We start from the raw sequence: 144179 nt of genomic DNA on the forward strand, positions 1-144179 counted from the left end.
TAGGAGTCATAGAGAGATTAGGGCGGCGGGAGTGATTTCCTGGCCGGCTCCGCCACACCTAGTCTCCGCCCGGGGCGCTTAGCTCGCCGCGGAGGGGCGCCGCTCTCCCCGCATCTCTGCCTCTTCCTTGGTTGGAGGCCAAGGGAGGACCTTCTAATTCTGGGGAGTGGTGCATGGAGGTCTCGTTCTCCCCATTTCCAACCCCATTGACCAAGAAGAGATTAGGGACGGCTGCAGTCGGTCACGGGAAACTGCCCAAGACGGCCAAGACGACCTGACGGGAGAAAGGGCGGGGGTAGGCAGAAGAGACCGGCTAGGCGAAGTGGTGAAGGTGTGGGAGTCCTCCGCGGGCAGTAGCCTCAAGTTCCCTCTCAGGCAGGTCCCAGCCCCAAAAGCCAGAGGGTGTGTGTGTGGTGGTGGTGGTGGGGAGGAGCAGGTTAGTGTTCCCTGTGAACCTCACGCCCAACCAAGCCTTGGGAAACCCAGAAGTGTTTTTCAGCAACAGGGAGGGGGCACCGAGAGGGGGAGGGGAATGCGACAGCTCTTCCCCCCTTGCCCAACTAGGTGGCCTGGATCCCTCTGGGAACAGGACTTCGGGAGGCAGGCCAATGCCTAGTGGCCTGGCCAGCGCCTCTCGCGGAGACCTAAGGCCCTCCAGACTCCACCTCGACGAGGCTGTACCCCAGGCCAGAGACAGATGGTGCCCCGGGCCAGGGCCACGCGTCCGCTCCAGGTGGCTGGCCCGAGGGGAGGGACCAGCATGAGCAGCCTAGTTCCTGGAAGCCTGAGGCCCCCTCCCCAGCTATTCCCCACTTCTCTCCGTGCCATCTCTCTGTTCCCTAAAGCGGCCTGGCTGCCTTCTCTCGGAGAATCCCGTGTTCCTCCTCCAGCCCCGAGTCCTGCAAACTCTCCGCCCCGCGTGGCTGCATGTGCTCTCCCCAGCAGCTCTAGAAGGACCCTCGCTCGCAACCTCATTCGTCTTCTTCTCCCCCGCCGCAACCTGCTGGTGGCTCCACCCCCACCCCCCGCCCCCCGCCCCCTGCCGGCTCCACCCGAGCCCCGGCCCGCGCTCCCCTGCTGCACCCACCGCCCCTCCTAGGCGCTCTCCGCTAGCGCCCTGCGCCTCATTCGGTCTGCAGCGGAGACGCCGCGGCCGCCCAGCCAGCTGGCTGGGGACCAGGCGGGAGGTGGCGCGCCTGGGAGGCTGCGGAGGGGAGGGAGGCCCGGCCCCCGCATAGCCCGGCCCCCGCCCCCCGCGGCCCTCCCGCCCGAGCTGGGCTGCCACGCGCACGCACGCACACACACACACACATACACGGACACACACACACGCGGACACACGGACACCCACACGGGCGTCCTCCGGCGCGCACCCTCCCAGCGCCCGGGGCAGATCTGCGCGGCGGCCGCCTCCCTGGACGCCGGAGGGCCCCCGACCCCGCGCGGCTCATGAGCCCGCGCCCACCCCGCAGCACCGCGAGGCCCGCGGGACCCCTCCCGCCGCCGCCGCCGCCGCGCCCGCCACCCCCGGAGGAGCAGACTGGCTCAGCCTCCCCCGAGGCCCCTCCGCCACCGACCCTGCCTCCCGGGGGCCGCGCCCTGCTCCCGCGCCCCGGGGGCTGAGCGCCGCAAACTTCGCCTAGCGGCTCAAGCCCGGAGGGGCCCCCGCCGCACCCTTGCTCGCCTGCGGGAACTCTGGGCCCTCGGAGCTTCGGGCCGCGCCGCCAGCTGCACCTGCTCGGCCCCCTCCCCGCGGGCCGGGGACTCGGGAGACGCCTCCACTTCGCAAACTTTTCCCGCCCCCGCGCGGGGGGCTGAGCTGGAAGGCCGGGAGGTCCCGCGGGGCGCTCTCAGACCCGCACACCCGTAGCCGCGCGCCGCGGCTGGGGAGCGGGACCCCCAGGGGCCCTCGGGCCGCTCTCGGGCGCCGCCCCCGCCCCTGCCTTTCCCGGGAGCGGGGTGCGGGGGGCGGAGGGCAGCGCGGTGGGCGCGGGGCCCGGCGGGGCCGCGGTGCATGGCCCTGCGCAGTGGGGCGGGCTGCTTCGGCCGCGTCTGGCGCAGGGTGGCGGGGCTCCGGGACGCGTGGCCCCGGCGCTCCAGCAGCCTCCTGTGTCTGTCCGCCTTCTCGGCCGAGCCCGGGCCCGCGCCGCCCCTGCCCGGCGGGCCGCCTCGCGGTGGCGGTGGCGGCGGCTGTGGCGGCCCCGGCGGAGGGCTCCCCCCTCAGGTTCCCCGCCCCCCGCCTCCCCGCCGCCGCCGCTGCTGCTGCTGCTGCTGCCGCCGCCGCTTACAACTTGGAGGCGGCGGCGGCGGCGGCGGCGGCGGAGGAGGCGGCGGCGGCCGCCCGGCGCTGCAGTGGGACGCGCGCGGCTGCGAGCCTGCGGGACATGCCCCCCGCGCCGGCTCCTTGCTGGCGGCCATGAAGAGGCAGAACGTGCGGACTCTGTCCCTCATCGTCTGCACCTTCACCTACCTGCTGGTGGGCGCCGCCGTCTTCGACGCCCTCGAGTCGGACCACGAGATGCGTGAGGAGGAGAAACTCAAAGCCGAGGAGATCCGGATCAAGGGGAAGTACAACATCAGCAGCGAGGACTACCGGCAGCTGGAGCTGGTGATCCTGCAGTCCGAGCCGCACCGCGCCGGCGTCCAGTGGAAATTCGCCGGCTCCTTCTACTTTGCCATCACGGTCATTACCACCATAGGTAAGGGCTGGGCGCCGCCGGGCTCCCCCGCGCTCCGGGAGGAGTCCGGGGAGGCGGCTGAGCGAGCGAGCGAGCGCGCAGCGCGGGGCCGGGTGCAGGGCGCCCGAGGGTTAAAAAGCAACCGGTCGCCAGGGCTCCTTCTGCCGCGCCCCCTCCTCTTGCTGCAGCCCACCCCCCACCCCCCACCCCGCACCCCGCACCCCGCTTCTCCTGCGGCGCCACCGTCCCTCGCCCCTGGGGACCCCACCTGGTACTCTCCTCCCGCTACACTGTTGTCTGGGCCGGGCACGCGAGACCGAGACAGGAGCGAGCCAGCGAGCGAGCATGCTGGATGGAGCCTGGAGGGCGGAGGCGCCACTTTTGCGAAGAGAGTGGAGCGCTAAGAATAATCCCCGAGCAGACACCCACCCACCCACAGCCCCGGCGCGGGCTGGGCTGCGCGGGCTTCCAAGCCTTTTACACTTACTACCTCTCCAGGACTAGGAGAAGGCTGGCCTCGCCCCCCACAGGCGCCCAGGGAGACTCAGGCGGCAGGGGACAGCTCCTGGAACTGGCGAGACTGCCCCTTGTCCATGCCATCTACCTTCCAAGAGCCCAGGGTTCCTCTCTCCACCACCTTATTTTCCCTCTCCCTGCTTCTTTCCTCCGAATTCTGGAGCCTGGTCAGGCCAGACCACTGGGAGGAGAGTTTGCTTGTTGGTGACTGGAAGGGGTGGGTGGGTTAGGAAGTGGGGTGGGCTGCAGCAGAGTGAACTGTCCCCGGGCTGGGCTTGGGTTTGGGTTTGGTCTTGGGGGTGGAGGGAAGGCAGTACTTGTCCAGCCCCTAGACTCTGGCACTGGGTAAGCCAGGTCTGCATATTGTCCAGAGAGATCAGAAATGCCCTGAGCAGAGGAGGTCAGCCCCCAATCCGGGGAACAGCTCCAACTGATGTACACACACACACACACACACACACACACACACTTTGGGGACCCTGGGTGGGCCTCTCATCCCAGGGTGAACCCCCCCCCCAGCCAAGTCTTTGATGGGTTCCTAGGGAAGCCCCACCCCCAGCCCACCCCAGGCCAGGGGGTAGGAAGTATGAACACCACTTCCCGTGGAAACCTGTGGGAACTGGGGCAACTCACTCATCTTGTGGACGTGGCAGATGTCCTCTGAGCACCCGGCAAGGTGGCAGTTCTGTGGTTTGTACCTCGTCCCAGCATAGCACCTGCCTCTCCGTGGCCAGGCCAGCCATCTCCTTGGACCTGTCATGCAGCAATGTTGGTTGGGGTGGTCTCTTTTTTGTATGCTTTTGACTCTGCAAGCAGTCTTTCTCTTTCTTACCCTCTCTGTTTCCACTCTCTTACTCCTCCTGTGGACCTCCTCCTCTAATTTCCCTCCTTGGTATTTTCTTGTCTTTGTCTGGAAAGCTCTGCATGCTGAAAGGACACACACACACACACACACACACACACACACACACACTAAGATTTCTCAGTGCCATATGCAACAGGAAGCTCTGGCACAGGACGGCCTGTCTCTCTTGATTGCAAAGACTTCCAGAGTCATCTTCTTTGAAATGTTCGATTAATGTGGTGCAAGTTTTTGTGTTTAGGGAAGGAAATTCTCCTTCTGTTGTCTACATAACCATTCACTCCAGCCAGGCAGTCAGAACACAGAAAGACATTTCATTTCTGCCTTTGCGTCTAGAGCCTGGGAGGATCATTGCCTTCAATTCTGTGTCCTCAACTTTAGCGTGAGCAGTGGCAGAAGCAATATCAGAGATGCACACACAGGGTGGCTGTCTGAGAGCGGGGGTGGGGGGAAAGTGAGGAGTTTTAGTCTATTGGTTGGAGAGCAGTATGCCTCCAAAACTAACCACTCCCCAAGACTGGAGAACCCCCCCCCCAAAAAAAAAAGGTGCCTTTAGGATGTCTAGTCCTACGGCAGGGGGCATGTGCTAACTTGCTAAAAGGAGCACTGAAAATAGCTTACTGGCTCAAAGGCTTGACCTACACCATTGAAGAGAGAATTGCAGTTAAGACCCACCCCAGAGATGTTTCCATTCACTTGAGAACTAAATGGTGGAGGCCTATAAGGTTCATGTCTGGTGTGTTTATTTCCCTCTGCTGGTGTGGCTCTTGGATGGGTAAGACTCCAAAGAGAAAAGGTCAAGGAAAGTAAGGCCAATCTGAGGCCATTTTCCTTTGGTTGGGTGTGTGTGGGGGGAGGGGGGTGGGGGTGCTCAGGGAGGGTCTAGAGAAGAGCAGATTGGTGAAGAAGATGCTGGCTTTTTTCATGTCCTGTACTTAACTGTCAACTATTTTTTTCTGGAATGGGTGGAATGTATATCTGAGAGTAGGAAGAAAGGTGTTCAGTCAGTTGTCCTGAAGTGGGAAAGACCTTGCTTTTAGATCCTGAGCCCTGTCACCCTAGAAGATGATGGGAGGTCATTTGTCCCCTCCCAGCCTCAGTTTCTCCATCTGTTAGAAGGTGTTTTCCCACCCACCTGATTGACTCAGAAGGACCAGGCTTCCCTGTGTACTTAGCAGGGATGAAGCCAGGCCCTTTGATGGAGATTACATCTCATACCCCAAGAAGCTGTTTTAGCAGAACTGAAATTTATGGGAAACAAAGCACCTTCCTGGTTAATTCTGTTTGTTTTCTTCTTTTTTAATATAAATGCAAATTAAGGTGCTTCTAGGCCTAGAACAAAAATCAGCCCCTAGTCAAGTCCTCCAAGGAATCGTCTCCTATCGGACAGTGATATTAATGATTCAGGTTAATCTTCACAGGCATTCTTTATTTTTAATCTAACCTTGAGCAGTTTCTCCAACGTGTTTCAACTTTGAGCTCCAGTCACCCAGGTGGGGCAGCCACTGTGGGACTCTCCTCCGCTAATGAACAGCCTGGCTTCTCAGATGTACTTATCAGCTTATTCTGCGAAATGGATTGAAATATACACATGTATTTACCACTTCACATAGTATCTGTGACTGAGCCTTGGGGACAGACTTTGGAGGGATAGCACATGGAACCCTACCCAACTCTCTAGGGAGTTCAGGGCAGAGCCATATTGTTATCAGTACAGGTCCAGCAGGTTCTGAAGGGGCTGATGCAATTCATTCTTGATCTGGGTCTGGTTTCCATACCCCTTCCTCCTTCTTTTCATGTCTGTGCTACTTGTAGCTGCTTCCTAGGAGTTGGCATTGCTGAGTTCTATATATGAAAGCCCGAGTCCCTTGGAACCTATTACTGGGATCTAGGTAGGGTTGCCATGATTCATACCTTGCCTTGACCTTCTATTTGATTAGCAGAACCCTCCCTGGAACCTCTTATTTTGCTCCCTAACCCCCGCCAAGTTGTTGGATGTGGGAACTGTTGGTGTTTGATTTGAATCTCTGCTTGGAGTAGAGGCCTTGACTAAGGGGTCCCTGCTGGAAGTTGGAACCTCCCTACAGGAAATGCTTTGGGCTCAACTTTTACTTGCTACTGGGGACCTAGCAGAGTGTGTGTGTGGGGGGGTAATCTCCATGACACTGACACCTGCAACCCAGTATGCTACCACCTTCATGATCTGTTCAAAAGAAGCCCATGCTTAGAATGTAGATTTCACTGGCAGAGACCAGGAGGATAACTTAAAAAAACAGGTCTGCCAAGAGGGAGGGGGCTGAGGGTGCAGGAGGAGATGGGGGTTTTCTTTTTTGTTCAATCTAGAGGATTGGAGGATATTTCCCCAGGACCTGAATTCAGGGGTGAGGGCTGCAGGACCAGGTGAAGAATTTTGGAGTCAGGGCCCTGACAGCTGGGGTGTCCGGGGGTCCCTGAGGTTTCCTAGCTTAAGGGTCTTGCCTGCTTGAAATCCAGAAAGCAGCGGGGCACTCCCTCATCCCTCATGAACAGAACTTACAAGTAAGTTGGCACAGAGTGGAAAGCATTTTCCATCTCTGTTCCTGGCCCTTCTGGGTGTCATTGTCAATGCACAGTGTATGCTGTTGTTGCTCACCTGCCAGGGCTTCTGGGGCTCTGGAGACAGTCTAGATGACAAGATAAGACCTGGCCTTGAGGCAGGAGGGGAGCCACAAACCCAAACAGTTGGTTGCAGCCCAACCTGAAGAGCAAGGACAGCTAAGCCCAGTTAACCCATCTACTGCCAGGCCTTAAACTGCAGAGTGTTCAGGGTGAGCATTCCTCCCTTGACCCCTTTTACTTTTGTACAGCTCCACCTTCTCCAGGAAGTCCTCCTGGTTTTCCCTCTCTGTACTACTTACAACCTCCATGAGCTGTGACCCTGCCCTTCATGCTTCTCTCAATTCCAGCATGATGAGGCCATTTCTTCTGCCCCCGGGACTGATTATGTGTCTCCTCCCTGTACCTCCTATAAGGTTGCTCGCACAGCAGGTGACTGACTCCAGAGGACCTCAGCATAGTTGCAGGCCTGCTTGGGCCCAGCAGGCTGATGCTGGAGGAACAGAGAGCTTCACCCACATGTGCTTGCTTCCTCCACCTGGCGGAGGGGGCATTAGTGTTCAGATCCCAGGAAGAAACTGAGGTCCAGCTAGGGCCAAACACTGTGAGGTTATCAGTGTTATAATTCCTCAGCTCTTACTGCAGGCTCCAATGAGGGATTCATCCCAGGAGCTGGGAGGAGCCTGTGGAATGTTCCATCTGTGTCTTTCTGCTCCTCCCTTTAAGTCTACTGTCAGGAAACCCACTCAGCCAGACCCGAGTGACAGCCTGCCATCCAGGCAGTGAGATGGGGAGGTGGGGCTTCTCCTTACTTTCCAGTGTGGCTGCTGGCAGCCTGGAGGGAGCAGGAGAGCCTGCGCCTGCCTCCTTCCTGGCCCTGCTTGGACCTGCCAGGCTGGACACACAGCAGCCTGCCAGGAAGCCTGGCTCTGTTGGATGATGCCCTGGGGGCAGAGGGATGGGGAGAGCAGGTTTCCCTCTGACTCCAGTGGCAGCAAGACAGAGCTCTGCAGAGGTGTAGGGAGACACCTAGCTGAGCTCCAAGGAGGAGCGGGCATTGTCACAGGAGTTTGGTGTTAGATGCCCATTACTATCCCTGCTTGTTCTTGTTTCATGGCCACCAGCTGACTTTGGAGAGGTCTGTCAGGATGGGAAGGGGAAGCCGACCTCAACCTGTTGCACCGGCTCTCACACCATCACCCACCCATTTCCCATCCCCTGACTCACCTGTGTGCACACCTGCATCCACCTGCTCTCCCTGCAGTTATTCAGTTCTCCATGCACCTGTGTTCACACTCCATCCACCCACCCACCCCATCCATCCATCCATCCATCCATCCATCCATCCATCCATGCACTCATTTCTTAACTCCGAGTTCTCCCATAGTCCTTCATTTACTTGTGCATTCATTCTTCCATGCCTGGCATAGGGGTCCTGCACTGACTGCAGAAAGACAATGTAAAGTGACAGGAAGGGCCAGGAGATGGCTCACTCAGTAAAGTGTACACTTTGTCACTTATGAAGACCTGGGTTGGAGACAATATCACCATGCAGGAACAACTGCATAGGGAAAGCTTCATCAGTGCTGGAGCAGTGCTGTGGTATCTCTTCTCCTCTTGCTATTTCTTTCTCCTCTCTCCCTCTCCGTTTCTCAGTGTCTGTTATGAAGGAAAAAAGGAGTCCCCTGGGAACAGTGGAGTCATTCAGACATGAGGCCTTGATGAAAACAATCTAGTGGCCAAACCAAACAAGCAGAAACTGGAAAAGAAACTAACATGACAGGTGTTTGGTGCCTGTCTTTGTGGAGGCAGTGTCTCATAGGATTAACACCTTGCTGGGGGTCTCCAGGGCTTTTGAGCTTCATTTCATTGATGCTAAGTAAGTGGTCAACCAATTCTAATTACTTTTGATTTTAAAGAAAGTATGTTACATGCATTCTGTTCAATAATCCTCTCTCTCTCTCTCTCTCTCTCTCTTTCTCTCTTTTTCTCTCTCTCATTATCAGGGTGGCTTCACTTCTCCAAGTCATTAAAGAAGTAGAGGGAGTGAGAGAAATACACCACAGCACTGAGGCTTCTCCCAGTGTGGTGGAGGTTGGTCTCAGACCTGGGCTGTGTGCATGGTAAAGCAGGTGTCTTATCCAGGTGGACTATCTTGATGGTTCTCAGTGGTTCTTGTAAGCACACTGTGGCCATGTGGCCAGAAATCCTATCAAGAAACAGGATACTCTTAGCACTCATGAACCTGCTCATAAGCCTGCCTCTTTCTGAATGTCTCTGGTGACAGGGAGCTCATTCATTACCTCCCATACGACATAGTGTGCTTAGATAAGTGTTAACGTCACTGTATGAGCTTCTCATCTGGAGGTCTTCTCTGGGGTTGGAGAAATGTGTGTGTGTGTGTGTGTGTGTGTGTGTGTGTGTGTGTAGGGGGTAGATGCTAAGTAAGGGAGTCTTCTCTTAAATGATGGCCAGTCTCTCAGTCTCTAGAGTGTTCAATGAAGAAGAGTCAGAACCTCTTCATTTAGAAACTGGAACTTGGGATGGAGGCGCTGAGCATGTGGCTATCTGGGTGTGTCTAGAGTGGGGAGGATAAGTTGAGGTGGACCCCAGGAGCCAGGGCAAACTGACTCCCAGCCCAGGGGACCAGAGCCTCTCATTCCATGCAGAGAAGCCCTGCACTCTGAGTTTGTACCAGGCTGTTTCAAACTGTTTCAACTGAAACTTGAGAAGTTTCAGTTCTGACCCCTGTCCAGAGTATATCACCCCTGAGCCCCTAAGCCCCCTCATGCCAGCCTGATGTCTTCTGAGCAGCCCTTGCCCATGTGTGTGTGTGTGCGTGTGCGTGTGCGTGTGCGTGTGTGTTCTTTTCTATCTTGGTCTGACTATGCTGGAGAGTAGCCCATTGTCTCCCCTCATCCAGGGGCTGCACAGCTCTGGAAGAAGTTGGGAAGTTGTCATTCACAACTTGCAAGCACTGCTCTTCTTTCCACCCTCTGTGGAACATTCCCTGAACTCCTTTCTTCAAGTGCTGCTCATCTGACACCCTTTCTGACCCTTGCGACAGGCTTTCTGGATGCAGACAGTCAATCTGCACCCAGAGGGCACTGTCAGAGACAGGCCGGCTTCCGCCATCTTGCCATGGCCATCCTTTGTCACCAGGGGTCATGGACACAGGGCTCTGTGCCCTCTAGGGTGTTGTACCAGCATCTAGTTATTCTTAATAGAAGGTCAGGTGGAGGGACCTTTGGGGCCATAGTGTCCCATCCTGGGCATCCCCTAACCTGTTCCTGCTGGAAAAACAAGACTCATCAGAATGTCACCTTCCACTCTGCCTCCTTGTTGACCTTCCTGTGGCATACATGCACTACAACCTTTCCCTGCTAACAAGTCTGTAAATGCCCCCCCCCAGTCCCTCTTTTATCAGAGTGAGTTCTCTGGATAAATAAATTCCTGTCCTGTCGAGCTCTGGCCATGAGTCAGAGTTCACGTCTGCTTCCCCCCATTCAGCTGGACCTGCCTTATCTGCCTACAGTTCCCAACTCCCTTGTGCAAAACACTCTCTCCTTTCCCTCAGCCGTCTGTGCCTTTCAGCCTGCACTGGGGTGCCACTTTACTGCACCCCAGCTGTGTGTTTGTGCCCCAATCCCCCCAGTGAAGGGCTGAGAACTGGTGAATCTAGGGCTCTGCTGGATGTTCTCAGGGTGTTCAGGACATGCTTGCTGGAGGAGGGTCACTCTTGCTGGAAAGCAGAGCCCAGAGCTGAGGAGCAGGTACCATTACCCTGGCTCAGTGTCACTAGGTAAGTGCAGGATAGGAACTCTGGTCTTTTGAACTTGAGTGCTTTTTTTTCTTTTTATTAATTGGGAGGATTAGTGGCTTACAGTAAATACAGTTGATAGTACATGTGTAAAATCTCTCAGTTTTTTTTTTTTGCAAAACATTCACCCCCCCCCACCCTAGATCTTCCCCCATCCACTGTTCACCAGGACCTAAAGCCCCCCAGTCCTTTACTTTGGTGCAATACACCAAACGCAGTCCAAGCTCTACACGGTGTTCCCCTTTCTGCTCTTTATTTCTCAGCTTCTGTCCTTGAGTGGAATCATCCCATACTCATCCTTCTCTGTTTGGCTTATCTCACTTTACATGACTCCTTCAAGCTCTACCAAGATGAGCTGGAAAAGGTGATTTCATCATTCTGTATTGCTGATTACTATTCCATATACCACAACTTTCTCAGCCATTCATTTGCAGTTGGGCACCTAGGGTGCTTCCAGGTTTTGGCTATTACAAATTGAGCTGTGATTTGTATATACAAATCTTTTTGGATGAGTGTGTTTTGTTGCTTAGGATATATCCCCAGGAGAGAAATTGCAGGCTCATAGGGTAAGTCCATTTCTAGCCTTGTGAGAGTTCTCCAGACTGCTCTCCATAGGAGTTAGACCAGTTTACATTCCCACCAGCAATGCAGGAGGGTTCATTTGCCCCCACAATCTCTCTAGCATTTGTTGCTGCTACTTTTTCTGATGTATGGCATTCTCACAGGAGTGAAGTGATATGGTTGTCTTTATTTGCATTTCTCTGACACTCAGTGACTTGGAGCATTTTTCCATATGTCTGTTGGCCTTTTGGGCCTCTTCTTGGTGAATATTCTGTTCATATTCTTTCCCTACTTTTCAATGGGGTCATTTTTTTTGTTGTTGTTGCTGCTTAGTTTGGTGAGCTCTTTATATATTTTGGTTGTTAGCCTTTTGTAAAGATCTTCTCCCAGTCTGCAAGTTTGTTTGGGTGGTGGTTTCTTTAGGTCTTTTTTTTTAAATAAGAGAAGGCAGGTTAGAGATTCTTTTTGTACGGTAGGCAGTTTTTCAATCCCAGGGCTTCCAAATATGATCTCAGTCCCCAAGGTCATCACTAATGGCAGGCAAGTCACTAGAGCCACCTGGTGAGAAGAGGCACCTACCTGTGAAACAGCCTCCGGCTGTCACTGGCTCTGCCACAGGTGGGGTGCAAGCTGACCTAGTGAGGAAGGTGAGAGGCCTCTGTGAAGACAGTGTCACCAGAACTGAGGGGCACAGGGCTTTGTGTTCTGAACTGTGTATTGTCACCGTGCCCAGCTCACTGCCCAGTGCACTCCAGGTCTGGTCCTCCCAGCTTCTGCCCTCCTTCCTCACTCCCACATCCTGAAACACATTTGACTGGCAGCTGCATTGGTCAGGGGAAAAAGAAAGACAAGAGGGGGGACTCCACTGCACTCTGCCCAGCCCACATGGTATAGCCACATACACAGAGACTGTCCTTGGGCAGTCCCTGTCCTCACCAGCCTTCTCTGTTCAGGAGGTGACAGCAGGTGCCTGGACTGTGAAGTCTGCTCATGTGAAAATGCCTGCTGACTGGTACTGTGCTATTATCTCAGGTTCCCTGGCACTGGGCAGGTACAGGGCCTAGACAGGCTTTTTAATTTTTATTTTATTTTTTTTTCCTCCAGGGTTATTGCTGGGCTCAGTGCCTGCACCATGAATCCACCGCTCCTGGAGGCCATTTTTCCCCCTTTTGTTGTAGCCTCCTTTTGGTTACTATTACTGCCATTGTTGATGTTGTTCGATGTTGGATAGGACAGAGAGAAATGGAGAGAGGAGGGGAAGACAGAGAGGGGGAGAGAAAGATAGACACCTGCAGACCTACTTCACCGTCTGTGAAGCGACTCCCCTGCAGGTGGGGAGCTGGGGACTCGAACCGGGATCCTTACGCCGGTCCTTGCGCTTTGTGCCACATGCGCTTAACCCACTGCCACCGCCCGACCCCCCCAGACAGGCTTTTAAAAGTTATCCATTTATTCGTAGTAAAAAAGAGGGGGAAGAAGGGAGAGAGGGAGAGGGGGAAGAGAGAGAGAAAGAGAGAGGGGGGAGGTGTGGCTCATGTAATAAAATGTTGAATTTGAGATCTCATGGTTTCAAGTCCAGCATCGTAGGCACTAGGCCACCTCTGGCTGCTCTCAGACAGGAGTTGTTGCCTGGCCACACGATGGGATGTCAGGAATAAGACTCAGTAGACAGGGTTTCCACTGTTAGTAAGTGTGTGCAGCTGGTGTTTTTGGATGCTGTGGGCCATCCTCTGATGGAGTGTGGTGGGCCGGCACTCCCTCAGGGAGCTGTGAGTTTGGGAGACAGGGCAGAGCCTGGGTAAAGCCATGATTTCTTGTAAGGCACAGAGAAGATCAGGCCAAATAGACAGGGCTCACCAGAGGCTCAGCTCTAGTCTTCGGAGTTCAGGGTTCTAATCGTTACCTGTGATCTGAAGCTGCCTTCTTCCCCCACAACATCAATATGTGAGGCTCTCCTGTGCCAGGCAAGGTGCTGGACTGTGTGCCTGCTTCTGCCTGCTAGATGCCACTGGCACCCCTCCTCCAGTCGTGACAAACAAAAATGGCTGCAGACATTGCCAAACGTCCCCTGCAGTGCATGATTGCCCCTGGCCTTGTGGCTTCTCTTTACTGAACTTTTCCACAGCGGGAGAGAGTAAGCTGCCTTCCACATCCTGGAGCACAGGGCCAAGGACATGTGGGTGTGCTTTAGACAGCAGGTCCCTTCCCTTTATCCATTCACCTCCCCTCCTCCTTCCCACCCTAAGGTGGTGGCTACATTTGGGGGACCCTTCAGGAAGGTGAGTATTGAGTGAAATTTTCAGAATGTGGAGGATGAGAGCTCGGGCGGGTTAGGAGTGGGGGAGTCTACTGAGGTGGGACAGGATGCAGCTGCTCACATGAGATTGTGGGGCTTTGGAGGTGCTGGGGAGACCCCTGAGTGGGCTTGGCTCCATTTTTCCAGCAGGAGCTCTGGAAAGAGTTGTGTTGTGGGAAGCCTGCTGGACCTCAGGCTGTTGTAGTCCAGCTCTCAGGCTCCAGGGCCTCCAGAAGTGGCTCTGTACCCCACGATGACTATGTGAAATGTCGGGGCCAGTAGAGCCAGTGGCAGTGATGCAGCAGAGCACACACATTTCTGCGCACAAAATTCTGGGTTCAAGCCCTGGCCCTCACCTGTAGGGGAGGAGCTTCATGAGTGTTGAGTGATGAAACAGAGTTGCAAGTCTCTTTCTCCCTCCCTCCTTTCCCCTATGTCTCTATTTCTTTTTTGTCTCTTCTGAAAAAAATAGCCACTGGGAGTGGTGGAGTCATTGTATAGGCACCGAGCCCCAGCAATAACTCTGCCAGCAAAAATAAATAGATAAAATGAAATTGAGGTCTTTGCGTTTTTCTCTCTGCCTCCATGTGGGAAAGGATTGGCGGTGAGCAGAGTTGGTCCTAGCTGAGCTCCTAAACTCTGTTTTTGTCTGCACCCAGGAAAGTACAAACCCCAGGGGTAATGTGTATATGTGCTTCTGTGTGCATGTATGTGTGCGTATGTGTGTGCATGTGCATGTGCATGTGTGTGTGTGTGTTGAGAGAGAAATGTCTCCCAGAGTCTGGTCATAAGGAAGGTTCTCCTCCTATTCTTCAGGAGGTAAAGGCCTCTCTGACTGTATTCTGAGTGCTGAGGAGCCGTGGTCATTGGCAAAATGAGTCTAGAATCAGTTTGCGACCAGTTTGGTGAACTGGATGTTAGTGTGCGTGGATGCACAGAGTCTCACTCACGTGGCTGGGGAAGTGGCTTGGCTGGTCTCAAGCACAGGACTTGCATGCCTGAGGTTTCTGGTCAGATTCCCCACAGCAGCAGGTAACAGAGTGGGCTCTGGCTTCTCACTTCCTCTTTCTCATATTCAACTCTTATCTCATGTGGTGTAAAAAATAGCTTTTCTTAAATAAAGAGCTTGATGTCGCTGAGAATAGACAGAGATGACAGAGAACATTTTGTGAAAAGAAGAGAAAGACTCTTAAGACTCCTGGGGTCCCCTGGTCACATAGAATTCCAGTTAAGTTTTGGTGGTTTTTTTTTTTTTTTTTTTTTACTTCTTTCTCTCATCTATGTTCAAATGTCCTCACCATTTTTTTTTTTTAAATCACTGCCTCAAAATGAATCTCTTAGCGATTGTGTTCAGCTGCCTGTTACATTGACTTGGTCGAAGGGCAGTTTTTCTTTCTCTGTTAAGGAGTCTGAGACAGACAGATGGGCTGACAGTTGACTCCACAATTGTTGGTATGCTTCTAAATTCTGCTTATAAGACCTTCTGTTTTGATCATCACATTAGGTTCGCTTGTATGATGTAGTCTATTTACATAATCACTGTTTTACCTGGGTCCTGCCCTGCCTGCAGGGTATTGGTTTAATGCCCACTGGTTAGATGGAAGCTTTCTATGTTCTGTTCGCTCTTTTTTTTGCTCTGCCCCCTCTCCTAGTCATTTCCTTTCCCTTACCACTTCTGGTGAAGAGATTAGATTGTTGAACTGCATCCCCGCTTGTCAATAAAGATTGAACTGCGTTCCCATGAGTCCCTGGTCATCTGTCTCCCGCCCGTGAAGCTAGACCGGCAAATGGCGCCCTAAACAGGGACTGGCACACAATGCCCTCAGAGACTTCAGCCCTTTTGTCTTCTTGATCATCTCAGCTTGGCTGTTGTCCTCAGGCTGGTGTATCTTGGTCCCAAGATGGCTGCAATGCCTCTAGCATCATCTCCAACATCCGTTTCTGGCAGGAAAGAAGAGGAAGAACAGTTGACAAAGGCATGTGCCAGCTAAACCTGTTTCTCTCAAGAGTACTTTCTAAATGGCTTAGTCAAGCTTCTTACGTCTTCTTATATTCTCATTTCTTGCATCTCATTGGCCAGAGCTGTGTCTCCTAACCAACCATAGTTTCAAGGAAATCTGGATAGTGGGGCCCGTTGCTTCTCTGATCAAGCCTGGTTCTGGTGGTGAGGAAGATCAGGGATAGGTGTAGGTAGGTCTCTCCAAGCTCTGTGCTAGTACACATAGACTTTCAAGGCCCCCTTTCACTTTAAGTTTATATCAGACATTACCTGGTTTTTCTGGAAGGGAAAATAATTTTAATGGCTGTATAACTACTAGAAGAACATGTTATCTGTTAAACCATGCCTCTATTTATAGCAATTTCATGTATTTTATTTCCTTTCCTTTTTTTCTCTTGCCAGTAACAGATAGTGCTCTATTAAACTTTTCTCTGTGTGCACCAATTCTTGTCGAGTCTTTCTTTAAGGGTTTATGCAGTAGTGAATTCCCAGGTCAGAGGTCATGAGATCCTGATGTTGTTCCCATCAACAAACAGCACAAACATGGTCCGGGTCTGTGGCCTCACTGAGGCAGCGTCAGCCGTCCTCAGCAATGATGATAATATTCTTGATATTGTCACTGTTTTGGAATGTTTTCTCAGCAACCTGGGCCAGGTTGTATGGGTCTGGAAGGTGATGAGAACCCTCCCTTATTCCAGACACAGCAAATCCAGTGGGGGTTTTCAGGTGCAGTTATAGACAGGTGGAACCCACAAGCTCTTAGATCATGGACTGTTTGGTCCAGCTAGTTGACTGTAGTCAGTGGAGCACTGAGCTGAGAACCCCAAGAGAGAGGAGCACTTTAGGCAGTTGATTAGTCATGTCTACCATGGGTATAGACAGGACAATTGTATTCAACAGCAGCTTGTCACATATGTCTATTCTGCAAAAGTAAATGGAAGAACATCAGAGGTGGAGAGCTTTTCATCAGTGGGCCCAAGTGATGTCACTATGAATAGCTCAGTGGCTCTGTCTAGTCAACCAGGTAGATTCTTACCCATGACCCTCTTTTAGTCATGTATTAGTTACATGAAACAGGCAGGATCGGGGATGGGTCAGGCTATGCGGATGAGACTCAGAGAGGTCCATTGACCTCAGGGTCACACAGAGGATTTGGGACTTGACTCCAAGTCTCCTCCCCTCCAACCCAACATTCTGTCTCCCATAACCACATCTTTTCCCCTTCTTGCCTGCCTGAGATCATGGCTTGGATTCAGGGAAGAACTGATTGTCAGACAGTGAAGAGGAATCACAGTTCATCTTGTCCTGCCCTCTTAGGATGTCATCATTGCTGGACTCTGCATTGACAGGGAGCTCACTACCGCACTAAATCAGCAGAGAAAGGCAGATGTAGCCTCCGTGTGAAAAGAGAAAGACAAAAAAGCTTTCATCTCCTGAGGACAGTTTTCTCCTCTGTTTTCTTGCGACAACAGAGTTATCACTCATGGTGTGTCTATGTGGTTCTGTCTTTTCTTAAACACCCTGTCTCAATCTGCTTGGCAACTTGAAGAGATAAATATTTTCATGTTCACCTCCATTTGCAGATGAGGATATGCAGGATCAGAGAGGTGATGCAGTTTGTTCGGTGTCACACAACTAAATGGTGACAGAAGCAGGAGTTAGAACGGAGCGGTCTGACTTCAGAGTCTGTGCTTGTGACTGTAGTGTTTATATACTGCTTCTCTTGACCTTTTGTATCGGTTAGCTAGTGACATGTAACAAATCACCCACTGATGCAGAGGCTTAGAACAACAATCATCTATTATTGTTCCCAGTTGGTGGTTCAACTGAGCAGTTTTTTGTTTTTTGTTGTTGTTGTTGTTGTTTTTCCTCCTGCTGGTTTGCACGCTGATGAGCAGCTCTGTTCCTGGTTGTGGTGTATTTTCCTCTTGGTGGTGGCAAAGGCACAAGGGCAACAGAAACAAGTGAGGTCACTCATGCTAAGCCACTACTGTTGGTCTGCCCTTTCTTCCATGTGCTGCTACCTGAAACAAGTCACATGACAAAGAGCAGCCCTGAAGGATGGGAAAGACACAGCTGCTTTGGATAAAGCTGTACCAAAGGCGCAGTCTGCCTCAGAGCCTCAGAGCCTGTCCACTCAGAACACCCTCTTGGCTCCTTCCTGCTCATTTACAGGAGCTGTCCAATGCAGCGAGGAGAGCAGAACTTTGAACTCTCATCTGGGCTTGAATCTTGTCTGTCTCATAGCTTCATGTCAGCATGCTGTTTTCTCATCTGGAAAATAGTGTCTAGTTCTAGCTTAGGCTGCTAGAGTCCCCACAGCTAGCAGCACAGTTGTGGGACTTAAACAACCAATTTTCTCTCTCCTGGTCTTGGAGGTTGAGAAGCAGGTGTGGGTTGGACTGCTTCCTCTGAGGTCTCTCTCCTTGCTGTGTAGGAAGGCATTTTCTCTATGTCCTCATATGATCATCCCTCTGTGTGTATCTGTGTACAGATTTCCTTTTCTTACAAAGACAGATTGGATTAGGGCCCAAACTGGTAACCTCATTTTAATTTAGTATTTTATATTTTTTAATTAATTAATTAATTTATAAAATGGAAACACTGACAAGACCATAGGATAAGAGGGGTACAATTCCCACCACCAGAGCTCCATGTCCTATCCCCTCCCCTGATAGCTTTCCTATTATTTATCCTTCTGGGAGTATGGATCCAGGGTCACTATGGGGTACGGAAGGTGGAAGGTCTGGTTTCTGTAATTGCTTCCTTGCTGAACATGGGCACTGACAGGTTGATCCATACTCCCAGCCTGTCTCTCTCTTTCCCTAGTGGGGTGGGGCTCTGGGGAAGTGGGGCTCCAGGACACATTGGTGGGGTTGTCTATCCAGGGAAGTCTGCTTGGCATCATGGTAGCATCTGGACCCTGGTGGCTGAAAAAGAGTTAACATATAAAGCCAAATAAACTGTTGACTAATCATGAACCTATCATTAAAGACCCCACCTCCAAATATAGTCATGTGCTGAGGCCCTTGTGGTGAACACTCCAGTCTCTGAATGTGAGAGAACACAGTTCAGCCCATCTCACCTCTTTGGGCTGCTGTGAACATTAGAGGGGAGACATGAAAATAAAAGCCCTTAATCCAGGGTTTGTCACATAGACATTGGTCAACAAATGGTAGTTCTATGCTGTAGAGTACACGTGAATGAGAGCTTACCTCATTAGGGCTGAGAGAATTTTGTTTACCCCAAATGTATTGATTATTTTGCCATTATTCTCAAAATCTGGTCATCTGTTGGGTCAGAGGGCTGTGCTATAGAGTGGACCCAGCCCAGATTATGTCATGAGACACCTGATGTCAAGTTCTTCCTCTTCCTCTAGCTGGCTGGGAGTTTGGCAGGAAATCATGTCACTGGTCTTAGCTTCCGTGTCCCCAATTGTACCCCTTCCCCTTTAGTGTGTTTTGGGGGTGAGTGTTGTCTACTGTGTTTCTGTTCAACGTATTTCTCCCTAGATCTTTAAACAGGTAACATTCTGTAATTTCAGCTCACACATTCATGTCACATGCTTGGTGGAGCTAACTTATTATACTTATACATAGTAAAGGAATCCTTATCTTTCAGAGACACTATGATATTTAGAGATGAGATGAGATGAAATGTCTGGGATTGGCCTCAAAAATAATCCAAATTGCAGGAGAAAAGGGCAAGGGGACTTAGATTAAACAAGATTCACCATGGGTTGTTAATTACTTACATTGTTTTCAAAAGTTATTTATTTATTTTATGAGAGAGGGAAAGAGAACAAGAGACAGTACCAGGGGTTACACCTAGGGACTCATGTGTACATGTTCTGTCTTCTGCTGCACAGAGGACAGACCCCTCCACAGCTGTGCATTATCTGGGCAGGTGAGGCTCTATTAGAACATTTCCCTCTGCCTGAGTATATATTTGAATTTTTACATAGTAAAGGTTCTCTTTTTCTAGTGTCATTAGACCCTCTTGCACATGCAACTTCACTGCTTCAAGTCAACATTTTCAGATAGCTAGCTAGAGAGAGAGAGAGAGAGAGAGAGAGAGAGAGAGAAGAGAGACCACACAATACTGAAGCTTGCCCCAATGCCAGAGTACTCACTCCTCATGTGGTGAGCTGGGGGCTTGGATCCTGGCTGGGTGCATGGCAAGGCAGGTACCCTGTCAAGTGAGCTCTTTTTCACTGCTTCCCCATAGTAAAAAACATTTGAAAGTGCAGTAAAACCTGAAGTAGAGTTGTCATCATGGTCCAGTCCCTCAGCTGGCTTCCAGGAGGCAGTGGCTGCCAGCAGGTTGCTGTCTAAAAGAGGATGGAACACTTGGCTCTCTGCAGGCCTGGCCTGTGCACAGGTTTTTGTTTTTGGCTCTTACATTGCTTGAAAATATTTGGAATTAGTTGCCAACATATATCAATCTTTTAAAAGAACTGGCTCTTGGTTTTATTATATTAAATAAGCTATCTCTCTTATTGAATTTTGCTTCTGTACTTATTACATACATCACATCCTTTAGGCTTATTTTTCTTTTCTTTATGTACTGACAATTACCAGGCTCTCTGCTTTTTATTTTTAATTTTTTATTAGTGATTTAATATTGATTTACAAAATTACAAGATCAGGGAGCTGGGTGGATCCTAGTTCAATCCCCTGGCTCCCCACCTTCAGGGGGGTAGCTTCACAAGTGGTGAAGTAGGTCTGCAGGTGTCTCTGTCTCTTTCCCTCTCTGCCTTCCCTTCTCTTCTCAATTTCTCTTTGTCCTATCCCAAAATAAAAGAAAGAAAGAGAAATAAAGAAAGCCTTAGGAACAGTGGATTTGTAGTGCAGGCATCAAGCCCCAGCAATAACCCTGGATGCAAAGAAAAAAAAATTACAAGATCACAGGGGGTACAACTCATCATTCCCACCATCAGAGTTTTGAAACCCCAGTTCCTCCATTGGAAGCTACAGCAGTTCTCTTAAGGTTGTAGATATGGGTTAAATATTATTTCTACAACTATCTGTCTATATTTGTATATGTTTGCCTATTTTTCTCCCTGTGGTTCCATCTTCTCTTCCTTTCCAAGTCACACAGACGCCCATTACTCCATCCAAATGTCCCTCCCTTTTTCCTCTTCTCTCTCTGGGTCCTGATGGAGTTGGAGTTCAGAGCCCTTTGGCCAGTTTCCCCTGTCATTTTAACCCCCTCCACCACCACTGGGAGTAAGGATCAGAGGTGGGAGTCCTGGCTTCTGTAACTGCCTCTCTGCTGCACATGGGTGTTGGCAGGTCGATCCATACCCCCAGCCTGTTTCTATCTTTCCCTAGTGGGATAGGGCTCTGGAGAGGTGAAGTCTAGGACACATTGGTGAGGTTGTCTGCCTAAGGAAGTTAGGATGGGGTCATGATAGCGTCTGCAACTTGGTGGCTGAAAGGCAGCAAGATATAAAGCAGGACAAAATGATTAATGAATAGGAACTGAAAAGTAGGAACAGAGCAGATGAGAATAGGGATCTTAGGATGGAAAGAAGTTGGGAAGTTCATTTTAGGCATGTTCCTAGGGGCTCACGACTATCGATCGTCGTTTTTGATAACTAACATTGGAGTTGGACAAAACTGTTGTCTGAGAAGATAGTGTCAGAGTAAAGGACTAGAAAGTTGGATTAGGGCAGAGAGTAGCTCCCAATCTTGAAAAACAACAACACCTATGTATAAAATTAACTCATCTGTCTGACCTAGGGCCCATGCATATTTGTATTTAGCATGGGAGCCTAAATAGATGTAGAGAAGGCTATACATGTTCCTCTGTGTGCATCTTAGTATCATGTTGGTTTCTCCTTATCACTTTCTTGCACAAGAGTATATGTTTCCTGTAATCCATGATTACTTTGAAGTGTGTGTTTTATAACTTTACAGTATTGAGGATCATAGGTTTTTAGACTCAGATAACCTTGGTATTGTCTTGGCTGTTTATTGTGTGACTTTGAGAATATAATAAAGTTTCTCTTTGCTTGACTCCTGCCACTTGTAAAATGGTACCAGGGCTATTGGGGGTTTACACTCCTTTGATTTTCCTGCTGTGTCTTCTCTAGCAGTTTTTATTTGCACTTGTGTGGTCATGTCTCAATCTCAGGCAGAAAAAAGAAAGATGGGGTAAAGGTCACAAAGGCGCAGCCTGCTGAGACCACCTTAGAGCAAACTTTGGAAGTAGCACTGGCAACTTTTGCTTCTACCTCATTGGCCAGGGCTGGGTCAAAGGGCTACACTTAGGATGAATCACTGGACGAGGACTGGAAGAATGGGGTGTGGCTGTATGCTTAATGCCTCACACCTAGGCTTGCAGATCCCCCTAGACAGTCTCTTCAGTGACCCTGCTAGGTTGCACACATGGCGTTCTGTGACAGGGGACCGCCTTCCCAGTGCCAAATCACGGTTACCTACTGTGTGTCCTGCTATGAGACTTGGTATCGCATGGTCAGCAACCACCCCATATCTGGGCCTCTCTTCCCTATCTGGGCTTCATTTTCTGAGACTTCTGGCAAGGAAACCCTTGAACCTGCTAATTTTTCTGGCATGTGAAGATGCCCCAGAACTCTCTTGCAAGAGAGTCAGATAAGAAGATGGAATTGAAATAGGGGTGTCTGGGGAATGAGAGAAAATAGGGGTCCAGGAATGAGCAGGAAGGCCCTCTGGCTCTCTCTCTCTCTCTTTCTTTCTTTCTTTCTTTCTTTCTTTCTTTCTTTCTTTCTTTCTTTCTTTCTTTTTTCCTTCCTTCCTTCTTTCCTTCCTTTTTTTTAATGTATTCAGTAATGAGAGAGATAGGAGGGGATAAACACACACACACACACACACACACACACACACACACACACACACACACACACACACACACACACTCACACACAGTGCACCTGGTATTTTGGTACATGTACTGCTAGAGATTGAATTCAGGACTGCTTATTTGAGAATCCAGCATTTTACCCACTGTGTCATCTCTCAAAACACTAGAGGGGAAGGGCCAGTGCTTCAGAACATTGTCCGTGTGCCCAAGGCAGGATGCTAGGTGCTATTGGTCCCTTCTCCCTTCTTTCTCCTTTCCACTTGGGTAGTCTAGGACTGTCAGCGAAGACCCTGCCTCTCTGGGTTTTAGACACCCATGAAGCCCCTTCTCCAGTCCCTGCATGCTCAACTGAAGTCCTCTCTCCCCAGGGGCCTGGGCCTCCCTGTCAACGACAGTGTTCTGGGGTTTTTCCTTTCGGGTTGTGTTTTCCAGCTCAGCCCCAGTCCTTTCTGGGCAAACACAGGAATCTTCTCTCATTCTTGGCTGCCTCTAGGGATGACCTCAGTGTCTGTAAAGGACTTGGGGCTGAGGGAGATTGCCATTGGGTATTATATAGTGGAACCCATGAACCCCCAAATCAGCCCACTCTCAGGGCATGTCTCTTAGATGCTCAAAGCTGGTGCTGATGTGAATCAAGCTGGCCAAAGGACATCCAAGCAGATCAAGTCAGTCTCCCTACTCAGAAGCCCTTGACCCACTGTGCATGATCTTTGTTGATCATGGCCCCTTGAAGCCACTCAGCCTGCCCTGCACTGCATTGCATGGCATCATGTAGTCTGAGTCACTTCCCTATCTCTGAGGACTCACTCTGGCTAGTTGGTTAGTGCACCCCACCAGCCTCCACCTGTCTCTGTGGTTGACTCCTCCCCCTGCCCTGGGAACTGCCCTCTTCACCTCTTATGGCTCAGAGTGTCTGCTAGCATCTGGCACCAAATAGGTCCTCTGAGAATGTTTGTTGAATGAACAGAGGCGTGCAAATGGAAGAGCTTCCAGGAGAGCTATATTTACTTGTTCTGGAATATTCTCCAGGTCTTGCAGAAAAGCCAAACCTTGAAAAAACAACAGCTCATGAATCTGCATGGCAGGTGTTTGTAAGAAGTGGTGGGCGAGCCTGTTGGGAGGGTAGTCCTGCTTCCTCTCCCCACACTCCCTTTCTCTACTCACCCTGAGGTGCCCACTGACTTTGCTGTTTTTTCCTCTAAAGTCCAGGGCACCTGCAGGGCTGGCCCTGGATCCCGTGAGCCTGCCAGGAGCTCCTATGTGAGCAGGCCAGGGAAAGTGAGCCTTTCCCCTGATCTGGGCCCTAACTGCTTTGGCAGATGGCTCACTTTGCTGAGCTCAGGGTATGGCTTTGTGTGTCTGGCCATGCTGCTATGTTAGCCCGCAGTTCCCTGCAGTGTTTCTCTATGTACAGGTCCAGAAATTGACCCTTTTAAGCAGGTGCTGGATCCCTGTGTCTACTCTGTATGGCCCAGTTCCCCACCCAATGACGTAGAACTGACCCCACAGAAGCCCTGGGGATCTTTTCTCCTTCCTGCAATGGGAGACACCAGCCTGCTGCTTACTGCTGTGCCCTCTGCAGCTCCTACACATGGGAGAGCTTCCCAACACCCTCTGTCCCCAGGCCAGTGTCCCAGCTGGGCCTGCCCTGGAGGCTGCACTGAGGAATCTGGGTTTTGTACTATGGACTCTGACAAGCATGGAGGGAGGTGATATAGCTCTCGAATTAAAGAACTACATCAAATGGGTTCAGATTCTGTCTCTACAGTTTCCTAGTGGGTGGCCCCCGCATGAGTCACTTAAAGTACTCAGGTTTTCTCAACTCTGGGGTGGAGAGTGCCCCCTTCAAAGGGCCTGGATTCAGAAAGAGTATGCAGGTCCCAGGCCATCTCCAAGCAGGTGCTCGCTTAGCTGGATACCATGTTTATGACGCAGCAGAGTCCATGTGTAGCACGAGAGGACTCCTGGGCTGCAGGTGTGTGCTTACATGGTGCAGGGTGGGAGGGAGAGAGAGGGTGGTGGGTGCTGCACCCCTTCATCAGTGAGTGTATACGGAGGCATCCTCTGGGGTGGTGGCTGTGGGGAGCCAGAGATACTGAGGCCCTGGGGCACAGCATTCTTTCTTTTCCCCTCATCTCCTTCTTTTCTGCCACTCCTTCAGTCCCCAGACTTCAGTCCCCTCTAGTGGCTCTGGAGGTGTAGAACTTGATCTCAGGAACTTCCACCTCCACTCCTTGAAGGGTGTTTCTGCTTTCTCCTTGGGGCCTCTTCCTGAATACGGAGACCCCTCTACTCCCTGGGCCACAGAGCAGAGGACTATTAGAGCTTAAGGTACCTCCACCACTTCCCCAGGCCCCAACTGCCAGCCAGGGCCATATTGGGAGCCTGTCCTTGGCTCCCTCTGGGCAGGTCCTCTGCTAGCCAGAAGGGAAGTGGCAGCTCCTGCTGTCCTCACCGTTGCTTCTGGACTCTCACAGGCCCATTGCAGGTGGGAGGTTGGGGGACAGCTGGTGCAGTGGAAGGGGCCAGCAGCCGGGGCCTCCAAGCTCCTCAGGGAGACACAAAGCATGGCTCCTACAGGTGCTGCTCATCTCACCAGTGACACACCATCATTCTCTATATGATCCCAGTTATGGGGTAGCTGGGTGCACCAGAGATGGGGCTTCCACTACAGGGCCACAACAAGGGGCTGTTGGGGGGGGGGGATGACTGTGGCTTGTGTCCCTATTCCTTCCTTGTCTCCATGTCCTAATTGGACACTTGAGACAGACACAGCAAGATCATTTGAGTCAGTGGATCTGCTTGGAGCCCTTCCCCAGGCCCAAGTGAAAGGCTTCCTCTACTTATACACCTCACTTCTGTCTCTTCTGTGGAAGAAGAATTTGACTCCCCTGCAAGGATCTGGGTTTGAATTCTGCCCTTGCTATGTGACTTCAGGTAAGCCTATGGGCAAATGCTAGAAGAAGAAGAAGGTAAGCCTATTAATCTCTCTGGTCAGTTTTCGTATCTGTACCATGGAACTCCCAGTGTGAAGTTTGATCGGCAAACGTTGGCATCCAATAATCTCTTTGCTCTTTCTCTGGTTCCTGCTAGCCTGGGGTTGTACCATCACTGCCTGTGTCTGAGGCAGTGAGGACTGACTGCCTGGTGGCAGAACTCTGCCCACAGCAGTGTCAGCAGTTGGGACTTTCTTCATAGCAGGAAGTCTGGGTGTCAGCAGGCTCTTGGGGGATGTTGCCAAGAACCCAGACCCCCCCCCCCTCCAGTTGTTGCCTCCAGGGTTATCGCTGGGCTGGGTGCCAGCACTAGAATCCACTACTCCTGGCTGCCATTTATTTTTTTCTATTTTGTTGGATAGGACAGAGAGAAATTGAGAAAGGAGGGGCAGATATAGAGGGAGAGAGAAAGACCCTCTAGACCTGTTTCACCACTTGTAAAGTGTGAAACACAGGTGGGGAGCCAGGGGCTTGAACTAGGTTTCTTTCCTTGGCTGGTCTTCATGCTGCCTCCCAGGCAGGAAGAAGGCGACAGTGGGGGGGGGGGTGTCCCCTGTGTTGTACTTGTGGACCTGGGACTCATGTGTTCTCCCAGAACCCTGCTAGACACCCACCTCTACAGTCACATCCAGATCAGAGTCTAGCTGTCTTCTTTCTATTTCAGATTGAATGTGGATTCTCTTAATGAGAAGAGGGTACATGTGAGATGTGAATGGACAACCTGAATTTAGTCTTTGTTGTTTTTTTTATAAATATTTATTTTTTATAAATATTTATTAATTTATTATTAGATAGAGACAGAGAGAAATTTGTTCGAAAATTATACAGATGCAGGTTTTGCCACTCCCTGCGCCCTTTTCAACCAATCCTGTCCTGACACGTCACTCCTGGTGGTTGCCCAATAAAGCCCTCCCACTTCCTCTCTCTCTCCCTCTCTCTCTCTCTCTCTGTCTTTCTCTCTCTCTCTGGCGCGCTCCCCCGGGTGGTGAGGTAGTAGGGACAGCCATTTTCAGCTGACTCCACGTGGCCTGAGCCACCCCCTCCTGATCCAATAATAAAGATTTGTGCACCCCACTTGCTCTGGAACTCCTCTCTCTCTTCTCCGCGACGCAGCCCGACAGAAATTGAGAAGGGAGGGGGTGATAGAAAGGGAAAGAAGCAGAGAGAAACCTGTGGCTCTGATTCACAACTGATGAAGCTTCCCACCTGCAGGTGGGGACCAGGAGCTTGAACCCAGGTCCCGGTGCGGTGTAATGTGTGCACTTAACCAGGTGCACCACTGCCCGGCCCCAAGACTCTAGTATTTCCTTTTAAGCTCTGAAGTGAACTTAAAACAATCCAATAGTGCCAGGTGGTGGTGCACTTGGTTCAGCCCAGGGGAAGCTTCATGAGTGGTGAAGCAGTGCTGCAAGTGTCTCTCTATCTCACTCCCCTATCTCCTCTTCTCTCAATTTCTACCTCTTTCCAATAAGCAAATTAAAAAAATGAGAAATTTAAAAAAATCCAACAAACCAACCAGCCAGCATATCAGGGCTTTCCTTCAGGCCAGTGTAGATCTGATCTGTAGCTGTGCAGTGCTGGTGTAGACACTGGGGCCAGACTGGTGTTGCAGTGGGCATTTTTCCTGCCCTCTTCAAGCCTGGGGTCTCAGACCACTCAAGACTGTGCCACTGACTGAGGACAGCAGTCTGTGGTCATCTGGGATTGGAGGTCTACTCAGTGCCCCTGAGCCCGCAACCCTAGAGCCCCAAAGGGAACAGTGTCTTGAGTCAGATGGCACAGAGGGGGCTGGAGGCAGCTGGAGGATATGCAGCAGAATTGAGGTGCTGGAAAGTCTCAACCCAGAACCAGAATGGAGAAGCCCAACCAGCTGCAGGCTGGGACCCCAGCTCCTTGAAGGACCCAGTGGAGTGTGTCCAGGGATCCACAATGAACATGGGGCTGGGGCTGAAGGCGTATATGCTCAGCCTCTCAACCCATAGGGGCAGATGGTTCAAATCTTAAAACAGAGAGTGGAGGGGCTCCAGAGCCCTACCTGCATGGGGAGACCTCTCCAACACAGCTGACAGTCCTCCCACTCTGAGTCAGAGGAGGTGGAAATTTTCACTCTGCAAGTTTCCAAATGGTCCTGAGAAATATGGGTGAGCAGGGAGAGCTAAGGAGTCCAGTGTCTCTCTGCCAGCAGGTCTGGGCCCTTGGTGGGGGCAGATGTTTCGCTGAGCCGAGCATCTTGGGCTGGGCTGTGGTGCTGGCTTGGCAGGCTGGAGTGCCCTGTTACCGCATGTATCTGAGCATCTGGTTGTCTGTCTTCCTCCTGGAAAGGGCAGCTGACCCATTTTTCACCCACTGCTGAGTAGTCAGCATTTAGAGGAATTATGCTTCTCAGTGGCCTCAAGCTGCCTCTTGGGACTTGAACAAACCCACAGTCCAGGCAGGCCGGGTGATGAACACTTCTTGGCAACCGGGGTCAGACTAGCCTGCAGAATGAAGGCTGAGCAAAGAGTCACAGGTCTTGAGGCTGGACAAATCTGCCTGGCAGCCTAGGGTTGTCCCTTATTCCCCTGGGATTCAGTGATTCAGTTTCCCCACCTGGAAGTGCACTGGACACAGATGCTACTTCTGAAGGACCTGCTATGCTTGGAGTCACCTGCTAGTTGGCAGACCTAATAGATGGGGCAGTGGGGACAATTGTGTAAGCTGACATGCAAGTGAATCGCTGAGTACCAGCTGATGCAGAGAAGTTTGGGGTTTTAGCAACAGTGTTCCAGTTTTATTGATTTGTATGTTCACCTTGCAAGGGACAGTAGTGTCCTTGAGACACCTTGAATGTAGGAGGGGGTCCTCATTCTCAAGCCCAGGTGGGCTTGGGATGGAGTGCCTCGTATCTAGGTCACTGCCCCTTTTTTTCACCCTGCATCTGGTCAGCAAGTTTTTGTCTCTTTTTTATTTGCTTATTTGTTTTTCTCCATCTCCTCCTTTTCCTCCTCTCCTCCTCCTCTTCCCTCTTCCTCCTCCTCCATTTTTTTTAAAGATAGAGACAGAGAAGAGAGGGGGAGAGGGAGAGAGAAAGACAGAGGGAGAGCGAAGGATGGGGAGAGAGAGAGAGAGCAAACACTGGACCTTCTTTCTATGCAGTGGAGGTTGGGCTAAAACCTGGTACCTCAAGTGCCCAGATTTTGTGCTGAGCTGAGAGGGAGCAGCATTTAGGGGTGGCTGTGGGGAGCAACTCCTTTGGGACTGGACTCCAATAACCTGGATGCACTCTTAGCAGGAAGCGCAGGAGGAGTGATGGAGGGAGAGTAGGCAGGGCATGGGACTACCCCTTCAGTAAGCCCATGTATTCTAGAACCCTATGTATTCTGGAACCCCAGGAAGGCCTGGGTTTTCACCCCTCTTGTGTAACCTGCCATGATTGCGACTTTGCTCCTTAGTGCTTGAGCTCTGTAAAGGATAGAGAGTATTGCCGACTTAGGGTACATATATATACACATGGTTCCTGGCATGTGGCTGGTAGGCAGCAATCACTCTCAGAGAATCAAGCAGAGCATTCTCAGGTGCAAGTGAAGGCTTCATGAAGGCCCTTTGGGAACAAACTTCTTATTTTCCAGATGGCTCTATTCTGAGAAATTCTGGTGCATTCATCAAGCAAAAATGATGAGTGCTTTAGGGAAGCAGAAATGAGTAAGTCCCAGGTCGTGTAGCTCCATCCTCAAAGGAGACAGGCAAGAGTCTGGCTAATGATGGTACCTAGGGCTTTAGGAAAGGAGCCTGGATGTTTCTGTTGACAGAGGAAGCAGGGATGAAGCCCAGTGAACACAGAACTATCCTATCAAAGGGTATCCACATCTCAATAGCAGAGCAAATGCACTTTATTTGGCTCCCATCTGAGTGTAACTAGAGGGGAAAAATGAGTCTCCACTGGGTTGTTCAAGGTCCCAGGCTTCTTCTTCCTATGCCTTGTAGGACCGTGGTCCTCTCTAATCAGTCAGTGGGGGGGGGGGAGGGGGCCATTTCAAGAGCCAGGCTGGGCATCTAGGTTATCTACTTCCTACCCATGTTCCACTGGACAACACACGGTCACATGATACTGCCCAGCTGCAAAGGATTCTGGGAGATGTAGTTTTACTGTGTGCCCAGGAGGCAGTTTAATGATATTGGATAGCTTTGGTGGACAATAAACACTTTTTGAAAGAAAAATTTAAATTGTATTTATTTATTTACTTTGATAGAAATAGCTAGAAATTGAGAGGGAAGGGGGAGAGACAGAGAGACACCTGCAAGCCCTGCTTCACCACTCCTAAAGCTTTCCCCCTGCTGGTGGGACTGAGTCCTTATGCATTGTAACAGGGGTGCTCCACCAGGTACGCCACCACCTGGCCCCAGTAAAGGCTCCTGAGAGAAGCCGAGGCTGACTTGGGGCTGTGAAAGATACTGGAATCGGAAGGAGAGACATGCTGTCCAGCAGGGGCTCAGCTCAGACAATGGTTGAGGATGCATGTGGTGTTTTGGGGAGGCAGGAAGTTCAAGGTGAGGTAGGTGGAAAGGCTTGTGAAAGACCATTCTTCCTTCCCCTCCCTTTTTACTCATGCACCCAGAACCTCCCTTCACACCCCTCCTCCACCCTCATTCCCTTTGCTTCCAGTTCAGGCACTTCCTGGACATGATTACCTCATCCAGTCCTTTCACCTCTGCTCCCTTGGGCTGGTGGGACTGGAGATGAAATACCTTTCTGGTAGCTTCCTCAGCCAAAAAGCATGCCTCTAGGACTTGAAACCCACTGAGTCTGACCTGTGACGAGGGAGATTTCTAGTCCCCCACATAGCACTGGTGTCATGGAGGGCACTCAGTGTGGGGGAGGGAGAGCTGTGGCCTGAGGGGTGGAATGTGCAGTGGTTTTCTGTCAGTGCCACCTTATGCTGCTAGCCTCAGGGCCATCTGGGTGTTAGAATGCTGGAGGCCAGATGGGGTGGCCCATCACAGCATCATCAGTTCCAAAGACATCTTAGTCAAGAAGATACTCATTCAACCATGCAATTTCCTCCTTCAAAGGGCCTAGGTCTCTGTCTCTGTCTTTCTCTGACTGTGTGTGTGTGTTTTGTATATTCTCAGATAAACACAAACACTTTCTTGGCCTACTTTAGAATCTATTCATTGTCTCAGAAGAAAACCTTGTGCCCTTCAGCCATCAGCACCTCCCTCCCCTGGAAATCACAAATCTGCCATCTCTATCAGGGAGGTCTGAAGACCTGAGCCCCGGGGCCTCAGGCAGGGCTGTGGGCTCCTTTCTGCTGCAAGTTTGTCCACTAAGCAGGGGAAAAAAAGAAAAAAAAAAGTCTCCAAATTCAAACACCCTTTTCTTTCTTTCTATGTCAATTTCTGTGGAGAGCAGGTAATCCCCACTTGTTGCTTGCTTATTTCTTCTTGCCTTTGTTTTAAGACCTCCCCCTGGTCCTCTGGACTGGCTGCTCCTCTGCCCACCCCACCCAGGCCTTCAGTGGGGCCCAGAGAAGTTGCAAGGGCATTGAACTCATGGATGGTAGGCACCTCTTTAGGCCAGTCATATCCTGAAAATCCCAGACGCCCCTCTGCACCCTGCCCCTTGGTCCCCTCACTCCCACACTTAGGAGAAGGCCCTCAGGCGCAGGGCCGTTGCCATGGGAATTGTGTATTGGGATCTATTTTGAGATCATGTCCTAGTGATTTGTAATACTGCCTGGTGTTGGCTGTGATTTTTTTTTTTTTTGTCCAAGGGAGAGGGCTGGGACTCAATAGAGAAGGGGTGGGGCCCGCCTGTTTTCATGGCTGGGTGTGGCATTGTCTAGAATGTTGGGCCAGGGCTAATAGGGTCCTGGGTCTTACGGGGCTCTCATTTCAAAGACTGAGTACCCCCCTTCCCAGCCTGCTAGCTCTGTGGGTTTCTCATATGGAGGTTGCACAGTGGCTCTCACCCCGTTTCTGCTTCTGACTGGTGGGGAGACATAGGATGGGCATGGAGCATGCCCCCTGGGACAGATGAGGATGTGAGGAGCCATCCGCAGGATTCTGGGAATGAAATGAAGAGACTGGAGGGTGAGGAATCTTTCAGCCAGGTGCAGGGTCTCTTAGCGCCCAGCACCCCTTCACATCATTGCTCTGAGTTTGCATTTGTGTGTTCTCCTCTCAGATGGAACTACAGAGCCCACAGGGCAGGTACCTGCCACACCTACATTCTGTCCAGGGCAGGAAGTCATGAGTTAATAGTCATCAGCGAGTAGATATAAGCTGGAAGTCTTGGGGAGGAACTCAGTGCTGTCCACGCGGAGAGAGGTCTCCTGAAATCCCCTGCCCTGTGAGATTCTGGAGTATCTGTCGCTCCCCTTGGGGCAGACTTAGGGTCCTGCAGATGGGGGTGGGGGTGCAGAGCAAGGAACTGAGGCTGTGGCCTGGGGGTATTGAAAAGGTGTCTCCTGGGAGGGAGGGGCAGAGAAGGGAGAGAAGTCCATCTTTGGGGCAGTGGCTACAGGATGGCCAGTGGTAGTCTGCTTCCTTATACCTGGCTACTATTATTTCACTCCTAGAAAAGTGTCAGCCAGGGAGGAATATATTTATTTCTTTATTTTGTTTGTATTTTCTTTTCTTTCTAGAGCACTGCTTATGGTGGTGTTGGGTCCTGAACCTGGGGCTTGGTAACCTCAGGCATGAAAGTCATTTTGTATAACCATGATGCCATGTCCCCTGCTCACCCAGGACAGAACCTTGAGGGATGGACAGATCGTGAAATTGAACAGGGATGGAAAGACACTTATAGGTGGCTGAAGGTGCCGATGAGGACGGTGACCAGTGGACACAGGTGGCTGTCAGGGGCCAACCCAGGACCAGCCCCACTCTTATGGGCCACCAGCAATTTCCAGAGATGGGGAAGAGTGTAGGCGTCAGGACAAGTGGCCATATCTGACCTGCTGTGGCATCTTTAAGGAAAAAAGCATTTCCTTTTTTTTACATTTATTATTATTATTAAAAATACATTTGCAGTGCAGAGTCTCGTATATGTGAGATTCCATTCCACCCCTGTTACTTTTTCAGTTTTTAAATTTCACACACATGAAACTTATGCTACACACACACACACACACACATTAGAGAGAGATAAAGAGGGGGAGAGAGAACACAGTACCACTCTGCCACCTGTAATACACTTCCACAGGGACAGGGTGCTCACACGTGGTTCCAAGATTTGAACCTGGGACATCATGTAAGGTAGGACGCATGCTATACCAGGTAAGTTGTACCCCAGAATCTGGAAAATGAAGCATTGTGATTTACTACAAGCATGTCTTCCTCGTAAGATGAATTAAAAAGTACAAATGAGGGGGGAAAATGTCCAGTCTCCTAGCACCAGAAACCATGAGTCTAAGTCTCCAAATAGTATTTGTTTGCATCTTTCAAAGACAGACACAGCTGGGTATATGTCTTGTTCTTATTCTGTATTTTCAGAAAAGGCAGTTTCATACTATATGTACCTTCCTATGACTTTGGTGCTTTCCATTAATGTGCACTTCTAGGGACAAAATCTAATATTGTAGCTCTAGAGTTTTAATGGCCATCTATGTGATCAGAGTTTTGTGGCTAATAATAGCCTTTCTCCTCTGGTTGTTTTAAGTTGCATCATGACAAGGGTACTCTGATGATCACCTTTTGTGGATTCCCATGCACGGTTGTCCATTTTCTCCCATTGGGCACATTCCTGGGAGTATAGTGGAGGCATCACAAACGTTTACAACCTTCTATTTTCATGGAGGTAGCTGTTGGGGACAGAGCTGCAAGCTATGGGGTGCAGCTGGCTGGGTAAGGAGAGCTGGCATTGCATGAGCGATGCTATTCTGGGTGCCAGAATTGCCCAGAGCTCAGGAAACAGCTTCCATGGACCTTCCTCTGCCTGAGAAAATGCTTCTGTTGTGTTTTGTGGGTGGGAGCCCTTTGGGAACGACATGATTAAAGAGTTTCCTTGGGGAGTGAGTGAAAGGTGAGCTTGGAGACTATGTTAAGATTAGACTGGAACTGAGTCCACCTTTCCTTCTCCAATCTTTTGGCTCCTTTAAAAAATTATTAGTGATTTAATAATAATTAACAAGATTGTCAGATAACAGGGATACAATTCCATACAGTTCCCAATACCAGAGTCCCATCCCTCCATGGGAAACTGGACCAGAATTTTTTATGGGGAGCAGAAGGTGGGAGTTCTGGATCTTGTAATTGCTTCTTCACTGGACATGCATGTTGGCTGGTCGATCCATACCCCTATCCTGTTTCCCTAAGGCAGTAGGACTCTGGGGAGGTGAGACTTTGGGACATATTGGTGAACTTGTCTGTCCAGGGAAGTCAGGATGGAATCATAATATCATCTGCAACTTAGTGGCTGAATGGTAGTAAGATATAAAGCAGGACACATTTTTTAATAAGCAGGAACCTAGAGGTAGGAATAGAGCAGCTGAAATTGAGCCCTGACTGGTTCTTCAATCCCACTTTTGGAGGAGAAGGTCAGAGAAAAAGAAGCAACCTGGTTACAAATGGTGACAGAGAGAACTTTCCAGGTCATAAAATAAGCAACAGAGGGAGGTGCATGAAGGTCCCCAAGGGAGTTTCTCCTCTGAACTAACTGCTTGTAGGTTACGTGGTGAAGAACACTTTCCTTTACTTATTTTGCCACCAGGGTTATCACTACAATTTAGCATCTGCATGACTCCACTGTTCCCACCACCGTTAAAGAAACAGAGTTGGAGTGAGACAGAGAAGAGAGACTCTTGCAGAACTATCCCACTGCTTGTGAAGTTCTTCTCCCCTGCAGATGGGAGCCAGGGGACTGAAATGAACCCAGGCCCTTGTATCTATGTCCTTTAGCTTGCTCTAGTGAGCCAGCCCACGCCCCTCCATAGGAATTCTTTTTTAAAATGTGGTATTGGAGAATGAGCACAGGGTCTCTTACATGCGTGATGCCACTACTAGGTGGCCTTCTCAGCTTTTTTTTTTTTTAAAGGGAGAGAAGGAGAGGGAAAGAGAGAGAGAGGGAGGGAGAAAGAAAGAGAGGAGGCACAGCATCATCTCATCAGCCATGGTACTCTCTATCTCTGCTGTTCATGTTGCCCCATGTGGAGTCTGCACTCAAACCCAGGGCTTCAGGCACATCTGTGTGTGTGCTTTCCTGAGTGGGCCATCTCCCAGCCTGAAGAACACTTTTTTTAAATTTTGCCTCCAGGGTTATTGCTGGGGTTTGGTGCCTGTACTACAAATCCACTGCTCCTGGAGGCCATTATTTTTCCATTGTTGTTGTTGTTGGATAAGACAGGGAGAAATTGAGAGAGGAGGGCAAGACAGAGAGGGGGAGAGAAAGATAGACACCTGTAAACTTGCTTCACTGTTTGTGAAGTGACCCCTGCAGGTGGGGAGCTGGGGGTTCAAACTGGGATCTTTGTGAGGGTCCCCATGATTCGCACTATGTGCATTTAACTTGGTGTGCTACCACCCAGCCACCACAGTTTTTTTTTTTATTGCCATCATGGTTATTGGTGAGGTTTGTACGTACACAACAAATCCATGGTTCCTGGTAGCCATTTTTTTCTCTCTATTTTATTTAATAGGACAGAGAGTAATTAAGGTGGGGGGCAAGTAGAGAGGAGGAGAGAAAGAGAGACACCTGCAGACCTGCTTCACCACTCATGAAGCCTCCCCTTGCAGGTCGGGAATGGGGGTTCAAACTCTGGGTCCTTGTGCACCTGTGTACTCAAACTGCTCACCACACCTAAGAACACCTTTTTTTAAAAAAAAAAAATTATTTTCCCTTTTATTGCCCTTGTTGTTTTATTGTAGTTGTAGTTATTGTTGTTGTTGTTGATGCCATTGTTGTTGGATAGGACAGAGAGGAATGGAGAGAGGAGGGGAAGACAGAAGGGGAGAGAAAGACAGATACCTGCAGACCTGCTTCACTGCTTGTGCAGGGACTCCCCTGCAGGTGGGGAGCCGGGGGCTCAAACCGGGATCCTTACACCAGTCCTTGAGCTTTGCTCTATGTGCACTTAACCCTCTGCGCTACCGCCCGACCCCCAAAAACACTTTTAATGGAGATCCAGAATGACATGGCTCAGGATCCAGACAGGTGGGGTCCAGACTGGATTTGTAGTTAAATGTTGATGTGGGAGTGGTTTTACTGGGAGAATTTATGGAGCTCCCTGAGTGGCCCAACTTCCATCATAATGATAGGGCCAGGCCAGAGGAATAAACTGGAATCAGGCTCAGAACCCCAGGGCTATTAAAGGCCTACTGAGCCCTGATTTTGCCCCCCTACCCTGCCCCGGGCCCACCAGCCACCCTGTGTGTGCTAGATCTGACTGCTGATTCCAGGCCAGGTCCTTGGAATGACCAGGTACCTAGGTTTGTTAGAGACCAACTCTGATGAGCCTGGGGGACAGTGCACCATATAAACCCACCCACACATGAGAAACGGTGGAGAGCGTCAGCCTCTGCGCTAGTCTTGTCTGACAGAACGCACATGGTTGAGATAGAGGGACCTGTGAGAGATGGTTAGGTCTTCTCTTCAAAAGAACATGAGTAGAACAACTGTTTAGTACAAAAATTCTTTTTATAAATTCTTATCTATGACCACCTGTGGCCAGTGGTTTTGTGTTCTTTAGGTCAGCTCCCTGCAGTGCTTGGTAATCCTCCAAAAGAGACCCTCAGACTCTCTTCCTCCTCTCCTTATTTAGGCAATTTTATTTAGGAAGATTGTGAGCTCTGAAGCCCAGCCCAGGAGTGGAGGAGACAGTTCTGTGTCAGGTATAAAAGACGGGAGAAGGGTGAAGGGGATGCGCTGCTGCCTGACGGCCACTGCTGGTGGCACACACTTTTGCAAAAGACTAAATGCCTTGATTCAAGTCCTTATTTTTTGCCTTGATAAGTCATTTTAATTGGGCATCATCTACAACAAACCAATGAAGAAATTCAAATTTGTGTGGTGGGTGAAGAGCCAGTGATGAGGTGCCTATGTGTTATTGTGCTAGCTTAGCATGGACCCAGATCTCTCTGGAGGCAGGAGCCTCCTCTGCAGTCAGCTTCCTGTGGATCTGGATTTCTCTGGAATCAGAAGCCTGCTTTGTAGTCAGATTACTGTGGGTCTAGAACACGCTGGAACATAGTATCTCCTCAGCAGTCTGTTCAGTGTGGACTTGGATCTGTCTGGAGCCAGGAGCCTCCTCTGCGGTGAGGTTGGTCTCTGCATGTCTTTGGATCTAGGAACTTCTTTTTCAGTTAGCGTAGTGTGGACCTGAGTATCTGTAGGTCCGGGCATCTCCTCTGCACTCAGCTTTAGTGTGGATCTGGATCTTTCTGGAGGCAGGAGCCTCCTCTGTAGTGAGTTTAGTGTGGGTCTGAATCTCTCTGGAGCCAGGAAACTTCTCTGCAGTCAGTTTTTGTGGATCTGGATTTCTCTGGAATCAGAAGCCTGCTTTGTAGTCAGATTACTGTGGGTCTAGAACACGCTGGAACATAGTATCTCCTCAGCAGTCTGTTCAGTGTGGACTTGGATCTGTCTGGAGCCAGGAGCCTCCTCTGCGGTGAGGTTGGTCTCCGCATGTCTTTGGATCTAGGAACTTCTTTTTCAGTTAGCATAGTGTGGACCTGAGTATCTGTAGGTCCGGGCATCTCCTCTGCACTCAGCTTTAGTGTGGATCTGGATCTTTCTGGAGGCAGGAGCCTCCTCTGTAGTGAGTTTAGTGTGGGTCTGAATCTCTCTGGAGCCAGGAAACTTCTCTGCAGTCAGTTTTTGTGGATCTGGATTTCTCTGGAATCAGAACCCTACTTTGTAGTCAGATTACTGTGGGTCTAGAACACGCTGGAACATAGTATCTCCTCAGCAGTCTGTTCAGTGTGGACTTGGATCTGTCTGGAGCCAGGAGCCTCCTCTACGGTGAGGTTGGTCTCCGCATGTCTTTGGATCTAGGAACTTCTTTTTTCAGTTAGTGTAGTGTGGACCTGAGTGTCTGTAGGTCCGGGCATCTCCTTTGCACTCAGCTTTAGTGTGGATCTGAATCTTTCTGGAGGCAGGAGCCTCATCTGCCTTGAGCAGGTATCTGACCATCTGCTGTATGAACCCTCTGGAGGCCCAGCCCAGTGCTGTGGAAGCTGACAGATTCAGTCTGGTGCCCAGTCTCAAAACTTTCTCTTCTATTCTTTGGCCACGAGCTGGGTGACTTAGTGAGGCCTCTCGTACCAGTTTCCTATTATGTGGGATGGTCACAGCGTCTTTAAAGCTCACAGAGAATGTAGGTGCACAAGTGACCCATCTAAGCCCACCCAAGCCCAGATGTTGTGCATATCTTGCTGTGTCTGTTGGCCTATTTAGTGTTTGTAGCTGGGCAGGGACTGCATAAACCAGCGCTTCATTGTAGTAATGGTATTGTATGTGGCTTTACCTCCCCGTCACAGTAGGCTTTATTCCTATGTGACAAGCGGGGAAAACAAGATTGGGAGCACTTGAGTCTGTACATCTGGTTGGAACTTGGTAAAAGAGGAAAAGTGAGATTTGTACCTCTCTCCCAATATAGTCACTAATATTCCCTCTGAGTTTGCTCTACTCTAGAACAGGGATTCTAAATTGCTGTAGGACTCATGGCTGCTGGTCAGGTAGCTTCAACCAGTTCCCCAATGGCTCCCAAACTCTTCCCTTTTGGCACTAGCTTATAGGGCCCTTGGCTGAAGTACGAGCTGCTATGAGGTGTGGGGCAGGTTTCTTCCATGTTGGGCCCCCAGGAATTTAAACATTTGAGTGCTGGGATTGGTTGGGAACGGAACACATTGCCTGGTGTTAGTAGTCAGACCACAGGCTTTGTTAGGGGTGGGGTAGCACAGGATGGTCACTGAAGATGTTTTACCCCAGTGATTATGATTCTCACTTGCGGGACACCACTGCCTTGAGGGAAGCATTTGCTTTATCCAGGGACCTCACAGCTCCCAGGGCAGTGCTTAGAACAGCAGCTCATTCCGTTCTCCCCAGAGGGGCTTTATGTTACTTCTGGTCTCCAAACAGCCAGGTCAGGAGCCCTCAGATGTTCCGAGCAAGGATCAGGGTCAACCAGCTTAAAGGATCTGGATTTGAACCTGTAGTCGCCAGCCCATTGTTTCTCTGTGGCACTGACAGGTGACACTGGGCCTCCAGGCACTGTGTCTGTCTTTTCAGTGAGGGAATGAGGGTCTATAAGGCAGTTGCCATGGAGACAGGGAGGGGTGGAGTACATGGCTTGAAATTAGTTCTGAGAAGAAATACCCTGGTGGGTGGGTGTGTGGGGGTGTGGGGTGGGAGGCTGGGCTGAAATCCGTTCTGAGCCTTAGTTTCCCCAGAGAGAAACTAAAGTGGACTAAAAGCCTGGGAATGCCCTACAGGCATGGGAGTTGAACCAGCAGTGAGAGGAATTCTGAATGAGCTCTGGCTCTGCAAAGGGTAAATTTAAAGCCTCTGTGCCACAGTTTCCTCATATGCAAAGTGGGAGTGATGGTCACCCTCACAGTGTTGCTCCATCCAGCTGCTTCAGCAGCCTCCCCTCCCCTGCCTAGATGGTTCCTCCGGCCTTCTGTTCTCTCTGAGCAGGAAACCTCAGTTTTCTTCAACTGCATGCCCACACCTGTTTCTCCTCCAGCAGAAGTAACGTGACTTCCAATCCTCTCCCCTTTCCCCACAACTGTGGCACCAGCTGGGATAGGCCACACATTAGCCTTGAGCTCTTCTGCCCTCCACGCATCCTGCTGGCTCCTTTCAACACCTATGCCTCGGGCAGAGTGAGGGAGAGCCCACTAAAACCAGTCTGATTGCATTGCTCTGGCTGTCATTTGAGGGTTTGTGTTGCATCCTGACAGTGGACCACAGGCCTTAGGTTCTCTGTCTCTGCCTCCTCCAGCACCAAAGGACATTTCTACTCCTCCTCCTGTTCTGTAAACAGCCCTCCCAGAGAGCCTGTTGTTTCCCTCCTCATTTCCACCGTCTACTCCCAGCCTACTGGGAAGCCAGGGGCATTCTTTTAGAAATCTTATAGGTAGGGGGCCCGGCAGTAGCACAGCAGGTTAAGTGCACATGGCGCAAAGCGCACGGACCAGCGCAAGGATACTGGTTTGAGCCCCCGGCCCCCCACTTGCAGGGGGATCACTTCACAGGCGGTGAAGCAGGTCTGCAGGTGTCTATCTTTCCCTCCCCCTCTCTGTCTTCCCCTCCCCTCTCAATTTCTCTCTGTCCTATCCAACAATGACAGCAGTAATGAAAATAATAATAACAACGACAATAAACAACCAGGGCAACAAAAGGTAAAAAATAACCTCCAGGAGCAGTGGATTCTTAGTGCAGGCACAAAACCCCAGCAATAACCCTGGAGGCTAAATAAATAAATAATAATAATAATAATAAATCTTATAGGCCCCTTTGCTTCCTACCTGTGTCCTGTTCTGCTCCCCAAACAAGATAGCTATTCCTGGGCCTGCCTGAAAAATAGCTCACCTGAATAATGCACCTGCTTTGTTGTGCATCTGACCCTGGTTTGAGTCTGGTCGCCTTCTCACTGGAGGAAGCTTCTGTGCTGTGTTGTGTTTCTCTTTCTTTCTCTCTCTCTTTCATTTTTTCTCTCTCTGTTTTTGTCTCTTTCTATCTAAGAAAGTCACCCCAGAGTGATGAAGCCCTAGCAATAACGAACAATAATGACCCCTCCTAAAATCTCTTCCCTTAGTAGGGGGTTTGCTACCCCATCCCCATGTCCTCAGCAGTGAGAACAGGGCCAGCACATATTGTTGTGGGAGCTCACAGTAAGTCCTTGTGTGATGTCATTAATAGATCCTTCCAAACTGAAACTAAGTGAAATGACTGGTATCAAAACCAGGTCTTCTAATAATGCTTCATTCAGGGTTTTCTGTTTTTTTTTTTTTTTCCTTCTTCAATGTTGAAATGATGTGGAATGAGGCAACATTACACCAGGACCCACTGTCCATGTTTGTGACCTGCATGGGTGGGTCTGACTGGTGGACATGGGGCCTGGGGATGGCTGTAAGGACCCCTTGGTCTTGGCTTTGAGTTCTGCTCTGTATGTTCTAGTCAGAAAAGTTATGTGGAATTGAGTATTTCTTGCAAAGATGTATTGACAGTGCTTGTGATTGTCAGGGACTGGGTTGGGGGCGGGTAGTATACTCCTTGGGGGAGATCATGGGGGTGGCAATAAGGACTTTGAAGGTAGAATCTTCTGCCTGCTGGTTTGGAGCTCTCCTTGGGCATGTGAACTGTCTTCTCTTGCCTTTGTTTTTCCAGCTGGAAAATGGGAGTGATCATTAACCCCTCAGCAGGGGACAGTCCAAAACAAGACAAACTTCAAGGAGTGAATATCTCCCATGATAAGCTCCTTAATGACAGGCAACACTTGTTAATCATTGACAATTGTGTGTCGGCCTAATGAAAAAAAAACGCATCCAATATGTGGGCTGGATAATTTTGTGCTTTGTACTAAAGAGTTGAGAAAAATAGCATTGGTCTTCACTGTGAGCTAGTATGATCAAAGGCTTGCAACTTGTGAGGCTAAGTGCTTTTTAAAATGTTTTAGAGATTCTTCCGTTTAATCAATATAGCAATAAAATGTAGTAATATCTCAGAACAGTTCATGCTCAATTTTATTGCTAATCATAGCATCTTTGGAATGTATTTCTTGCCCGAGTCACATCAGAATAAATAAATAAAGTAGCCTTGACCAGCTTTCTGAGTGAACAGGCAATACATTTACATAGTTCAGATACTAAGAAGAAAATGCTAAAGGGTCACTGAGACAACTCACTTTCATCTTGTTTCCTTCATCCCATATCCATTTCTCCAGCATTCTCCTGTTCTTACTAGTAACGAGGGAATGCTTTCTATGATTTTGCATTTTTGATGCACTCATAAATAAATATGGTTACTCCTCTTCAGGCAGCATTTTTCTTATGGTTCTGTATCTTGCTTTTGTCTTCATAATTCCCAGAGATCTTTGTATATCAGCATGTAACTTCCTTATTCTTTTTTTGTTTTTGACATTTTAATTCACCAGAAGTATTCCATGGCGTGGATGCACCAGAGTCCATTGAATGAGACCTCTGTGAATGGATGTTCTGTTTGTCACAGCAGCAAAGCTAGAGACGACTCTTATGAATGAGTAACTTTGCACACATACCCTTTCATGTGTGCGGGTACACATTTAGGATAAATGTGCAGAGTGGAATTGCAAGTGTAATTTTGGTAGATGTCGCCAAATTCCCCTCCACAGGACTGCACTGTTGTGTCTGCCCACCAGCAGAGTGTAAATGAGAACTGGTAGCTTGAACACAAATTGAGCATCTTTTTCTCTTGTCTAGTAATTATTTGTGTTTCCCCCCCGGAAATTATTCATATCATCTGCCTACTATTTCTCCTATGTTATTGGTCACTAACTTCTTCCACTTAGAAGGTGGAGGGGGTGGGTTGAGAGGTTGAATCTAGGCTCTAAATCTAGACTACCCAGCTTCTATTTCTAACCTTCCTAGAATCTGTGAAGAATGCCCCCCAACCCCCTCACCGTTTTGCTTTCCTTGGTCTCATGACCCACAGTCAATTATAGTTGGAGATTATTACTTACTTTTCTTTGCCTCCAGGTTATTATCACTAAGGCTTTGGTGCTGGCACTACGAATTTACCACTCCCAGCAGCCGTTTCTTCCTCCCCTGCCCCCATTTTATTTGATAGGACTGAGAGACATGGAGAAAGAGAGGGAGAGGGAAAGAGAGATACCTGCAGACCTGCTTCACTGCTTGTAAAGTGCATATGAGGAGTGGGGACTTGAACTTGGGTCCTTGCACATAGTACTATGGGCTGTTTAACCAGGGGCACCACTGCGTGACTCCAGGAAATTATTATACTAACATATTTTGAGACCCCCTTGGAATAAATCTAAAATAGACTTCATAGCTTCTTCCAACATGAAGACCCCAGATCTCACCTGCTGTAGTCTCACCTTTAGATCCACCCCTTCCACCACTTTGCACCCAACTCACCATCCACGCGCTCCCTGCTCATTCTTCAGCATTCTTCAGAGTCCTTTGTTTGGTGCAATACGGCAAATCCCAGTCCAGGTTTCGCTTTGAGATCATCCAGTATTTATCCTTCTCTCTCTCTCTCTCTCTCTCTCTCTCTCTCTCTCTTTCTCTTTTCTTTTCTTTACTTTTCTTTTTTGCCTCCAGGGCTATCGCTGGGGCTCAGTCCCCGCACTACCAATCCACTATTCCTGGAGGCCATTTTTTCCAATTTTGTTGGATAGGACAGAGAGAAATGGAGAGAGGAGGGGTAGAGATGGGGAGAGAAAGATAGACACCTGCAGACTTGCTTCACCGCTTGCGACTCCCCTGCAGGTGGGGAGCTGGGAGCTCAAACCAGGATCTTTATGATGGTCCTTGTGCTTCATACTATGTGTACTTAACCAGGCCCTTCTTTATTACCCTATATCACTTAATATGACTCCTTCAAGCTCCATCCAAGATGAAGTAAGTGAAGGAGATAACTTTATCATTTATTTCTTTCTTTTTAAAACAATTAAAAAAATCTTTATTTGTTGGATAGAGACAGTCAGAAATTGAGGGGGGATGGAGATAGATAGATAGATAGATAGATAGATAGATAGAGAGAGAGAGAGAGAAGCAGAGAGACACCTGCAACCCTAATTCACCACTCATAATGCTTCCCCCCTGCAGGTGGGGACCGGAGGTTCAAACCTGGGTTCTTGTGCATTGCAACATGTGCACTCAATCAGATGTGCCACCACCTGGTCCCGACTTCATCATCATTAACAGCTGAATAGTATTCCATGATTTTCTTTTTATTTATTGGGATATACTACTACTTTCTTAGAGTCATTAGAACCTAGACTGCTTCCACGGTTATTACAAATTGTGCTGCTATGAACATAGGTATAAATAGGTCTCCTTGGATGGGTGTGTTTATTTCTTTTGTGTATATGCCTAGGAGAGATACTGCTGGGTCAAAAGATAGGTCCATCTCTAGCATTCTGAGAAGCTGCCATCCTGTTTTCCACAGGGGGTGGACCACCAGCAGTACAAAAGGATTCCTTTAGCCTCACAAGGTCTCCAACATTTGTTGTCTGATCTGATCCCCCTTGGGGAGACTTCTGGGACTGTCCTCTCCTAATCTCTTTGGGAAACTTTAGTCACCCTCCCAGCCCCCATCCCACAGGTTACTCTCTTGAATATCAGATGCTGCAGCATATGTGGCTTCAGCACCTTGGACAGTGTCTGCATACCAGGCACTGGAGGCCAGATCCAGAGGTGGTGACAGACCTGGGACTTGGCAGGAGGCAGTTTGGATGCAGTGCTGCCCCAGTCAGTGACTGGATGTTGACCTGGGCTTTATGTTGGTCACCTGTAGAGCTCACACTGTGGAGTCAGATGACCTAACCCACATATCCCCAAAGGTCATATCACTGGCCTGTGATGACAGTAGCTAGAACTTAGGTCCTTTTGGGTTGGAGGTTGTGGTGGAATCTGAGCAGGCAAGAGCTGGACTTCCCTGGTGTCATTGCAGGAAAAATGGGGCTTGAGCAGAGGAGGAGCGGTAGGGGAGGAATGGCCAGGGGCTGGCAGGGTGACAAGGAGAGTCATCTGTGGCTTGAGTTGTGGGCTGTCCAATTTCCTTTGTGTTCAGCAACACCATGAGGGGGCTTCTAGAGAAAAGAGCTGGGGCCTGTCTTTCAGGTGGGTGTGGCTCTCCTAGAGACTTGGGAATCTTCTTCCCCTGCTCCCTTCCTGTGCACACCTCTACCTGTGGCTGTGTCCTCTTCCCTTGTCTGCTGCTTCTGCCTGCTGGCCCATCTGTCCGAGCAGCTGTCTGTGGGCTGCCTTTGGTCCTTCAGGATCATGGAAGCCACAACTTTGACTTGGCACCACACCATTCATTTGGTGCCCTTAACCTCCCCTTGCCCTCTGCAGGCTCTCTTCACTAAGGACAGTTTGATCTATCTGTGTGGACTTCTCTTTACCTTCATGACCTTGACTTAAGACAGCCAAGGGTTTGGGACTTTATTCTTTTTTTTATTATTTAAGAAAGGATAAATTAACAAAACCATAGGGTAGGAGGGGTACAACTCCACACAATTCCCACCACCCAATATCCATATCCCACCCCCTCCCCTGATAGCTTTCCCATTCTCTATCCCTCTGGGACTTTATTCTAAACCCAGTGGGAAAGCATAGCTCCTATCATCAGCCCATCCCCATTCCCCCTTCCACACACACTGGCCTGACTCCTTTGTGTGGGACTGTGAGGATGGGAGGGCTGAGTGGAATTCTCGGCTGCACCTCAAGGCTGGCATGGGGTGGGAAGAGTGGGGGAGGATGTCCAGGGCATTTCCCCACTTCCCTCTTCTGTGAGGAGACAGGAAGTTAGTTCATGCAAAGCTGACAATAGGCCTTGTTCAGTGACGAGTCAGTGGTCAGCTATTACCAATAATCTCTTTGTCCTTTGCATGTAGGGAAGACGCAATGCTCATTACCAATTGTGTCTGCAGAGCCTTGCTCCCCTTCTCTTGTGTTGTATGATGAGAGACCCATCCCCAGGCTTCCTTGTGCTCTGATCTTGGGACTTTCAGCCAGTGAGATGTGAGAAGGGCAGGACAACCAGGGATGCACACTGCACCTCCCTTGACTGGCTGGCGGTCTCAACCCAAGGAACTGGAGTTGTTGTGTCTGCTCCGCTAAGAGAGGTTGGTGGCTAGGCCCATGGTAGAGGCCAAGGGATGCAACAGGTCTCAGAGCAAACCTCCATCATTTAGAAAATGTTGGTAGCAGCAGCAGGTGGAACACTGTGTGGGTTTGAGTCCTTTGGAAATGTGGCCTAAGAGAGAAAGTAATCAATGGTTTCCAGGGATTTGGGGGAGTGGATGACTTCCGGGAGGAGGGGCTGACTACTTCTGGGCTGGGAGCCAAGCCTGCCTGAGCAGCGGAGGGGAGGTGAGTCTGCCCAGGAGGGTGGGGAAGGCTACTTAGGGTGGAGGAAACAGTCTGGATGAATATCCTGTAGTGAGAAAGGGCCAGCTGCACCTGGATAGCAGGTGTGGCTGGGAGGTGCAGGTAAAGCTTGGGGGGCTGGGCTGAGCCACTTGGCTCCTACTCAGGTGGCTCACAGTCGAGTTTGTTCTGGGCTTCTGAAGGGCAAGTGGGCCACTGGCAGGGGCTGCCTGCTGCCTCTCAGCTCAGACAGACACCCATCCACAGGACTCCTTCCTCTTTCTCACCCTGGCTCATCTAAGCCTCTCTGGTCATGCCTGTGGTAAGGGAGGCAGAAGAGGTTCCAAGTCTGAATACATGTGTCTGAGCCTCTTGGATGAGTCCTCATTTGAGAGCTTTCCTACTTACCTCTAGTTTAAGTGTGATTTAAGTCTCATGCACCCTCCCTCATGGGGAATGCTAGTCCCATTATGCAGATGAGGAATCTGAGACTTCCTCAAAGTCCTGGAGTATAGGTAAAAAACCAACTTTGAACCTTGCCTTCTCCCCTAGGAAGCCTTCCCTGACTACCGTAGGGTAGGCCACCCCATATGCTTTCTCCTCTCTCCCTCCAGTTCTGATTGCAGAGTCTAGGGTGGCCAAATGGTTCCTGGGACACTGGAAAAATTAGCCACCCTGGTTGTACAGCTTGAATTGGTGACTACTCTCTGGGCCTTGGTCTATTTGGAGGAGAAATGGGGTGACAGTGCCTTCCTTGTAGGGGTGAATTGGGAATGATCTTGAAGCTCAACGCACAGGGTTTGTCATCACTCAACCACTTTTTTTCCTCAGAAGGGACCCCACCCATGCCATTATCTCTTGAACCTGGTAGAGTCAGAGGACCCTCAGCCCCTTCCCCCACCCCCCATTCCCCAGCCCCAGCTCCAACTCAGAGCTCTAGAAAATCTGCCTAGTCAGGTTTGAATGAGGGAGAGCCAGCCAGCCAGCATGTCTGGGTGGTGAGAGAGGCTATTTTGGGAACAAGCCGGGAAGGAGTGTTTTGTTTTGTTTGCTCCTCGTGACTACAAGAGGTGGCAAGAGTTCTGCCTCTCTTTTCCTGGACCCTGAGTGAGGTCTGAGGGAAGAACGGTGGCGGGGGGTGGGGGGAAGAGGGATGCAGGTTACCAGGAGATGGCCTGTCAGGCTTCCTGACAGCCAAGGCCACATGGGTCTATAGTCTAGCCCCCATCACTTCTCACTGTCAGCTTGTTCCCAAGCAATGTCTGAGAGAATGAGAGTGGTTGGGGGGTGGTGGTGGTGGTTGGCGTTAGAAAGCAGGAAACTCACATCCTGGCATGCCAGGGTTTTATTCCCAGCTCTGCCATCTGCTTGTGTGTCCACCCACCAACTCACCGGCCTGTCCATTTCCAACCAACCATGCTCCCACCCACCACTCCGTTCACCCAGCCGCCCGCCCCTTCACCCATTTGTTCATCTTCAACTCTCTGTTCATGTAACCATTCATCTATCTACCCATCCATCCATTCACTCGTCTCTTCCTCCATGTACACATCCACCCCTTTGTTGATTTCAACTAGTTGTCTGTTTGCTCACATGCTGCACCCCCACTCTCATTCAGATATTGCTTGGGAAAAAGCAGACAGTGACAAGTGATGCAGGCTAGGTTGCAGACCCATGTGGCCTTGGCATTTACACTCATCCATCCATTCATTAAACTATCCATTCATCCATCCACCCATCTGTCCATCTATCCATCCATCTTCCACGCCCACCATCTCTCCATCTACCTCCACACCCATCTATTTACTCAAATATCCACTCACCTATCCATGTCTCCACCCCCTTTCCTACCCACCCATCCATTCACGCTTTTGCTACAGGCATTCAGGGTTCTGGATAAACCCTTGCTTGGTGTTGTGTGAAGCCCCAGGGTAATAGCGTAGGGAATACACACCAATGCCACCTGCTGTCCCCACTGGAAGTCATAATTAACTGTTTTGGCACTTAATGCTTTATTTCTGGATCTCTTTTGGTACTTTAAGAGACTTGAACAATGTTCTGTGTAAGAAGATCATATGGGGGGGAAGGAAGCATCCTGGGGAGAGGACATGGGATAGAAGGTTAAATGGAGGGTTGGGGTGAGGGTCTGACAGGGGTGGTCCCTGCAGTCTGGAATGTCTGTCTGTTGTACCCAGTCTGTAGACGTGTTGGCTTCTGCTCTGAGGCTGGCTTTCTGTGCAGAATGCTGTCTGCCTCCAGGTGAAGTGGGCAGGGGGCAGTGGGACAGGAGGACATGCTAGTTGTCTGGTGATTTGTGTCTGATCAGCCAACATTAAAAGCATTTTCCCAGAGTCTTTCTTGGCTGTATAAGTGGAACACTCATATAAATTCCCTACTTTTTAAAGCTACCCTTGGTCTTTTTATAGTTTTTTTTTTCTTAAATGAAGGTATACTCCTTCTCCTCCTCAAGCATATTAAACTGGATAGCTTTATTCCTGAGGGAGCTGATGGGATAAGTCTTGGAGGAAATTTTATTATGATTTCTATTTACTTATTAGATGGAGACAGCCAGAAATGGAGAGGGAAGGGAGACAGAGAGACACCTGCAGCACTGCTTCACCACTTGTGAAGCTTTCTCCCTGCACATGGGGGCCAGGGGCTCAAACCTGGATCCTAGCACTCTGTATCATGTGTGCTCAACCAAGCAGGGACATTTTCGACTGGGCTTTCCTGCCCATGGTAGAGTCACTACACAGTCTCCAGACTCCAAATCTAGTGCTCAGTCCTAAGACTCTCATGGCTCCAGGATCCAGCATCCTTCTTCAACTTCACACTAAATGCTGAGAACATACTTGCTATGGCAATCTTTCTGTGTGCACATAGGAGCACCCCAAGTGGGGGGGAACTGTACCTCTGTCCACGTTTAGTTGCCTTAGGGGCTCAGGGTTCAAGTCCTTTCTGCCACTGGATTGTAAAACATAAGGATCTTTCCTGTGTTGCCACCAGTCCTAGCAGGGTGACTGTACTCCCCCAACTGGGTGGGGAAGCATCACTGACAGCTAGAGTAGAACCTCTCATGCCTAGGGGCTTCTGACTGTTGGAATTCACTCTGGTTTGGTTGTAAACATCTCAAATCTACCAGATTTCAAGACAGTCCCTTCCTGGCAGCTGGGCACAGATCAATGGATATGGGAGTAGTGTGGAGTTATACCTCTATTTCTTATAATCTTACAAATTGCTATTAAATTACTGTATCAGAAAAATATTTAATACTTCATGTTCTTAAGCTAACTAGATTTTAATACTGAGTATATGAAATTTTTAGTCTAAATATTTAATATTTCAAATTTATAAGCTGATTGAATTCTGACGCTAGGCTTAAATTGTTTATGCAGTTCCAAAAAAGGTCTGTCAAAATCTATTTTATTTTATTACCTAAGACATCTTCAACCTCAGGCTTGATAGATCAAAATCACTTGGTCCTGTCAGTGTCTAAGAAATTGTTATTAACAGATATCCTAAGATTGCACAAATCAAGATAAGGTCAAGTGTGTTATGGTTCATTTTTTAATCATTTTTATTGGGGGATTAATAATTTATAGTCAACAGTAAATACAGTTGTTGGTACATGTGTAACATTTCTTAATTTTCTGCAGGAACACTCTCATCCCCCACCTAGGTCCACCTCCACCATCTTGTACCAGGATCTGAACTCTCCCCCCCCTCCTTTACTTTGGTGCAATACACCAAACTCAGTCCAAGCTCTCCTTTGCGTTTCCCTTTTTGTTTCTATTTCTCAACTTCTGTGAATAGGATCATGTCATACTCATCCTTCTCTTTCTGGCTTATCTCACTTCACATGACTCCTTCAAGCTCTATCCAAGATGAGGTGAAGAAGGTGAATTCATCATTTTTTATAGCTGAGTAATATATATCATATCTTTCTCAGCCACTTATCTGTTGTTGGACACCTGGGTTGCTTCCAGGCTTTGGCTATTACAAATTGTGCTGCTATGAACATAGGTATACACAGATTTTTTTTTTTGATGAGTATTTGTGGTTTCTTAGGATATATCCCCAGGAGAGGAATTACAGGGTCATAGGGTAGGTCCATTTCTAGCCTTCTGAGAGTTCTCCAGACTGCTCTCCACAGAGGTTGGACCCATTGACATTCCCACCAGCAGTGCAGGAGGATTCCATTACTCCAACAACTTCTCCAGCATTTGTTGCTGCTGTCATTTCTGATGTGTGACATTCTTGCAGGAGTGAAGTGGTATCTCATCATTGTCTTTATGCTATTGTTAATTCTAATCATTGGATTATCAAAGAACAATACGTTCCTAACTAACTTGGTTATAAGAATAATTAACTATTAGCATTTTAAATTTCTTATAAGACTATAAATAAGACTTTCCCCTTCTCTTTAAAAATCAGCATTTTTCCTTGTCCTGAGACTTTGCTTGTACTCCTTAATGTCTCTTCTCCAGATCCCTTACCTGGTTATACTGCTTATGTTGGTTTTAACTAAACTGAAGATCATTGGGTTCTCAAAGGAAAGAACAAGACAGTCTCTTCCTGCTGTGGATGGATGCAAAGGAACCTGAGGCAAAGAAGGCATTAGGTCCCTTGGTTCCCTCTCCTCATCTCCCTCCTTGGGATTGGCTTCCCTCAGAGAGGAGGGTAGGGAAGAGGAGTGGGGAAGGCATCCCCTGTCTGAGGCTCACTCTTAGGCTTTCTGTTGTCACATGAGAAATCATGTTAAGTCCTTAGTAAACCACATATGTATGTGTGTTGAGTCACTGCAGTGTCTGACATGAGGCTGATGGCGGCTATGTTGGGTTATTTCATAGGCATGTCATCTAGGGGACATATAGGCCATCTTTGCTCTCTATAGTCTGTTTTTCAAATAGTAGCCAGCATGAGCCACTGAGCAGGACTCAGATTCACTCTCCTGGGTCTAATTCCAGGTGAATTGAGAAACTGCTGGGGAATTTAAGCCTAGATTTTTTTTTTTTTCTACCAAGTTTATCACTGGGCCTCGGTGCCAGTACTACAAATCCAATGCTCCCAGTGGCCAGTTTTTTTTCAATTTTTATTTGACAGGACAGAGAGAAATTGAGAGGAGAGATAAAGAGGGAGAGAGAAAGATATATACCTACAGAGCTGCTACACCACTCATGAAGCGTCCTCTTCTAAGTGGGGAGTGGGGACTTGAACCTGGGTCCTTCTGCATAGTGATATGTGCATCAGGCAGAGAGGTGAAGTCATTCCCCCAAGGGAAGCAGGACCAATTAGCAGTAGGGCTGAGGAACCGAATTCTATCGTCTTGAGGAGTTGAGGGGAGAGAGGCCTTCCCTGCTGGCACTAGCCAGGCTGGGACTGACTGAGACAGGGAGGGAAGGGTTGCAGGTGGGAGGACTTTGGAAGTGAATTCCACTTAAACCCTCCTTCTTTTTATACTCTCAGTATCCATGTGCTGCCAACCCTCCCCCACCCTAAGGTCTCAAGCTCATCTCCAGCCTCCACTGCTGTCCCCCAGGCTCCCATGCTTGCATAATTAAACACGCACTTCTGACGCTGCTCGGCCAATTTTCCACCCAGGCATCTGTTTGAAAGTCTTGTCATTTTCCACCGGCTGAGTTCCAGTGAAAAAGGGGCCTTTAATCGAGAGCATCCATCTTCTGTAAAAGTGAGCCAGCGCTTCAGGCCTTCTGTCCTTGAAGGTCCAGAGGTTGGGGTGTGGGAGGGAGAGGGTGCTTCTGGGCTGGTGAAATCGAATCTGTCTTTTTTGATTATTTGGGTGTCTGTGGTGGTAGTGGTGGTGGTTGTAGGGGGGCGGGGGTGGGGTGGGAACCATATCTCACAGAAGTGGATCATGCAAATCAGTGGGGAAATCATTTCTTAAGTGTCTGGCCTCTTTCCCTTTAGGAGTGAATGACAGCCAGCTACCAGAGAATGTGAGGTAGAGATTAAAGTCAGACAGATGGGGGTGTGGGGAGGCAGCTGCACCCCCACCCCAGCCCAGCCTGTAGGATGGAAAAGGAGGCCATGGGCGCCCACCTGGTTAAAGGTCCTTTGGAGTGCTGGGGCTCAGCAGGTGGCTCCCTGAGCTCAGGCACTTATCTGAAGTTTGTGTGTGGTGTGTGTGTGTGTGTGTGTGTGTGTGTGTGTAGAGAGAGAGAGAGAGGGAGCCATTTTTCTCTGGTTAATGCTGCTTGCACCAGGCTCTGGATGGGGACACCTCTGTTCTATGATGGGCTAGGCCAGTGGGTGTTCATGACCTGTGACCACTCCTTTTTAAAAAATATTTATTTTCTCTTTTGTTGCCCTTGTTGTTTTATTGTTGTAGTTATTGTTATTGTTGTTATTGATGTCATCATTGTTGGATAGGACAGAGAGAAATGGAGAGGGGAGAGGAAGACAGAGAGGGGGAGAGAAAGATAGACACCTGTGGACCCCTGCAGGTGGGGAGCCCAGGGTTCAAACCAGGATCCTTATGCTGGTCCTTGTGCTTGGTGCCATGTGCGCTTAACCCTCTGTGCTACCACCAGACTCCCTGACCAGCCCTTTTCTAATCTGTGGGCAGAGCTGGTGATGACTCCTTAAGTCAGGACATGCTTGCAGGACACCCAGGTGGAAAGTGACATTGTGGCCCCGACCATCTTGTATCTTGATTGCTCCCTCATAGAGGTAAATGTAACATCAAAACAACCAGGTTAGAGGGGCTGTGCAGTGGTGCTTCACACGCAAGGATCCAGGTTTAAGAATCCAGTCCCTACCTGTGGTGTGTGTGTGTGTGTGTGTGTTGGCGGTGGGGGGTGGAATAGAGGGTAGGGGAGGGGGATCTTCACAAGCAGTGAAGAAAGTACTGCGGGTGTCTTTCTTTCTCCTTCTCCATTTCCCCATCCTTCTCAACGTCTCTGTCTCCATCTGAAATAAATAATAACTATAATAAAGTATACTGTGTTTATATTTAGTACGAACCACCACAGTATTGGACCTTCTTTAACTAATAACAGCAAATTTTCATCACCCCAAGAGAAAAACCCTGTATCCATTAAATAAATAAATGCCTCATTCCTTCCACCTTTAACCCTTGCAACCACTGGTCACTTGTTTGGTGTCTGTGGACTTGCCTATTCTGACATATTCTGGATATGTCATAGAAATGGAATCCTGAATTCTGTTCCTTTCTGTGCCTAGCTTCTTTCACTTGTCATCAAGTCTGTGAAGCTCAAATGCATCATAACATGTGTTAGACTTTTGTTTCTTGCAGTGATGGAGTCATAGTCCACTGTAGGGAAGCTCTGGAAAAAAAAAAGTTTTTTCGATGACAGGCATTTGGGTTGTTTCCATTTTTGAGTTATTGTGAATAGTGTCATTGGGTATTTCTTTGATCTTTCCCCCCCCTCCCTTCCTCCATTCTTCCCTTCCTTCTTCCTTCCCTCCCTTTCTCCCTCCTTCTCTTCTCCTCCCTCCCCCCCGCTTCCTTCGTTCCTTCCTTTCTGCCAAGGCTTATTGCTGGGGCTCTGTGACTGCATGATGACTACACTCTTCCTAGTGCCACCCTTTTTCTCCTGATAGAGACATAGAGCAGTAGAGAGCATGAGAGAGAGAGAGAGAGAGAGAGAGAGAGAGAGAGAGAGAGACCTGCTGCACTGTTCCACCCTTTGTGGAACCTACCTCCTTTGGGTTTCTTTTAAAAGAAACGTCAGAGAAGAATGGCTATGGGATGATCTCACTCACAGGCAGTATTTAAGAAACAAGAAGAGAAAGGGGAGACACCAAGTGAAACTTGAACTGGATTTGGTATTGCACCAAAGTAGAGGACTCTGAGGAGAGAGGGGAAGGAAGGTATGGGGGGGTGCTTTGGGGTCTGGTGCATGATGCTGGAAAGGACTTAGGTGGGGGGGGTCAAAGTGTTTTATAAGAGATCCATCATGGTGAGATGAGAAATTTTACCTATGTGTCAACAACTGTACTGTAAACCATTAACTTCTCAATTAAAAAAAAAAAGTCAGGGCAGAATGCTTTGAGATTCAGAGTCATCAAGGAGCAAGGCAGTGGTGCATCCAGTTAAGCAAACATAGTGCCAGGCACAAGGAATTGCACCAGGTCTCGGGTTGGAGCCCCTGCTCACCACCTGCGGCGAGGCTGCTTCACAAGCGGTGAGGCAGGTCTGCAGGTGTCTGTCTTTCTCTCTCTCTTTCTGTCTCCCCCTTCTTTCTCAATTTCTCTCTGTCCTATCAGATAAACAATGGAGAAAAAAAAATAAAAGGAAAAAAAATGGCCACCAGGAGTGGTGGATACATAGTGTCAGCACTGACCCCCAGGAACTGGAGGCAAGAGAGAGAGAGAGAGAGAGAGAGAGAGAGAGAGAGAGAGGTTCAGTACCATCTAGAAACTCCTAAGTCTAACCTCTTACAGAAAACCCACAGACCCTGCTGTTAGTGTCTTGTGACCTTTTTTTTTTTTTTTAAATTTTAAATCATTTATTAATAAATAAATGAGAGGGATAGGAGGAAAGAGAGAAAGAACCAGACTTCACTCTGGTACATGTGCTGCCAGGGATTGAACTCAGGACCTCATGCTCGAAGAGTCCAATGCTTTATCCACTGCACTACCTCCTGGACCACTTGACCTTTGATGTTATTGCCACCAACCCTCAAAATTGCCCCCAGTCCTGGAGGCTGGAGCACTCACATCCAGGACCTCTGCAGGGCTGGCCCTTGGTCATGGACATAGGAGTGACTGCAGGACAGCCTGTCATGGATACTTAGCATCTTCAACCCTGCTCTATCATTTCCTTGTTGATGTGTCAGGCAGTCATATCTGTCTGTCTCCCTCCTCAGAGAATCCAGATGGCTACAGCTTTGTGCTCATTGAGTACTTGTTTAATGAATGCGTTAACTGAACACAAACTTAGATTATTTTTAGCTTAATAATTTTAATCACTAATTGAGTGGTTATTGACAGACACATGGGTATAGTTTCTCCTCTCCCTGTAATAGGTGTCTGCAAAACACCCTAAACCCCAGCTTAACTCATGCACCAGGACTCCAATGCCCTCTCTCTTGCCAATATATATCAGAAGACTTATGTATGCAACTCACACAGATTGGATAGTATAGCTATTGAATTATCTTGCTGACTTTCTTTATTTTACCATATTTACTTTCTAAAATAAATCTTAGAGACTTTCTTTTTTTTTTTAGCTTAGATTTTTTTTTTTTTTTTTTTTTTTTTTTTTTTTTTTTTTACTTTTTAAGGTAAATGCATTGAAGAGCTAAACTGAGGAATCCAGATCAGGAAGCATGTGAACCTGGGAACAGTCTTTTTTTTATTTTTTAAATTCTAACTTTACTATGAATTCAGATGATTCTTTTAAAAAATGTCTTTAATTATCTTTATTTATTGGATAGAGACAGCCAGAAATCGAGAGGGAAGGGGGAGGGGTGGAGGGAAATACCTACAGCCCTGCTTCACTACTTGTGAAGCTTTCCCCCTGCAGGTGGGGACCGGGGACTTGAACCTGGGTTCTTGCAAACTATAATGTGTGCACTTAACCAGGTGCGCCATTACTCATTACTCGGCCCTCGGGAACAGTCTTCAGATTGCTCTGAGAGGTTCGCCCCAAAGATTGAGTCCTGGTGTGTATACACTTAACATTTGGGGGAGGTTACAGCAAATATCTATGAAATCCTACAATGTAGTAACTGCTGGACTGGATGTCTCCTGGCTCAGTGTCATCTATGCATTGAGGCAACAGTGCAGACTCATTTATTTTCTTTAACGTCCCCTTTAATTCACTCCCCTGGGAGCCTGGAGTCTGAATGTTGCAGGATGGCTGCTCTTCTGAACTATCCTGGTGGTTGATGAGCCTCACGGTGCCCCTGTTCCTTCTGGGAGAATCGGGAAGTTAGGGGTGTGACTTCCTCACATTGCTCAGCACAGTCTACCCATTTCCAGTGAAGATGATGGACTTCAATTAGTTTACTGGTACAGGTCTTTTTTAAAAAAAATTTATTTATTTAATGTTTTATTTGTTACTCACAGTGGGTTACAAGATTGTGAGATTACAATTGATAGTTCCATATCATACCAACCACCAAAATTCTGTTCCCCCCCAGCTCCCAAAAATAACCACCATAGCTCTAACAAGTCTTGTACGCAGTTTGCTTGTGTCAATTTTGTTTGGATTTTTTTTTAGCAAGTTAATGGAAATCAGCTCTCTAGATTCCACATATGAGTGAAATCATCTGGTAGTTGTCTTTATTTATTTATTTATTTATTTATTTATTACCTCCAGGGTTATTGCTGGGGTTCGGTGCATGCACTACGAATCTACTGCTCCTGGAGGCCATTTTTCCCATTTCGTGGCCTTTGTTGTTGTTGTTATTATTATTGTTGTTATTGATGTTGTTGTTGTTGGGTAGGACAGAGAGAAATCGAGAGAGGAGGGGAAGGCAGAGAGGAGGAGAGAAAGACAGACACCTGCAGACCTGCTTCACCGCCCGTGAAGCAACCCCCCCTGCAGGTGGGGAGCCAGGGGCTCAAACCGGGATCCTTATGCTGGTCCTTGTGTTTAACCCTCTGCACTACCACCTGACTCCCTTATTATCTTTATTTATTTATTGGATACAGTCAGAAATTGAGAGGAAGGGGGAGACAGAGAGGGAAAAAGAAAAAAGACACCTGCAACCTTACTTCACCACTTGCAAAGCTTTCCCCCTGCAGGTGGGGACCCAGGGCTTGAACCCGGGTCCTTGCACATTGCAACATGTGTGCTCAACCAGGTGCGCCACCACCCAGCCTCAAATTTCTCTCATTTTTGTTATTTACTTACTTATTATTGGATAGAGATAGAGAGAAATTGAGAGGGGGAGGTAAAGAGGGAGAGAGACAGAGAGACACCTGCAGCCCTGCTTCACAAACTCATGAAGCTTTCCCCCCTGCAGGTGGGGACCAGGGGCTTGAACGTGGGTCCTTGCGCACTGTAATGTGTGCACTTAGCCATGTGCGCCACTGCCTGTTCCCCCCCCCCCATTTCTCATCTCCTTACGATAGGTGTCTGCAAAGCATTCATCCCCAACTTGGGCCCTTTTCCATCATCATATACCAGGACCCTAAAGCCCCCTTACCTACCCCCATCTCCACCCTCCGTCCCCAGAGCCCATTGTAATCCCTTTAATGACTGGCTCTCCTGCACCACCTCCTGGGTCATCGACTGTGTCACTGCTCTTCAATGAGTCCACACTCAGAGCACAAACCAACCTCCTTGGCTTGTACCTTTGAACTTCAGGCTCTCAGAGGACCCGGATGCCAGCAAGACGCTGTGAAGCTGCTATATAGTGGCCAGCCAAGTTGTGTCCAACCCTCCTTTGTGTGGGTGGTGCAGCCTGGATGTAGAGGCGTTAGAACTGGCAACTGGGACTCAGGGTCTCTCTGTGAGAAGTGTGGAGATCTGGATAGTCACTCCATTTGGGGCAGGCCCTCTGTGCTGCCAGTTAATGCTTATGCTTACTCCATAAACTGAGAGTCCATTTCTAAGAATCTCTGTGCATCATCATTCATCTTAATTGTTAGACTCAGCATTTTATAAAGCTGGAAGGTTGGCCAGAACTACCATCCAAATTACCGTTCACCATTCAGTCACTCATTTGGCAAATGTTGCTGTAATACCTCTTATTTCCAGGGTCCACTTTGTGTCACTGCTTGACACAAAGGCATGGTTCTGTTCCTATTATAGGTATTGGCCATCTCCCCCCCCCCCCGGTGGACTGTTCCTCAGGAATTAGAGGCTTCTTCTGTAGCATCATTGTATTCATATCTAACATGGCCTAGGTCAAGTTCAAGATAGAGTCCTGTGGCAGGTCACTTGAGACCCTTTCTCTGCGTTGATCTGATTGCTAGGATCTCTGTTGTGCTTAGTGACCAAGTTTTTTTTTCCCCTTTTGTTGCCCTTGTTATAGCCTTGTTGTGGTTATTATTATCATTGTTATTGATGTCATTGTTATTGGATAGCACAGAGAGAAATGGAGAGAGGAGGGGAAGACAGAGAGGGGAAGAGAAAGATAGACACCTGCAGACCTGCTTCACTGTCTGTGAAGCAGGTTGGGAGCAGGGGGCTTGAACTGGGATCCTTCTGCTGGTCCTTGCACTTTGTGCCATGTGCGCTTAACCCACTGCACTACCACCCGACCTCTGGTCCTTGTGCATTGTAACATATGTGCTCAACTGGGCATGCCACCACAGGCTTCTGTTAGTAATGGAAGTTCAGGAGCCACTGGTCTATGCTTGCGTACATTCATTGATCTTGTCCATAGGGTACTAGGAGAGACTTTGAAATAGAATGATTTGATACACTGTCTGTCTTTACTGGCATTGGACTTTGCTTTCTGCAGGAGCTGGCACAGGGATGGTCAGGGGACACAGTGAGGCCTGCATGCTGCAGAGGGGCCATTAAGAGGTGCCAGAGGCAATGCCTTCATAAGGATCCTCCTCCTCACCAGGACAGGCCTTCTTGTGGATGGTGACTTAACCCAGCTTTGAATGCTGGGCACAGTTCCAACCTGAGAAGAGGGAGGGAGGAAGATCTTTTGGGAAAAGAGAAGGACTGATCAAGTTACAGATGCTATCATGATTCCATCTTGACTTTCTTGGGCAGTCAGCCTTACCAATGTGTCCCAAAGCCTCACCTATCCAGAGCCCTATCCCACTAAGGGAAATAGAAACAGATTAGGGGGTATGGATCCACCTGCCAACTTCCTTGTCCAGTGGAGAAGCAATTACAGAAGCCAGAACTCTCACCTTCTGTACCTCCAAAACTATTCTGGTCCATACTCCCACTGGAAGAGAAATGTTAGGGGAAGATGACCAGAAGGTCTGAAACTGCAATTCCATCAGGACATGGAGAGAGAAGAGGATAAAAGGAGGGACATTTGGAAGTAGTAATAGGTGTAGGTGTGACTTAGAAAAAAAGAGAAGAGGGGGTTGGGCGGTAGCGCAGCAGGTTAAGCGCACATAGTGCAAAGCGCAAGGGCCAGCCTAAGGATCCTGGTTCGAGCTCCCAGCTCCCCACCTGCAGGGGGTTGCTTCACAGATGGTGAAGCAGGTCTGCAGGTGTCTTATCTTTCTCTCTCCCTCTCTGTCTTCCCCATCCTCTCTTGATTTCTGTCCTATCCAACAACAACAGCAGCAATAACAACAATAATAACAACAAGGGCAACAAAAATGGGAAAAAGTGTTCTCTAGAAGTAGTGGATTTGCAGTGCTGGTACCAAACCCCAGCAATAACCCTGGAGACAAAAAAAAATGAGAACATGGAAAAAAATGGGCAAATATATATATATATATATATATATATATATATATATATATATATATATAAATATGGCAGGGGGCTGGGTGGTGGCGCACCTGGTGGAGCACACATGTTGCAATGTTCAAAGACCCAGGTTCAAGCCCCTGGCTCCCACCTGCATGGGGAAAGCTTTGTGATTGGTGAAGCAGAGCTGCAGGTGTTTCTCTGTCTCTCATTCCCTCTTGATTGCTGGCTGTCTCTATCAGGTTGGTGTCATGGTAGCATCTGTAACTTGGTGTCTGAAAAAGCATTAAGATATAAAGCAGAACAAATTGTTTAATAATCAGAAACCTAAAGGCAATAATATAGCAGATTTGGGGTTTCCATGTTGGAAAAAGTTAGTAGGTCTATTTTATGCATATTCCAAGGGGCCCATGATTTTACTAAATTTTCTTGAGCCTGACAGCTAACGTGCAGGTGGGCCAAAGGTATTATCTGAGGAGATGGTGTCAGGCTTGGAAATAGGACTAAAAATCTCCTCTAGTATGCTTTCTATCCCTTCTTCTCTTTCTTTGGTAAGCCAATAATGTGTATGTTACTTATTTTGAGGTCATCCTATTTGTCTCTGTTGTTTTTATTGTCTCTTAATCTCTCTCTCTCTTTAGCTCCCTTACTTCTTTCTTAGTTTTCTCTAGTTCATTTTTTCTCTGGCCAATTCTGTTTTCTACTTCAGTTATTCTGCTCTTTCTTTCCTCAGCTTCATTCCTTAGTTCAGCTAATTTTTTTCTTACCATGTTCACTTATAGTATTACCTTGTTCTGCTAGTTGGCTTCTTAGCTCAACTATTTCAGTATTCTAATTACCTAGAGATAGTTCATGTTTTCTATCAGGGTCTCTTTTGTTATTTCCCTATTTCTGATAGCATTTCCCTCAAAAGATTTCCTCATTCCTGTGAATAATGTGTTAATGTTTAGATACTTTCCTCGTTCTTAGTTACTTCTAGCTTGCTGGAATTTTCTTATGGGATCCTGTCCTGGTTCATTGCTATAGTGTTTTTATTTATTTATTTTATTGGTTTTTTTTTTACCATTATATTTGGTGTCTTTGTAATTTGTGTCCTAGCTGTTGCTGTTTAGGTATGATGTGGGGTGATCTCTGGTCTGTTGGTTCTTAGACTCCTGAAGCCTGTCACCTTGTGGTTCATCTCAGGAGTGGCTGGAGCTGTTGTTCTAATGTGACACCACTGCCATTGCCTTTGGAAAATGAGAGGAAGGCTCTCTCATGTTCAAACTGAAGTGGGGGATAGATGACTGTAACATCTACAAAATATACAAACAAGGCAAAACCAAACCAAACTCCTCTCAAAAAAATAAAACACCAACAAAAAACAGCAGCAACAACACCCGTAAAAATTAAACTAAACAGAACAAAAAGGCAGCCAACTACAGCCAACAGTTTTTGGTTTGTTGAAGGTTTGCCCAATTTTTTTAGTGGGCACAACTATCAGCCTGAGAAGTTGCTTAGGATTGCTTTTACTTCACATCCAAACTGAAGTGTGGAATAGATTCTTGAAACAGTTAGGAAAAGAAAAGAAAAACAGACAAGTAAAAAGCCAGCAAACCAAATAAAAATACAAAAACTTTCTCAGAACAAAACAAAAACATCATCAACAAAGAAACAAAGACTAAACAAAATACAAAAAATAAATAAATAAAGGTAGGCAACTGCAGCCAACAGAGCAAGTATACACAGAGAACAAGGGGAGGAATTAACAAATTAATAAAACATATATATGCTTACAGTTGGGAAGATACTGATTTGATGAAGCTTTGTCTGATTGTTTCAGTGACAAATTGTTTTGGATTATTTCTAGTTCAAATCCAAATTGAAGTAGGAAATAGCTGACTGAAGCAGCTACAAAATAATATTAACAGTAATACCAAACTAACCAAAAAAAAAAAAAAAAAGCCTGCAAATCAATCCAAACCAAACAAACAACTCCCCCCAATCAAAACAAAAGCAAACAACATCAACGAAGCAACAACAATAAAACAGAACGTAAACTAAATAGAAAAAAAATAATAAGCCAGATAACCATAGTCAACAGAGGGAGTATACACAGAGAACCAGATAAAGAATTAACAAGTTAAAAGAACATGTATATGCTCACAGTTGGGAGGGTGTTGGTTTGATGAAGGTACAGTCTGACTGGTTCATTGGGCAGACCTTTCAGACTGCCAGATCCAGTCAGGCAAGATCACATGGACCCCTCCTGCATTCTGATAAAAGGTTCAGCCTTGGGATCTTGCTTGACGAGTTTGACTCCACTGTGGGGTGGGATGGGGTGCTCTTTTACTCTGGCTGCCCCTGTTTCCCAGAGAAGCCAACTGGCCTGGGGAATGGGTTCAATGGGAAACTCACTGCTCCGCTCGCCTTTGTCTTTTTCAGCACTCTTGCCAGCCCATCAATGGATTATAATTTTCCACTGTGTTTTTTTCTTTGTCCAGTCCTCTATAGTTTCTCTTCTCCTGGCCTCATACTTCCATTTAGAAATGCCAAGATCTAGGGCATCGGGTGGTAGCACAGCAGATTAAGCATAGGTGGCACAAAACACAAAGGCCAGCATAAGGATCCCAGTTTGAGCCCCCACCTCCCCACCTGCAGGGGAGTCGCTTCACAGGTGGTAAAGCAGGTCTGCAGGTGTCTTTCTTTCCCCCTCCTGTCTTCTTCTCTCTCCATTTCTCTCTGTCCTATCTAACAACGACATCAATAACAACAACAATAATAACTACAACAATAAAACAACAAGGGCAACAAAAGTGAATAAATAATAATAATACAAAAGAAATACCAAGATCTGGAGAGATTTTTTGAGGAGAATCAGCCTATAGGTGCTGTCTTTGTGCAACCATCTTGACTCTGCCTTTCATGAAATAATTTTTTAAAAATTTGTTTAATGTATTTTATGAGCAACAGAGAGAGTGAAGGGGGAGAGGGAGGAAAGGAGAGGGGGAGGGGCAGAGGGGGAGAGGGAGGAAAGGAGAGGGAGGGCGGAGAAAGGGAGAAGGAAAAGAGAAATTGAACAGAGCAACACTATGACATATGTGGTGTTGGGACCTTAGGACCACAGGTTTTCTAGCTCAGGATCTATCACTGCACCACCTCCTGGAATACCGATAGTAAAAAGAAAAGAAAAGAAAAGAAAAGAAAAGAAAAGAAAAGAAAAAGTCCATTTTGTTGATAGTAATATACCAGCATCAGCTTTTGGAGTCTATTTGCATTATACCTTTTATTTTAAACCTTTTTATATGTTTATGTTGCCACTTTCTGTTGATTGTAGGATGGAGTCAGTTTATTTAATGTAAATTACATTAATTTAATGTAATTACCAGGTAGAATTTTTAAAAATTTATTTCTTTTTGTTGCCCTTGTTGTTTTATTGTTGTAGTGATTATTGTTGTTATTGATGTCATTGTTGTTGGATAAGACAGAGAGAAATGGAGAGAGGAGGGGAAGACAGAGAGGGAGAGAGAAAGACAGACATCTGCAGACCTGCTTCACCACCTGTGAAGCGACTCCCCTGCAGCTGGGGAGCCGGGGGCTTGAACTGGGATCTTTATGCCGGTCCTTGCGCTTTGCACCACGTGCGCGTAACTCGCTGTGCTACTACCCAAATCCCTACCAGGTGGAATTTAAGTCTGCCACTTTGCTATTTGTCTTCTACATGTATTATATCTCTTTTGAGTCATGCTTCCTCCATTGTTTTCTTGTTTTGTGCCCAATAGGTAATTTTGAATTATTATATTAGTATTTGCACTGGGGATTACAAAAACAGCATCTTAATTTTAAAATGAGTAGTTTGGATCGATACCAGTTTGATTTCAATGGTATACAAAATATTGCTTCAACCCAGCTTCATTCTTCTTTATTCTTTTGTATTACTCTTTCTTTTACACATTGTAAGCCTTCAACACTGTCTGTCATTACTTTATTCAGTTATTATTGCTTTTTACGTAAAGTAGAAGGGTTTATTTACCCAGATGGGTACCTTACTAGCATTCTCTTCTCTCTGCATAGATTTGAATTACTGTTCAATGTCCTTTTATTTCAGCCTGAAAGACCCTCTTTAGCATCTCCTATAGGAAGGACTGACAACAATGAATTCTTCCAGTTATCTATCTGGGAATATCTTCATTTCTCCATTTTTGAAGGACAGATTTACTATGATGTACCCAAGTGTGAATCTTTGAGTTTATCCTACTTAGAATTTACTAAGCTTCTTTGATGCACAGATTCACTTTTTCATACAGTTTAGGAAATGCTGACCACTATCTTCTTTCTTCCTCTCTCTCTCTCTCTCTCTTTCTTTCTTTCTTTCTTTCTTTCTTTCTTTCTTTCTTTCTTTCTTTCCTTCCTTCCTTCCTTCCTTCCTTCCTTTCCCTCCCTCTCTTCCTTCCTTCCTTCCTTCCTTCCTTCCTTCCTTCCTTCCTTCCTTCTTTCCCTCCCTCCTCCTCCTTCTTCTCCTTCTCCTCCTCCTCTTCACCCTTCTCTTCCTCCCCCTCCTTCTCCTCCTCCTTCTCCTCCTTCTCTTTCTTTTTCCCCACCAGGATTGTCGCTGGGGCTCAGTTCCGGAACTACCAATCCACAGCTCCCAGTAGCCTTTTTTCTTTTTCTTTCTTTCTATTTGACAGGAAGAGAGAAATTGAGAGGGGAGAAGAGATACAGAGGGAGAGAGAAAAGAGAGACGCCTGCAGACCTGCTTTACTGCTTTTGAAGCATCCCCCTGCAGGAGGGGAGTGGAGGCTCAAACCCAGGTCCTTGTGCTTGCTGATATGCACCATCACCTGGCCCCCTCTTTTATTTTTTTTCACTCCATTTTTTCTCACTTCTTCTAGAACTCTGATAGAGTAAATGTTAGCCATTTAATATACTTTCACAGGTCTCTGAGGGTCTGCTTTTTGTTCACATTTTTTTTCAATTCTGCACACAGAGCAATTTGATGTAGTCTGTCTTTAAGTTCACTGATTCTTTCTTCTGCCAGCTAAATGTGATATTGGCTTGAGTCTTCCAGTGAATTTTTCATTTCAGTGATTGTGCTTTCCAACCCCTGAATATGTATTAAAATTATTTATATTTGTTTACTGACAATATTTGGTGAGGCATCAAACTCACATTTTCCTTTAATTATATATCTATATCTATATCACCAGACTTAGTATCTTTACTCATTTCTGGCTTCTTCAGATATGGTTTCTCATAATGTCTTTTATTCTTTTTATTTTGAATACTTATTTATTTATCCCCTTTTTGTTGCCCTTTTTATTGTTGTAGTTATTATTGTTGTTGTTATTGATGTCCTCATTGTTGGATAGGACAGAGAGAAATGGAGAAAGGAGGGGAGACAGAGAGGAGGAGAGAAAGATAGACACCTGTAGACCTGCTTCACCGCTTGTGAAGCGACACCCCTGCAGGTGGGGAGCCTGGGACTCAACCAGGATCCTTATGCTTTGCACCATGTGCGCTTAACCCACTGTGCTACTGCCCGACTCCCAATGTCTTTTATTCTTAAGGGTGAGCCACACTTTCCTGTCTCTGTATATCTTGTAATTTTCTCTTGAATTATTCTAGATTTCCTTAATGATATATGACTACTCTGGAAATCAAATACCATTTCACTCTTCAGGACTTATGTTGTTCCTTTCGTGGTGGTTATATTTTGTTGCTGCAACTATCATTTGTTTTCTTTTTAAAATAAATTATTAGTGATATAATAATGATTAACAAAATTGTAGGATAACAGGTATAATTTCACACAATTCCCTCCACCAGAGTTCCATATCTCATCTCCTCCATTGGAAGGTCCCCTATTCTTTATCCCTCTGGGAGTATGGACCAACGTTCTTTATGGGGTGCAGAAGGTGGGAGTTCTGGTGTCTATAATTTCTTCTCTATTGAACATTGACATTGGCAGATCAATCCATACCCCCAGGCTATTTCTATCTTTCCCTAGTTGTGTAGAGCTCTAGAGAGGTGAAGTTCTAGGACACATTGGTGAGGTCCTCTGTCCAGGGAGGTCAGGATGACATTTTTTTTTTTTCTTAGTGATTTTTATCCCCAGATGTAGTCTGTAAAGTCTGCATTCACTATCACATGTAACCATGAGATCTCTTCTTGGTTTGCTTAGTGGACAGTTTGATTATTGAACAGAGATTTCCTTGATGTCTTGAGTCAATAAGTCTCCCAGTCTGTGCTGAGAGAGTTGATGTGTATGTTGGGGAACAGAAGTCTCTGGCAAGAAGACAAAAATTCTTTTGCCTTCACTTCCTACTTGTATAAAACCTCAAGGTCAGCCAGAGGGAGAAATTATGGTCATCTTGGGGATGCCTTACTATGTGTATAGCTCTGGGTATGTGCATGGCTTTGTAGACTCCCAGGACTATATCAGAACTCAACAAAGACTAATATAAACCTGCCATTAATTCCTTAATGTTTCCATTTTAGACTTAAAAAATTATTATCTTTATTTATTTATTTATTGGATAAAGACAACCAGAAATTGAGAGGGAAGGACATGATAGAGAGGGAGAGAGACAGAGAGACACCTGCTGTGTTGCTTCACCACTTACAAAGCCTTTTCCTGCGGGGGGGGGGGACCGGGGGCTCGAACCTGGGTCCTTGCATTGTAATATGAATGCTCAACCAGGTGCACCACCACCGTTCTCCCAGTTTAGGTTTGTATTCCCAGCTGGTAATATTATTTCGGGCAGGTGCACTGTTAAAAGAGTTGGTCTCATGTTCAGTGGGGAAGCAGTTACAGAAGCCAGACCTTCCACTTTCTGCATCCCATAATGACTCTGGGTCCATGCTCCCAGAGGGATAAAGAATAAGAAAGCTATCAGGGGAGGGAATGGGATATGGAGTTCTGGTGGTGGGAATTGTGTGGAGTTGTACCTCTCTTATTCTATATTTTTTGTCAGTGTTTCCTTTTTTATAAATAAAAATTATATGTGAGTTGGGCTCTGGTTGGTTTCAACAAATGCCGTGGGGGTTTGATTTCTTACTTGAGAAAGCTCTGAGGTAGGTCAGATAAAGGCAAACTGTGGACTGGAACTTCCCTGGAAACTGGTCAAGTGGTGACAGTTTTCTGGGGGTGGGGCTTGGGGAAGCTACAGGTCTACTCTGCCCTTCCTGTGGCCATCAGGATGCTGTTTTTCCCAGGCAACTGCTTTTCAAGGCTACTGTGGAGCTGAAGACAGGGAAACAGGAATGCGACCAGTTAAAATATCATAGAACTTTCCTTTTTTTCTTTTAATTTTTATTTCTGCGGAAACTTAGTTCCTTAAATCAACACTTCTCAGATTTTTGCAAGCCATTAAGTTAATTTCCAGAATTAAAAAACAAAACAAAACATTTTGACTTTTTTTTTTCCTTGCCAGTGTTCTCATTTTGATGAAGAGACAGCTTTTTCAGAGGTCCTTACTCTGCCATTCTGGAAGGCAGCTGTCTCTCAGTGGAGTTCTATGATCTCAGTTTGTACACAAAGGAGCAGGCTCACCAGCAATAGCCTGGATCCACTTCCATGGAAGGAAGTAGACGACAGTGTGGGGAAATGGTGGATTCTGGATCTGGTCAGGTGAGAACCTCAGAAATTGACCAGACTCCAGGGTGCCTGGCTCGTCCCATCTATTCAGCTGGGTTGTCACCAGCCCTGAATGTGACCACCAGCACACCATCCAGATAGTATAGCTGGGACTTCAAGGTCAGCAAGATGAAGGTGGGGACCTCTCACTGCCACTCACTTGCTGTGTGACCTGTGCACATCACTTAGCCTCTCCAAGCATGTTTCTCGTATATTCTAATGAGAAACAGGACAAACCCAGGACCTTGAACATACACAATACTACTGAATAGTCTTCCTGTCCTAACCTTTCATTTTTTTATTTTTCTGAGAGAGTGATGGAGGAAAGAGGGAGAGACAGAAAGCAAGGAAATATACAACAGCACTATTAACACCATTCATGGAACTTCCCTTGTTGCTGTTCATGTTGTCACAGGGCCTCAACCCAGGACCTCATACATAAGAAAACAGGCAGTTTACCAGGTAAGTTACCTCGTGGTCCCTGAATATCTTTCTTTTTTCCTTTTTCAAGTCAGTAAGGTTATTTCTGGGGTTGGGTGCTTGCACTGTTAATCCACTGCTTCTGGTGGCCATTAAAATTTTTTTTGATTTCTTTATTGATAGGAGAGAAATTAAGAAGGGAAAAAGGAGATAGAGTGGAAGAGAGAAATTGGTGGCCCTGCTTCATCACGCAGGAAGCTTCCTTCCCCTGGAGGTGGGAGAGGGGATTTGGAGCCCAGTCTTTGTACATGGCGATGTCTGTGGTCAGTTGACTGCACCACCATTCCCCTTGCCCAGAGGATGCTTCCTCATTCAGCAAAAAGGGATCATCTCCCAGTCTTGGGCCATGCTGTGGGGAGAAGTTTCTCATTGGACACTCTTCTAGGAAGGGGGACAGTGACAGATCTTCAATTTTTGAACTGTGGTTCTGTGGTTGTCAACCAGAATTCTGGACTTTGATACGGTTTTACTAGGGACATAATAATTTACAAGACAGTTGATACCTGAGTACAGGTTTTTTTTTTTTTTTCCTTTTCATTTCTTCATGGAAGGTGTCTACACACCACTCCCACCACCTACTTAAGTCCTCTTCCACCATCTTGAGCCCCTGTGAACAATTCTTGCCCACTGCCACCCTGGAGTCTTTGGCTTTGCTGAAACAGACCACACCTAGAACAAGTTTCACCATGCCTTTCCCTTTTCTTTTCTTTCTTTCTTCCTTTTTTTTTTTTAATTTGTTCATCTTTAGTTATTTATAGGATAGAAACGGCCAGAAATCGAGTGGGAAGGGAGTGATAGAGAGGGAAAGAGTCAGAGAGAGACACCTGCAGCCCTGCTTCACCACTTGCAACACTGCTTTATCCCACTGCAGGCGGTGGGTGGGCTGGAGACTGGGGGCTTAAACCCGGGTCCATGCACATTGTAACATGTGTGCTCAGCCAGGTGTGCCAACACCTAGCCCCCCTTTTCGTGATTCTTAAATACTACCTGTATCCATGCTTTTCCTTCCACTTATCTCACCTACTATGGTTCTTTCAGGTCCATCCAAGATGGAGCCGAGGGGAATATTAGATCATTGCTTACAGCTGACAAGTATTCTGTTGAGTATATATACCACAACTTTTTTTTTTAGCTACTCATCTGTTATTGGTTATCCGGGTTGTTTCCAGGTTTGGGCTATTACTGAATGTGCTATGAAATGAGTCTATATAAGATCTCTTTGGCTAGGTCCTTTTGTGTTATTTGGATTGTGTTGGTATTCTTCATAGTGGTTTGGTCCCTTTCCCCCCCCCATCTCTAGTTGATTGTGGTTTAGTCCTGCTAGTCTGATGGCCCACTTGTTCCTGCCCCAGGAAGGAACACCGACAGAGTTCCAGAGTGACAGAGTTCGAGAGTTCTTGGCGCCGCCATGGGGTAAGGAGGCAGGAGAGTTCTGTTTGGTGATTAGTATGGGTTAGTTTATGAATCGTTGTTCCTGAATAAAGAAATACAGCTTCCCTGCCCAACCGTGTGTCTCTGGTCGTCTCTGTTACCCATCCGTGAAGCTAGCCCGGCCAGCTGGAGCCTCCGAAAATAAACAACACCTAGGAGAGGAATTGCTGGATCATAGGGCAGGTCCATTTCTAATGTTCTGAGGAATCTTCAGTTTGTTTTACACAGGGGTTGAGTCAGTTTGCATTCCCAGAAGCAGTGCAGAAAGGTTCCTCCTTCACCATATTCTCACCGGCACTTTTTATTTTGTCCTTGAGGCATGCATGACATTTTCACAGGTGTAAAGTGCTATTTCATTGTTTATTTGCGTTTCTCTGATGATCAGTAACTTTGAGCATGTTTCCAAGTATCTGTTGACCAACTGAAGATTTTTTTCTTGTCCTCTTCCTTTTTTTATTGGAGTTATTGTTGTTGTTATTGATGTTGTTGTTGGATAGGACAGAGACAAATGGAGAGAGGAGGGGAAGACAGACAGGGGGAGAGAAAGATAGACACCTGCAGACCTGCTTCACTGCTTGTGAAGCAACCCCCTGCAGATGGGAAGCCAGGGACTTGAACCAGGATCCTTAGACCGGTCCTTGCATTTTGTGCCACCTGCGCTTAACCTGCTTAGCTACTGCCCGACTCCCATCCTCTTCCTATTTTTAATGGAGCTGTTATTGTTTTTTTAATTCCTGAGTTTTGTGACCTCTTTATATATTTTGGTCATTAGCTCTTTGTCTGATGTATAATGTGTAAAGATCTTATCCCATTCAGTAGGGTGTCCTTCTGTTTTGGTGAAGGTTGCTTTTGCTCTGTAGAAGCTGGTCTGTTTCATTTAGTCCCATTGATTTACTTTTTTTTTTTTTTTTTTGCTGTTGGACTGAGTCTTTGAAAACATTTCCAAAGCAAACATCACAGAGTATTCTGCCAATATTTTATTTTATGTACTTAACTTATTTCTGGTCTAATGTCCAAGTCTTTGATCCATTTGGAGTTGACTTTTGCACATGGTGATAATGTAACATCCCTGTTTCATTATTCTGTACAATTCAACCCAATTTTCCCCAGCATCACTTATTGGAGAGGAGAGGAGAGGGAGAGGGAGAGGGAGAGGGAGAGGGAGAGGGAGAGGGAGAGGGAGAGGGAGAGGAAGGAAGGAAGGAAGAAAAAAACACTGTTTTCTTCATGAAATCTTCTGAGGCCCCTTTTCATAAATTAGTTGTCCACTAGTTGTGAGGGTTCATTTCTGGCCTCTCCATCCTATTCCATTGGTCTGTGTTTCTGTTTTTGTTCCGGTACTGTGATTTTTACTCTAATAGTCCTGTAATATAATTTGAAATTATGAAACACGATCCTTCCATTTTTGCTTTTTTCTTCCTCAGGATTGCTTTGGTGATTATGAATATTTCTGGTTCTGGTTCCATATTTACTTTTATATGTTTTATTCTATTCCCCTAAAGAAATTTACTGGGGCTTTGATAGAGGTCACATCAAATTCTGGCACTTAATTAGTTTCCATTCATTTTATGTACTAAGAATAAAATCCCAAGGCCCATCACAGGTTTGCTTTGGCTTAAACACAAGTGGTGTATTAGCAAAGAGGCTGATTGGTGGGCTACAGGCTATCCTCTATATCCTGTTTAAGTGAAGAAAATTATGGTACATCTATTTGAAGTTATGAATTTCAAATGATGTTTATTAAGACATTTTATTGACAGTATAATGGTAATAAGCATTTTTTTTTTTTTTTACCAGAGCACTGCTCAGCTCTGGCTTATAGTGGTGTGGGGGATTGAACCTAGGACCTCAGAGCCTCAGGCATGAGAATCTGTTTGCACATCCATTATGCTATCTCCCCCACTCGAGAATTTTCTTATAAGCAGGAAAAAGGTTGCCTACTTACTCATATCCAGTTTGCTCTCAGCCATGGAAGATGTATGTAGGGAAAGGCCTGAGGGGAAATATAATAAAATGCTCACAGGGCACCCTCTTGTGCAGGAGGATTGTGGGAAATTATTTCCTTCTTCCTTAAACCACTTTTTTTATTGTGATTCTCTTGAGCAAGTATTATTCCTTCAATTAGTAAATTGCAGAATGGAAAGAATCTAGAAAGTAGAAAACAAAAGAAACATGGCTGGAAATCTAGGCAAACGACCAAGAAGGACTAGCCCAGTAGGAATATTTCTATCTTCTTGTTTTGAATGTCCTTTTTTTTTAAAAAAAAAAAAATCTCTGCAAGGTTAGGAGACTTGTTCAAAGTTCTAAGAGGCAGCACCAGGACGGTTTCTTCTCTCCTGCTATGGCAGAGGAGTTATGGTCACAAAGAATCTCTCTGGCTGCTCCCCTTGTGGTGGAGCTGATTTAGGAGAGAGCCTGCCCCAGCCATGGTTGCCCTTGGCTTTGGGGGGGCAAGGCTGTCAAGGGCAGTGCTCCTGGGGACATGGTTTCTCTCTGGGGGGGCTGATACATAGAACCTTACATCAGTGAGGAGATGCCTCTGAGGGCCCCATAGTTTTCTACCCATATAGTATTAGTAATACTGCCATCTCCCTACTTCATACCAGGCTCCAAAGTAATGGCACACTCAGATCCCAACTCATTCCTAGGCTCCAGCTGTCCCATCTCAGTTTGGATGGTTCTGGGATACAGATTCTGTGGGACGGGGCTAGGACCCAGACACTGTGTTCTCTGACAGTCACCTCATGGAATCCTATGTGTGGTCTGTGGCCATGCTTCCAAACACTGGCCTGGGCTCACTTAGGTAATGTGCTGCTTAGTTATGTGAGTGAGCCAGGGCTGAGCCTAACCCCTATTGCACTGGAAGAAACTTTGGTGCTGCGGTCTCTTTGATTCTAAGAAGCAAAACACAGACACTGGCCTAGGGTGTGGGTGAGTGGGCGATGGCTCACAAGGTGAGGGGGCATGGGACTTGGTACAAAGAGTAGTGGAGTGGTCCAGGCTAGTTTGAGAGAGAAGGTCATTACAAGGTGAGGACTTCCATCTTCGACTGGTATTTTCTTTTATGTACTTACTGATTTCTGGTCTAATGTCCAAATCTTTGATCTATTTGGAGTTGACTTTTGTGCATAGTGATGAATGGTGGTCCTGTTTCATTCTTTTGCACAGTTCAACCCAGTTTTCTTTCTCTATGGTTGTTGTAGTTATTATTGTTCTTATTGATGTCGTCGTTGTTGGGATAGGACAGAGAGAGAAATGGAGAGAGGAGAGAAAGACAGAGAGGGGGAGAGAAAGATAAACACTTGCAGACCTGACATGCTTCACTGCCTGTGAAGCGACTTCCCTGTAGTTGGGGAGCTGGGGGCTCGAACCTGGATCCTTTATGATGGTATTTGGCACTTTGCACCACGTGTGCTTAGCTCGCTGCACTACCACCCGACCCCCTCCCCCAGTTTTCTTATTTATTTATTTATTTATTTATTTATTTAGTCCTCCAGGATTATTGCTGGGGTTCAGTGCCTGCACTTCAAATCCACTGCTCCTGGTGGCTTTTCCCCCCATTTTTTTAAATTGGATAGAAGAGAGATAAATTGAGAGGGGAGGGAGAGATAGAGGAGAGAGACAAAGAGACATCTACAGACCTGCTTCCCCACCTGTAAAGTGACCCCCTCCCCCCGCAGGTGGGGAGCCAGGGCCTCAAACCAGGATCCTTGAGAGGGTCCTTGTGCTTCTTTTTCCCCCTTTATTGGGGATTAATGTTTTATAGTAGACAGTGAATGCAATAGTTTGTACATGCATAACATTTCTCAGTTTTCCACATAACAATACAGCCCCCACTATTAACCCAGTTTTCTTAGCATCATTTATTGGGAAAAAGAAGAAGAAGAAATAATGAGGAGGAGGAGGAGAAAAAGAAGAAGAAGAAACTGTTTTCTTCATTAAATGTTATGAGCTTCCTTGATACAAATCAGTTGTTCATGGGTGTGAGGGTTTATTTCTGGGCTCTCCATTCTAGTTAACTGGTCTGTGTTTCTTTTTCTGTTCCAGTATCACATTTTTTTTCTCTCTCATAGTCCTGTAATCTAATTTGAAGAAGCATGATCCTTTTATTTTTGCTCTTTTTTTCTCAAGCCTGCTTTGGCGAATCTGGGTGTTTTCTGACTCCAGACACTTTTTTTTTTTCTATTCCCTTAAAGAAATTTGGGGGTGGGGTTTTGCCCGGTGGTGGCACATCCTGTTAAGTGTGCATCGTATGAAGCAGTGGGACTTTGGGAGGGATTACATCAAATTCTGGCACTGCACCCCTGGGCTGCATATACACCATCCACCTCCTCTGGCTGTAAGGCTCCTTTCCCCCTTTCCCTGTCACCAGTGTGGCTACAATCCAACTTGAGAGCAGCCAGTCCTACCCCTTTCTACACCTTTATCCTCTCGCAGGGGGTCTAGGAAGGCTTCTCTTCTTCCATATCATGCTCATGTTTCCAGCAGATTATTCTGGGAGGAAAAATGTATTGGGGACAGGCTTTATTTTCCATTATGTTATTGTTTATTGCACAATATGTCCTTTCCCCCCATTTTCACTGGGGATTAATAGTAGGTTACAAGTGTACAGCTCCACACTACAGCCACCACCAAAGACTGTGTCCTTACCCTCCCGCCTCCCAAAGATAACCACCACAGTTCTCACAAAGTCTTAAAAACAGTTTGCTAAATCACTAATAAAATAAGATTTAAAAAATGAAACAGGGGCTGGGCATCTAGTTAAGTGCACAAATTATCAAGCTCCAGGACCTGAGTTTGAGCCCCTGCCCCCCACCTACAGGTCTGTAGGTGTCTATCTTTCTCTCCCTCTCTATCTCCCTGTTCTCTTTCAATTCTCTCTATCCTATCTAATAAAAATTAGAAAGAAAAAGTAAAAAAGGGGGGAAAACAGCTACTAGTATCAGTGGATTCTTAGTGCTGGCAAACAAGCCCCAGCAATAACCCGTGCAACAATAAGAAAGAAAAAGTTTGCTTTTTTTTTTCTTTGCAAGTTTATGTGTATTAATTTTTTAGATTCCACATATGAGTGAAACTATCTGGTAGTTGTCTTTCATCTCTTATTTTGCTAAGCATAATCACCTCCAGTTCTATCTATTTTGTGGGGACAGGTTTTGATGGGAGGACAGATGAGGACAGGGAGGAGTGTTGGGCTCTAAAGGTGCTTATTGAGGGCCACTGTGTGCCTCGTGTTTGTGATGGCATTTGATGCTAACCACAGTGCTCTGGGGAAGGAGTTCGGTGATGGAAATGGGGTGTGGTGTTGTTTCCTGTGCTAATGCAATAATCTATATGCCTGGCACTGTTTCACCAGAGGTCAAGTGCTTTGCCGTTCACGCTGTTCAGCCCTTGCAGACACCTCAAGCAGTGGGTCAATCTCCTTCCTGTTTGACAGAGGAGAAGCAGACCCAGAGGTAGAGCAGCTTTCCTGTCCCTCAAGGCCACCTATTCCCAGTGCATCCCCACCCTCCCTATGGCCGGCATCATGGGTTCCCTCCCTGGAGCAGCCTCAGACAGCTAGGAAGATGACAAAAGCTAGACTGACCTCATGTTCCCTCAGGGCTGAGTGAGCTCCCATCCCTACAGGGAGGGTAGGGACCAGTCTGTTCCTCCATGCAGGTTGGGGTGGTCACTTCCATTCAAGCCCGTTTGGTCTCCACTGAGTCCACCTTCTTGTCCAAGCAGTACTGGGGCACTAAGCCACTAACAAGACAGATGCAGGGCTGCTCTCCTAGCCCCAGAACCATCCATCACCCACAGACAGCTGGGTAGCCACTTTAATTAAAAGGGCTTCATGACTCTGGAGAGATGAATCAAGGCCAGCTTCTTCTTTTCCTGCAGCTGGGTTGTACCTGCAGGCACTTCTCCAAAGATGAGATGGCTGGGTGTGGGGGCTGAGCTCCCCCTGTTCACAGATGGTCAGCTTCCTCCCTATACTTCATATTTCCAGCCAACTGCTGGGTGTGTGGGGTGGGGTGGGATGGGGTGGGGGTGGGGCTCAGCACCTGAGGTGTTGAGTGACCACCTGCCTTTGTCTGCCTCTTTGTTCCTTACCTGTTTGTTCCTTGCCTCCAGGGTGATTGCAAGAGTCTAGGCCTAATCTTTCTGTTTATAACACCCTCATGACTGTTGTGCCTTCTGCTGATGGAGCAGCTGATTTACGGCCTTTACAACCGACTGCGCTTAGAACAGCACCATCGTCTGCGTCATGTTGCCATCATGCTTGTCAATACTGTCATTTCTTTTTTTCTTTTTTTTCCCAGGCGGGACTGAGACCTCCCAGGGAAGTTCCCAGCTCAAACATCTCTGCTACTTCTCTTTTTAATTTCTTTATTGGGGAATTAATGTTTTACATTCGACAGTAAATACAATAGTTTGTACATGCATAACATTTCCCAGTTTTCCATATAACAATACAACCCCCACTAGGTCCTCTGTCATCTTTTTTGGACCTATATTCTCCCCCCACCCACCCACCACAGAGTCTTTTACTTTGGTGCAATACACCAATTCCAGTTCAGGTTCTACTTGTGTTTTCTCTTCTGACCTTGTTTTTCAACTTCTGCCTGAGAGTGAGATCATTCCATATTCATCCTTCTGTTTCTGACTTATTTCACTTAAAATGAATTTTTCAAGGTTCATCCAGCTGAAAATGGTGAAGTCACCATTTTTTTATAGCTGAGTAATATTCCATTGTGTATATATATACATCACAACTTGCTCAGCCACTTATCTGTTCTTGGACACCTGGGTTGCTTCCAGGTTTTGACTATTACAAATTGTGCTGCTAAGAACATATGTGTACACAGAACTTTTTGGATGGGTGTATTGGGTTCCTTAGGATACATCTCCATGAGAGGAATTGCAGGGTCATAGGGTAGGTCCACTTCTAGCCTTGTGAGAGTTCTTCAGACTGTTCTCCACAGAGGTTGGACCAATTTACATTCCCACCAGTAGTGTAGGAGGGTTCCTTTGACCCCACACCCTCTCCAGCATTTGCTGCTGTTACCTTTTCTGATGTATGACATTCTCACAGGAGTGAAGTGGTATCTCACTATTGTCTTTATTTGCATTTCTCTGACAATCAAAAACTTGGAGCATTTTTTCATGTGTTTCTCTGCCTTTTCGATCTCTTCTGTGGTGAATATTCTGTCCATGTCCTCTCCCCATGTTTGGGTGGGGTTGTTTTCTAGTTGTTGAGTTTGGCAAGCTCTTTATATGTTTTGGTTATTAGCCTCTTGTCTGATGTATGGCATGTAAAGATCTTCTCCCATTCTGTGAGGGGTCTCTTGGTTTGGGTAGTGGTTTCTTTTGCTGTGCAGGAGCATTTTAATTTGATGTAGTCCCATAGGCTTATGCTTGCCTTAGTCTTCTTTGTAATTGGATTCGTTTCATTGAAGATGTCTTTAAAATTTATGTGGAAAAGAGTTCTGCCAATATTTTCCTCTAAGTATCTGATAGTTTCTGGTCTAACATCCAAGGCCTTGATCCACATGGACTTTACTTTTGTATTTGGTGACATATAGTGATTCAGTTTCATTTTTCTGCATGTTTCAACCCATTGTTTCCAACACCATTTGTTGAAGAGACTCTGCTTTCCCCATTTAATAGTCTGGGCACCTTTGTCAAAGATTAGATATACATAGGTGTGGGGGATTACTTCTGGGTTCTCAGTTCTATTCAGCTGGTCAGTGTGTCTATTCATGTTCTAGTACCATGCAGTTTTGATAACAATGGCCCTATAATACAATTTGAGATCTGGGAGTGTGATGCCTCCGGTTCTGTTCTTTCTTCTCAAGACTGTTTTGGCAATTTTAGGTCTTTTCTGGTTCCAGATAAACATTTGTAGAATTTGTTCTATTCTCCTGAAAAATGTGATTGGGATCTTGATGGGGATAGCATTAAATTTGTATATGGCTCTGGGTAGTATATTCATTTTGATGATGTTAATTCTTCCAACCCATGAACATGGAATATCTTTCAACTTCTTTGTGTCTTTTTCAGTTTCATTGAGTAGTGACTCACATTTTTTAGTATACAAGTCTTTCACTTCTTTGGTTAGGTTTATTACTAGATATTTTATTGTTATATTTTGTTGCTATAGTAAATTGAATTGCTTTCTGGATTTCAACTTCTTCAAATTAGTGTTTGCATGGAGGAATGCCACTGACTTTTGAATGTTAATTTTGTAGCCTGACACCTTACTATATTGCTTGATGATTTCCAAAAGCTTCTTGCTGGATTCCTTAGGTTTTTCTATGTATACTATCATGTCATCTGCAAACAGGGAGAGTTTGACTTCTTCTCTTCCAATCTGTATGCCTTTAATTCCTTGCTCCTGCCTGATTGCTATGGCAAGAGCTTCCAACACTATGTTGAATAATAATGGTGATAGTGGGCAGCCTTGTCTAGTACCTGATATGAAGGGAAATGTTTCCAGTTTTTCACCATTGAGTATGATGCTGGCTGTAGGTTTGCTATATATAGACTCCATTATCTTTAGGGATTTTCCATCTATTCCCATTTTTTGTAGTGTTTTGATTATAAAGGGATATTGATCCACTGAGCATTAAGTAGTGTCCATCCCTATCTTTTTAAATTTTATCTATTTTAAAGTCTGTCATGTCTGATACGATAATAGCTATTCCTGCCCTTTTTTTGTGGACCATTGGCTTGTATGATAGTTTTCCATTCTTTCACTTTGATTTTGTGTTTGTCTTGTTGAGTTAGGTGGGTTTCCTGTAGACAGCATATTGTTGGGTTGTATTTTCTGATCCATTTTCCTACTCTGTGTCTTTTAATAGGTGAATTCAGGCCACTGACATTTATTAATATAAAAGATTAAAGATATTTTAATGCTATTCTTGTAGAGTTTTAGAATATTCTGATATATGGCCTATTTATGGTGGTTTGACTATTTATAGGAGACCTTTCAGAACTTCTTTCAGGACAGGCTTAGTGATAGTTGATTCTTTCAACTGTTCCTTGTCTGAGAAGGTTTTTAATGCCTCCATCTAGTCTGAGTGACAGTCTAGCAGGATACAGTAGTCTTGGTTGAAGGCCTTTCTCATTGAGCACTCAATAGATGTCTTGCCATTCTCTTCTGGCCTGTAGTGTTTGTGTGGAGAAGTCTGCTGTTAATCTTAAGGGTTTTCCTTTGTAAATGACTCTTTGTTTTTCTCTTGCAGACTTCAGGATCCTTTCTTTATCCTTATTCCTTTCTATTCTAAATATGATGTGTCTTGGTGTCTTTACATCTGGGTTAATTCTGTTTGGGACCCTCTGGGCTTCTTGAACCTTTATGTCTTTTATGTTGTCTAGAGAAGTTCTCAGCTATTATGTCCTGAAGAATGCTTTCTTTCCCTCCCTCTCTTTCTTCCTCTGGTAAGGCAATAATGAGTATATTGTTTCTTTTGAAGTCATCCCATAGATCTCTGTTGTTGTTTTAAGAACATCTAAATCTCTTTTTGAGATCTCTTACTTCTTTTTTAGTTGTCTCTAATTAATCCTCGATCTTGCTAATTGTGTCTTCAGACTCATTTATTCTATTCTCTCTCCTCTCTACTGTTTTCTAGAGTTCATCTATTTTGTTATCCTGTTCTCATACAGTTTTATCTATTCAGCTAGTTGTGTTCTTAGCTCGGCTATTTCAGCTTTCAACTCTCTATTAACCTTGAGATAATTAGTGTTTTCTTGCAGAGTCTAATTTGTTGTTTCTGCATTTCTGATGAAAATTCTTTCAAACTCTTTGCTCACTCCTGTGATTATTTCCTTAACTAGTGTTTGGATGTTGACCTCATTATTTTGTGCTTCAACCTTTCAGGGGCTTTTAGCTGGATTCTTGTCCTGGTTCATTTCTCCAATATTTCTTCGTGTTGGTTTAACCATTTTATATAGTATGTTAAGAGGTCCCTCTCTCAGTACTTTTCAAATTACTGATCACTCTTGCTTGTGTCTATGTAAGGTACTTAAAGAGTTCACAATGTGGAAATTAACAGTTGTTTCAATTTTATTTCAATCCCTGATTTGGAGCTCAGTGGCTTAAAAGCCTCTTTTGTTCTTTTTCTTCCCTGTAGGCTATGGGAGCCTGAGGGCTTTTAAACTATAAGTAGGCCTCTTAGTTTAGTCACTGACTCCTGACCAAGAGATAAATCAGGGTGGGGTAGAGATAATCCAGTGATTATGCAAAGAGACTCTCATAGCCCCACTGCTAGGCCCCTGAAGTATAGATTTTCTCATGAGTTTCCTTGTTAGCTCTGTGTACCCTGGTGTCAGCACAGGGCCTCCCAGCCACTGCCCCAGATTCTGAAGGCAATAGCAATGGAGACTCACAGTTGCATTTGGTGCATCTTAGGGGTGTCCTCTCCTCCCTTCAGCCATCTTTTTGGTAGTGAAACATACTGGAGGTGGTGTTTGAACTGGTAAACTGCTAGACTGTTACCAAGCACTTAATCTCTCCCTAGGCTCCTCTCTGTCCATGAGCCACACATGTTTGCACTCACTGGTGATTTGATGGGTTCCTGAAATCATTCTTGTCCTGTCCTGTTGCATTCCCAGGTGGTGTCCTCAGTATTGTCATTTCTATCCAGGAGTGTCCCCCTTCCCCCCTTGTGTCCTGAGAAGCACAACACCCTCCTCATCACTGTCACTATCATGGCCACCATAGTAATTGTCATATCTTCACCATTATCATCATCATAATCATCATCATCCTCTCTCTCTCTCTCTCTCTCCCCCCCCCCCAGGTTTATCACTAGGGCTTGGTGCCAGCACTACTAATTCACTGTTCCTGGCGACCACTTTTTCCCATTTTATTGGCCAGGACAGATAGAAACTGAGAGAGGAGGGGAAGATAGAGTGGGAGAGACAGATAGATACCTGCAGACCTGCTTCACCACTTGCAAAGCTTCCCTGATGCAGGTGGGGAGCCTGGGGGCTCAAACCCAGATCCTCACAGGGGTCTTTGCATTTAGTACTATTTGTGCTTAATCCATTGCTTCACCGTCCAGCCCCCCACCATCATCTTCTCTTTATTTTCATGATCGCCACCACCACTGTCATCATTGTCCTCCATTTTATTTTATTTTATTTTATTTTATTTTATTTTATTTTATTTTATTTTATTTTATTTTATTTTATTTTTGCCTCCAGTGCTATTGCTGGGGCTTGGTGCCTGCACTATGAATCTACTGCTCCTGTAGGCCATTTTTCCCATTTTGTTGTTCTTGTTATTGTTATTGTTGTTACTGCTGTTGTTGTTGTTGAATAGGACAGAGAGAAATCGAGAGAGGGAGGGGGAGACAGAGAAGGGGAGAGAAAGATAGACACCTACAGACCTGCTTCACTGCTTGTGAAACGACCTCCCTGCAGGTGGGGAGTCAGGGGCTCAAACCGGGATCCTTATGCTGGTCCTTGTGCTTTGTGCTACCTGCGCTTAACCCACTGCACTACCAGCCCCCCCATTGTCCTCCTTTTTTTTTTGAGATGGTCTTCATTACCACAATTGTCATCATCTCCATCATCCTGATCACCACTTTCCTCCTCTTCCTCCTCCTTGTAACTGGCATAGTTTTCATTCGTGTGGCCATTGACATTATGCACCAGCCATCTGTGTTCTTCCTGCATTTCTTGTCTTCCTCGTTGTTACCAGGTCATTTTCATCCTCAGCACAGCCCTTCTTTCTGGTGCTGCTGCTGCTCCTCTTCGTGCTTGTCATCCTCCTCCCCTCAGGCTCACAAGTGCCCAAAGCAGTGCCTGGCACGTGGCAGAGGTGGGGAGGTGTTGGTAGCCACCTATGGAACGAAACACGGTACTACATGCAAAGGCGAAGGGCACAGCCATTCCTCCAGCAAGACCTGGGGGAGGTGCTGCCCCCACCCAGTCTCATGGTCGGTCTGGTCTTTTCCACACTCCGTGCAGTCTCCCTATTTCTGCCCTGCCCTGGCCTCATTTTTGTGCCCCACACCGCCCCCCCCCCCCCAATGCTATACCTGCTCTCAGCCGATAGGGCAGGAGAAAACAGACTCTCTACTTCCATCCTCCCTGGGGACAGTGAACATCACTTTATTATTTTTTTTCCCCCTCCAGGGTTATCACTGGGGCTAGGTGCCAGCACTGTGAATCTACCACCCCCCCAGTGTCTGTTTTTTTTTTTTTTTTTCCATTTCACTGCATAGGACAGAGAGAAATTGAGAGAGGAGGGGCAGGTAGAGAGGGAGAGAGAGAAAGAGAGAGAGACAGACACATACACAGAGAGACAGACAGAGACAGAGAGAGAGACATGTAGATCTGCTTCATGACTTGTGAAGCATCCCCCCTGAAGGTGGACAGTCGGGCCTTGAACCTGGATCCTTGGGCGGCTCCTTGTACTTCTTGTTCTACCTGTACTTAATGCTGTGCACTACTGCCTGACCCCCCACTTTGTCATTTTATTAGATCTGGAAAACACTACCCATATTCTGACATCAAGGTAGCCTAGGAGACGGCGGTTTGGGACAGGTAGGGCTAGGGGTTTGAATCCCTGCTTTGTCGTGTTACCAACTGGTGAATCTTGGGCTCCTCCCCCCAAGCCTCAGAGCCCCTGTTTTTAATGTGTCTGGTGATCATAGTTCCTATAAGCACCATGCTGCTTAGAGCAGTGCCTGGCGTGTGGCCGACATTTGTTATTCACTTAGTGGTTTCTCTTTTTCCCTGTGTTCATTCAGTGAGGAAGCTTTTATTGAGGCTCTCCTGTGGACCAGAGAGTAGGCAGACAGACAGGCTGCAGGGTGCTGTAGGATGGGCACCCCGTGCCCTGTCCAGCTCTACCCATGGCTTGGCTGCTCACTCTCCCCTCTCAGAGGACTGTATGCAGCAGAGAAAGCATTCACTGGTAAACTGAGTCATGGTCCAAGTTTTCTGCCCTGCTCCCTGCCATCTCTTTGGCCAATGACTTTGTGTAGGCGACTCCCACCCACCCACTGGCCATGACCTGTGACCTTCAGCAACCCCTCCAACAGTCCTCGTGTCCTGCACACACTAGGACAAGACCTGAGGGACAGGTGTGCACCACAGGCTCCAGACTAGTAACCCACCCGCCTCTCTCCCTTCCTTCCTCCTGGCTTCACATCAAGCTAACTTTGTCAGATAGAAAAAGACGGCCGGGTGGGTAGGCGACAGTGATGCTCTAGGATAAGCACTCATGTTACCATGTGCAAGGACCTGGGTTTGAGCCTATACTTCCCACCTGTGGGGGGTGGGGGAACTTCATGAGCAGTGAAGCAAATGCAGGGGTCTCTCGGTCTCTCTCCTTCTCTTTTCTTCCCCTCTGTCCTATTGGATAAAGAAATTAAAAAAAAAAAAAAGGCCAACAGGAGCAGTGGATTTGTCATGCGGGCATGGAGCCCCAGCGATGATCCTGGAGGCAGTAAAAGTATGTAAGTAATTTTAAAAAAGGAAATAAAAGAAAGAGAAAGACAGAGGGAGAGAGAGGAGACACCACAGCACCGAAACTCCCTCCATATGGCGGGTCCTGGTCATGGCAAGGCAGGCATCCTCCAGATAAGCTATCTCGCTGGCCTGGTTTTCTTCTTTTTATTTTTTAAAAATTTAAGCCAGAAGGGGGCCAGGCAGTAGCGCAGTGGGTTGAGTGCATGTGGTACAAAGCACAAGGACCGGCGTAGGGACCCCGCTTCAAGCCCCCGGCTCCCCACCTGCAGAGGAGTTGCTTCATAGGCAGTGAAGCAGGTCTGCAGGTGTCTGTCTTTCTCTCCCCCTCTCTGTTTTCCTCTCCTCTCTCCATTTCTCTCTGTCCTATCCAACAACAACAACAATAATATTAACAACGATGAGACAACATGGGCAACAAGAGGGAAAAAATGGCCTCCAGGAAGAGTGGATTCATAGTGCAGACACCGAGCCCCAGCAATAACCCTGGAGGCAAAAAAAAAAAAAAAAAAAAAAAAGCCAGTGCACTACTTAGCTCTGGTTTATGGTGGAGTGGGGATGTTGCACCTAGTGTATTCCCTTATAAACTGGCCAGCTCCTGTCCACCCACAGGGGCCCTCTGCCTGCTCATGTAGTCCAGTGGGCAGTGCCTTTAGGCAGAAAAGCTCCAGAGGGAACCCCTTTGTCCAGCTGCTTGACCCCAGTGTCAGAGATGATCCTGGAACAGTCAGGGTCAGAGCCTGCCCTAAGTTGGTCCTGCTGGTTTGGGAGGACAGCCAGACTGGGGTCCATCATGAGACCCTCCCACCCCATGAGCTTGACTTAGGCAGCTTCAGTTAAAGGGTCTTGACAGGGGCACAAGGAGGACAGTCAGCCACCCCACAGTGCTGTCCTGCAAAGCAGTGACAGTACTCGTGTCTTGCTACCTGAAGGCTGGCACAGCAGGTGGGTACCAGGAGGACTCACCTGGGTGGGAGAAAGGCTGTGCCAGTGTTTACAGGTGCGCCTGGAACCTGTCTGAACCCCACGGTGCCTGACCCCAGACTATATACCCTCTCCCCTCTGCTGACTGCTCAGACCTTTAGTATCCTTGACACTGACCTGTAAAATGTCTACAAGCCATCTGAGCTTGTGACCACACAGCTTAGCACGGGGGACCCTCATGTTGAGGGACGTGGGTCCCTCTGCTCAATTGTCCCAGTCAGAATCTAGGAGTGACTCCAACAGACAAGGAAAGGGCAGATGAGGTTGTTGTGTCCCGTGTCAGCAGCTCAGCACATGCAAAGGCCCGACAGCATAAAGCAGGAGAAACAGATGATGTAAGCCAGCAACAAATGCATTTATTTACATTTACAGGCTGTCTTAGCATCCAGAAGCCATGCTGGGTGCTGTCTGTCTCTGTCTCTCAAAGTGGGACAGGGGAAGGGACTATGTTTCCTGGGCTTGCAGGAAAGACTAGGGCACAAGTTCCAGAAGTCCCACAGTCAAGAGAGGGCGGAGGACTCCACTGATAGGCTGGGGTTTTTCCACTCAGCCTACAGACATGGGGACACCTCAGGTTCCTGTTATGTAAGGGAGGGTCTGCGAAAGCCTGGCTCTGGCTTGTGTTTGTGCATGTGAATGTTTTCCTGCGTGTTCTGGCATCAGCCTTGTGCAGTCTCTCTCTCTCTCTCTCTCTCTCTCTCTTTTTTTTTTGTTCTCTCTCTCTCTTTTTTTTTTTTTGTAAGAAGTTGACCCAGGTTGCTGGCTGTAGGATAATTGCCCACCTATTAGTTGTGTGCCCTTGGGCAAGTGATCCGGAGGAAGTTATTGAATCCTTGCAAAGCCAGCAGGATGGTGCTGTTGTGAATCCCCATTTGCCATCAAGGAAACAAGGGAAACGAGAGGAAGAGCCATGCCAAGCGCTGCTCGATGCTTTTAATAACCAGTCACATCTTAGTGCATGTTTCCTATCAATTACCAGGCAAAGAGCAAACCTTGCTTCCCATATTCTCCAGTCTCATCTCACGTTCTTTCTCAGAGACTGTAGACATGACTGTCTCTGGCCACACACTCCAGACTCTCTCTCTGTGTGTGTGTGTGTGTGTGTGTGTGTGTGTGTTTGACTATCTGCACTGCGTGTGCTTATGTGTGTATCTCTGTATAAGTCCTTTCCTTTTTTTTTTGTTTCTTTTTTGTTTTATTGTTGCACGAGCTTCACCACACACACGGGCTTTTTTCAGACAGAGAGAGGCAGAGGGAGAGAGGGAAATAAACTATAACACTGAAACTTTCCCCAGTGCTGTAGATACTGGGTTCAAACCTGGTTGTATATATATATATATATATATATATATATATATATATATATATATATATATATATATTCTTTATTGGTGGATTAATGGTTTACAGTCAACAATAAAATAGTTTGTACATGCATAATATTTCCCAGTTTTACACATACCAATTCAACCCCCACTAGGTCCTCTGCCATCATGTTCCAGGACCTGTACCCCCCCACCCCCACCTACCCCAGTGTCTTTTACTTTGGTGGAATACACCAGCTCTAGTTCAAGTTCTACTTAATGATTTCCCTTCTTATCTTGTTTTACAACTTCTGCCTGTGAGTGAGATCATCTGGCTGTTGCTTAAGACAAAGCAGGTGCACTGTTCAAGTGAGCTGCTGGCCTATGAGTGAATTCTTGTCTGTCTGAAAGTGTGTGTGTGTGTGTGTGTGTGTGTGTGTGTGTGTCCTCTAAAAGTAAATGAGGGCTGACTTGTACATTGCACTGCTTTGTCATATGAACAACCCAGGTTTGAGCCTGGCCCCCACTGCATTGATGGAAGCTTTGGTGCTGTAGCCAATCTCTTTCTTCCTTTCTTTCCCTCTCCCTCCCCTCCCCTTCCCCCTCCTTCTCTCTCTCTTTCAATATGTATGTTTACTTAGTATAGAGATAGAGAGAAGTTGAGAGGGAAAGAGGAGACAGGGAAGGAGAAAGAGAGACACCTGCAGCACTACTTCACTGTTCATGAAACTTCCTCTCTGCAGGTGGGGACCAGGGGCTTGAACCGGGTCCTTGAGCACTGTATCGTGTGTGTGCAACCAGATTAACCATAACCAGGCCGCCCTTTCACTTACACCCTCTTATTCTTCTGTCTCCAAATAGTTTTTAAAGAGTAAATGAGGTGAAGAGTGTAAAATACTTGAACTCCATTCTTGGCACCATATATATCTCAATGAATAGTTGTGATTGTCAACATCCTGTTATTATTTTTATTATTTATTTATTTATTTATTTATTTATTTATTTTTATTGTCACCAGGGTTATCACTGAGGCTAAGAACCATCACTAAGAACCCACTGCTTTTGGTGGCCATTTCTCTCTCTTTTTCTGTTTTATCTGACAGGACAGAGAGAAACTGAGAGGGGAAGGGGGAGATTGAGAGGGAGAGAAAGAGAAACAACTGCAGACCTGCTTCACTGCTTGTGAAGCGACCTCCCTACCGATAGTGGGGGCTTGAACCCTGGTCCTTGTGCATGGTAACACGTGTGTTCAATTGAGTGCTTCACCATCCAGTCATATTATTATTATTATTATTGATATTGTTATTGTATTTTGTTATTTGATGATAACTGCTGAGTAAAAAAAAATTATTGCTTATCTATGACAAAGGTAAATGGTTTCCCTTTAGGATTAATCCCTTGGTGCTGAGTGCTGGGTGCTGGATGGGGAAACCTGGGCTGACCCTCACTCCCATTTCAGCAGCTGTCCAAGTGTCCACCAGAGGGCGCGCTTGCATCTTTGGTCAAGTTTGTAGTTTTAAGCCATCATCCTGGCCCAGTGAGTTCCTTATTGACCAAACTTTAGGTGCCTCTCTTCCAAGGGTGCATTGACTTAGTAGCTGGGTGACTTCTAGCCTTCTCCAGTGACAGGTTTTTGTGCTTCCGTGCCTGGCCTCTGCCTGGTGTGGCTTGGGGACAGGTGTGGAGGGAGGGGTTAGTGCCATTAAGTCCTGCTTCTGGTTTCTGTCTACATCAGGTCAGAGCCTGGCCTGTCTGCTGCTTCAGTGGACCCTCAGCCATGCCCAGTGGACAGCATTGCCATTATCTGGAGAGGACTGGCCTTCCTGACCTCTGAGCCTTGGACTCCAGCCAGGCTCTGCCCCATAGTCTGTAGTGGCCTTCTGTGGCCGAGGTGACCTCTGGCTGCTCAGGACTGATGTCTGTCTTCCATGTGCAAAGGTCAGAGTGGGAGGATTGGCTCTGTGAGGCCAGCCAGCTGGTAGGGGGCTAGGGAGGAAGGACCTTGAGGTGGAGGGTGGTGATCAAACTCTTTTTTTTTTTTATCTTTATTTATTGGATACAGACAACCAGAAGTCGAGAGGGAAGGGGCTGATAGAGAGGGAGAGAGACAGGGAGACACCTGCAGCCCTGCTTCACCATTTGCAAAGCTTTCCCCCTGCAGGTGGGGGCCGGTGGCTTGAACCTTGGTCCTTGTGCACTATAATGTGTGCTCTCAACCAGGACCGCCAGCCACCACCCAGTCCCCAGTCAAACTCTTTTCTCTCCCAGAGAGGGAGGAGGCAGTAGCTGCAGAGACCTCCACTCCCTCCTTGGCCCTCCCAGTGCTTCCTGAGTCAGCTGACTCTTCCCAGGACCCCACAAAGCAGGCTAGTGCTGATCACTCTCCCACTTCCCTTATCCTTCCAGGCCCCAGCCTTCCCCATGTGGAGAACGGGAAGACTTCTAGAGTTCAAGTCAGTGTGTGTGTGTGTGTGTGTGTGTGTGTGTGTGTGTGTGTGTGTGTGTGTCTGTGCATGTGTGTTTGTATGTGTGCACGCATAGTTGGCATCTTATGCCTGTATGATTTGAGAGAGTAAAAGAGGGATACACATCATGACACTAGAGCTTCCTCCAGTGTCATAGCTCTTCCCATATGGTGCCAGGACTGGAATCTAGGCTACATGCATGGTAAGGCATATGCCTTATTGGGTGACTTACTCTCTGGCCCATTTTTCTGTTTTTCTTTTCTTTTTTTTAAACTTTATTTTATTAGTGATTTAATAGTGATCAACAAGATTGTGGGATAAGAAGTCAATTCCATACAATTCGCATCACCAAAGTTCTGTGTCCCAGCACCTCCAATGGAAGTTTCCCTATTCTTTTTCTATTTTTATTTTAATATTTATTTTACTTATTTATTCCCTCTTGTTGCCCTTGTTGTTTTATTGCTATAGTAATTGTTGTTATTGATGTTGTTGTTGTTGGATAGGACAGAGAGAAATGGAGAGAGGAGGGGAAGACAGAGAGGGGGAGAGAAAGACAGACAACTGCAGACCTGCTTCACCACCTATGAAGTGACTCCCCTGCAGGTGGGGAGCCAGGGGCTCGAACCAGGATCCTTACTCCGGTCCTTGTGCTTTGCATCGCATGTGCTTAAATCGCTGTGCTACTGCCTGACTCCCGCTTCCCTATTCTTTATCCCTTTGGGAGTATGGACCATGGATCATTATAGGGTGCAGAAGGTGGAAGGTCTGGCTTCTGTAATTGCTTCTCTGCTGGACATGGGTATTGGCAGGTTGATCCATAATCCCAGCCTGTTTCTCTCTTTCCTGAGTTGGGCAGGGATCTAGGGAGGTGAGGTTCCCAGGACACATGGGTAAAGCCATCTGCCCAGGGAAGTCAGGTTGGTGTCATGGTAGCATTTGCAACTTGGTGGCTGAAAAGCATTAAGATATAAAGCAGAACAAATGGTTTAATAATCAGGAACCTAAAGGCAAGAATATAGCAGATGAGATTTGGGGTCTCCATTCTGGAAAAAGCTAGTAGGCCTATTTTAGGTATATTCCAAGGGGCCCATGACTTTATTAATTTTTGCCTGAGCCCCACAGATAACATGCAGTTGGAATAAAAGTATTGTCTGGGAAGACAGTGTCAGAGTCAGAGTTGGGAATAGGACTAGAAAACTGAATCAGGGCAGAAAGCAGTTCCTAGATATGAGGAAAAGTATATAAATACTCTTAACTGTAAACCCCATCAATCGGACCTAGGGTCCATGTCTGTCCGTACATAGCACAGGAACCCGTGTAACCTCTGCATCTCTGTAGGTCTGAGCTTATATTCCATGGTCCTTGTTAGGAACATTCTAGGCCGCATTCACTTCAGGACCAGTCTGGCCCATTTTTCTTTGTTAAAGGCAATTCCCATTGCATAACATCAGCATTCCAGCCTGCACTGTTCAATGGCATTTCGTGCATTCTGAGCTTTGTGCACCTGTCACCACTGCCCAGTCCCCCAACTCTCATCCCTTTGAAGGAAACCCTGGGACCATCAGGAAGCCCCTCTATTTTCTCCTGCCTCATGCTCTATCATCCCAGCTGCCTACTCACCGGCCTCCTACCTCCATGGCTTTGCCTCAATCAGAGGTTTCATTCCAGTGAGCTCCTGATACAACTTGCCCTTTTGTGTCTGGCTTCTTTTCCTGTCTCTTAAGGTTTTTCCAAGCTCACTACCTTTTCAGTGTGCCAAAATGCTCTTCCTTTAAAAACCTGTGCGATGTTCCATTGTGTAAATGGACTGCGTTTACTTACTCATTTATCTACCCACATATGTTTGGGTTGTTTCCACCCTTTGGTTACTGGGAATAATGCTGCTAGAAGAAGCAAGCCTGTGTAGCAGTTAGGCTGTTTGCAGTTATTTTGTTTGCATACCTAGGTTCCTCAGTAGAATTTCTACAAAGAGGTTTTCCTTCATTCATATAGAAAGACAGAGAGAGGGGGAGAGACATCACAGCACTGGAGTGTCCCTTTATTGGCATGGCATTGCCCGTGGATGCTAGGCTCAGACCTGGACTTGTGTGCATAGCAAAGCATGTATCCTATGTGGTGAGTATACTCTGGCCCTGTAACATATTCTCCTACACACAACTAGTTTTGAATTTTTTTATTTGCTCCCCCCCTTTGGTTGACCTTGTTGTTTTTATTGTTGTTGTAGTTATTGTGGTTGTTATTGATGTAATTGTTGAATATGATAGACAGAAATGGGAAGAGGAGGGAAAGACAGAGAGGGGGAGAGAAAGAGAGACACCTGCAGACCTGCTTCACCACCTGTGAAGCGACTCCCCTGAAGGTTGGGAGCTGGGATCCTTACGCCAGTCCTTGCACTTCGTGCCACATGCGCTTAACCCGCTGTGCTACTGCCTGACCCCCCCATTCACAACTAATTTTTAAGGAATTTCTTTCCTTTTCATTCATTTATTTATTCAAAAAAATTTTCCCTCCAGGGTTATCACTGGAGCTCAGTGTCAGCACTATGAGTCCACTGCTGGTGGCTTTTTTCTCTCCCTCACTCTTTTTTCTTTTCTATTTTATTTGATAGGGCAGAGAGAAATTGAGAGGGGATGGGTAGATACATAGAGAAAGAGGAAGAAAGATACTTGCAGACCTGCTTCACTGCTCATGAAGTGACCTCACTGCAGGTGGGGAGCGGGGACTCGAACCTGGGTCCTTGTGCAGGTCTTCCCACACAGTACTATATAAGCTTAACCAGGTGTGCCACTGCTTGGCCCTCTAGGAAATTTATTTATTCATTTATTTTATTAACTATTTTGGTTTTTGGAATTATTTTAAGCACGTTTTTATTAGTGATTTAATATTAATTTACAAAATTATGAGACAACAGGGCTATAATTCCACCCCGTTCCCACCACCCGAGTTCTGTGCTCCCATTGCCTCCATTGGAAACTGCCAGGAGCCATTTCTCTGCTTGATAAGCTTTGAAACAATGGAAGCCCTCGAGACAAGTTTTCATTTCCCCCCGGGCAGACCATTTCCCCTCAGGTAGACCATTTATCAGAAATCAAGTGACACAACACATAGTTGTGGTAACAAACATGGTTTCGGCCATTGTATGTTGCAAGGAACATTCCACTTTGAAGATTGCTCCCCCTCCTCCTCCTCCTCCTCCTCCAGCACTCCCCCCTTCCCCAAAGCCTTATAATGCCTGTGAACACAATAAAATTTTGTAGCTTGATCAGAATCCTGTTTTGCTGTCATTTCTTGTGTCTCCTGTTCCTTTCATTCCAGGTTCTTGGGTTCCTAGGCCCTGTTCACCGCCCCACTAGCCGGGGCATCTGGAAACTGCAGTGGCCTTCCCAAGGTCACAGATATGGGTTGACTATTATTTCTATAACTATATTTATATATTTGCCCAGTTTTTTCTATTATCCTCCCTTGCTTTTTAATTTTTTATTGGTGGCTTAATATTGATTTACAAAATTACAGGATGCTAAGGGATACAACTGGACACTGTTCCCACCACCAGAGTTCTGGATCCCCAGTCCCTCCACTGTAAGCTACAGCACTTCTCCTAAGGTTGCAGATATGGGTTAACTGTTATTTCTACAATTATCTGCCTGTATTTGTATATATTTGCCTATTTTTAAAAAATATTTATTTATTTTCCCTTTTGTTGCAGTTGTTTTTTATTGTTGTTGTAGTTATTGTTGTTGTTATTGATGTCATCGTTGTTGGATAGGACGGAGAGAAATGGAGAGAGGAGGCGAAGACAGAGAGGGGGAAAGAAAGATAGACACCTTCAGACCTGTTTCACCGCCTGTGAAGCGGGTCCTCCCCTGCAGGTGGGGAGCCGGTGGCCCGAACCAGGATCCTTACACCGGTCCTTGCGGTTTGTGCCACCTGTGTGCTTAACCCTCTGTGCTACCGCCTGACTTCCTATTTGCCAATTTTTTAAAGGTCCCATCTTCTCTTCCTTTCCAGGTCACACATACACCTATTACTTCATCCAAATGTCCCTCTCTTTTTTTCCTCTCTTCTTTCCTGATAGGAATTTATCTCTTTAAGAGATTTACTCATGATTGAGATAGAACCAGAACATCACTCTGACACATGCCATGCCAAGGATTGAATTCAGGATTTTTTCCCTTTTTTTTTTTTTTATTCGTGATTTAATAATGATGGACAAGATTGTGTTATAAGAGAGGTACAAGTCCATACAATTCCCATCACCTCCATGGAAGCTTCTCTATTTCTTTATCCCTTTGGGAGTATGGGCCAAAATTCTTTATGGGGTGCAGAAGGTGGAAGGTCTAGCTTCTGTAATTGCTTCTCTGCTGGATATGGGCATTGGCAGGTTGATCCATACCCCCAGCCTGTTTCTGTCTTTCCCTAGTGGGGTAGGGCTCTGGGGAGCAGGGGTTCCAGGACACATTGGGGGGGTTGTCTTCCAAGGGAGGTTAGGTTGGCATCATGGTAGCATCTGCAACTTGGTGGCTGAAAAGCGTTGAGATATAAAGCAGAACAAATTGTTTAATAATCAGGAACCTAAAGGTAAGAGTCTAACAGATGAGGTTTGGGGTCTTCATGTTAGAAGATGTGAGCTCCGGATTTTATGTTATAGAGTCTGGTGCTTTAGTCATTGCACCACTTCCTGGGCTGCAGGGAATGTATCTTTCTTTTTTTTCTTTTTTTTTGCTTCTGGGGTTATCACTGGTGCTCAGTGCCTGCACTATCACTGCTCCTGGAGACCATTTCCCCCCCATTTTGTTGCCCTTGGATAGTATACAGAAATCGAGAGAGGAAGGGAAATTAGAGAGGGGGAGAGAAAGACAGACACCTGCAGACCTGCTTTACCACTTGTGAAGTGACTCCCCTGCAGGTGGGGAGCCAGGGGCTCAAACCAGGATCCTTACGCTGTCCTTGCACTTTGCACTATGTGTGCTTAACCTGCTGTGCAATCGCTTGACCCCCGCAGGGAATGTATTTCTTTGTTACTTGGCTCTGCACTCAGAGGAGAGCACATTACTGTGCTACTATGAAGCCCTGCTCTTACTTCTCCCAAACGGGGCTGATCTTCACTATCAGCAGGCAGCTGGGAGGTATGTCCTTACTGTTGGAGGCCTCTCCCCGTGTCTGTGCCCAAGCTTAGGGGTTCCTGATGTCACCTCCAAGATCACTGTGCAACTTTTCAGGCTTCATTTCCTCACCCTTTATACAAGAATGGTAGCCTTCTATTTGATGTCCACTGTGTCCTTGTAAAATGAAGGAACCAGTGCAGGAGGTACAACAGAGGTGGGAGCCTCCCTCAGAGGGTTGTCTGAGTGATACACAGACCAGCAGAGAGAGAGAGGGGGAGAGAGAGAGAGAGAGAGAGAGAGAGAGAGAGAGAGAGAGAGGAGAGGGAGGTGGAATGAGGAAATATCTGACAGGCTGAGTGGGGAGGCTTCTGAGCCATTGCCTATGTCCTTAGCTTCCAGTGTTCTGGCCTCCCCGCCTCTCACAGCAGGACCTTTGCTTATGGCTACAGAAGAGAATGAGCAGCCATGAGCTGTGGTCAGAAGTGTGTGCCAGATCCCCTCACATTTTTATCTTATTTTTTATAAGTATGATTTAAAAAATTTTTATCAGTGCTTTTATAATGATTAATAAGACTGTAAGATAACAGGTATGATTCCATACAGTTCCCAATACCAGAGTTCTGTGTCCCATCCCCTCCACTGGAAGCTTCCCTATTCTTTCTCCCTCTGGGAGTATGGACCACAGTTCTTTTGGGGGAGCAGAAAGTAGGAGGTTTGGCTTCTGTAATTGCTTCTCTGCTGGACCTGGGCATTGACAGGTAGATCCACACCCCCAGCCTGTTTCTATTTTTCCCTAGTTGGGTAGGACTCTGGAGAGGTGAGGTTCTGGGACACATTGGTGAGACTGTCGGCCAAGGGAAGATGAATTTTATTTTATAACTTGTTTTTTTTTTACTTTATTGTTTTCATAGGACAGAGAGAAATTTTAGAGGGAAGAGGGAGATAAGGAAGGAGAAGAGACAGAGAGACACCTGCAGATCTGCTTCACTGTTTTTGAAACTTCCCCCTGCAAGTGGGGACTGAGGGCTTGAACCCAGGTCCTTGCATGCTATAATGTGCGAACTCAACCAGGTGTGCCATCACCCATTCCTGCAGATTCACTTTAATTTATTGCATATATATTTATTTATTTTGTTGTCACTGGCTTTTCACTGTGCTGAGCTATTTTTTTTTAAGATAGGAAGAGAGAGGCAGAGAAAGGGGGCAACACACCATAGCTGCCGCCAACGTGGTGAGGGCCAGATTTCAGTTCTGGTTTAAGCATATGATGAACCAGACACACTATTCCAGTGAGCTATCTTGCATGCGTATGTGTGAGCATACATACATACATATATATTTTTGATGTGATTAATAGTGATCCACTGAATCATGAGATTACAGAGTATAGTTTCATATTTCACCACCCCCACCTTCCCAAGGATAGCCACCATAGTTCTGATAGAGTCTTAGAGAAGGTATGTTTTCTCCCTCTCCTTCTCCTTCTTCTCCCTCCTTCTCCTCCTCCTTCTTCAGTTCTTGTGTTTCTGTTTTCCAGATTCTAGATTCCACAGATGAGTGAATGAAACCATCCAGTAGTTGTCTTTCATCTCTTATTTCACAAAGTATGTCACCTTCAGTTCCATCCATTTTGTCCCAAAGGACACAATAGCTTTTGTGAAAATGGCCAAGGTTTTTACTAGGGCTCCCATCCTACAAAATCTAATACCACTGCATTCAGTGGACATCTTTTTTTTAAGCTAGAGAAGGGGAGTCAGAGAAAAGAGAGTTACTTCCCTTTTGCATGGTGCTCCCATGTGGGTTCTGGGGCTCAAACCCAGACTTTGCACATGGCAAAGTAGGCACTCTTCCAGGTGAACTGTCTCCCACTCCCCTTCTCTCCACTTGTAAAGCAGCGTGAGTTCCGTTTTAGACAAACAGATGGTGTGTTTTGTCTTAATTTGTTTGGCCTGTGCTGCATTTTAAAGTGCTTAATTAGATGCCAGTCAGAACACATAGTTTTTGAAGAACTACAGTTTAAGTTTCTCTTTATGCCTCAGGAAACTGGGTCATTCTGGTCAGTGGCCCTGGGTGCTGGGATGGAGCCTCCACTTTCTCAGACACGCTGGTTTCCAGCTAGCCACCAGAGGCCTAGGGTCCTAGCCCCTTCCCTAATACTTGCCCTGACCTGTGACAGACCCAGGGTGGCTTGCAAGGAAGCCTGGTGAGGTGTAGTGACATGTGAATTGCAAAGAATTTGTTACCCAGACAAACACTATGTCTTGTTTGAAGTCATGCTAAGGTGTAGGGTGCATTGAATATTGTAATCAAAACACTGACCAAAGTCAAAGACTTATTGGGGGACAGCCTAACATATCTGAGTGGGTATATTAGTGGCTTGAACTGGGCTCAGATGTAAGGTGTGGTTTGATGCCTACCATATCTCAGGTGACAAATATTCTTCTCTGTGATTGGGCCCATTCTCATGTAGACAAAATGATTGCAAGGGCTTGGCCCTTCATACTCTGGTTCTTTCTTATGGAAACTTAATAGTGTCAAGGCCTCGGTGGCTCCGGGCTTGAATAGTGACTCCATAGGGGCTCACAACAGGCATCATCTCCTTATAGAGATGTCAGAAGAGACCTGCACATTAGCCCATGTGTTGGTGCTCAATGGAAGTTGCCTTCTGTTATTTCCAGATGGGTGATTTGCCCGGGGTGCCTGTAACAACCTCTGTCTGCTTTAGATATAAGAATGGGTGTGAGTGCCAGAGATGTCTCACAGGTAGAGCACATGACTTGCCACGTGAGATTCTGTGGGTTCAAGCCCAGGCACCACATCTCATGGGTGATATCAGCAGAGCTCCTTAGGTAATAGGGCAGTCCTGTGGTCTGTCTCCCCATAGTTCCCTTTCTTGCAAAATAAATAAATAAATAAAAGATTTGAAAATTGGGCTGGGGAGGCTGCTCATCTGTCTCATTCAAGCACAAGGCCCTGAATTCAGTCCCTGGTGCTGCATTAAAATACAGTCAACAATATTTATACCCCTTTCCCATATTTGGGAGCTACTCTCTTCCAAGATTCAGCTTTCTGGTTCTTTTTCCAGCGATGACATCATCTCCCCAGACAATAACTTACTTGGATCCACCTGCATATCAGATGTCAGGCTCAGAAAAAAAAAAAAAACTAGCATAGTCACGGGCCCTTTGGAATATAACTAAAATAGGCCCATTAGCTATATACAAAATGGACACCCCCCCCCAACTCTTCATCTGCAGTATTTCAGCCTTTAGTTTCATGATTAGTCAACAATTTGTTTGGCTTTATATGTTAACTCTTTTTTTCAGCCACTAGGTTCCAGATCCTACCATGGTGCCAGCCTGACTTCCCTGGGCAGACAACCCCACCAATGTGTCCTAGAGCCCTGCTTCCCCAGACCCATGTCCCACTAGGGAAAAAGAGAGAGAGGCTGGGAATATAGATCAACCTGTCAATGCCCATGTTCAGCAAGGAAGCAATTACAGAAGCCAGACCTTCCATCTTCTGCACCCCATAAAGACCCTGGGTCCATACTCCCAGAGAGATAAAGAATAGGAAAGCTATCGGGGGAGGGGATGAGATATGGAGTTCTGGTGGTGGAATCACACCCCTTTTATCCTATGTTTTTTTTTTGTTGTTGTCAGTGATTCCTTTTTATAAATATAAATTTACAAAAAATACACAATATATGCTTTTGAAAATATATCCCTGAAATCTTATATGTTGATGAAACTGTTGAATGACTAATAAAAAGGGGGAGAAATTAAAAAAAAATGAATGCAGGAAGTAAACTTTGTAAAGTGTGCTTTACACTCATTAGGACAGTCAAGAACAGCAGGAGCTGTCCAAGGTTCTGGTTGGGAGTGGGAGGTGGAATTGAGGAAGCAGACCTGTGGTCTCACCAGTAATTCTCTGGAACCTTTTAAGGACCCACCCCCTCTCCTGCTAACTCCCCTGCCACCTCTTCTCCCCAATAAATCCATGACTCATTTTCCTTTCTGAGGCTTGCAGGCTCTTGGATTTCTAACAGTCATGCAGAGCTCATTGGGGGCCCAGCTGGGCTGGGAGGGAGGGTGAATGAGCAGCTTGTTGCAGGCCAGAGAAGGGGAACTGGCCAGGAAGCACAAGGGGCTGAGGGCAGCTTCCTTCTCAAAGCCTCCCTGAGTCATTCTTTAATGGGATTGTGCCTATTTTTCATTTATACCAGCACAAAAACCTTGTGTGTCCTTTATAAATATTTCATTCTCTTCCTGCAGCAAATTTCCTGATGCCCACAGCCTGCGTGGTCATCTCCTTTTTAACACTGATCAGTCCATCTCAGGTGAGCAGCTGTGAGTTGGAGAGGACTAGTCATGACCCTCCTTGGAACCTGTCCTTGAAGGCCATTTCTGATCAGAGAGTAACTGAGAAGCCCCGGGAGTTAGGCACCACAGCCAGAAAGAAGCAGAAGAGACCTGGAATAGGAGGGGACCCCCCACAGTCCCTAAGACCAAGGTTAAGGCTCAAGCCTTGGTTGACCTGATATCTCTCTCTCTCTCTCTCTCTCTCTTTTTCTCTCTCTCTTTCTCTGTGTGTGTGTTGGGGAGAGGAAGGAGTGGAATCCTGTTCACTCTCTTACAGTGTCCTGGAGTGGAATTCAAAGCTGGTTAAATCCCCAGTTTTGGGCAATTGGGTTCAGGACAGTCTTCAGGAAAGGACACTCTGAGCCAGCCTAGAAAATGAGAGATTGAGGCCAGGCAGTGGTGCACTTGGTTAAGTTCTAATATTACAGTGCACAAGGACCCAGGTTCAAGTATGTGTGTGTGGGAGCAGTGTTATGAATGGTTGTTGAAACTGTAACTAGAAAGGGGCTTAGCTTTAGGGCTTAGGTGGGTAAAAGGATTCACAACCGGGAGCTAAGAACAGGTTTAAACAATAAAGGCTTATTTGGGTGAACCAGGTAAAAGAGAAATATAGTTCTAGGTGCTACAAATAAGCAGCTTCATTTAAGGTAAAGCAAAAGAGAGATTTTAAGGGCAGTACAAAAGTATGGGACATAGATTTTGGATATACAAAATAAGCAGTTTTCATCAGGGGTTAAGAGTATGTTAGGGCAAGGGAGTCGGGCAGTAGCAAAGTGGGTTAAACGCAGGTGGTGCAAAGTGCAAGGATTGGCATAAGGATCCCGGTTCGAGCCCCAGGCTCCCCACCTGCAGGGGAGTCGCTTCACAAGCGCTGAAGCAGGTCTTCAGGTGTCTGTCTTTCTCTCCCCCTCTCTGTCTTCCCCTTCTCTCTCCATTTCTCTCTGTCCTATATAACAATGACGACATCAATAACAACAACAACAATAACTACAACAAGGGCAACAAAAGTGAATAAATAAATATTTTAAAAAAATTTTAAAAAGGGGAGTCGGGCTGTAGCGCAGCGGGTTAAGCGCAGGTGGCACAAAGCACAAGGACCAGCATAAGGATCCCGGTTTGAACCCCGGCTCCCCACCTGCAGGGGAGTCGCTTCACAGGCGGTGAAGCAGGTCTGCAGGTGTCTATCTTTCTCTCCCCCTCTCTGTCTTCCCCTCCTCTCTCTATTTCTCTCTGTCCTATCCAACAATGACAACAACAACAATAATAACTACAATAATAAAAAACAACAAGGGCAACAAAAGGGAATAAATAAATAAAATAAAAAATATTAAAAATTTTTTTTAAAAAGATGATTGTATTATAACATCAGTACTGAGTGCTTCCTTCATGCTGACAGAAGTGAGTCAGGAGTGGACCCTTCCTCAGAGCTCATCTTCCTGGGAATGCAATCTGGGTGGTCCTGTTGTCCTGGATTTGGAGAGGAGGAGAGCAGGACCTGAGGAAGCCAGCAGAGAAGGCTAAGAGAAGGCCTGCAGAAATAGTTAATCTGGGTAGTGCACCTGCTTTGCATGCGTGCAGCCCAGGTTCACTGTACTGGGGGGGAGGTATAGTGCTGTGGTATCTTTCCCTCTCTTCCTATGTTCTTTTCCAACAAAGTTGCCCCAGAGCAGTAAATCCCCAGAGATAACAAAAAAGAAAATATAATAATAATAATAATAATTATTATTATTATTATTATACCTCCAGAGTTATTGCTGGGACTTGGTGCCTGCTCTATGAATCTACCACTTCTGGTGACCATTTTTGTTTTCTCTTTTTTTTTCCCCATTAGATAGTATAGAGAGAAATTAGGGGGGGCGTGGGAGATAGAGAGGAAGAGAGAAAGACAGACACCTGCAGACCTCTTTCATTACTCGTGAAGTGTCTCTGCTACAGGTGGGGAGTGGGGGCGCAAATCCAGGTCCTTGTGTGTATCCTTGCACTTAGTGCACTTAACTGGGTGTCCCTTGCTGTGGTGGCAGCAGCAGGACGCAGAAAAAAGGAGGTTTGGAGCAGAAAGGGAACACAATCCTTTATTTGCTCGGGGACCTCTGGGGTGGGAATGCAGCAGTCAGGGCCATGTGGAGCTAGCCAAAATGGCTGTCTCCTGCTATGCGCCATCCTTCCGTCACCGAGGTGAAAAGCAGGCAAGAGAGAGATGGGTGGAAGAAGAAGGGCTTTTATGGGAATAGCTCTAGTGAGAATGAGAAGGGGGAGGAGTAACCATAGCACTCCAGGGTAGGATAATAACTCTCAGGGGAATGGGAGGGGGGAGGAGTAACCATAGCACTCCAGGGTAGGATAATAGCTCTCGGGGGAATGGGAAGGGGGAGGAGTAACCATAGCCAAAGCACTGCAACTATCGGGGGAACTGACAATGCCCTGAGGGCACAACATGGTGGACCAGGCACTCGAGAATGTCCCAACTCTCGTGGGAACTAGCCATAGCCTGAGGGGACAACATGGCAGATGTGACTGCATCTGCACACTTTCCCAGCAACTGGGTGTGCCATCACCTGGCCCTCCAAAAAAGGATTTTTTTAAAAGGAGCAATAAGCTCAATGGAGAAGCCTGCTGGTTGGTCCCATCATGCCCAGACATTGTTGGTCGAGGACACAAGTGGGCACTTAGGTGCTGAAAGAGCCAGCATGGAAATAACCCACCTGGGCCCGGGGCTCAGTATCATTGGGTTCTGGCTGCGTAGGCCATGGTGCTGGCTGAAGTTGAGCATCTAGCTAGGACAGCCGGGGGCCAGGTGAGGACTGGATTCTCAGCCAGCTCTGTGTCAGCTCCCTACTCCTGATCCCATATCATAGTTGAGAACACCCAAGGGTACTTCTTTTTAAAAAAATTTTTTACTTAAAGGATTAATGAACAAAAACATAAGGTAGGAGGGGTACAACTCCACACAATTCCCACCACCCAATCCCCATAACCCACCCCCTCCCATGATAGCTTTCCCATTCTCTAGCCCTCTGGGAGCATGGACCCAGGGTCGTTGAGGGTTGCAGAAGGTAGAAGGTCTGGCTTCTGTAATTGCTTCCCTGCTGAACATGGGCGTTGACTGGTCGGTCCATACTCCCAGTCTGCCTCTCTCTTTCCCTAGTAAGGTGTGTCTCTGGGGAAGCTGAGCTCCAGGACACATTGGTGGGGTCTTCAATCCAGGGAAGCCTGGCCAGCATCCTGGTGGCATCTGGAACCTGGTGATTGAAAAGAGAGTTAACATATGAAGCCAAACAATTTGTTGAGCAATCATGGATCCCAAGCTTGGAATAGTGGAGAGGAAGTGTTAGGGAGGTACTCACTGCAAACTCTAGTGTACTTCTGCTTTCAGGTATATATTTTGCAGTAGTTTATGGATACGTGTGCACATAAGCTCTCTCTCACAGAAACTGGTGTATATCTAGGTTATGGGACTTTGTTAGAAAGTGAACCACCTGAGATGAAATTAGAATGTACTATAAAAGGAAAGGTCTCACCCGAGTAATGAAGCTGAAGGGTTGTCATTCCACATGTGAAGTCTCTGGATACAGTCTGAGGTGAAGCATGTTGAGGTGGCAATTGTTGCGTTGCTTAGGTTGTGATCAGCGGATGCAATATTATTTGTAAGGTACTCAGGAGTCAGTGAGGGGTGTCCAGGACCAGCTTCACAAAGTGGGGTTTTTAATAGTGCAAATGTGCCTGCTGGGGACCACATGGCTGGAACTCAAGGTTCAGTGATACAAGCCAGGAAGTAAAAGACAGTTTCCAGAAAACTTCACTCATAAGTAGCATATGAATAACCAAAGCAAACAAACTGGCAAATGAAAAACAAAAATAGCTCTCAGACTCTGAAAAATCTGGTGGTTACCAGAGGAGAAGGGGCTGAGCAGGGGGACAGTGTCAAGGTGGGACTGTCTGAGGGTGGAATGTTCTGGAAAATGGCTGGTATGCGTAGTGAGGTAAACACACCTTGGAGGTATGAGGCAGTGCTTCCCCAAGTCATACAGTGTAACAAACTGATAGTACATCAGTAACATTTATTACTGCCCACCCAAAACCAAAGTGGCATTTGTTAACTTTGGAATGAGTATCTCCTTCTTTGTTGGTTTCAGAGGTGAGAGAGAGCTCATCGAGGGTTGCTGTGTGGAAGTAAACTTTGATGTCCCTTTGATGAGGGAGGGGACTTGTCTAGCCGTGAAACAGTGCTGAAGGTCTCTCACTCCATTTCTCTCTACCTATCTCACCTTCACCTCTCAATTTCTCTATCAAAAAAGTACAAATATAGCTGCTGGGAGCAGTGGATTTGTTGTGCAGGCACTGAACCCCAGCAGAAACCCTGGTGACGATAGAACAAATAAAAGATGTGGGTGGGTTTAAAGGAAAGGAGCATGGGAGAGTGTGGTACCCAGGACGAGCACCAAAGAGCTGTCAACACACCTGGGAAATAAGTCACCAAAACTTACAGGGAATAAATGTTGTGAGCCTGCTGACAGGTCCAGTTAACTGCAATGGGATGCTTTAGACTAGAAACCAAGGAATGAAGCACAGTTATATATATATGGGGTAGGATTCCATGCATGCTTGGTTCCATCACTTTGAGATACTTTTATTTCATTTAGATAGAGGGTGTGAACCACCACAGAACTGAAGCTTTCTCTGTTACTGCTGCTCCTCCGATGTGGTACTGGGGCTTGAACCTGGCAAGGCACACATCCTATCTGAATTATGCTATTTCTCTGAGTGTGTGTGTGTGTGTGTGGAGAGAGAGAGAGAGACAGAGACAGAGACAGAGACAGATATTCCCCCAATATTATGGCATTCTCACAATGTGGTACTGGGTCCTGGGGCTTGAACCTCAGCTGTGTGCATGACAAAACATGCATTCTTGATATAGTTCATCCAGGCCAGTGTCCCTGGGTAGGAAGAAGGAATCGGTAGAGATTCAGTGCAACCATTGGGTAAAAATGTTGAAGAGACCTCACAAGGGATTTCTTTTTCAGAATGGAATTTCAAATTCTGCAACTTGTTTCTCACCTTGGTAGAAATAGTCCTGTGGAAGTAGTCCTGTGCTTTGTACTGCTGGGGTCCCCTGAGAGCTATTAACACAGAAGGCACTGAACTTGGACTGTGCACACTTCCCACACTGCTCTACGTGTGTCTTGCTAGAGAATGTTATCCCTAACAAGCCAGTGAGATAGACTGTGGTGCATTGAAGTCATGATGCTCGTTCATTCTGTAGGGTGACAGATAATAGGGGAATTGACATGACTCCGAGGCAGGATATACGGGTAGACTTTTGATCATCCTCACCGGCAAGAATGGGTGGGATCCTCATTGCACCTGGTGTGAAGTTTTCCACTCATTGAATGCTGTGTTGTTTTCCTCCGATAAGTATATCACATTTGAAACCATTCACCACAACTGCCACCTTATTAAGTTTCCAACCATCTCCTGTTCTCCAACATCCATCTGGCATTTGTCAACTGCTCAGGTGAGCTCAAAAGAGAAGAAACTGCGTCTCCTCCTCTGCATTCTGTATAAATATAAACCCCCTTGTTTACCAAGACTTGCTCTGCTCTTTCCTGAAGACCTGAGTCTCCATCTGGTATTATTTCCTCCAGCCAGAAGAGCTCCTTTTAGTAGTCATGCCCTGCAGATCTCCTGGTAACAAATTTTCTTTAACCTTAAAATGTAATTTCCACCTTTATTCTTAAAGATTTTCCCCCCTCTGAATAGATGTTTGTGGGTTTAAAAATTTAAAAAAAAATGCACAAGCTATTTCACTATTTCCTGGCCTTCATTCTTTATGATTAGAAATAAGTGGTATTCAAATCACTCTTGTCCTCTATGTGATGCATTATTTTTCTCTGCTTAAAATTGCCTCTCTTTAACTTTCATCAATTTAACTTTGATGTAGTGTGTTCTTTCTGGTTATCTTGTTTGGGAGTCGCTAAGCTTCTTAAATCTGTAAATTTGTGTCTTTCATCAAACTGATTAATTTTGTCTATTATTTTTTCAGATTTTTTAGTGATACCATTCTTTCTGAGAGTCCTTTTGTTCTACTCATCAAAGAGACTTTATTTTATTTATTTTAATTTAATTTTTATTTTTCCACCAGGGTTATTACTGGTGCTCAGTGCTTACATGATGAATCCACGGCTCCTGGCAGTCTTTTAATTTTTTTTCAATGTAGACATAAATTGAGAGGGAATGGGGAGATAGCGAGGGAGAGAGAAAGCGAAATACCTGCAGCACTATGCTACTGCTTGTGAAGTTTCCTCTTTGTAGATGGGTGCCAGGGGTTGAACCTAGGTCCTTGCATGTGGTAAAGTATATCCTTTGCTGGGTACACCAGGGCCTGGCCCTATCTCTGAGATGTAAAATTTATTTTTTTATTCCTTTCTGTCCTACAGATTTTCTATAATCTCTATTGCTATATCTTCTGCTTCCTATCTGAGCATTCAGTTTCCCCATTCCATCCATGCTGAACTGATTCTAATTGTACCTCCCACCTTCCCCCCTTTTTTGTAAGGTCTATAGGCCAGAGGGGTCAGAGCCAGCCCAGTACTGCTGTAGCAGGATTGAGGGCTAGAAAGGCTCAGGAGAGGCTTTCTGGAGGCAAACATGTGGTGTCCTGTCTCTGGCAAGAATGAAGTAGCAAATGGAACATATTCATGCCGGGGAGGAAATAAGCAGACTTAGCTTAAGTGGGAGAGAGCAGTGAGAAGTAGTTTCCTAGGAGAGATCCCGGGGGGGGGGGGGCGGGGTATTTGGGGCATTTTAGAGGATCCAATTGTGTATCAAGGCCTGGGATAAATGTTCTCTGTTCTCAACAAATTTACACATCAACCCAACCTGGGAAATATTCCACGTGATGAAGGATCCCAGGTTGGAAGAGGCTGTCTGCTAATGGGGCTAGTTAAATGACAAGGCCCAGGAGTATGTTATCTAGATTAACAGCAGAGAAACTTGTGGATGCGGCAGGAAGGATTAGAGGTGTTGGAAGGCCAGACTCACCCTCCAAATACCCAGTTCTTCTTTTAAAATTTATTTATTTATTTGCCTCCAGGGTTATCACTGGGGCTGGGTGCCTTCACTGTGAATCCTCTGCTCCTGGAGGCTATTTTTTCTCTTTTGTTGTCCTTGTTGTATCTTATTATTATTGTTGTTGCTATTGCTGTCATTGTTGTTCGATAGAACAGAGAGAAATCAAGAGATCAGGGGAAGACAGAGAAGTAGAGATAAAGACACCTGCAGACCTGTTTCACCACCTGTAAAGCAACCCCCTGCAGGTGGGGAGCTGGGGACTTGAACCAGGATCCCTATGCCAGTCCTTGTGCTTGGCACCATGTGCTCTTAACCCACTGCACTTTTGCCTGGCTCCAAAAATTTATATTATTGGATATAGACAGAGAGAAACTGAGAGGGGAAGGGAGGATAGAGAGGGGAAGGGAGGATAGAGAGGGAAAGAGACAGAGAGACACCTACAACCCTACTTTACCACTTGTGAAGCTTTCCCCCTGCAGGTAGGGGGACCAGGGCCTTGATCCTGAGTTCTTGTACACTGTAATGTGTATGCTTAACCAAGTGTTCCACCAGCTGGCCCTTAAATAAATACCCAGTTCTAATTCTGCCTATGATTCAGATCTTTTCAGAAGTTGAGTCCCAGAACTTAAACCTAGTGGGTCCTCTCTTATTTCTGCTACATTGAGGAGACCCTACCTGGGCTCTGATGTTGCCATTCACCTACCTGGCAGTTAATTTCACCTTTCCAGTGCCACCTTCCATCGTCATTTTGAATGTGAGGAAATATAAGTCCCACTGATTAGCGGCTGTCAGGTCAACACGGTGATGATCTGTGCAGCTGCATGAAGACTGGTAAAAGCACTTCTCTGTGAGGTTGCCAAGGGTTATTTGTTCCCTCTTTTCTGACAAAGGCCATTTTCACTCACAGGGACATGCATTTCTTCGTCCCTCTATTTTAGAAATATTTTACATGGCAGGTATTGGTATAGGTGTTGCTGTGAGTGATACCATAACACATAAAACAGGTCAAAAAACAAAACCCACAAAGACACACTATCTTTATAATATTAATGACCCACTAGTTCTACCTTAACCTCTCGGGTTTGAAGTCTCTGCCTTTATGCCCCATTCTTGTGAAGTCCGGGTTCAAATCCCGAGTTTAAAGGAATTAAGCTGTTTAAAGGAATCCCGAGTTTAAAGGAATTCTGCTGTTAAAGAGCTAACTCAGTTCAGATGTCAACTGGAATCATCATACCTATTTTATATGGTCATTAGGAGATGAATATGAAGTGATGTGTGACTAGGAATCTGCATAGGTATAGTATTAAAACATTTTTTTAGTTATCTTTATTCATTTGTCGGATAGAGACAGCCAGAAATGCAGAGGGAAGTGTGTGATAGAGTGGGAGAAAGATGGAGAGACACCTGCAACGTTGCTTCACCACTCCTGAAGCTTTCCTCATGCAAGTGGGGACCAGGGGCTTGAACCTGGGTCTTTGCGCATTGTAACATGTATGCTCAGCCAGGTGCGCCACTGCCAGGCTCCAGAATATAGTATTTAACAGTCAGCTCTTTTACTGATCACTGTGAACTTGATCTATGGTAGACAACAGTGAAGTTTCTCTCCCTTGCTATTCTTATATGTATAGTTTGCTTAGTAGATAATATATTGTTTTTCTTATCTTTTTGTTTTGTTTTGTTTTTTTCTTTTATTTATAAAAAAGGAAACAGTGAAAAAAACATAAGAGGAGTACAACTCCACACAATTCCCACCACTAGAACTTCATATCCCATCCCCTCCCTTGATAGCTTTCCTACTCTTTAACCCTCTAAGAGTATGGACCCAATATCATTGTGGGATGCAGAAGGTGGAAGGTCTGGTTTCTTATCTTTTTAAAAGACTATTTTAGTTATCTACTAGCACAAAGTTCAGCTTTCTCTGGCTTATGGTGGTGTTGGGGATTGAACCTGGGAGCCAGAGCCTCAGGCATGAAAGTCTCTTGCATAACCTTTATGCTATCTCCCCAGCCCTAGGTGCTGTTTTTCTTTGTTTTACACTGTTATGCTGCTCTAACAACAGTTAAAGCAAGCCTCCACTAAACCCCTCCTGTCTCAATTAATTTACTTCAACTATTCCAAACCCCAAGCTTCCAAGATACGTATTCATTGATTCTTCCATATTCTTCCTGCCCTCACGGATATGGGGATGCTTCACCCTCCTCCCTTGAAGCCCCTTTCAAACCCCAAACCTCATGTTACTCTTCTCAAGTTTCTTGTTGTCCTAGGCTCATTTTCCAGGTTATAGATTTGTGCCCCAACCTGCTCTCAGAGGAAACTGAAATGCCCATTCTCCTTCACTGAATTCAATTTAATTGTCGTAATTAAATCTCCTTTATTGATATGCAGCAAACCCAGTCCCATCCCGCACCTCTCTGGGTCTCTCCTGTTCATTCATTCTCCATCTTCTCCCTCCCCTCCCCTCTTGCAGGTTATGGGCACGCAGCTCCTGGCACGGATGCAGGGAAGGCCTTCTGCATGTTCTACGCAGTGCTGGGCATCCCCCTGACGCTGGTGATGTTCCAGAGCCTGGGCGAGAGGATGAACACCTTTGTGCGCTACCTGCTGAAGCGTATCAAGAAGTGCTGCGGCATGCGCAACACGGAGGTGTCCATGGAGAACATGGTGACCGTGGGCTTCTTCTCCTGCATGGGGACGCTGTGCATCGGGGCAGCCGCCTTCTCCCAGTGCGAGGAGTGGAGCTTCTTCCATGCCTACTACTACTGCTTCATCACGTTGACTACCATTGGGTTTGGGGACTACGTGGCCTTGCAGACCAAGGGCGCCCTGCAAAAGAAGCCGCTCTATGTGGCCTTTAGCTTTATGTATATCCTGGTGGGGCTGACTGTCATCGGGGCCTTCCTCAACCTGGTGGTCCTCAGGTTCTTGACCATGAACAGCGAGGACGAGCGGCGGGATGCTGAGGAGAGGGCGTCCCTGGCCGGGAACCGCAACAGCATGGTCATCCACATCCCTGAGGAGGCACGGCGGGGCCGGGCGCGCTACAAGGCGGACGTGACCGACCTGCAGTCTGTGTGCTCTTGCACCTGCTACCGCCCGCAGGAGCATGGCACCCGCCCTGCGGCTCACCAGAACTCTTTCAGCGCCAAACTGGCCCCCCACTACTTCCACTCCATCTCGTACAAGATCGAGGAGATCTCACCAAGCACATTAAAAAATAGCCTCTTCCCATCTCCTATCAGCTCCATTTCTCCTGGGTTACACAGCTTTACTGACAACCACAGGCTGATGAGAAGACGGAAATCCATTTAGTGTTTGTGTATGTGGTGTGTGTGTGTGTGTGTGTGTGTGTGTGTGTGTGTGTGTTTGTTGGGTGGGGTAGGGTGGGGCAGGGCAGGGACCTATGGACCGAAAATATTCTTTGTCGTCTTTGTACTTCAGTTCCATTGGTCCAGCTCCCCAGCTTGTCTTTTTGTCCTTATTTATTTATTGTTATGATGATTAGCCATTGTTATTATCATCATCATGGTTTCTTTTTTTTTCCCTTTCTTGGTTGCATTTCTTACCCACTCCCCCTGCCCTCTTCCCCCTGTCTCCCTGCCCCCCATCTTCCAGCGAGACAGAGCAGGCCAAAGGGGAAAGGAAAATGCCTGTCCTCTCTGAAAACTCACATTTGAGCATGAAGCATGAAACATGGATTTCTTCCTTCCCCAGGAAGTATGCCTTACATTTCTCCCTGAACTGGCCCCATCTCTGGGGTGAAGGGAGGCTTTCCCAGAGCAGATATAAGACCAGGACCACCAGACAGAGCTGAGAGGATACCTAACCCAAAGCTGCACACCAGGCTGAGAGCCTTGGAGTGTCCCCCCATAGTGGCATCTCCAACAGAATTCCTTTATCTTTTCCTCCCTAAGAAGTTGTGTGTGTGTGTGTGTGTGTGTGTGTGTGTGTGTGTGTGTGTGTGTGTGTCTACTTGTATATGTGTGTACCATGTGACAAAAAGGAAAGTACCAGGCAACCATTTTTCTTTCCCATCACACAATTTTATTGATAGTCTGCTTTTGGCTGCTTCCAAAACAAAATGGGAAAACAAAACCCATGAGGTTTTTGATTTACCATCTCACCAAATCAAGCATGTTCCATAAGCAGTCTTTATCCCAGATGTGTCATGACCATACTTTTCCAAATACTAGGTTCTAAATTCTCTTTAACTTCTTTTTAGGGGGTGGGTGGGCAAAGACGATCATGAATCATTTTAGCTTGCCAGTTCAAAAAAAATTTTTTTAATAAGCATGCACTTTGTTAAACTGGTATGCATTATCGACATGGCAAAACTAGCAAAGGAGTAATCAAAAAGCCAATGATACTATTAATTTATTGAAGACATGTTTACTTTTGTCATCTCCAGTTCCAAAAATTTACCGTGCAACTGGAAGTGTCAGGGGCAACTGGAAGAGTGTCTGTTATTTACCTCTTATTTTGTATGACTATGGTGGTGGTGGTGGTGGTGGTCATGGTGGTGGTGGTGGTGGAGGAGATGGTGGTGGAGGAGATGGTGTTGGAGGTGATTTGTGTAGCATCTACCTGCATGAGCAAGGATCACAGTCTTGGAATGCTCAGATGAGAATGCATATTAGTAGGTAGATGTGGTGATTCTTTTTTTTATGGAAACGAATTACAGGGCACTACTCATTTAAAGCTATATATGTCTTTTAAGGAAGAATGCCTTGTGGCATTTGATTTGTAAATAAGGGAAGGCTCATGTTAGTCTCAGGAAGATGTTAGAGACAAGGAACTGTGTCTTGGCCTGCTGGGAATTTGTCAATCTCAGGGGATGCTTTTGTTTAAGTAGTCAAGAAATTTCTCCCTGCTCTAAATAGGGGGTGACCCAAAAGGGAAGGCCTGCTAATCTCCCAGAGGGGACAGGTTAGGCTATAGAATATGTTTATTTGAGACCCTTTCAATGATGGAAATTAAGAAAAATCTGACCTGGAAATCCACAGAGGGAATTTTGCTTTCCCTTGTCATTGTTCCAGCCATTTTTGAAACTCTCACATCCTTCAGCTCCTTTTTTTTTTTTTTTTTTTTAAAAACAACCTGGAAGGTCATGACTCTTGGATACAACTGGGCTTTGGCTTACTGCTCGGAAGGATCAGCGAGAACCCTGTTGGGATCTCCTAGAGTTGGAGGATCCACTCTCTAGAAAGAGTCCACCTGCATGCTTTCTGATGGAGATGGCACCAAATGCTACCGGTATCAAGCTTTGGGGTCATTGGATTGAAACATAGACACACTGAAGACCCTTCTCAAAAGACATGCATCTTAACGCTACATTCTGTGTTGAAAATGTCTCGTGTCTGGGCCACAGGGTCTATGGAAGGAATCTGACAACCTTGTGTTCTCTGTGCCCAAATGCACAGTGATCTACATGCAAGGTCTGTATTGATTTACGCATATTTAAGATTAAAACAAACAAACAAAAATGTCTAAATTCTTTACAGAGAATAGAAGCAGTTAGTTGCTCTTTGAAAATGTTCCTCTGGAAGAAATGGTTGGTTATAGGGAGGTGTAAGTTGAAGAATACTAATGCATCTTAATAGAGAGCTTTATGCTTCAGAGTAGGATATTCGAAGTAAATGTGGGATTTCTCATGAAAACTCTTGGGAGGGTTGCCCTCAAATAGGGATGTTTCTGTTTGATAACCTTTGTTTTGTAAAAGGAACTGAGTCAGGGAGATGATGAGTGACTTGCTCAATGTCACAAAGCTGACTTTTTGCAAAACTCAGACAGTAGTCTCCATCTGAATCCCCAAACAAACCGTTGAAATTACCATGCAATGGCGTCCTAACTCGGCACTCAAGTGAAGGAAATCATTTCTCTTTATTCATGGGAAAATACACTGGGTCCTTGGATTCAAATACAAGAACATTAACGCAACCCTTAATTAACCCTAAAAGTGAGGAGTGGTTCTCGCCATAATAACTGCATAAATTATTCATTAAGTGGTCTATTTCTACTTGCATGCTCTTACTTCTTTCCTATCCAGGGAAATTTAGTAAATTTTCCATAATTTATTTCTACAAAGTTGACTTTTCTGTATAGGATAATCACCCACTTAAATTTCTGAAGCACCTTGGAATTTGTTTTGATTCTATATTCCTCCTATACCTGTGCTTGGCTATCAGCTCAATCCTCTGGTGGGCAATCACTGAGTCTTCTCCAAAGTTAAATTTCTTTGTTTATGCTCAGTGTTTAGGAGGTAGAGGCAGACCTCAGTTTATTGCCCTTGCGATATCCATCCTTTCTTCTTATCATTCATCTGTTCCTCAGCATGGTCTCTGCCAATGAGCTTTCTCGATGCATTGATGTACTCAATGGGGTTATTGAGTTGAGGGTCTCAGAGTTCTAACATTGATAAAATGCTACTTGGGTTCTTTCAACCTCTTCCTCCCTCTCAGATCTTAATCAGCATTGATGCAGGAGTCTTCATTGAGCTCTTTAATTTTTGAAGGAGGAAATAAGGTTTAAAAAGGGTGAGCCCATGTATAAGGTCTTTCTTGCATTCTATTGTTTTTCTGAAAAAGTCATCAATGCCATGTTAGGATGAGCTGGGGAAGATTCACATTTCACTAGAGTCATAGGTTGGCCCACCACTCAATCCTTGAGTAGGCATAGAAATATACATGCTTTGGAGATACTTAGAGACATTTCAGGCTCTTTTTCTTGAATGCTTCCCCACCAAGGGAGTTCAATGCATTCACTACACCAAAGACAGGGAAGAGGTAGTGGCACTCACCTTGTTAAGCAGCTCTGGGCTCTGCTTTTTTTTTTTTTCTTTGCTGTTGTTATTGTGATCATTTAGGCCTTCATCACTCCAGGCTGACTTCTAAAAGAGAGGGAGAGAGAGTACATAGCTCAGAAACTTCCTCCAGTGCCATGACACTCCTGTCTGTTGCATTGAAGGCTGAAACCTGGTCATGGCAAACAAAGTAGGCCTCTCCCCAGGTGAGCTCTTGTTGGCCCTCCGAGGTGCTTTCTCTTCATATTTATCACAGCCCTCCTGGGCAGAAGGCATTGCCACAGCATTGACCTGACAGATTCTTATTTGCATAGGTATGAGTCTGGAGTTTGAGAGATCAAATTAGCCTCAGAGCTGGCATCAGATATGCTCTATCTTCCTGTAAGCTTATTCTAGTCCTTGGGTAGTGCATCACTGGTTGGGAGGAGAGATCCTGTACTTGGACTTGGTCATAGCAGGTCCTTTGAAACCAGCTCCCAGTCCCTCCTGGAGAAGCAGGAAATAGTCGCACACTGCTTCCCAAGTGAGTGCATTAGGTCTTCTTCTAGCGTTTGCCCTTCTTCCGTAGCCAGTCAACAGTGTCAGGTAAAGTTTCGAGACCTCCTTTGAATCTGGAGAGGTGGCAGTCGTTGACTATGTGGGTCATAGTCTGCATTAGGTAAGAAGTGGGAAAAGAGAATGATTCTTTTTGGATCACTGCTTGCTCTTCACACAGGGAGCCTTGATTGGAAAAACATCTGGACAATATCAGACCTGCAGAGAAGCCTAGGCAGGTCCTTCTCAGCCTTATTTAGATCTGAAAACTTGATAGGTCTCTGTTTTTAGTGATGGTCATTGGTAACTGGAGGCTGGAGAGAAGTTGTTTAGAGTCATTTGTTGCATGCAATGAGCTAGAAAGGAAGATCAGAGAGAGGAAAAAAAAAGACTGAGAAGGAAAACCATAGTGATGATTTTTAAGGATCCATTTTTTTGATGTTTGCAAAAAAAAAAAAAAAAGACTGTATTAAAGAAACCATGGGGGGCCAGATGGTGGTACACCTGGTTGAGCACACGCATTACAGGTTTGAGTCCCCGGTCCCCACCTGCAGGAGGAAAGCTTTGCAAGTGGTGAAGTAGTGCTGCAGGTGTCTCTCTGTCTCTCTCCCTCTCTATCACCCTCTTGATTTCTGGCTGTCTCTATCCAATCAATAAATATAATGAAAAAAATTTTAAAAACATGGGAAGCATCCACAAACATTAGGGTAAAGACCTGTGCTAGGTGTGTCCATTCTGTTAGTGTCACTATGCCTTCATATAAAAACCGCCTGATGCCTGGGACCCTAAAGTGTGAGTTTTAGTTTTATGTTTTTGTTTTGTTTGGTTTTGTTCTTAGGTTTGCCTGGGGCCCAGAAGCACCAAGGTAAGGCAAGGTAGCCAGGACAGGGACCCGGCCTGCACCTCCTGCTTCACTGGGCTCCTGGAAGTCATCTCACCTTATCAGACCTCTTCAAAAGCACCTTCCACACACCAGGATAGTTTGGAAGGGATTTATGAGCACTTAGCACAAAATAATTTGACGTGGCCTGGATGTTTGAAATTACCCAGGCACATCAGGAAGTTGAACCACCAGAAAACAAAATGAAACAAAATTCACTTTATTTATTCACTGAAGGGTACTGGAAAGGAAATTGGCAGTAACAGAGATCCAGGTAACCAAGTGAACCCATGTCCCAAGCATTCCAGATCCCTCAAAACTCCTGGGCATCAATCCATTTTACATGCTTCTTTCTTGACAACACATCCCTAATATTGAGGGGGAGGGAGGGAATTCACTATCATGTGCCCCAAGGTTACTTGAAAACCACAATCTTAAGTGAGATGATGGAACCCATCTGAACACAGACTAATTGATATAAGCAAATTAAGTTCCCCTCACAGATTTCTAGTCACAAAAACATCATCAAACTTCTCTAATCCCTCAAATGCTTATAATATTCATTAGTCAATTCATTTTCCAACTTACTTATTCAAAGTTAAGATCACAGGTGACCAAGCTTTTCTGGTTTCCCAGGGGATGAGAGACATCCTTCCATTTCTGGGCAATTTCAAGAACTCTCTTCTCTTTCTCTCTCTTCTCTCTCTCTCTCTCTTTCTCTTTTATGGGGCAAGTGAAGCAACAATGACCCTTTGTTTATTGGGGGATTATTTTTTTTACAGTCAACAATAAAATACAATAGTTTGTACATGCTTAACATTTCCCAGTTTTCCACTAGGTCCTCTAGGTCTGGCATCGTGCTCTAAGACTTGAACCCTCCCCCCACCCCAGAGTCTTTTACTTTAGTGCAATACACCAACTTCATTCCATGTTCTATTTGTGTTTTCTCTTCTGATCTGGTTTTTCAACTTCTGCCTGAGATTGAGATCTTCCCATATTCATCCTTCTATTTTGGACTTATTTCACTTAACATGATTTCTTCAGGCTCCATAAAATATGGGCTGAAAATCACCAATTTTAATAGCTGAGTAGTATTCCATTGTATATATATATACCACAACTTGCTCAGCCACTCATCTGTTGTTGGACTCTTGGGTTGCTTCCAGGTTTTGGTCCAACAAAGACTTTTACATTTAAATCTTTAGAATTTGGGAGGAAACCACATTTTCCAGAAAAAAATTATGCATTGGAAGATCATCTCAGCTACACACATCTTGTGGCTCTGATGGGATAAATTGATCTTTCTCATCAAGACTGTATGGAAATTTGATTGAGGACCTGCAGTATCTCTCACCAGACTTGTCAGTATTTGCCCAACTGTCTCCCACTCACTCTGACTATTTTTTTTTCCGCACTCTAGCTCTCCAAGATTCACCCTGAGATGTGTTTAGAGGGTGATGTGATGTCTATTTCTTTTAAGTGGCTCAGCTAAAAAAAAAAAAGTGATTTATCTCTCCAACAATCTCCTAGATTAACAGTGCCATTATCACACTTAAGCTTTTGAACATCCGTATACTCTCTAATATATAGCTCTATTCTAATATCCTCATTGCCTTCCAGAATTCCTCCAGAGATGGTCTGTGTATTGACAATCCAAACCAATTTCACATTGCTTATGTGCTGGCCCCAGACTCCCCTAAGTCTAGAACTTTCTCTGGCACCATGTATGTCTTGTGACATTGCCATTTTGAAGAGTTCAGGACAAATGTCTTGTAGGGTTTCCAACTGCCTTTCTCTTCTGATTTCTTTGGGATAAGAACTTAAGAGGTCTCACCAGGATAATGTACCTGCTTTGCCATGCCATGCACCCTAGAATTCAGCCCCCCACACATTAGAGTATGGTTCAGTGTTGTATCTTTCCTCCCCTCTCTCTCTCTGTCCATCTCTTCGAAAAAGTCATCCCAGAGTGGTGAAGTCCTAGTGATAACAACAATCAAGAAAAGAAAGAAAAGGAAGATTGAGGTGAGAATATTGGCAACATTGCATAGTCATGAATACATTTGGTTCTCTGTAAGTCTCTGTGATCATTTACTGCAGGTAAAGAAATCATGTTAAATGTTGTCTTCTTTTAGAGAAACTGAGGTTTACAGAAGGGGGACCACATGGGTGCTGACTCTCATTGCCAAAGCCCCACTAGGCTCTGCTATTTTGGACTCCTCACATGGATCTCTTTTGTGCCAGTGAGCGTCAGCAAGCTCCCCTCCCTCCTGAAACACCTGTAGAGATGATATAAATAGCTATAAATAGACATGCAGCACAGATAATGCTTCTATAGATTGTCAAGGGTAACCCAATGAGGTTGCTTTTTAATTATTATTATTATTATTTTTTACCAGAGCACTGCTCAGCTCTGGTTTACAGTGGTACAGAGGATGGAACCTGGGACTTCAGAGCCCCAGGCATGATAGTCTCTTTGCATAACCATTATGCTACCTACCCCTACCCTACTTTTTAATTTTTTATTAAAATGTTTTATTTGAGAGAGAGAGGGAGAGGAGAGACTGCTTAACTCTGGCATATGGTGGTGATGGGGATTGAACCTAGGACCTCTGGAATGTCAGGCATAGAAGTCTGCTGTGTCACTTCTGCACTCTCCCGACCCTCCAGTAGGATTATTCTAGGGATCCCTGTAATCCAGTTGGGGTACTTTGGTATCCAGCAACTTCTCAATGAGTGGCAATCATTGTGAAGCCCTACCTACCATTAATATTCATGAAAAATATTATTTGTTCTTAACGGCAGTACTCCAAGCCGTTAAGGACTATGATTTGTAACCCATGGTTTTGAGAGCCTCTTGCTAAGCCATATAGCTTGGCCTTCTTGGTTCCGATAATAGAAGGCTACCTCTCTGATATATAACTCAGTCACCTTTTGCTCTGATACAAAAAATATGTTCATGTGAACTCTCATCCCTGTGCCTTTGCCATAATGTTCCCACTACCTGGAGGGTCTCTTTGCTGTTATTTAGTATGAAAGTGGAGACAGAGCTTCTCATTTGTCCTTTAAAACCCTTTTATGACTTTTCCCTCTTCCAGCTGGGGCTCAGTGCTGGCATGAACCCACTGCTTCTGGTGGCAACTTTCCTCCCTCTCTCCACCCCTCCCTTTCACCTTCCCTCCTTTTTTTCCTTCCTTTCTGTCTTTCTTTTTTATTAGAACAGACAGAAAGTGAGAGAGGAAGGGGAGATAGATAGGGAGAGAAAAAGATAGACACCTGGTGACCTGCTTCACTGTGAAGGGCCTGCTGCAGGTGGGGAGCCAAGGGCTCAAACTCAGATGCTTGTTCAGGCCCTTGGGTTGAGTACAATATGTGCTTAACTGGGTACATCACTGCCTCACCCTGCTGTGACTCTACCTCTAATGGGCACAGTGACACCCTCCTCTCAGGACCCCAGTCTTCCTTCTGCCATGGATGTAGATATAGGAAAGCAAGCCTTTGGTGCCCTGGCTTAGGAGCTGCCAAGACTGGGCAGCACCCACAGAGTGAAGGACAGATGCCCAGCATCTCACCAAAGTAGCCATTTAGTGCTGCTGTCAAGGAACATCTTAGGGTCTATGTAAGCATTTGCTCCATCCCCAGAAAGCCATGTTCACACATGATGAAAACTCCTCTGACCCTAGAGAATCAATGACCCTTGGCTGGCAGACTGAATGTGCCGTGTGCCATAGGGCTACCAGCTGGCCACAGCTGGCCATTCTGTAGAGTGGGTGATTGGTACATTGTCAGACTCAAGGATTATGCTGGTGACATTTTACCTGTAGCAGGTGAGTCCCCTGATGGAAATACCACCTCCCCCATTGCTTCTTTCTGGAATTCATTCCAGTAGAATATGGGCAGTGTGGGAAAATGTGCAATGAGTGATAGGGACCCCAGCCTCAATTCTCATTGTCTGGTACCAACAATGGAGCCCCAAACAGAAGGCACGAGCCAACTCTTTTAGCTCCAGAGGGCAGAGTGGTAGAGTGAAAAGCAATCAGAAACATCAGGTTCCCAAGATTGGCTTCTACAATCCCCAGCTGGCTGAAGGATGGCCTCACTGGTGTGTGTGTGTGTGTGTGGGGGGGAGGCACAGTTTTCTTTCTTTCTTCTCTTTTTCTATTTTGTCCTCCTCCTTCTCCTCCTCCTCCTCCTTTTCCTTCTCCTTCTCCTTCTCCTTCTTATCCTTCTTCTTCGCTTCTAGGGTTATTGCTGGGGCTTGGTACTGGCAGTACAAATCCACTGCTCCTGGCAGCCATTTTCCCCCCATTTTATTGGATAAGAAAGAGAAGTTGAGAGAGGAAAGGGAGATAGAGAGGGAGAGAAAGATAAATACCCACAGACCTGCTTCACCATTTGTGAAGTATCCCTGCTACAGGTGAGAAGCCAGGGGCTCAACCCCAGGTCCTTACACTTCATATGTGCACTTAACTGGTGTGCCAGGGCCAAGCTGGGACAGTTTTCTCATCTTCACTTGAGAGGTGAAACTCCACTGCCTAGAGTCTGGAAATCACTGAACATCCACTCTGAGCTGAGGCCACTCTGAAGCTATTTGCAAGCTTAGATTTCTCATATAGGCAGGTCTGTGTCACCTACAAAGTAATCCCTGGGGCACTGAACTTGAATGAGAACAATGGTGATGAAGTTGTTGAGCCTGGTCTGGTCAAAGATTCTCCGGTAGGACTTGATGGAGGAAGTAGCTTTAGGTAAACTTTAGAGAAGACGTTACCAGATCAGTATGCCCTGCTTTTAGTCAGAGGCTTAGCACAGATGTGGGACTGTGCAGACTAACAGATCTTACCCTGTAGTTGAATGGTGTTCAACTACAGAGCCATGTGACAGAAACTAGGCATTGTCAAGGTGCTTCCCAAACTGTTTACATGAGAAGTCATTCAGGTCAGTTCTCATGCTCAAGAACCTTTGTGGTTCCTCAGTGCCCATACTGTACATTTATTTCAACATTCTTTGCTCTGACAACCATAGTCTGAATTTTGGGATTTCATGGAAAGATACCCTAATAGTTCTTCATAATTCCTCCTCCTCCAGTAGCAAGACTCTGAAGGAAGATCCTGGGGTCTCCTCTGGGCTTAAATTCTGTGTAATCTTGTTGTCTTGGTGGGAGTTCATTGCTTTTTCTTTTCCTTCTTGGTATTAACTTTCATTTGCTCCTGGAATGCTTCTGGATAAAATCCACTTGATCTTTCACTTAATGTCCTGGGGACTTGTTCTGATAAGCTTTCCAACAGCTTCACCAAAGATCAGCATGACACTAAGAAAAGGAAAGTGCTGTGTAATTCCTGGGGTTACCTGACAGGAAGGATTTTGCTATTTCTTGATGGACTGTGACAAGTTTTGTCACAGCCTGTGACCAGGCAACCTGGGGCCTGATCAGCACTGAGGCTCTTTCCTGTGCTTCTTTCCTGAGTTGAAATCTCATGGGGGTGGGGGAATTTAGTGCCTAAGAGAGAGCTGAAGAGTCTGGGGCTGTCTTGTCATGGTTGCTGGTGGCTCAAGGGGAAGGCTCATTGTCTTCATGCTCTTTCCATTTTATTCTTGCTGGGGTGGGGGTTCAAGATATGCCTGGAGCTTTACAGCCAAGGTCCATGAGTGCGTCTTCGGCTGTGGAGTTCTTGGCGCAAAGCTGCTACCTTCCCTCCACCCCCAAACTCTGCAGTATTAACTTTGACTTGAGATGAGGCCTCTGGGTGGGAGAAGTAGAAGGAGGTAGAAAGATGTTTGAACTAGTAAATGTGAGATGAGCCAGTACTTTTGGCCTTGTGATTTGTTGTGGCCTAGGGCAAATCACTTTATGACTCTGAACCTGAGGCATCTTCCTTTCTAGAAGAAGGGATTTGACCAAGGCCCCAAGTTCCTTAGCATCTGCTTGGTTCTTTCTGCTACCAACACACCAGTCTAGAGGAGACCACCAGCTAGGTGCCATCAGCAATTGGAAGTACTTCCCTAAGCACCTCCTCTGGTTGGCAGCTGTTCCACCTGGATTTAAGAAATAGCATATAGACCTGGCAGAATAGCTCATCCATGTGTGGAAACCAGATTCAAGTCCAATCCCCACTGCATTGGAGGAAGCTTCAGTACCATGGACTTTTACTTTCCATTTTATATGTCTCTCTCTGAAAATAAGTCAGCCTGGAGCAGTGAAACCATGTGTTTATTAATAAATAATAAAGGCAGAGACCCTTAATTGACAATCCTATACAGTGCTTGCTTGCTTGCTTCCTTCCTTCCTTCCTTCCTTTCTTTTTCCTTCTTTCTTTGCTTCATTTTCTTCATGCATCCTTCAGTGCTTTGACAGCACAGGTACCCCATTCTAAAGAGAAATACTTAACCCATTTGCAATACTTGCCATCCATGTGTGCAGAATCTAACAAAAGTGGGTTCTAGTTCCCCCCCAAGATTTGATTTTTTATTAAATGTGAAGTCCCAGTTCTTCTTTCCTCCTATCTGCTCTTCCTAGACATGTCCTCCATTTGTCTTTACTTTAGGACTATCTCTTTGCTTATTGGGAGGCCACGCCCCCCACCTACAAGACCAGCTGGTTTAGCACGGGTGTACTGTGCCTGAATCAGGCCAGTGGAGTCTTCAGAACGGGATGAGGACATCTCTGTAAAAATGGAGATGTGACCTTCCACTGCTCAACCATTCTTTATGTTGGGCACAACACTCCCATTTGACAGGTGGGGTGGCAACTCTGTCCTTGAAAGCTAAGTGTCCTGCAGGTGCATATTACTTCTTCTCTTCCTGTCAGACAACAGAAGGATCTAGGGGATGGTCCAAGTAAAGGAGGCATTAGGGGTCACCTCCATAGAAATGGGGGACTTCACACTGGGGTGAGTGGTGGCATGGCGCAAGTTCCAGGACAACTGGAAAAGTCTTTGCTGAATCTGCTGACTCTTCACTTGCTTTAAAAGTCTCACTCTGTGCGAACAAGCAGGGAGAGAGCCCCAAGATGCAAGTTCTGCCTAGACCACGCCCTTGGTTGGTGGAATTAATCACCAAGTCCACCTGTCAGCTGGAAGATTCGATCCATGAAGTCTCTTTTGGACTCCAGTCCTGACCTCTTTGGAGGTTCTACTTCAACTTAGTAGAGACCTCCTCTAACATCCAGAGAAGAGCTTGTGGTTTGAGAGGCAAAGATTTGTAAAGTGGAGTTGTAAAATGTGGTTACCAAAAGCATGAAACCCCAGCCCCTCAGCTTCTCTGGTGGTGGATAGAGGTTCTAGGGGCAAGAACAGGAACCTTTGTTAGCACCTGAGCTTGACTTCTTTTCATTAGAAATCAGGTCATGTGGCCTTGGTCAAGTCATCTTCTCTTAAAAAGGATGAAATAGTGGGTGAGAAGCAGCTGTCTTGAGGTGGTGGTCAAGAGGAGATAAAATGTGTCATATATATTAGGCTGTCCATGAACAGTTTGGTGGGGAGAGGTGGGTTTGGAGAAGGGACAGGGTCAAATCTCCCAGCATAGGGTCTTTGAGTTGTTACAACTCCATTCCTCATGAAAATGTATTATTTTTTTTCAGGTGTGAAACCTCCTTGAATGGAACAGTCACATCCCTATTCATATCTCTGATATGTTGATTCTGAGCTCTCTGTTCTCAGTGGATCAGATGTCTATAGATAGTGTGGGAAGACATTTTTCTAGCGAGCAGTAGCCTGCTCTTTGGGAGAAAGTCTGACCTGAGCCCATATAGAGCAAACAGCTCAGAGGTGTGAAATGTGGTAGTGGGGCATCTGGGGCCTCCTAAGGACTCCCCTGTGAAGTGTCTCCTTCTGTGTGATCTTTTTCATCCAGGATTCTTCACAGGGCTTGCATCTGCTACAAAACCAAACTCAGTGAGAGACCACTGTGAACAGTTAGAGTCCTCAACTTCATGGGGTCCACATGGCAACAGACTGGCCGGTCTCTTCTGCCCCATGGCGAGATAGCCAGGGTCAGACCAGCAGATGTTGGAACCAGAACATGCCTTGGTCCCTGCTGCCTGTGTGCCTGTCCTGGGGCTGAATTTTAGAAACTGAGCAGAAAAAGAAAAAAAATCAAATGAAAGGGAAAAAATCATGATTAGTAGGACTCCAGTGAAGCAGAACCCACAATTAACAAGATTTCTCTATAATTTGATGGCTCCTTAGAGGAGCACATACTCCTGAAAAAAGGCTAATTATATATTTGTTTATGCAGCCCACAAATAGCGTCATGACAGCCACTCGGGGCTGGAAGGGACCTCCAGAGGTCATCCCAGCCCACCCTCAGCTTTATCAGAAGGCTCTGTGGGTTGGATCATGCGTTGGATTAGGTGGAACTGTTGGCGTTACCGGGTAACATTTAAATAGGAAAACAGATTAGTCCCAGCTGGAAGGTTTGAAGCGCTCATGTCCATAAATGTTAATCAGAAGGTTTCATAGGAAACATAGGCAAAGGCAGAGAGATGATGAGTAGATTCTAAACCACTGAATTGATTAAAGGAAGAAGAATTTCTAGTCTATTCCCAGCAGGCTAAGAAATGGTTAGCGTTCCCTCTAAGAAAATTTACTTCATCCAACTGTATTCCTTGTACCTCAAAATGTTACACACAGGAAAAAAAAAAGGTGTCCTTTTGTGATCCCCTGGCATATAAGTTAAGCTTGAATTATTCGTTGTTCCAAACTCACGGCCATTTATGCGATTGGCTTATACGCAAAGTGTTCAACTTAAGGGGGTGGTGGAGGGTTGGGGAGAACAAAGATGTGGATCCTCTTGTGATCCTTTGGGGTATATGTGTGAACACTGATGGGTCTCTTCAGGTGTCAGGGGTTTGGGGGTGATTCTTTTTATTTTTTGGCATCATTGGACATCTTCATGATGGTATAGCTGCAGGACCAAGTTTGGTTCTCAGGGTGATGCTGCTGCCAGAGGCCCTCCAAACTCATCTGGGGAGGGTGATGGAAATCAGGAGCGATCTACCGGAAGCTGGAGCAGTGTGGCCATGTTCCAGGAAGATGGAATGCTTTGTCCCAAGCGCCTGGTGGGAGACCACTTTCCCATTTTGGTAGACCTCTGGGATTTGGACAGGCCCAACTGTGGTCCAGGCATCAGACCTTTGGAGAAAAGCTGCACCAGATCTGGCAAAACCAGTGATCCCAACCGGACCACAGTGTACCAAATTCAAAGAAGCCTACTGTTACTGTTACTGTTTGTTTTCCTTTTGTTTATCTTCTCTGGCCTTCTCCACGTGTGGTGAGGGCACCTTCACAAATGGCCTTAGAATGCCGTTCTGAAGTTTAACAGAATGAGACAACCATTAAACAAATGTCAGAGGTATTTATTATCACAGCTTACCTGAAGAATGAAAAACAAAAAACTGTATCACCAATGTTTACAAGTCCAAGTAGACATCCAGCCCATGTAAAATATGTAATTTATGCAAGGGATTGCATCTTTCTTTTGTAACGAATGCACTAAAGCAACTGTATATATTTTACAATGTCTTTACAGAAGAAAAAAAGAATCATTTACTGTAGTGTTGTAAAATAATGCACTTTTCTAATTTTTTCATTAAAATCTCTATGGCACGTTTGCAAATGTGTCTTGGTCTTCTTTCACTAAGTTGAATAAGAGTCACTTTGATTCTGATGTTCCACCTGACAGTTACTAAGGACTTTCAACAGTCAAGAAGAGTCCAAATCATGCATCTCGTGTTTCTAATCGTCCTCAGTACAAACAAGCCTCTTAAGCAACCTTTCCCCTAAAACACCCTCCAAGACCTCAACTGACTGATACCTGCTTTTGCTGATTTTTTGTTTGTTTGTTTTCCTTTCCTAGCTGATGAATCTTAACTCAGAAACTGAGATATCCTGCCCCCTTTTCACCTGTGCTGGAAAAAAGAAGGAAAAGCAGGCAGGTAAAAAGTGCCTAGTATTCTCTCTGCCAAGGTCCAGATGCTGTATAGCATAGGCTGAGGCAATAACAACCCACTGGTGCCACTGGAGACAATGCATAGATAGCTAGATAGTATGGTCATGACTGCACTTGATAAAGCTTATTTGCTCTTTCCCCAAGCACTTAATAATGCATGCATCCCTCTTAGTTGCTGGGCTACTCAAAGTGCTCAGTTGAGTTTGATCTGGAGGCACCAGTTTAGACTCCTGTTGCAGCTTTTATTCTCTCTTCCCCTTTCTCTTTCTCTTTCTTTTTCTTTAATTTAATACTGATTTACAAAATTATAAGATAATAGTGGTATAACTCCACACTGTTCCCACCACCAAAGTTCTGAATCCCCAGTTTTTCTATTGTAAGCTACAGCAGTTCTCTTAAGGTTGTAGATATGGGTTACTTATTATTTCTACAACTATCTGTCTATATTTGTATATATTTGCCCTTTTTTTTTTGCTATGGTCCCATCTTCTCTTCCTTTCCAAGTCTCTCTCTCTGTCACACACACACACACACACACACACACACACACACACACACACACACACACACACACCTATTACTTCATCCAAATATCCCTCTCCTTTTTCCTCTTCTCTCTCTCAAGAGTCCTCTGGTTATCTTTCCTCTATCATTTCTTCCCCATTGGGAGCATGGATCAAAATTGTTTTTGGGGTGCAGAAGGTTGAAGTCTTCCTTTTGTAATTGCTTCCCCACTGGACATAGGCATTGGACAGGTCCATCCATATCCCCAGCCTGTTTCTATCTTTCCCCAGTGGGGTAAGGCTCTAGAGAGGTGAGGTTCTAGGACACACTGGTCAGTCATCTGCCCAGTGAAGTCAGGGTGGAATCATAGCAGCATCTGAAACAAGAAAGAAAAAGTAGAAACAGAGCAGATGAGAATTGGGATCTTAGGGTGGAAAGAAACTAGGAGGTCTATTTTTGGCATGTTCCTAAAGGTACTGGACTATTGTCGTTTTTGCTTGAGTTTTATAGCTAACGTGGAGATGGACAAAAATATAGTCTGAGAAGATGATGTCAGAATAAAGAGCTAGAAAGAGCAGAGAGTAGCTCCCAATCTTGAAAAATATCACTGAATAAAATTAACTGTTTACCCCATCCACCTGACCCAGGGCATATATATATTTAGCACCAGAGCCTGTGTGACCTCTGAGTCCCTGTCAGTCTGAGCTCACAGCTCATGGTCACAGCTGAGAACATTAAAGGCTGCCCTCATTTCAGGACCAGTCTTCCTTGAGTGACAAGGCAGGATGTTCTAGCCTCCTTTTGGAGACTGGGGCGGTCCCTACCAGAGATGGATTCATTAGAGGTCTAGGCCCATCATATTTGTATGGGAATACAAGGATTCCCTGACTAGGACCCCAGACGATGGAGTGGTATGATATTGACCAAAAAGGTCTGTATTAAGTAGGCCAGTCTCTTGCCCTTACCCAACCAGTTTTTGTCCTTTAATGGTTTGATTGATTCATCCACAGAGGTCAATGCTGTTACAACCCCCTTGAATATCTCATGTGCCAGAAGTCAGTGATGGCCAAGGGCATGAAGGTTGTCCCTGTGTCAGGGACCCTGCTTCACAAAGGAGTAGCAAGGGCTAAGGTCAGTTCCCAGATGGAGTTTTGTGTATTCCCACCCCTCTCAGCTGTCTGCTTCTTGGGGAAGCAGAGCCTGCTAACAATACTGAGCCTTCCGATTTCCTTTTCTCTTTCCTGCATGCCTTCTCTATTATAGACGCATGGCAATTGTCCCCCGCCCTACTCACACTGCTTCTTAGGGCTCCTAAGAGGATCTGAAAGTAGGGGCTTAGGTTCTAGAAATGGAGAGTTCCTCTCTTCCTTGAGTCTCAGTATGTGATGATGGATAAGAGGTCTCTATCTAATGAAAACCAAAATGCTTGCTGGGATGACAGATGGTCTCAGGTACAAATGTTTTCTCCCCATCTTCCTAACATGTCCTATGCTCCACTCCTTCTTTCTCATTAACTCTTTCTACCCAATACAACTCATAAAAGACTCCAGTTTGTTTATACCCTTACCTATGCCACACATCCAATTCCTTTCCCTTTCTCAGCCAGGGTCATTGCTGGGACTTGTATCTGCTTGATGGATGAATCCACCACTCTGGTGGCCACTTTCTTTCCCTTTTTTAAAATGACAGAAAGAGAATTATGGGGGCCCAGATGGTGGCACACCTGGTTAAGCACACATGTTACAATGTGCAATGACCTGGGTTCGAGCCCCCGGTCTCCACCTGCAGGGGGAAGGCTTTGCAGGTGGTGAAGCAGGGCTGCAGGTGTCTCTGTTTCCCCTTGATTTCTGATTCCCTCTTGATTTCTGGCTGTCTCTATGCAATAAAGAAAAAAAAAAAAGAAAGAAACAGAATTAGGGATAAAGAAAGGGAGAGAGAAGGAGAAACAAAGACATCTACAACCTGTTCCACTTCTTAAAAAGCTTTCCTGGCCCCCTTGTAGGGGGGTCCCAGGTATTTGGACTTGAGTTCTTACATAGTGTAATATGTGCACTCTACTGGATGTGTCCCCCACACATCCAGTTTTTAGTAGGCATCTCAGACTAACTTGTCCAACAAAGATCTAATCTTCTCTCTCCCCAAATCTCTAGTGGTATCCCTTATCTAGTCAATCAACTCCATTTTCCTGTTTTTGTTTGTTTGTTTCAGGCCAAAAGACTGTCGATCTTTGACTCTACCTCAGGTCCAATTCCTTGAGAAATCCTATTGGCAACACCATCATTGACTCCTCCCCACATTCACCATGTCCACATGGGTGGGTGCCCATCTCCCTTTTAGAGTATAGCTAAAGTCAGATCACATCTCCTGTATCCCTCATCCTATCCCTGGTCCCCCATCTCCCTGCCAGGTAGAGTTCCCCGCCCCCTATTTCTCTCCCCTGTGCTCTGCCTTGGAACCACTTCTCACCAGACCCCTTTTCTCACTTCCTTCTATCTCTGCTCAGGTATCACATTCTGGGGGTGGGAGTGGGAACTTTCTAAGTCCCTGACCTTTGAAACAGCCTACTTTCCTCTCTCCAGCTCTCATTCTTTCCACAGCATGTTTCCCCATAGGCCACCTCCATGATCTATTGTTCATTTTTCTCTGAGGACCCCATGAGTGTAAGTACCCCGCCACACACACATACACACACAACACCAACAGGTAGGAATTTTCACCTCTCAGCACCTAGGACAGTGTTTGGCACTAGTTCCCATTGTTTGTGAAAATCTGAACTAATTGAAAAGGGTCATATCCCTACAAGACTGGGATGGATGGGGTACGCAACATCTTTGCTTTTTCCTCTTGTTTTTCTACCCTGGTCAGCCTCCCAAGTTCATAGTCCAGAACTAGATTGGAGAGACTCAGAGGAATTCAGACAAATTCTTGGATCTGGATCCTATAGGGAAGGATGTGTAGACTTTTACTGTTCACTTGTGTGAAGTGGGAAGTCATAAGAAAGGACTGTTCCAGAACTTCCTAATGCGGCTTGAGCAACTTAAACTAGGTGGGTGGAATCAGGCCTGACCACTCCTGACTTATGAGTCCAGGTGGAACTCTTTGGAAGGCAACTTCTTTTTTCAGATGATTTATCCTTCCTAAGAACTCTGCATTTTCCATAGTCTTGAGGGACAATATAGATAAGCATCCTATCTGCTCTAATGCTTTCTTCCCGAGATGCCCAGGGCAAGGCCAGCGGGGTCTTGATTCCTGGATGAGGTGGAGACTCACAGATGTCTGTCCCCTGCATGGAATCTGTATGTGGTCAGAACCCAGAGGCAGCTTCCTTCCTGCACAGATGCAGAGCCTGGCATGACTTTGAAGTACATATCAGGGACTCCTCGTAGACATCATGATGTCATTAGCAACATGCATCAGTTAATACAAATGATTTGACTGGTAGCTGGTTGCTATTATCAAAGCTTCTTGGCACATGTGCCTGCAGCATAATTGCCCACTCTTGAAAGAAGTTATTTTCCATCAACTCCCACTTCAATCACAGAAACAGAGAGGGAAAGAGGCACCACTGTCCTGCTCTATTGCTTCCCTTGTGAATGATAGTCTCATGTGGTTCCAGGGACTCAACCCTGGGTCCTTGTACACGGTAATGTGTACAGTCTGGGGCTAGCCAGTGGTACACCTGATTGAGTGCACATATTACTGTGCTTAAAGACCCATGTTTAAGGAAACTTTATGAGTAGTGAAGCAGGGCTGCAAGTGCCTCTCTCCTCTTTCCTTCTTTGTCTCCCCCAACCCCTCTCAATTTCTGTCCCGTCAAAAGAAAAAAAAATGGCCACTGAGAGCAGCAGATTCATCTTGCAGTGATAACCTTGATGGCAATAAAATACAAAATGTATATTATCAGGTAAACTATCTCCTGAACCACAAAGGGTAATTTTTTAAGAGTTAAGCACGATGAGGTTTATCTCTGTTAGATTATCACATGGTTAAATGTCTACCAAGACTGTGGGTTTGTGATGGCTTGAGACATGAAATGAAGGAAGATACAGCATTTACTCAAGGACAAAACCAGTTATGTTCCTAGGCAGCTGAAACCCAAGATGACAAAGGAGCCCTGAGTCTCTTGGTTAGGGAATAGGCCATGTGCATAGAACATAAGTGAAACTCCTGCCATCCAAAGCCACAGGCTGCTCTTCCTGAGTGTAGGGGCCAGAAGGTGGGATACCACAAACAGCACACATTACAACACTCAGGGACATGGGTTAAAGCCCCCAGTCCCCACTCGCAGAAGGGAAGCTTCATGAGAGGTAAAACAAGACTGCAGGTGTCTCTTCTCAATTTCTACCCAATAATAAAAACAAACAAAAAACAAAACAAAAAAACATCAGAAGCATCGGATTCATCGTGCAGACACCAAATCATAGAGATAACCCTGGTGAGAAAAAAAAAAAAAGAAAGAAAAGCAGGGGGTCAGGTGGCAGTAAGCTCCTGATTGAAGTAGATCAGAAGTGTCATGCCAAAGTGACAAACCTGGTGGGGAAAAAAAAGCTAAATGGGGGGCCAGGTGGTGGCCCACCTGGTTGAGCACACATGTTATAATGTGCAGTGACCCAGATTCTAGCCCCTTGTCCTCACTTGCAGGGGGAAAGCTTTGCAAGTGGTGAAGCAGGCAGGGCTGCAGGCGTCTCTCTCTCACTCTCTCTCAATCTCCCTATACCCTCTTGATTTCTTACTGTCTCTATACAATAAAGATAATAAAAAAAATTTTAAAAGCTAAATGGAAAGAAAGAATGTGAATCTTTGATGCTAAATGCACTAGTCCTGGACACCATATCTTCAGATAAACCTGCTTTTATTTAACTAGTTCGTATCTCCCCAGAACTCTCGCCATCATCATTTACAAGATGGGGCTGTAGCTGTCCACATATGACACCCTGATGGATCCATGTCTCTTGGAACACTGGTGCCTTGGATGTTTAGTGCCTGGCTTGTGGTTGGCTCCTAGTTAGTATCCACTGAATGAAAGAGTGACTTCAGGAAACCTCATGCTAGGTCCTACTGCTCTGTTGAAGCATTTCCACTCCAGCCCCCTCATTTCCTAGTTGTACTATTTAGTCATCTCGGTGGCATGTCCAGTCTTCCCCTTACATGTTGAGAGCTGCTCCTTCAGAGGGTGGTGACACCCTTGACAAGTGAGTGGTCAAGAGGTCACATTGGATCCTCACTTGGGATAGACATCTAGACCCTGACCTGTGTGTCTTTAAGGCAGGTCGCAGTAAGAACAAACTCATCCTCATCTGTGATTCCTCGTCCTCAAGGAGGTGGTTCCTCCAAATGGAGAGGTTTGGTTGGAACTGGAGACCAGGGCTCACTAAGTTGGCCTGCACAGGTTTTTTCAGAGTCCTCTCCACTACTGAGTTAGAAGCCTTAGTACTCAACCATTACATTGCCTAAGGAGCTCTGATCCCCAGCTGAGCGGCTGGGATCAAGTCAGCCTCAGGTCAAGAATCATGTTGATAAACTAACCCAGAAATCCAAACAGCAGGAGTTTCCACTTCCAACCCATGATCGAGGTGGGGAGGGGGTCCTGAGCTCTGAGGGTTGGCTTCCCCCAACAGCACCCGCCATCTTAGGTGGTTATGCTACTTAACCTCAGTACACCACAGGTCTCTCATGTGTAAACAGGGCTCTTTTGAGAAATGATTATTATTATCAACGCCCTATGTGTCAAGGCACCCACTGAGATGATGTATGTAATGCTCATAATAAACACCGCTGTATGCCAGGCACAGTTCTGAGACACTGATTTTGCAGTGATTATTTTCATTTCTGCTGTGCCTTCCAAACATGCTTCCTTTGGCTGTGTGCCTACTGTGTAAAGTGACTTCTGGTGTGTTTATTTGCTTTGTGCCTGCTGTCCGTCTCCACACCCTGCCCTTCCCTCCTGGTGATAGTCCAAACTGGAGTCCATTTACAGACCCAGAACCCACAGAAAGAACATGAGGAGGAAAGGTGTTGTAGAAAAACAGAGCTACAAAGTGTCAGAAAAAGGTACCATTCACCTCCTAGCCTTTTCTGAAGTGACCTCTGGTCATAGTTACTGGAGGAACTGCACTGGGGAATGGGGAATAGACTGGGGGTGGGGAGATGGGACTCTGACTAATTCCAGAAGATTCCCAAAGAGTAGGGCTTCTAGAGACCAAGTGGCCAATGGACTCTATATTGTTCATGTCTGTCTTAGAGTGTGGTTCCCAGGGTCATTCTCTGGTTGTCTCTCAAGTTCTAGAATGCATAATTGAAATAAAGTCAGTGACGAGCAGGATCCCTATTCTGCTATCAGACCTTGCCCCTAGCCACAAGGGCTGCCCACCATCCACTCTGGGTTAATTTTAGCATCACAGTTTCTGGGTCACAGCCCTGACTACTCCAGGGAGGAACATATGACCCAGCTTGGCCAATGTAAGTCCTCTATTTTCTCTCTGCCATTAGCTCCATGGCATGAAACCACTTGGCCGAGGGATGAGGATGAAACCTGTATTCAGACCCATCATACAAAGCCCAAGAGTTTCAGTGCTAGACTGAGTCCTTCTATCCTGAGCTTCCAATGAACTGATGATCAGATTGACTCGATCTCTGGTGAGCTGGTGTGAGCTTGGATGCAGTGACACAGACTCTAGCTTACAGGCTCAAATGCTATGCTGTGAATTTTATTCCCCTCCACATCTCTGTCCACCTTTCTCCACTCTGTTCTGTGTCCATGGAAACCTGCGTGGCTCCCACTTAGATCTGGCCAATGAGGAGCTCTGGCAGCATAGGGAGATGCAGACGGGAAGATGGGAACATTTATTTCTTCACTTTGCCCTGAGGAGAAACTGTGCACTGAGTATTTTTCTAAAGCCAGGGACCCTGTCTTTGCTGGGTTATCCTGCCCAGACAACCTCTGGTTTCCAGCTTCTGAACTTCTGTTCCTCACCAAGTGGATAGTGGTTCTCTGTCATTATCAACCCTAGGTACTGCCTTGTCCTGTGCAGTGTCATTATGCTCTGAGATAGTTTAACAAAGGGACTAATTGCAAGAACTCAGCAGTGAGAATAAGCCACCCATCTCCTGCTGGTCCCTGCTATGTACACTATGGTGTGCCTTCCCCCGGGCAACTCAGCTTACATGGACAGAACATCACTGTGGCATTGTCTCATCATGGGATCTGGACACAGTCTGACAATGGTCTTGAGAAAATTTTTAAAAACATTTATCTTTATTGGATAGAGACAGCCAGAAATTGAGAGGGAAGGGGGAAATAGAGAGGGAGAGAGAGAGACACCTGCAGCCCTGTTTTGCCTCTCACAAAGCTTTCCCCTTGCAGATGGGGACTGGGGGCTCAAACCTGGGTCCTTGTACATTGTAACATGTGTGCTCAATCAGCTGCACCACTACCCGGCCCTGTCTTGAGAAATTTCTATCATCGAGGAAAAGAGGGCCATTCCTTAGGGTGTGGGTGTTGGTGATCTGTTTGCCATGGATTGTGATACTTTGATGACAGACTTCCTAGTGGACAATACCCCTTAGTAAGCGAGGATGACCCTGAAACTGATGAATTAGAATGAGTGAATTTGAATGAGTGCAAGATACATTCACTATAAATCAGACTAAGGGTCATGAAGGGAAGGAACAAGTTGGGACTTGGGAAACAGCATGATGGTTATGCAAAGGACTTTCATGTCTGAGGCTCTGAGGTCTCAGGTTCAATACCCAGCACCACCTGAAGCTAGAGCAGAGCAGTACTCTGGCTTCTCTTTCTTTCTTACTCTGTCTCATTAAAATAAGAATAAATAAAGTAAAAAAGGAAAGGAACAAGTCAGAGATGGTAGTGTTGACTAACTGCTGAATTTCAAGTAAGCTAAAATATTGCTATTTTTCCCACTCTGGGATTCTGTCTATACTGTGTTTCCCAATAGTCTTAGTTTTTGTTATGAGTTGAGAGACAGAGAGATAGAGTGAGAGACATACAGGAGGAGAGACACTGCTTTTTGCCTTCAGCACTGTTCTCCCACACTTGTAATTTCTCCCCTTTAGGTGGGGACCAGTGGCTTGAACCCAAGTCCTTGTGCAACTGATATGTATGTGCTCTCCCAGATGAAGAACCACTGTCGGGCCCTATGGTCAGATAATTCAAGAAAAGCAGACTCTACTCTATAGGCATGTTTAGCACATGCCCAGTCCCTCCTATTTAAAACATATTTATTAAGTTCAGTTTTGTGTCATATTTAAAAATTTAATTCATTGAAGAAATAGAAATAGCTTAGGTGAAAATGGGTCTCTCTGTGGGCACCATGGTGGTGGCTGGTGGTGGCTGGTGGGGAAGCACGGAACTCTGGTGGTGGGTGTGGTATGAAACTATACTGAGTAACTCGATAAAAATGTCTAGCACAGTGGGTTAAGTACATGTGGTGTGGAGCACAAGGAAGGGCTTAAGGATCCGGGTTCAAGCCTCCGGGCTCCCCACCTGCAGGGGAGTTGCCTCACAAGTGGTGAAGCAGGTCTGCAGGTATCTATTTTTCTCTCCTCCTCTCTGTCTCCCCTCCTCTCTCCATTTCTCTCTGTCCTAACCAACAACAACATCAATGGCAACAACAACAATAATGACAATAAGGGCAACAAAAAAATGGGACAAAATGGCCTTTGGGAGCAGTGGATTGCTGGTGTAGGCACCAAGGCCCAGAGACAACCCTGGATGCAAAAAAAGAAAAGGAAAGTCTAGGGGTCAGGTTGTGGTCAGGTCAGGTGCACCTAGTTGAACACACATTATAATACACAAGGACAAGGGTTCAAGCTCCCAGTCCTCACCTGCAGAGGGAGAGTTTCAGTAGAGATGAAGCAGTGCTGCAGGTATCTCTCTATCTTCCCTTTCCCCTCTCAATTTCTATCTCTATCCAATAATAAATAAAAATATCTTAAAAAATTGAAAAAAGAGAGAAAGGAAGAGAAAGAAATTACAGCACCAAAGCTTTTCCCAGTGTAGTGGGGGCCAGGCTTGAACCTGGGTCATGCACACGGCCAAACAGCTATACTCTTCAGGGAAGGTATCTTGCCATCCCTCATTTAAGAAATTGCCATTGCTGTCAGGGAGAAGGCTTAGGGTAGAGTGCACACCCTGCTTGTGTGAGATCCTGGATTTATAACTTGTCATCACATAAACATATAGCATTACTCTGGCCTTTCTCTTGCAGACATAAAATTTTTTAGAAATTTTTGTACATAAACACCATTCCCACCACCAAAAGACTGTGTCCTCTCCCATACTATTACTGAGATCCTATTATAAGCCAAACACTGCACTGCAGGTGCCTGGAATACAGAAATAAATATTAAGCACATACACACCCTCAAGGAGCTTACCTCTAGCATGGGGTGATAAATCCTAAATGTGGTGATACGTTTTTTAACACAGTGTTATGAAACAGAAAGAAGGATTTGGAGCCAATGGGGAAGGTGGTGTGTACACTAGACTCTCAAGACTGATCTGACTGAAAGGTGTATGCTAGGCAAATACTTGAGGCAAATACTTTAATCAGTGAGCAGGACAGAGAGATGCCAGCCAAGGACCCTGGTAGAGTCAAGCACAGGGTGGGTATGACTCTAAGTGTGCCAGGTACCGACTGAGGAGGCAGTTGGGACTGGATCCAACCCCATCTTCTACCCTTCTTGCTCCCAGGCCTCTTCGCATGAGGAACAGGTTTAAGCATGTCCTTGCCGCCTCCTTTCTGTCTCTGGTACCTCAGGTCTCTAGCAAGTGACATCTCAGAAGAGTCAGGAAGCAGGTAAAAACAAAATCATGCATGGGCTGGAGGAGGGGGCAACCACTACCACCATCCCTGCTGGCTCTCCTGTCTTTCATGGACCTGGGTTTGCAACTCCATATATAAAACAAGGCAGCTTCACTGGCTTCCTCCTGTGCAGGGTGGGGATGAGAATGGCAAATCCACTCAGGTCATCAAGGTAGAGTTGGGGTGACCACAGTCCCCCTCAGTTTCTCTGTCACCATATACACTCCTGAAGTCTGAGATCTGCCATCCTGTGTGGACTGGCTAGCAATCTGGCCTAGAGCAGGGTCCTGGGGGAGGGGGATTTCTTTTGATCCACCACCTTGGACAGAGACCTGAGCCTTCAGTTCTATTGTCTCCTAACTTCCTTGTGCTCAGGAGAGGTGGTTTGGTCCAGTTCCAATAGGTTCCTGCTCAGGTAACAGGACACAGCTTAACTTGAATCTGTCCTCTCACTCCCCACAGAAGTACCCCCTTCCCCAGCACTCCCTTTCTGTGGGGAGCAGGGCTGATTTCTCAGAGAAACTATACCTCCCTCTCTCTCAGAGCTCCCTCCCCCCACAGGTGGTATCCACCCAGTCCCAATCTTCTGCACCTGGATCAGAAATTGGGGTTCCAGACCCATGCTGCCTCTTCCAAGTTCCCTCCAGTGGGGTCCTTGCACTAAGGTGCCCGCGTTTGGAGTGAGAAAAAATAGGTAGGGGCTACATTTCCTTCTCAGAGCAGATGGTAGCTGGCTTGAATAGCTGCTCCACTAACCACGAGGTCCCCACAGAACCATCTGAGAAACCAGTCAGCCTTGGTTGCCCTGTTGCTATAGCAATGCCCCAGCTCAGCACCAGGAATAGCTGGGTTCGGCAGGTGGGTGGTGGGGTCTCCTAAAATTTAGTGGCAGCAGTGTGGGGGATGGGATTATTCCCTGAGGGATTCACTGAGGGAGTGCAGGGCCTAGAAGCCTTCCACAGTTCACAGATGCTCTCTTCACTGTGCTGGGATTAATGAGTGGAAAGGTGCTAAATTCAGGGCCATGTAGGGGACAGTCATTGTTACCTATTCATCACTGAGTCCTGGAAGTTAGGGCTTGGAGGCAGATGAGCCTGGGTGCTAATCCTGTATTTCTGCCTCTTGTAGAGTAAACTCAAGCAAGTCAAAGGTTTACCTGATCAACCAGAGAAGCAGAGCCAGGAGGACACAGCACTAATAGATTGATTGCTTGGCCCATAATGTAGGATAAAGCATGGGACTTGCAAGTATGAGGTCCCAAGTTCAATCCCTTGTTCTGATTCTCCCTCTCAAAAATAAGTAAACCTTACAAAAAAGATTTATTGCAGGGCATTAGTTTACAGACTTGTAGGATCTGAACTGTCAGAAGTCTGGAACCCATAGATGGGCCAGAAGGATGGAATTCTTGGGCACTGGTCACAGCTGCTATCCACAGACAGAACTTCCTCAGAGAAGTGTCTGGCTTAGCTTTGAAGATATTTCAAGCAAATGGATCAAGAATTACCATCTTTGCCTGGGGAGACAGCATAATGATTATGCAGAAGGTTTTCATGCCTGACGCTCTATGGTCCCAGGTTCAATCCCCAACACCACCACAAGCCAGAGCTGAGCAGAGTTCTGGCCTCTCTTTCTGAGTCAAGGTATATATAATTTAAGTATAAATTCTTAGAAGAACCAACAGGGTCCATTGTACCAGGTATGAAACAGGTAGAATTGAATTCAGTAAGAATACTTTGTGTGCACTCACCACAATATCTGATTCTCCTACCAAGTGCAGCACCCCACCCCCATTCTATGTCCTGATATCATTGCATAAGCGGGAGGCATCTCTCTCTCCAATGTATGTAACTGTGACTGAGGCCCATGCACACCTGTACTGGCCATTCTCCAGATGTATTTTCTGCCCTTCCCCCCAATGCTACTCCCTTTGTGTTTAAGAAGACCGTAAATGAAAATGAGCAAACTCCTACTGAGGTTAGAGAATGGGCAACACTGGAGGATAATGGGGCAGGGGAAATTTCAGAATATGTAATAAACTTGACCTTTCTTTCTACCTAGCCATGAGTTAACTCACCTCTCTTTGGGCTGTCAATACCTCACCTAAATAAAACCCTTCCAAGGTCCAGTGTCCTAAAGGTTTCCTGGAGGCTAGGCAGTGGCATACTGGTTAAGTGCACACATCACATTGTGCAAGGGCCGGGGTTCAAGCCTCCAGTCCCCACCTGTAAGAGAAAGTTTCATGAGTGGTAAAGCAATGCTACAGGTGTTTTTCTCTCTTCTCTCTCTATTTCCCCATTCCCTCTCAGTTTCATTCTGTCTCTATGCAAAATAAACAAAAACTTTAACAAAAAAAAAAAAAAAGAAAGAAAGAAAGAAAGAAAGAAAGAAAGAAAGAAAGAAAGAAAAGCTTCCCTATAGTGCCTGGATGACTCACAGTCCCCCCTTCCTTATTCTCCTAAACCTGTCCCCAACTCTATTAATAGTCACTTCATTAATTTCCTTCAGGGAGTCTCTTTAAAACCCCATCTGTCTCCTACTAGAGTCCCACATGGGCTCTAGGCATAAAGCCTGAGGGGCAGCTGTCCCCATAGGGTCATGAAAGGTTATCTACAGGGACTGAAGCAGAAAGTGACAGGGCCACTCCAGCCACTGAAAATGGACACTATTCTTTACAAGCCTTTGATAGGATCAGCTGGGTCTGGCCCAACTGTATATGTAAGAGGGGAAATAGGGTGACAAAGCCCTGGTTTGCCTAGGGTTTCCTCTAGTCTCAGGCAGTCTCAGAAGGTCATGTCCTAGGCTGTTGCCATGGAGGGTGTGTGTTGTCCTTGTCCCTGGGGACACTTATCCTCAGGAGCCCCAGTGCAGGCTTCTTGGAATAAGTGAAAGGGACTTTATCTACAGAAAGCACCAGCTGTGTCCCCCTGAAGAATCTGAGAGTTAAAGGTAAGAGAGAAAAGGAGAGAAAGAGGGTTTTTACCATGTGGCAAAGATGAACTGTCAATAAGGTGCAGGAAGGTTAGCAAAAGTTTACAGCCAGTGGCAGTTCAGTCTGTTCTTTTGTCCTGGCCTTTCTCCAGGACTCTAGAAGATCAAAGGGTGCAGTATGCAAATCCACCTGTGGGATCTTCACAGATGTGCCAATAGTGGCAGAGTCTCTCTGAATTTCAGGATCCCCTTTCTTCTAGTACACTGCCAAGGGGAAAATGGTTCTGACAATCTATTTGTCATTCATCAAAGTCTGAAAAAGTCAGTTGCTTTCTCTGGGGGAAATGCACCCAGCTGTCTGTTCTGCCAGGCCTCTGCTTTTCCAACAATATCTGGTCTGTGTAGGTGCTTTCTGGACCTCTGTAGTATCCTCCTTCCCACCCTCATCTTGTGCTGTCACTGTTTTGCAGAGACTGTGGCTCAGAGGGAAGGTAGGAAGCCCTTCTTTAGTTCCCACCTCACCTCACCTCTGGTAGAGACAGTCCGGAGCTACCTCAGCCAGGAGCCATTCTCTCAAAGGAAGGCCTGGCTGGGTCTAATTGTTTGGCAGATTGCACCGCCAGGGCCCGGCACAATTACAGAGCATTTAATAATAATTAAAATATAATGAGATCAGTGCTGTACCTCTCACTATAGGGTCTTGACTCCCTCAGGCACGTTTAATTGCTTTAATGACAATGCCACTCACAAGCCACCTCTTCAAGTCCTGGTGGGAAAGGATGAGCAGAAGTTTGTCTCATCGGCAATGTCATGCAGGGGGATGGGGGCTACAGAGGCCTGCCTTTCATGTATGTGGTTCTTCTTGGGCATCCCTCACCTCAATGATAAGTCTGGTACCTACAGTCAATGATTTACCAGACAGTCCTCTCTATATGGACCCTAGGTCAGATCTATGGGGTTTACAGTTAATGGTGTTTATGTACTTTCCTCATATTTGGGAGCTACTTTCTGTCCTAATCCACCATTCTAATCCTATTCTCTGACACCATCTTCCCAGACAATACTTTTAGTCCACCTGCATGTTAGTTAACAGGCTCAAGCAAAAATTACTAAAGTTGTGAGCCTTTTGGAACATAACTAAAATAGACTTCCTAGATTCTATTCAGAGACCATTAGTTTATTTTTTAATTACTGTTGATTTAATAAGATTGTAGGATAAGAGGGGTATAATTCCACACAGTTCCCACCACCAGAGTACCACATCCCATCCCCTCCATTGGAAGATTCCCTATTCTTTATCCCTCTGGGAGTATAGACCAAAGATATTTTTTTAAAAATATATCTATCTATCTATTTATTTCCCCATTTGTTACCCTTGTTTTATTGTTGTAGTTATTATTGTTGTTACTGACGTTGTCATTGTTGGATAGGACAGAAAGAAATGGAGAGAGGAGGGGAAGATAGAGAGGGTGAGAGAAAGACAGACTGCTGCAGTCCTGCTTCACCACTTGTGAAGTGACCCCCCTGCAGGTAGGGAGCCGGGTGCTCGAATCAGGATCCTCATGCCAGTCCTTGTGCTTTGCGCCATGTGCGTTTAACCTGCTGCGCTACCACCCGACTTCCCAGACCAAAGATCTTTATGGGGCGTAGAAGAGTATATCTATGTCTAAGCAGAAACTATTTGATTATGAACTTTTTGGTGTCTTTTGGGTTTTTCTACTTGCTTGCTGCACTTATTGAGTCACTGTAAACTATAGTGCAATTGTACTTTAAATAACTTATGCATACGTGTGCACATGTGAGAAAGAACCCTTGACTCATCTGTTTTATTCTACCTTTGGGCTTCTGTTTATTAAAAAAAAAAATGTTCTGCTTTATATCTTATCACCTTTCAGTCACCACACTGCAGATGCTACTATGATGCCATCTTTACTTCCCTGGGCAGATGACCTCACCAATGTGTCCAGAAATCTCACCTCTTCAGAGCCCTGCCCCATCCTAACCCTAACCGTGTCCCCTCCTGGGACTTGCATAAGTTATTTAAAGTAAAAGTGCACTACAGTTTGTAGTGACTCAATTAAGTACAGCAAGTAGAAAGACCCCTCCAAAAAAGAGACCAAAAAGTTCATAATCAAATAGTTTCTACTTAGACATAATCTTCTACACCTCATAAAGACCTCTGGTCTATACTCCCAGAGTGATATAAGAATAGGGAAGCTTCCACTGGAGGATTAAATGACTACTGGGAGTAGTGGATTTATAGTACCAGCACTGAGCCCCAGCAATAACCCTGGTGGCAATTAAAAAAGAATAGAGGAAGAGGATTTCCCTTGTGTCTTGTATCTAAGATCTGCAGACTGAGATGATCCACTGAACTGGCTTTGTACTTCTGGAAGTAGCCTGTTTGAACACCTACTATCTCTCCAATAATAAATAAATAAATAAATAAATATTAAGATTCATATCTTAATATTAAATATCTTAATATTTATTTATTTATTATTGGATAGAGACAGAGGAATTTAGAGGGGAGGAGAAGATTATGAGGGAAAGAGACAGAAACACCTATAAGCTTGCTTCACCACTTGTGAAGCTTTCCCCTTGCAGGTGGGGACCAGGGGATTGAACTAGGTCATTGCAGACTATAATGTGTGCTCTTAACCAGGTGCACCACTGCCTAGTCCCAACAAGTACAATTTAGTATCTCTTCCTAATAATAGGTGTCTGCACACACTTTCCCACCACTAACTGATGTCTCTTCCAACATCATACACTGGCCCCTAGGGGTCCCCTAACAGTCATACTACCTCCCTCTTTTTAGACCCCTTTCTTCTTTTGGTTTGCATGTATCTGGAGGGCTATGGGTGCCAGTGGGATTTTATTTTTTATTTCATTTTATTTTTGCATCCAGGGTTATCACTGGGGCTTCCTGCTAGCACCACAAATCCACTGCTCCTGGCGGCCATTTTTCCCATTGAACAGGACAGAGAGAAACAAGAGGGAGAGACACCTGTAACCCTGCTTTATCACTTCTGAAGTGCCTCCCCCCTGCAGGTGGGGATCCCAGGGGCTCGAGCCCAAATGCTTGTGTGGGTCCTTGTGCACTTAACTGGGTGAGCCACCAACTGGCTCCCTGTGGAATTTATTTTAAATCAAGATAGAGGTACCAGATTTTATTTAAAAATGCATTCAAATTTAATATAAGATGGCAATATAAAAAAGTTAAGAAAACATGCAGCTGGTAAATCTATAGCATGTTGGATAGACTAAAACCATATGCTAATGTCACCTCTAGGTATTGTCTTGAATGTATGCTGGCTATTCTGGTTTCATTTTGAAAGTCACCCAACAGACTCTCCACAGGAAGGATGCTGGCTAATGCTTTGAAATGCTATTTGCAGCTTTGCTGTTCTTTCGCATAATCTCTATTAACTGGCTCAGGTAATTACCTCAGTTCTGGGAGGAAGGTATTCTTCCTCTCTGTGGCTTTATTTGCCATCTAATAAAGTGGGTGTACAAACAGGCTACTTCCAGAAGCACACAGTACTTCCAGTACAGTGGATCATCTCAGTCTGCAGATCTTGGATACTGGATGCAAAGGAAATCCTTTTCCTCTATTTTTTTAAATTGCTACCAGGGTTATTGCTGGGGCTCAGTGCTGGTACTATGAATCCACTACTTCCAGCAGTCCTTTTCCCCTTTATTAGATAGGATGGACACACTGAGAATTGAGAAAGAAAGAGAAAGATAGATAGATACCTGCAGACCTGCTTCACCGCTTGTGAAGTGGACCCTTTCCAGGTCAGGAGCAGGGGGGAAGCTTGAACCCAGGTCACGTGCTCGGTAATATGTTCTCTTAATCCAGTGCACCACCACCTGGTCTTAAATTCTTTTTAGGATCACTCTCCCACTTTCCCCTTTGCTTTACAGTGGAGTTACCTTCTGGATCTACCCACCACCAGGGCCAGAGATCATTCTCCCTCCTAACTTTTGAAGATAAGAAAACTTTCAAGGCAGGGGAAATAGCATAAAGGTTATGCAAAGTTACTCTCATGCCTGAAGCTTTGCATCCCAGGTTCAATCCCTACCCACCATAAACCAGAGCTGAGTAGTGCTCTGGTGAAAAAAAAAAGCTGGGGTGGGGGGGGGGGTTGGCAAGTCAATCCATACTCCCAGCCTGTGTCTATCTTTCCCTAATGGGGCAGGGGTCTGGAGAGGTGGGGTTCCAGGGTATAATGTCCATGTCTAGTGGAGAAGCAATTACAGAAGCCAGACCTCCCACCTTCTGCACTCCATAATGACCCTGGGTTCATGCTCCCAGAGGGATAAAGAACAGCAAAGCTTCCAATGGAGGGAATGAGATATGGAACTCTGGTCGTGGGAATTGTGTGGAATTGTACCCCTCTTAGCCTATGGTCTTGTCGATCATTATTAAATCAATTTAAAAAGGAGGGAGGAGCAGGTGATGGTACACCTCCTCAGAGGTCCTTTCTTAGCTGTTGTAGGCTGGGTGGGGCTTGCCCTTGCAATAAAATCCTCAGCAAGAGAGCCAAGATAGTAATAGCGGGAGCTAGAGAGCTAAGAAGAGAGAGAGATCTCTGGGAACTTCCTGGACCACGGCTTTGACTTGAGAAGGATGTGCTTGGACTCAGACTGTGGTACACTCTAGGTAGGCAGTGAGTTCCACCAGGTGGCTGGGTTTGTCTCAATCACCCTTCATCCTCTGCTCCACCCTCTCCAACAAGCAGCTACCTCATCTTCTTCCCATGCTCTTCCTGGCCCTCTGTGCCAACACTAAGCTCTGCATGAGGTCCTGGTTCTCTCTTTGCAAGCCTAATGGGACCAAGGAGGGTGGAGTCATAGCCTGAGACTGAGTGGCACTAGGGGCTTGGCCAGATGGAGAGACTGACTACAGAGGACCCACCTGGGGCAGGGGCAAGGAGGGTCACATAAGAATTGCTCTGGTTGCCCGCTACTTCCTTACCCAAAAGGGCTGGATCTCTCCTGTTCTTCCACCTGTAACAGAGTATTGCTTCTATATCCTTCTGTTCCCATGATCCTTTTGCATCTTGTCTGGAAAGAGAGTTTGCCACACATTGTCCCTGACAGACTGCCGACCAAGGAAAAGGGGAAGGCAAGAGGGAACCCCTTCTCACAGATAAACACATACAAGCTGAATGTTCTGAAACCACAGGGCTCTGTCCTTAGCTTGTTTGGACCAAAGTTGGGGGGTGAGAGTATTTTGAAGAACTCTTTCATGGGGAGATGAGAAGCTATACCCATATGTCAGTAACTGTACTGAAACTATCCATTGACCCCCTAGTAAAGAACAAAATGACATTTTCACATAGGTAATAAATAGGCAGTCTAAAGTCACATTGGATGGCATAATCGAGTTGGTGATCTTGTGTTGGTCTGGTTCTATGCCAGGTGTGGCTGCCATGGTGCTCATGTGGTCAAGACCTTTCAGTTGTTCTTGTTCTGGTGTTTTAGAGTGAGGGAAATGGATCTTCTGTCACAGACCTAGAGAGAAAGAAACATGGCGGGGTGACCCAAAGTTAGCATCTAGTTAACTATGGCTGTAGCAGCCAGGACCTGAAGGTAAGGAAGTCAGACTTTAGTCAGAACAAGACCTTCAATAGGCCAGCTGAGCTGCTGTACTCAACCTGGGAACAAGACCTCTCTTGACCTGGACACACAGCTCAAAGGGTTGGTTTCTATGAGTAGATTCAGGGTGAGGCCATGAAATATGTCTTGTGTGCCAAGTGTTGGTACAGTGGTCAGAGAAATGGTCTTTTAAGCCTGAGAGGAAGGGAATCTTCATAGGAAGGAGTCCTTGCCATCTGAGTCCCCAATACAAGCTCTGCTCCCAGCCAAATGGTTCCCCCTCCAAGTTCCCCATCAGCATTGCATCTGTGTTCTGCCACATCCTGATAGTGGCAGATGGCACCATCTTTGCGGGGCTACTGGGAGATCAGTTGGAACCTGGTCACAGCAGAGAAATGTCAATCCTGTTAACATGATGTGAACCCTTCAGTCCGACAAGTGGAAGAAATTTCTATCTATTGGAGAAAATGCCTTCTGATTCATGAAACCCTGAAGGAAATCAGTGAAATCTCCAAACTCTACTCAGAAGATGACTAGGAATGTACCCAGCTGGTAGGGAATAAGACTGTATGCCTGAGGCTACAGGGAGCCAAAAGTGACTTTTTAAAAAAAGTTATTTGTAAAAAAATATCGACAGGACCATATGATAAGAGGGGTACAATTCAGGTGCCCTGAGATAGAGCATATGTTCACATGTGTACATAAACCAGGGAAAAATATATACCTGAAAGGAGAAGTACACAAGAGTCTGCAGTGAATATATGGCTTCATCTGCACTATTCCAGCCTTTAGGTCCATGATTGTTCAACAATTTGGCTTTGTATGTTAACTCTTTTCAGAAAGCAGGTTCCGGATACCAGCATGATGCCGACCAAACTTCCCTGGACTGACAACCCCACCAGTGTGTCCTGGAGCCCCACTTCCCCAGAGACCCACCCTACTAGGGAAAGAGAGAGGCAGACTGGGAATATGGGTCGACCAGTCAACACCCATGTTCAGCGGAGAAGCAATTACAGAAGCCAGACCTTCCACCTTCTGCAACCCAAATGGGTCCATACTCCCAGAGGGATGGAGAATGGGAAAGCTGTCAGGGGAGGGGATGGGATATGGAGATCAGGTGGTGGGAATTGTGTGGAACTGTACCCCTCTTATCCTACGGTTTTGTTAATGTCTCCTTTCTTAAATAATAAAAAAGAGGGGTACAACTCCACATAATTCTCACCACCAGAATTCCAACTTGGTGTCTAAAAGGCATTAAGATATAAAGTAGAACTAATTGCTTAATAATTAGGAACCTAAAGGCAAGAATAGAGTAGATGAAATCTGTGGTCTCCATTTTGGAGAAATATTGACAAAACCATAGTATGAGAGGTACCTATTTCATACAGTTCCCACTGCCAGAATTTCGTATCCTGTCCCCTCCCTTGAAAGCTTTCCAATTCTTTATACCTCTGAGAGCATGGGCCCAGGATCATTATGGGGATGCAGAAGGTAGAAGGTCTGGCTTCTGTAATTGCTTCTTCCCTGAGTATGGGCATTAGCAGGTCAATTCATATTCCCATCCTGTTCTATCTTTCCCTAGTGGGGTAGAGCTCTGGAAAGGTGGGCTTCCAGGGTACATTGGTGAGGTTGTCTGCCTAGGGAAGTTAGATTGGCATCACGGTAGCATCTGCAACTTTGTGGCTGAAAAAGCATTAAGATATAAAGCAGACCAAATTGTTTAATAATCAGGAACCTAAAAACAAGAATATAGCAGATGAGATTTGGGGTCTCCATTTTAGACAAAGCTAGTAGGCCTGTTTTAGGTATATTCCAAGGGGCCCATGACTTTACTGATTTTTTAAATTATTTATTAATTTATTATTTTTGCCTCCAGGGATATTGCCAGGGCTCGGTGCCTGCACCACGAATCCACTGCTCCTCGAGGCCATTTTTTCCCCTTTTTGTTACCCTGGTTGTTATCATTGTTGTCATTATTATCGTTGTTATTGATGTCGTGGTTGTTGGATAGGACAGAGAAATGGAGAGAGGAGGGGAAGACAGAGAGGGGGAGAGAAAGATAAGACACCTGCAGACCTGCCTCACTGCCTGTGAAGCGACTACCCTGCAGGTGGGGAGCTGGAGGCTCAAACTGGGATCCTTATGCTGGTCCTTGCGCTTTGCACCACATGCGCTTAACCCCCTGAGCTACCATCTGACCCCTGACTTATTTTTGCCTGCTCCTAACAGCTAACATGCAGGTGGGCTAAAGGTACTATCTGGGGACATGGTGTCAGAGTTGGAAATAGGACTAGAAAGCTGGATCAGGGCAGAGAGTGGCTCCCAAATATGGGAAAAGTACATAAATATTTTTAACTATAAACCCCATCAATCTGACCTGGGGTCCATATTCATCACAGGAGCCTGTGTAACCTCTGCATCCCTGGAGGTCTGAGCTCAGATTAACTCAATGAAAGTGGGCATTGAATCTCGTGTGCCATCCCCAAGGAAGTCCAGAGAACCAACAACAGGAGATCATTGTTAATGCAGGAAGGATGACCAACACTAAGTATTGTTTTAGTTACTGCTAAAATAGTTCAGATAAACCTCATGCCTGTGAGGCTGGATCAGCAGATGGAATTCAGAACTTCTGGGAGGTCTTGGGTTTGATTATCAATACTACCAGTGCATGAACTGTGCTCTGGGTTCTGCCTCTTGCCATCACAATCTTAAAATTCAAATACCATTCTTTGTGACAGTTACTGCTGGCACCAGCTGCATCACTAAACCACACATTCTTTGAGGGCTTCACTTATGGGAATGGAATATGTATTATAGGGGTTTTGACATTGACTTCCAGGTTAATGATCTGGTGGACAGACAGCCCATAGACTCCAATTCTTGAGTCTGGGCCTCTGAACCCTATTCATAGGGAGATTGTTTTACTCATACCAAGTGAGAAATAAAAACATGAAGGGGCAGGACCAGGTGGTGTTAAGGACCTGGATTTAAAGCCTCAGGTCCCCCATCTGAAGGGGGAAAGAGCTTCAGGAGTGATAAAATAGAGCGGCAGGTGTCTCTCTGTCTCCCCCTCTCAATTTATCTGTCTATCCAATAATAAATACATAAATTAAAAAATGAAATAAAAAAAGGGACAGAGTGAGAGTGGTGCTTTTTGACATCTTGGATTATTCTTATCACCCTCTATGTCTAGAAGTGCTTGATGCCATTGATTCCTGGGCCTTTAAAGGATTGTGCTGTACTTCTTATTAGCTCTTGGCTTTCCCCACTGTTTAGTGTTTGACTTTCTCAGGTAAGTCTGAGGGCTGAGTTATGTACCACAAGCCCCTCTGCTTTCCAGTTACTAAAATTTATTGCAGTCTGACTCTTCCTGTTCTTTTGGATTTAGAGCTTTAAATTGAGGGGGGGAGAGGGAGGTGGAGAGAGAGGGAGGTGGAGAGAGAGGGAGGGGGAGAGAGAGGGAGGGGGAGAGAGAGGGAGGGGGAGAGAGAGGGAGGTGGAGAGAGAGGGAGGGGAGAGAGAGGGAGGGGGAGGGGGAAGGAGGGGGAGGGGGAGGGAGAGGGAGGGGGGGGAGGGAGAGGGAGGGGAGGGGGAGGGAGAGGGAGAGGGAGGGGGAGGGGGAGGGAGGGGGAGGGGGAGGGAGGGGAGGGGGGAGAGAGAGTGGGCAGGAGAGAGAGTGGGAGGGAGAGAGAGTGGGAGGGAGAGAGAGTGGGAGGGAGAGAGAGTGGGAGGGAGAGAGAGTGGGAGGGAGAGAGAGTGGGAGGGAGAGAGTGGGAGGGAGAGAGAGAGTGGGAGGGAGAGAGAGTGGGAGGGAGAGAGAGTGGGAGGGAGAGAGAGTGGGAGGGAGAGAGAGTGGGAGGGAGAGAGAGTGGGAGGGAGAGAGAGAGTGGGAGGGAGAGAGAGAGAGGGAGAGAGAGAGAGGGATAGAGAGTGTAAGGGAGAGAGGGAGGAAGAGAGAGGCAGAGAGAGAGAGGGAGAGAGAGTGGAAGGGAGAGAGGGAGGGAGATATAGAGATAGATTATGTGTATTTTGTGAGCTACAAGGGTTATTTCTAGGGCTTAGTGCCTGCACCATGAATTTCTCCTGGTGGCCAGCTCCCTCCCTCCACCTTTTTTCTTTCTTTGATAGGGTGTATTAGAGAGAGAGAGAGAGAGAGACACCTGCAATACTACTCCACAGCTCCTTAAGCATCCCCTCTGCAGGCAGGGACCAGGGGCTTGAACCCATGTCCTCATGCATGGTAATGTGTGAGTTCAACTGGGTGTGCTACTATCCAGCTTCCTTCCCCCTTTTATGGTTTTAATGGAGATTCAAGAAAGTAAAATCAGGTTGAGTTTGTGCAATCTGCCATCTTTGGGAGAGACAAAACATTTCCGGT

General features: G+C 46.3%; 1 protein-coding gene and 1 long non-coding RNA gene across 2 annotated transcripts; both read left to right on the top strand.

Moving 5' to 3' along the window:
• The first annotated feature begins 1848 nt into the window (after positions 1–1848).
• Positions 1849–107273, top strand: KCNK9 (potassium two pore domain channel subfamily K member 9). The gene is made up of 2 exons (XM_007532089.2): positions 1849–2699; positions 105254–107273. Exons 1-2 carry the CDS (start codon positions 2015–2017, stop codon positions 106093–106095), a joined length of 1527 nt encoding a protein of 508 aa, XP_007532151.2. The 5' UTR covers positions 1849–2014; the 3' UTR covers positions 106096–107273.
• A 66-nt stretch (positions 107274–107339) lies between these two features.
• LOC132539868 (uncharacterized) lies at positions 107340–120605 on the top strand. Its single transcript, XR_009551135.1, has 2 exons — positions 107340–108218; positions 118570–120605. It is a non-coding gene; the product is annotated as an uncharacterized LOC132539868 (long non-coding RNA).
• The last annotated feature ends 23574 nt before the right edge of the window (positions 120606–144179 follow it).

The sequence above is a fragment of the Erinaceus europaeus genome, chromosome 8, assembly GCF_950295315.1.
Source record: "Erinaceus europaeus chromosome 8, mEriEur2.1, whole genome shotgun sequence".
NCBI classification, from domain to species: domain Eukaryota; kingdom Metazoa; phylum Chordata; class Mammalia; order Eulipotyphla; family Erinaceidae; genus Erinaceus; species Erinaceus europaeus.

Bases quoted from the DNA above. Each gene is read 5' to 3' on its own strand.
- KCNK9 (XM_007532089.2), top strand. From the start codon at position 2,015: ATGGCCCTGCGCAGTGGGGCGGGCTGCTTCGGCCGCGTCTGGCGCAGG. The intron at 2,700-105,253 runs GTAAGGGCTGGG...CCCCTCTTGCAG, and splicing joins CACGGTCATTACCACCATAG to GTTATGGGCACGCAGCTCCT.